The sequence below is a fragment of the Mytilus edulis genome, chromosome 13 (genome assembly GCF_963676685.1).
Source record: "Mytilus edulis chromosome 13, xbMytEdul2.2, whole genome shotgun sequence".
Taxonomy (NCBI): Eukaryota; Metazoa; Mollusca; class Bivalvia; order Mytilida; family Mytilidae; genus Mytilus; species Mytilus edulis.
The window spans coordinates 25,710,711-25,825,725 of record NC_092356.1 but is presented as its reverse complement, the minus strand read 5'-3'; the positions used below and the strand labels follow the sequence as shown (position 1 = coordinate 25,825,725).

Genomic DNA, 115,015 nt, shown 5'->3' with positions numbered 1-115,015 from the left:
ATTTACTGCTTTGTGTACATGTTTGTCTTTTGGGTGTTGTCCGTTTTGTGGCAATGGATTGTCAGTTTGTCTTCGACCTAGGAGTTTTGAATATCCGCTGGGTATCTTCCAGTGCTTTGGACAAACCAAAATTATTAAATGTTGTTAAATTGTTACTTTTAAGATTCGAATTAAGTACATGGGTGTTAGACATGCATGTTAGAGGTGATTCTTACTTCTTAAAAACCGTAGGTGTATAGTAATTTAGTATATACCGACAAGGAAAACATCTCAATAATCACGTGAACTCCAAATAATTACATCTGTTAATGAATGCATCACCTGTCATTCTCTTCTTAGTGGGAAACGTTGGGGAGTATCTTAGAAAACCATCGACCTTCGGTAAGAAAACTAACAGGTCTTGTCAATGGAGATTGGAGTCGAATGCACCTTCCGTGCGGGGTTCCAACCAGGATATATCTGAAAGAGCTGTTCAATGCCAAATGATAAAAAATAGGCTGCATTTCTATTCCTAGGATCTTTTAAATGACTTTTCCAGTTCAGATTTCCAGATTTCTAGTTTGACCCATACCTTCGTTTCTCTTTAAATCTGAATAAATATTTGCATTCAAATATTGTTGAACATTTGATTTGTGCCGTTGGCTTGAAACATTTTGTTTTTTTGATATCCCGTTTCTGTAGACAAGGATTTAACAATGTGCACCCTTGCAGAACTGAATGTTTGCTGTAGATCTACTGTTTTGCCTGCTTACAAATAGTTAATAGAAGCCTTAATATGAATTCGCAGTATTGTGTCGATTAAAACAAACGAAATTTTCAAGAAGACAAAAGAAATAATTTATCAACAGACTTTCATTCATCATTATAGCTACTCCCTTGACTTGATGTTCATCTCTTTTTCGACTGTGTTCAATTGTAAAGTTAAGATTTGAATATTTTAGCTTTCATCTGAAGACAGACTTGCATACATTAGGATTTATGTCTTGTTTGAATTGTTTTACATTTGCCATTTCGGGGGCCATTTTTAGCTGACTATTCGACATGGGCTTTGGTCATTGTTGAAGGGTAAACCATAATTTATGACGGGAGATCATATCTGATTAATTTTCCTATAGTGGGGGTGCACTAGATTAATTCCTGAATACTAGTATCTATGTCTTCAACAATGGTTGTTGTAACATGAACTCAATGTTAGACGGGAGAACAGGATGTATAGTTGTATCTTTAAAGAAAAAGTATCACAAGAGATGAATAACAGAGGGTGACGTGACACTTAACTCGTGGCAATTTGTTTACACGTTTCTAGTGAATCCAAAATGAGCTTTTGATGCACAAAATAAGAAGAGTATTAAGTGTTATTATAACTTGATAAAACGTTAAAAGACAATATCTGTCGAGGTTCATAAAATGTGTAAAGCAAGTACAGTTTATACTCATAGATTGTAAGCTGTTATCCAATTCCTTTAAGGTAGATTCATGGTATACCGCCATCTTGGATTGAACAATCACAGTATAAAATCGGTCTAGTTATTTGCCAAAATCAGCAAATTTGGAAACAGATTTGCAATTTAATGGTTAAACTGTTTCTTTATATAAAGAAAACTTGTTCATTTGTTGTATTATTCAAAATATTTTAACAAATATCAACCTTCTTGGTTTTTAAAATCATTTTTTTCCAAATGAGCCATTTAAGGGGAGATAACTCTTTTAGTACAAAATTTATACTGGGCTAATAGGGAATTTTTTTATTTTTACTTGTGGCAAGAAAACAAGTTCGGTGACACCATGTTTTCTTTTTCTTTTCTTAAAACATATTATGAAACCTATCTTCTCATAATTTATTTCAAAATTCTATCTCATAGAATTTTTTTAATGCACTCTTATGTGTTTTTTCGTGAATAAACTAACCAAATTTAGGCAATTTTCAACGACTCATAGCTTGAAAAATAGCACGGTGACCCATACTTTTTATTATATTTTTGAAAAAAGCATAGTAAAATCTTCATTTTGGCAAATTATAAGAAAATTCTGTCTCAAAAAACATTTACTTATGATCTACCTTAATTGCAGTCACTATAGAATTGCAAGCTGTACATAGAAACACGTCAATTAACGTCATCAAATGTCAACATCAATCAGACATAAAACTCAACATCAATCAGACATAAAACTCAACAATTCAGGATATCAATAATTTATTGTTACTAATATAAGTTGATAGTAATATGAAGCAAACAAAGCTCACAATATTATAAATTATGTATAACAGTAAAATATCCAATTATCACAACTAAATATAATGAATACAATTGAGTTCAAATCGTTGTGACAATTTTTATGATTTATATCTATTTAAAGATATATGTAATATATACCCTTCTCATCAACTGGTGACATGGCTTAGAACAATTCAATGAAAAATGTAACTAATAAATTTATTTTAAAATCACAATATTGGTTGGAAAGGTCTAAGAGATCGACTTAAAAACATGTTCAGTGTTTCAGTAAATTTTCAGACTTTCACAAGCGAAAAAGACATGACAATTTGGAAAAGTTCGAAATATTTATAAAATATCTGGTATAGACCATTCCAGCAAAGGAATGACAGTTAAAATTTTAATATTTGTTTCATTAAAATGTATTTCCAGACCTTTTATATAAAACAAACCATGCTCGTGTTAACAGAGGGGCGAAAGATACCAGAGGGACATTCAAACTCATGACTAATGTCTAGTTATTGGACTGTCTAATACCACACTTTTTAGTATACATCTCTTTACTAATTCATCTGCTTTTCTTATTTAGAAGATTTGTAGTCAAAGAATGGGCTACACACGGGAACTTTTCTTCTGTTTTGCTGTCCCCATCAAAACTGTTACAGATTCACCAGGAGTCTTAAGTGAGTTTAAAGACAGGTTTAGAAAAAAAGTAAACACAATACGAAATTGATCACGTTTACAAATAAATAATATACTTTGATTTTGAAACATATGATTTAAAGACAAAAAAAAATATATATCATAAGACATCATTAAAAAAAATACAAGAATAGATTAGCTTCCCTTTCAAAATGAAATGATTAATAAAATTAATGGAGCGAACATGTAATTTTTTCTTCTTTCTAATTTGAAATCGAATAGATTCTTTAAAAATAAAAGTATGGGCTAAGCACTCTTCTTAGCTGGTCTTACTTAAACTGCACATGTGCAGCCAAGTATCCAGTATATTGTATATCGAACACCTGATATCTTTACTTACAATTAATACATGAAGTAATGCAACTGTTATACTTTTGCTTTAGTTTCAGAAAGAAAGGTCGAAAGCTGCATTTCTCCCTATCTTATATCATTAGCAGTATCTGCCATGTTTGTTGGCAGGCAGGGTCATCGGACACATTTAAAAAAAAACCCGAGATATCTTATGTGTATGTTGGCCAAGTATGGTTAAATTTGTGTCAGTTGTTTCGTAAACGATTTCAAAAATTGATAAAAAAAATGTTAAATTTGACTTTAAAGGGCAATATCTCCTTATGAGCCAAGTTTGGTTAAATTTGTCTATGTAGTTTCAGAGGAGAAGAATTTTTTTTTTAAATGTGTTAAAAATTAAGGGGTAACTGATCATTTTGGTCATGTTGTCTTATTTGAATATTTTTTTTATCTTACTTTACCATGTTTACTGAGCATTTGTTCTGTTACAGTTCATCTCTATCTTTAATAATATTTAAGATAAAGACCAAGAACTGCAAAATTTCCATAAAATTACCAATGCAAGTGCAGCAACCCAACAACTGGTGGTCAGATTTGTCTGAAAATACCATGGCAGGTAGATCTTGACCTGATAAACAATTTTACCCCATGTCAGATTTGCTCTAAATGCTTTGGTCTCAGAGATATAAGTCAAAATCTACATTGTACCCCTTCGTTCTATTTTCGGCCATGGAGGCCATCTTGGTTGGTTGGCCGGGTAATCGGACAAGTTTTTAAACTTGATACCCCAATGATGATTGTGCTCAAGTTTGGCTAAAGATGGCCTAGTAGTTTCAGAAGAGAAGATTTTTGTAAAAGTTAACGACGAGGGACTACGACGGACGACTAACGCCAAGTTGATGACAAATGCCCACTTCAACCTTTGGGCCGGATGAGCTAAAAAGGTGGAAATTATTACGTAAGGGGAACCGTGCAATGTGATCATAAAATCTGTCAAAAAATTAAAAAAATCAAAACAAAAATCTAGTTTTACATACAGAAAAATATACCTCATTTCTAAGGACATCTATAGTTTTGTGTTAAGGTATAATAATGAATAAGATAAAAATAAAACAACTGAACTGATCTATAAAACGGTAACGAACAAAATAATTTCATAATTGTCATTAATTGTCTAAATCTGTCACCTGTAATTATAGAATCGGTCAAAACATTACCAATAACTACCACAAACTCTTCTCTCAAGTATTGAACTCTCTAGATAAAAATTAATCGTCTCATATTTCAATTTTAAAGCATATGATTTAAAGATTAATAATCATAACAATAAGCCAACGTTAAAAAAGAATACATACAAACTACATGAATATAATCAACATGATTTCAAAATTGTTAAAATTCAATATCTCTAATTAGATCTGAGCAGAATAATTGTATAAAAGTATAAATATAGAAATTCAAACTTACCTCATTTCTAAGGACATCTATAGTTTTGTTTAAAATTAATGATAAATAAAACAAAAGAACAAATGAATACAATGGTAACGAATAACATGATTTTGCAATTGTCAGTAATTGTCATAATCAGTTTTTTTTTACTCATATAATAAGTCACAACATCACCGAAAACTACCACCAGCTCTTATTTTAAATATTGAACTCTCATAATTAGAAATTTCTCCTCTTTCAAACTGAAATGATATGTAACAAATGAATGGCACAACCATGTAAATCTTTCATTTCAAATGTTAAACCGAAGGGACTCTTACAATTGAAGAGTTAGCATGTTCACCCTTTCCTCCTTTGTCGATCTTACCAAAACTGCAGCCAAATGCAAGTATAAAGTATATTTTTGATTTTGCCATTTGATTCGGGACTTTCCTTTTTTAATTTTCCTTTGAGCTCAGTATTTTTGTGATTTATATTTTTGTTAATGTTCATCAAAAAGTTTAGAAAAAAGTAAACACAGATACTGCTTTCAAGACATAAATCATGTTTACAGATACAATAGATATTATTAATTTTAAAACATATGATTAAAAGAGAAAAAATATAACAATAAGATATTAAAAAGAAGTACATACAAATTTCATAGATGCAATCACAATGATAAAAAAAGAGCAAAAATCATTATTTTAGATCATCAGAGCAATACATATGATTATATATTATACAATCTGTCGTTAAAGTGAAAAGATTTTAATAACATCCAACTATGAATATCGAAAAACATACATCACTTCTAATTGGACATATATAGTTTTGTTGATTATGAAGCAACCAAAACAACTAATGGATACAACGGTATTGAACAACATGATTTCACAAATGTCAGGTTTGAATATAGAAAAATATACATCATCTATAGTTTTATTTTAAGTTATTAATGAATAAACTAAAACAATTAACGAACACATAATTTTACAGTAATTGTTAAAACCAGTTATATGTTATTCAAATAATCGGTCAAAACATTTCCACAAACTACCACAATCTCTTCTTAAAAGAACTGATCTATAAATCATAGAATCACTTCCCCTTTAAACTGAAACGATTTATAAAAGCAGAACATGTAAATCTTTCCATTCTTATTTAAAACCGAATAGATTCGTAAAAAGAATGAGTTAAGCATGTTCACCATTTTCTCCTTGTGATCTAACCAAAACTGCTAAATATTGATAGCAGAAGTGAGTTAACTACTATACCCTTGTAACAAATACATCATCAAGATAGATTTCCAAGTGTTCCTTCTATAGTTTAGACAAAAAGTTAACATATCGACAGCTTTCCAAGGAGTCAGATCATGTTTACAAATACATCATAAATTTAAAACTATAAAACTGAAAATTAAACACACACACATATATATATAAACACATCAGGCAATTATTTTTCAACAAGTAAAATACACTATGTGGATGTACGCGTAACAGAGAAAGGCAAAACTATTGCATTAGAAAACAAGAGTGCACACGCTGAAATGTCTCGCCTTCTTTACTTATCATTGATATTATGTTGATAGTTCTGAATATAAAGCTTTATGACAACTGTCACATAAACCTTACACTAACCAAGAAAACTAAACATTGACCAATGAACCATGAAAATGAGGTCAAGGTCAGATAACACCAAAGCAGGCAGACATGCACACCTAATAATTCTCCCATACAACAAATATAGTTGACCTGCTGCTTATAGTATAAGAAAAACAGACCAAACCCAAAAAACATTACACAGAGAAATGAACCATGAAAATGAGGTCAAGGTCAAACGAAAGCTTGGTGACTGACATATAGATCATAAGATATTTCCATACACCAAATGTAGTTGACCTATTGCATACTGTATGAGACAAAAAGTCCAAAACACAAACACTTAACTATAGCCACTGAACCATGAAAATTAGGTCAAGGTCAGATGACTCCTGCCTGCTAGACATGTACACCTTACAATAATTCCATACATTAAATATAGTAGACCTATTGCATACTGTATAAGAAAAAAAGTCCAAAACACAAAAACTTAACTATAGCCACTGAACCATGAAAATATTGTGAAGGTCAGATGACACTTGCCAGCTGGACATGTACACCTTAAAGTCCTTCCATACACAAAATATTAGGGCACTAGTACATTGAAAGGTACGCAAATACCAAATACAGTTATCATATTACTTATACAAAGAGAGAATCTAACATTATAAAAAATGTTAACTTTTTTTTCAAGTATTCACAGAACCATGAAAATGAGGTCAAGGACATTGGACATTGGACTGACAGAAACTTCGTAACATGAAGCATCTATTTACAAAATATGAAGCATCTAGTTCTTCAACCTTCTAAAATATAAAGCTTTTAAGAAGTTAGCTAACGCCGCCGCCGCCGGATCACTATCCCTATGTCGAGCTTTCTGTGACATAAGTCGAATGCTCGACAAAAACAATATAATTAGATATGCAACTTGACAAAAAAATCCATCAGAATATACCATTCAATCATGGCAAAATAAATTTCAAAATTTTATTTACTGCAGAACACAATTATCATCTTTTCTTTTTCGACCCTCAACGAAACGTGCTATTGCATCTACCGGGGAACTTTCAGCAAAATGAGGAGGTGACTGAAGGGATCTTTGTATAGTTGTAGAAGTTGAACTTCCTACTTGCTTACAATGCACTAATGGATCCAAACCATCAACTTGGTTTTCAGTATTATTTGGATTTGCATCAGACTTTTCCACAGGGGGCTTTGTCTCTTTGTCAGTGTACATTATCAGGTAATCGGGGTAGCACTGATTTCTATCAAACACAACAAATATTTTTGGGTCTTGGACGTCATCCACACAAGAATCATACAACTTATGAACCTGCCCCGGAATTTCTGGAGGTCGACGGAGGGAAGGATTACCTACTGTAAACTGCCCGACCAAGACTTTGGCTCTAAACATGAAACGAATGTCCGTTGGTAAATCTGCTTGTGTATATGAATTGCCAGTTCTGGCACGGACAGCAAAATACGAACCTTCCCCATATACAGTTGCATTGCGACCACTTGTTCTGAAGTCAAAATTATTAGTACAAATACCTCGGCAGGTATTTAAAGAATCTGTACCGTGAAATAAATTCCTTTCATCAATAGTTTTACCATTACCATCTTGGTCAGCATCAGCTAACATATGATTCTTTTTGCTGTGAAAAAAACATAAATAAACCAACGTCACATACAAATAGCATTCAAATTTATAAAGTTCGGCCTTTAGCCCATTATTAGCCAACATGTAGTATTTGAGAACAGAACCTGTACGTAAAAAATGCAGCAGTAGTATACCGGATACAAGGAATATTGATAGTATGTGTAAGTGAATTTGTGGTCATAGATTTGTCAGAACATTGTTCTTATAGCTGCATACTGTAAGCAGTTGCTCAAACAGAACTCATAAAATATACCAGACACATAGTTCTTTATGACAGGCAAAATGTTTGTCTAAATAGGACCTATCAGTGACTTTCGAATCAACTAATTAGAAAACAAAATCAAATATGTGGATGACGAGTATTTGAAAACAGAAATTGATACACTTAACTGGTAACTCAATATATGCCTTCAAAGAGAAAACCCTATTTGTTTTGAGTTAATCAACATCTCGTAAAAACCTACTATTGTAAAAATTTGCATATCAGTTTCATTTCATTTTAATACAAAAATTCTGTCTAGTGGAAAGTAAAACAGCGATAAACACTAACTCCTAGGAAAATTCCAAAACGAAAAGTCTATTAACATTTTATAAAATCAAAGGCTCAACATGCATCAAATGTACGAAAAACAACTGTAAAATTTCTGACGTAGTACAGGCATTTTCGTATTAAAAAAAGGTGGATAAAATCTTGTTTTAAAGCAAGCTAAACCTATCACTTGTATGACAGATGCATAAAGTTCTATTATAATGATACTAATATAGGATCAAAACAAACAGACTTAAAAGATAAAAAATGTCAGAAAAAGGATAATAGCAGTCGACACACAATCAACAAATATATACCTTTTGCTTAAACCATGAAAAATGATAACCAGGAATAAAAATGCTTTCATAGTGTGATATCACATTCTCAACAAATCATCACTTAAAGAAAAAAATCGTTGCACCAGAAATAGAATTAATCCATATTCAGGTTACTGTTTTAAAACGAAAATCGTCATCTCCTTCACAATAGATTAGTACTTGCCAAACAATTATCCAAATATCAGGAAGTTTGGATAAGAAATAACATTGAACGATTTCTTAAATATGAAAATTACACGACCTTTTTATCTTAAATAGATAACCTAATTCATGCTTCCGCTTCATTATCATGTAATATACCTTAAATTTTGATTTACATTTAACGTTTTAAAATTGTTGACCACTATCTTCTGTTTTACAAGATCGAAATCCAATCAAACTTACATGTCATATTCGCTCCATAGTTTTCTATTTTGAATTCGATAGATAAACTTGAACTCAAATCGATCTGGATCCATGGTATCGGTAAGTGATGTCACCACTTCCCTGTACTCTTTCCATGTCGTCTCAAGTTCAACCAGTTCAAAGTCATGTGCACAGTCCCAGTTATAGAAATGCACTGGTTTTACTGTACCCATAGCTGCAGGAAATGGTATATTCTTTGGACTAAAACAAAATTTAACACAAATTTTTCCATGTTTTTTGGAATTATTGTTTTTTATGAATTTTAATGAGTTGTCTCCCTTATGTGATGGAAAGCTTTCAAAGTGTTAGAAGATATAATATAAGATGTACTACCTACAATACACTATTGTCTGCGTATCCATACAGAAAAAAAAAACAAGGCTATAAGCAGACAAACAACATTAATACGTCATGGTTGATTTCAAATATAAACACTTATTTCATTATTTGATTAGTTTACATTTACATTAGTCATTCACTAAAACGTACAAGGTGCCGTTAACAAAGGTAATATTGGTTTTAGATTCTATCCTGAAAAAAAACCATTCATATTTATATTCACTCTATTTTGTTTACCATCAAAAGGATGGCATGTGTTGAAAGGGCATTAAAGAATAGGCAGCGAAGGAAAGGCCTGTTTAAACATAAACTATCGAAAAAAATTCTGGTTAGATTAGATTTGTCCTTTATTGAAAATGCTTTAATGAAATGCTGTAAATTCACTTAAGATCGGTACTGTTCTTTTCAACCAATATTGTTAAATGATTAACATTTGCATTTATGAAAATATTGAGAACTCGTTTCGAACTTTTAAAAAACACTAAGTCTCTATCAATAATCACACCTTATAGCATTGCATAATCTTTTCGAATTTGAGCGTGAATGAAATATAGAACTTAAGGTAGTCATGACCTTTTCATTATAGATAGTAATGCAAAACAAATAATTGTAATATACGTGCAATACTAACAATTTTAATATTTGTGCAATACTTACAAATGATTCTGAAGTACATCATCTTTTGAAACAAACAAAGGACGTCTGTTAATTTGTCTAACATAATCTGTTTCTAGGTTCACATGTGTCATCTTCATGAAGTCTATCCTATACATGAAGTTTTCGTTCTCTTTCGTATACAAATACGTCTTCTGTTTTGTCTGATACTTCTTTTCAAGGGTGAACAAAAACACATCCTTTGAAAGCAATAAAATATATTTGTTATGTCAAACTATGAATTATATATTTTGATGCAAAACTGATAATTCTATTTATAACAAGTAGAAAAATAACAAAAACAATTATAGACTATTTATAATTATGTGTGCTCACGGAGATGTTGATTGTTAACCAAACTAAACGAGCACAGATATATGTACGTATATACATTACCCTTACAGACTGGTTACATATTTAAAACCAATAATTCATTTAAATAATCCAGTGGCAACGTATTGTAAGATGTACACTGAATTTGTTAATTCATCAGCATCGCTTTTAACACAGAGGCTGTAATGCAAACATATGATACTCAATTTTAGGAGCATGATAGAGTTGTATAAGATTCAACGATACATAACACACTCACCTAAAAAAGAATTCCTCAGGGGCCATAGACGCAATATTTTGCAAAGCAAAATACAAACATATTTTGTGACACAACTAGTAAGACATTTTCAAGGTTTTACACCGTTTAGGATCAACTTTCTGTGTGGAAGTTGCAATCAAAGTGTTCGAACTAGTGAAAACCGGTTCCTTACATGTATCTTACATGTATTTCTTACTTAATATTTATATTTATCAATTTGTACGCATTCGAAATATCTTCATACGCTGTTATCTTTAATACAATATATTATTTCTTAGACTATAATGTATAAATTATAGTGATTTGCATATTTTTGAAAAATGAACTTAAAAATCAACAAAACAATTTTCTATTTTTTTAAGAAAACCTTACTATCCACTTTGGTTGTTGGCCCTTTTCGCTATAAAGGTAAACCATGTGAAGAAAAAGAATGAAACACAAGTTATCAATGTTTCATCGCTGAAAGGAACTAAATTAAGCCTTTTTCAGCTGATTTTTTTAGTTCGTTCTTATGTTGTACTGTTATAACACTGTCCCAGATTAGGGGGAGGGTTGGGATCCCACTTACATGTTCAACCCTGCCACATTATATATGTATGTGCCTGTCCCTAGTCAGGAGCCTGTAATTCAGTGGTTGTCGTTTTTTATGTTTTACTTATTTGTTTTTTGTTAATTTTTTTTTATATAAATGAGGCCGTTAGTTTTATCGTTTGAATTGATTTATATTGTCATTTCGGGGTCTTTTATAGCTGACTATGCGGTATTGGCTTTGCTCATTGTTGAAGGCCTCACGATGACCTATAGTTGTTAATGTCTGTGTCATTGTGGTCTCTTGTGGAAGGTTGTCACATTGGCAATCATACCACATCTTCTTTTTATATAAGATGAAATAATCTGACCTTGTCAAACATAGTCCATTTATCACTGTCATCTTTCAAATACCACCTCCACTGTGTTAAATAGCTGTCAACCGATGTTTTCCTCTCAGCGAATGAATGAGTACTGAGCCGTCTTACATTACTCCACTGATTGTCCCCACTAGCTGCTTGGTCATCAACATTTAATATTACGGCATGCATCTTTGCAAACCAAATATGGTAACTATATCTTTTACCGGTTTTCTAAACAATACAATGCTTAACATTAGCTCAAAAAAGGTATTTTCTGCCATTTCAAATCTCGGTGAATGTGCATTATTCATGAGATTAGTATTACTTAAATAATTACACATAAAACAGCATATTATGTTATATATAATTGCTAACTACTAACCTTGATTTTAACAACTATGATAGATATTTGTGTCATTTGCAATATTTCACTTGCTCTCATTGCAATATAAGAGTTCAGAACTTGATCATGATATTGTTAACTGCACTTTTAAATCGATCTTATGCTTTTTAAATCGAAGGTTTGTCAGGAATTATACCATAAACGTCTTGACTGTATTTACCATATTATCAAAAGGTAATATTGAAACATTCTATTATAATAAAAACTTACTTCCATTACTACATAATCTTGTACATTACAAAAAGCTTTCTCTATGATCTCGTTCTCTGTCGACGAAAAAGAGACCCATTCTTTAGATATCTTTAATTGCCACAAGTACGGCAATCCACTTTGTAGGTGGTGGTTTTTACATGATTGCGACGGACATTTATCTTTTGACACAAATAAGCAGATTTTGGATTTTTCTGCTTCGTCTTTCAATAAAGATGGGTTTGTTTCCTGGTAATCTGGATCTGACGGGTTGCGACATAATGGTTCTGGCTTGACTCTTTTATTATTGTCTGTAGCATTCATGCCGTGTTCCTCCTGTTCCCACATTTGCATCATTATCCTCTCTCTTTCTTTTATGTTATCATCCTCGTCCCCATCTTTAAATAGTATTTTGGATGTAGACATTTTAGATAGATCTAGATCATCTTTACCCACAATCCCACAAGTTATATTTTTTGTTGATTCAAATCTTGCTCTTCGACCACTATTTGGTTTGTCAATTTCCGTTAAGTTCTCTTTACTTTGGATATCAGAAGTGATCACCATTTGGGATGCTTTTACCGGACCAGAAGCAGTACCCGAAAGACTTTCAGTACTGACATTGACGTCGCTGTCGTCCTTATATGTATTGTAATCATCAATACCATCTTCAACTTGACTGGGGTCAGAATCATCGGAATATTTTTCACTTTCTACTCTTTGTCTTGGTGGTACATATATAGTCTTAAGCACTCGTTCCTCTTCCCATTCCGTCATATGAAACGATTCTAGAACCCATTTGTTGTGGAACTGGGTGATAGAGTGCGTTTTCTGGAACTTGCATGGGTCTTCACATTTTCTAAATACTTTGTTTTGACATAAATGTAAGTATGGACATCTTTTATCTGAATTTTCTATCTTGCACCCATTGTTGTAAATATAATCTACACAAAGTGATGGGGATTTACAATTTAAAACAATTTTTATGTCAGCTTCACTAAAATCGCTTATGCCAAGTTTCTTCTTTAAATGACGATTGTGTCGGCTTCTGAAACTATGGGACAGCGAACAATTACTTTCGTTGCAGTTACCTCGGATAAAACGACGACAAACGTGAAAGAAATGACACGAAGTGTTCTCACACTGACCGGGATTTTTTCTATTGTTCCAAATGGCACAAATGTTTGCATCCCTGAAAAATGGTTGGATATAAACAATGGATTTTCCATCCCAGAAAACATGAAATCTTCGACTATGTTTCTTGAACCAAAGACATATGTTAGAGTTGTAAGGGAAAAGATGACAGTTCTTCAATAGATCTTCAAATGAACAACCTCCCTTGAAATTTTTTATCAAAAATTTAAATACCTCAATATCATCAACATCTGGTATTTCACTCTCATTGTCCTCTGTGTCGTCCCTTTCAGATTGTAATTTGTCATATTTTTCTTTTCGACGACCCTGACTTCTATCCTTACGCTCTACTCGATTATGACTTTTATCAGTCTTGTAATTTTTATGTCCATCAGAGGTGTCCGTCTGATCATTTTCTAATAATCTATCTCCACCACGCTTTTCCATACCCCTCTCGCGACCTCTACCTATCGGTCCTCTTTTCTGTTGGCCTAGCGTATCATCTTCTTTTGCATTTGGTTCATTCAAGCTATCACTCATACTTTGACTGCCTCCCCTTCCCTTTTTTTGACCATTTCCTCTACCTCTTTGAAAATCAGATTGCTTCCCATGATGACTATCAAAAATATTAAATGACTGATCCGAGTTCGTATTATCATTTTGTCTATAATTACCACGTTTTCCTCCTTTGCTCTGTTTGGTTTCTCTGTAACCTATAGTATTGACACTTTCTGATGATTTTACAAACCTTTTGTTCAGACCATGTGATTTGATGCTGCTCAGATTTCTTTGACTTCCCCTGTCATATTTTTTAGACTGCTGGTCACTAAAATCGCTTTGAGATTCACAATCTGAGTCACCACTGTCTATTTCACTATCTTCTGAAGATCCCGAATGTTCTTCTTCATCTTCTTGTGTATTTCGTCCTTTGTCCCTTCTACCTCCACGGTTACCTTTAATGGCATTATCTTGTGACCCTGTTTTATTTTGGTAGTCCTCTGTTGGGTCATCTGCCAATAACGATTTCAGTTTTTTAAATCTTTCATCTTTAATCGTCTTCATCTGTCTTGATCCGTCATCATCTCTTTTCGGATCAACCTTATTTTTGTCTCTTTTTTCTTTAATTTTCTGTGTTGATTTTCGTTGTCCTTGTGGTACATATGATGATTGTTTTATGTCTCGAGTTTCATATTCTGTTGGTTGAACACCATTATGACTATTCCAATGACAATTTCCTAAAAATGATTTTAACTTTTGTTTAAGTATAATTGCTATAGAGTTAATCTTACGATCTAATTTGAGCAGTGTATTTCTTGTGTTAATCCTTATTCCTATTTCACGCAAGACAACTGTCTTATCAATAATGTGGTCATTTTAATAAATTTCCTGTTAACAAAACTTTTTCGAATTTTTCGAAAAACTAAGAATTTTCTTATCCCAGCCATAGATTACCTTAGCTGTATTTGGCACCACGTTTTGGAATTTTGGGTTCTCAATGCTCTTCAACTTTGTATTTATAATATTTTGATATGAGCGTCACTGATGAGTATTATGTAGACGAAACGCGCGTCTAAATATAATCCTGGTACTTTTGATAACTATTCTAAAATCATGAGAATAAAAGATAAATGGCACTATTCTGGAAAGGCTTTATATAGATTTTAGTAGTACTAAGTTTCAAGGTGATGTAATTTGGAACTAGGCGTAATTTAATGTTTCTTCAAATTAAAATCAACATTGATGTTCAAATCAACATTTGTTCATGGTTTATAATCGGAAACAAATTTATAAAGTGTAATTGACATTGATAATATCATTGATATATTGATAACTTGTTACTAAAATAACACCAAATAAATTTCGTACGTTTGCTTTTTGGACACCAGGGATACGAGAAGCACAATACACGTCATGAGCTATATGACAAAATAATAATTGAAAGAGAAAAGCAAAATTCGTCTAAGTTTAACTTTAAAGGTCTATTTTTTGTCATTTCATTCAATAATCATTTTGTATATGATATAGTATCAACAACTTTTGAATTGCAGCAATTATGAAATAATTCTTCACGGCAATTTTCATCAAATCGTATGCTTAAAATAAAAATTTATCAACAATTGCATTAAATTCTGAGAGCACGTTTGACCATTAAGCTCAACTTAATATCTAGAGTATATTTAATGACAGCCAAAATTGTGGTAAATCGGGAACAAACAGATACGATAGCACACCTGCCGAAGTTCAACCAAAGTCATTAAAAATTAACATAGTAGTTATAGAGATTAAGAGTCTTAATAGAGAGGTTTTTGTAGACGATAGCTTATTTTTCTGTCCATTTTAAATGTACTAGAACTATTTACCAACATGTATTGTCAGATAAAGTGATAGCTAATTTAAACTTGATGCAACGGAAGAAAAGAATCAATAGATAATTTCATATTACCGACATTTTACTCCGTAAATTATATTTTTTTCGACAGGTTACTTTCCCTGGGGTAGGACAGTCCGTACTCGGCCAAGCAAATGCGTAAGTTCAATATTTTAGTCGATACAATTTTTAGAGAAGGTTAACTATTTAATGCTTTCTATAGATGACTAAATCATCGGAAAACAGTTAACTTTCTCCATAAATTTCATCAAATATAATATTTGATTTTAATTCATTTTTGGTTGCTCGTCATTGACCGAGTATCAGGATGTCTTACCACATAAAAGGTAACCTGTCGAAAAATTATAAAAGCCAGAGTCAAAAGACGGAAACATAAAAATATTCTATTGATATATGGAAAAGACATTTGTAATACCGGTACCTGATGTCGACCCATGATTCGTTGGTTGGTACATTGGTTGTGACATCAATGGAGGAATGTATTGAGGTGGCATATGTGGTGGCATCGGTGGTGGCATTGGTGATGGAGGTTGTTGCTGTTGGGGCATCGGTACCGGTACATACATATCTATAGCGAACAAGTGCTGAATTAGATTTAGATTTCAACTTAGTTTAAACATGTTTATTTATAGTTGATTGAGAACAAGTTATCAAAACATATAATAATCCCTCTCCACTTTGCTGGTGCGAGTGCTGCCTTATATATTTTAATTCTGTGTTGAAGGCCTTTATTTGAAAAAGAGGGGCGAAAGATACAAGAGGAACAGTCACACTCATAGATCTATAATGGTTTACTTTTACTAAATTTGACTTGGATGAAGGGTTCTCTCATTGCAACTCATACCACATCTTTAATAGTGGTATACTAATATTGTCTTTATTTAATAGCACAAATACATTATTTATAGAAAATACCTACGAAATTTTAGGTTTTCCCGTTTTCTCCCTGTGGATAATGTGTATTATATTTTCTTTTTAAACCATATTAATTAACCAATAGCAGGGTAAACAATGGCAAATATATGTTCTAAAAAAAAATAATAAAAAAATGTATGTACGTTGCTAAAATGTATATATTTCAGTACGACATTAAGAAAAATAATAACAGGAATGTAAGCATAAGTTTGTGCGCATGTGTTAATCATATGTTGTGCTTAGTAGAACATGGCTTTGTTTACAAAATGAAGTAAGGACGTCATATTAGAACGTATTCTTATAAATCTAAACACAGAGGAAAAGAAGAGAGGGTCCTGTGGTTTCACTAACGAACACACAAGCAGAAATGAACATTTACTTCAAATTCATCAAAGGCAAGATATAAAAAAGGGTCAATATGTCAAAAGAATATTTTAGCTTTTTTAAAACCAGTGACGTTTACGCTTAGGTTAACAAACCGTGTGCATAGGAAATATAATTTATCAGAACAATATTTATAAAAAGTAAATATTCATATGTTGTCGCCACTTAAAAAAAAGAGTATGTATGCATATGAATTCTTATTTGGCTTAAAATGCAAAATCAACCAACAAAAAAACGTAAAGATAATAATGAAGACGAAATAAAAGTATTTACTGAAATAGGACAAGTACATTTATAATCTGAACAACAAACAAGTTTTATTCAGATTTATACTATTTTCGGATAATTTTCTGAATTCATGGGGATAAAATTTGCCGTATCATTACTTTACTTGTTTAAAGCTATATATAGTGTGTATCTGATGTTCAGTGGGTGTCGTTTATTGATGGGGTTCTTAAGTGTTTCTCATTTCTCGTTTTTCATATAAAGTTGATTTATTTATTTTCGTGGGTACCAATTTTCGTGGAATGTTTAAAACTTGCGTATTCGTGGATATTTGATTTCGTGGTTTTGCCAATCTCTATTTACAAAACCTATTGACACTTTATTATTCGTTGAACATTTAAATTCGTGGTACTTATACTCACGAAATCCATAAAAATTAGTATCCAACGAGTAAAAATGAATCCACAATAGATTAAACCGTTGGTTTAACTGTAAGATTTTACACTAATTTTTGGAGCCCTTTAAAGCACCGTATTGAAGGCCGTACTTTGACTTATAATGGTTTACTTTTTTCAAATTGTGAGTTGGATGGAACGTTGTCCCATTGGCACTCATACCACATATGCTTACATCTATCTACTGGAATTTGAATTTCATGAGATTGATAAAATCGTGTCATCCTTTTTCTCCTGCTTTACACAAAATGTTTGCAAAACACAATTGTAAATTGTTCGACCATACTAAAAGAAAGTTTTTTTTTTAAATTCTTACACTGTGTTGGCTGATTAGCCTGTTGATTTGAATACATATTAGGTGGAGGCATCATTGCCTGACCATACTGAGATGGTGGTGGTGATGGGGGAATTAGTGGATGTTGGTTGTAGCCAGAATACTGATTTAAGCCTGTCTGCATTCGAGGCGGAGGACGTTGCATCCAATGATTTTGTGTGCCTCTTGAGCTTCCTCTAGAATCTCGTCGATGACTCATACTGTTTAAGGTTTATGACCCCTTCTGTAGCCTGTGAACTACGAAAATGTCAAACTGAAATAGTATCAAAACAGCAAAGATAATAATTAATAGAGATTTAACATTTTGTTGAACAACAGGAAAGGCTGTGGAATTTCTATAAGATTTCCAAATGTTTAGCGATGACTCAATAAAAGGGTACATAATCCTTAATCAAGTGGATTTACTCACAAAATGTTATGTTATTATATGATATTGCTGAAAATTAAACCAAACTCAATTAACAGGTTATTTTCACCGGTGTTATTTTAATCATATCATAATACGTTTAAATTATTGCATCTATGATACTGTATTACTAGTATTACATTGATTTCAAAAATATGTTTTTTCATTGAAACTTGGAAACTTTACTTTGTAATTAGGAAACAAATCAGATTTAACATTGTATAAAAAATACACCGTAATTTGTAATATAACATGAATGTTATTCAAAACTTACATCTGGGTTAAAACAGAAAAGATGATGCAATTCGTTTGGTAAATGTCGACAAGTACCCGTATGAAGATAAAAATGAATTTCCTTATTTGACTCTCTGTTGATAACGTATCTATCATATTTATATAGGGCAGTTGTTTCATAATAAACAATTGGGATTGAATCTAGGGTATCAGTATGATACGAAACAACGTCAATAAAATGTTTTCTTTGTTTTCAAACATCGTTAGTTTTCAGATTTTTTTAAACAGGTCGTTTATACAGTGGTCGTTTAATCTGAACTCATATAACAATTGAAAAAGCACGAAAATGAAAGTAAAAGTAGAAAGTTACTGTTTTTTGACATCAGACATCAATGTAAATTGGCAAATGTTTTACGGGTGAATTGATTGATTTCAAGAAAATCCAGTATTTTCCATTCTACTATTATGTCAATCAGTCGTATTTAAAACTAAAGACCCACTATATTATTCAAGAATCGCAACACCATTTAACATACTAATCATAATGTATCTCTTGTGACTTTGATATGAATCTGCAAAATATTTACAGTGTGATTTTTCTTTTTTGATGGGAAAGGGTGGCACTTTCAGCGATGTGATTGTGCATGACATGACGCACATTATATACCCTTCAATCATCTATAATTGTTAAAACGGGGTAAAATTTCTTGAAAATGATCAATTGTTTCAAAGGAAAGTGAAACAGATTTCTAGTGAAAAATAAATCTGAAGATTTGAAAAATAAATATGTCCATAATATCTGTTTTCCCGAATGGAACTGAAATATTTTTTTTTTTTTTTTAATTATATATATAATAAAAAATATATATTTCATTAAAAGGTGAGTGGTTGGGTATCAGCTGATTTTCATATTGCCATTACAATACTGATACTCTCTCGAAGGTTAGCCGACAGAAAAAGGAATTCAGTCTTCATACAGAAACGTATTTAGAAAACGAAAGGTTTCATGATATTGAAAATTATGGTTCATATTCAGGGCCATTATATAGTTCACTCTTTTCGTTTTTGTATACTGTGAGATAGCAAAGCTCCCATGCGCTCCAAATTGTCCCAAGAGTTAAGAGGAGACTTATCAAGTGAACATATGAATAAACTTACAGAACAGTTGAAACAATCTATTAGTCCCGGTGTATATATACGATATATGTCAGATAATCTAAAATCACTCATAAATAAGACTGTCACACGATCTACTTTGAATGTTATGATTTGTTCATAGATGTCAGTTTAACAATGCGGAACCAATAAATATGCTGAAGGTTATATTTACACACGCAGTAGTGGTTATGATAAGATTACATGCGGATAAGATGATATACGTTATTTCCTACCGATACACTACATAACATCTATGAACGATCGTATTATTTCTACATGTATGTTAAAAACTTGCACGAGAAAAAAAGGTATTATACAACTGACTGTACCAAAATGTTAATTGGTATGAAGTAAACTTATAATCAATATTTAAAGAATGAATAAAGGAAATCATTCATTAACAAGAAGCTATTTCAGGAGTGGAAGTTTTCAAAGGCCAATGCGGTTAATCGAAATAAAATCAGCGGAAGTAAACAAAACATATACTCGATCTGCAACTCGATCATAAAAGAAGCTCTGTTTACTCTGTTCTCTTGTTTTTTTGTGCTTTCTCAATTTTTCTTTATCTGCTGTATCTTCTCTAATTAGGCAAAACATAGTGAAAATAGCGTTTAATGGCGATGCATCATATCAGCAGCAACACACCAATATTAGCCGACTACAGAAGAAATTAGGAGTTGATCGATGATTTTTGTTTGTTTTAAACTATAAACCCAAATAGTGATTGTCGCCCAGGCTTAAATTGGCCAAGTAGTGTAAATTCAGTTAAGATTTTTGGAAAGGTTAATGTTAATGATGAATGAAGGACACCAAGTGATCAGAAAAGCTTACTTCTGGAATATTTATTTAACATATGTAAGTTAATAAGACTGTCTTACAAGTGCAATGTTTAGCTAGCTTTAAAACCAGGTTTAATCCAAAATTTTCCACATAGAAAAATTTGTATCAAGTCAGGAGTAAGACAGTTGTTATTCATTCGTTAGGTGTGTTTGAGCTTTTGATTTTGCCATTTGATTAGAGATTCTCCATTTAGAATTTTTCTCAGATTTCAGTAGTTTTGTGATTTTACTTTTATTAATAAAATTGAGAATGAAAATGGGGCATGTGTCAAAGAGACAACAACCCGACCAACAGCAGAGGGTCACCAACAGGTCTTCAATGTAGCGATGAAAATACCATCATAACATATATGAGAAGAACATAACCCGTGTCATGCCAACAACTGTTTTTAGAATAAATGTGTTTAGTTCCGATGCAAAGACATTATCAGTGACTCAATATTAACGCCAAAATATGCAATCTTTAATGACTTGACAACAGTATCGTAATTATATCCCTTCTTAATAAGTCGTCTATTCAAAGGTTTTGTAAGTTTCTGAGGTGAATACTGACACCTTTGTGCTTTATAAAGAATATTTCCATAAAAAATTGGATGTGAAATACCTGAACGTATTAGAAATCTGCATGTTGAGCTATATTTACGAATGATGTCTTTATACCGATGATAAAATTTAGTAAATGTTTTGACTAGTTTGTGATATCGAAAACCCTGGTGTAATAATTTTTCAGTAATACATAAATTTCTCTCGTTAAAATCTAAAACATTGTTACATACACGAGCGAATCGTACAAGTTGAGATATATAAACACCGTAAGATGGTGACAAGGGAACGTCACCATCTAAAAACGGATAATTAACGATAGGAAATAAAAAATCATTCCTTTTATCATAAATTTTAGTATTCAGCTTTCCATTAGTGATATAGATATCAAGATCGAGAAAAGGGCAGTGGTCATTGTTAGTATTAGCTTTATTTAAAGTAAGTTCAACAGGATAAATTTCATTAATATACATACTGAAGTCGTCATTATTGAGAGCCAAAATATCATCCAAATATCTAAAAGTATTATTAAATATGTTTATCAGATGTTGTTTCGATGGGTCTTTGCTTATTTTTGTTTTTTACACTTGATACAATGGATAACATAAGCTTAAATTTCACTTTCAAATAATTGTTTCTTTCACTAATAACATTATAGCGCAGAGTTTACTGGACCAGCAGCTTATTTCGACGATTAATATTTATTCATTGATGCTCGAGGCAAAAAAGAATTGAAAATCTGAAACCCAGTATACACGTTTTAGAGCTGTCAAAAGCAAGAAAGGCCTAAGGTAACACAAAATCTCGATAAAGAGTATGATCTTTTTATAAGAGATTTAATTGATAGTGGCAATCATATCCAATGGCTTTGTCAGTAGGTACATTTAAATCTTTTTAAAATAAAATGAAGAACGAGTATAAACTGGCGTCACATGGCAGCAAAGTGCGCAAATTAGTAAATACTACCAAAGCTTATATTTGAGATCTTGTTAATATCACTTTGATAAAGCTTTACAAATGTATACAAAACTTTGAATTTTTCGGAAAACTAAGTATTTTCTTATCCCAGGAGAAGATTACCTTAACCGTATTTGGCATAATTGTTTTGAATTTCCTCAATGCTCTTCAACTTTGTACTTGTTTGGCTTTATAACTATTTTGATCTGAGCGTCTGGCGTATTAAATTATAATCCTGGTACCTGTTGATAACTTTTTACCCAATATGCTTGACATCACATTTGACATTTTTGTTCTAAATTACTGCAACTGGTACGTTTATATATATATTTTTTAAGAATAACATTGAACAGCTGGAATTCGTCCACTATTTTTGATAATGTAATAGCCAAACCATGTCTGATAAATATATTATATCTATAGCCCGATGCATGTTTTAGTAATTACAGTATTAGGATGACATATGAAACATCACTGCATTGACCAACATTTTTATATATTCACACCTCATGCCTAGCCCGTAGCTTAAGAAGTAAAACCCAATACAATGCAATTGAGTGACATATTCAAATAAAATCAATGGCAATGTAAAGCTATGTATTCATAAATTGTAACCAGTCAATAAAGTTACAAATTGATGGGTGTGTGTTTTATCATATAACATACCTGTCAAGAAAACTTTATTATTAAAAATTACGAAAGTTACAGAAATAAGCATCCATGTTTGAATCCAACTGATCTGTTTTAAATAACAGAAATTCCAAGATTATTTAAAAAAAAGGAGAATTTCATTGACACTGACAAAACCAAACGCTCAACTATATCGCCAATTTTAACAGATTCTTTGTTCATTTAATAATCGAAAAATGTTGGAATAAATCTTGTTTTAAATCTAGACAAATCTCTGCTAATATTATTAATATGTATGTCGTTCTGTTTTGTTGACATTGTGAGAACCCAGGGAAACATCTTAGGTGTACAACAAACCTTTATTAAATAACCTTGTAAAATTCTCAGCAGGACACATTTTGATACGACCACAGAAGACGTACTCCGGTATGGTCTTTAATAGCTTTCTACACAATGATACTTTTGTTAATTGCTAAAAGCCACACTGTGACCTGTAGTTATTGGCATCCTTCGCCTGTGTGTTGGTCTTAGATGTATATAGTTGTAACATGAGCAGTCATACTACATATTCTTATCTTTATTAGTTAAGATCAACATACGAAAAAAAAGCCAGTGTCTTTATCATATGTCCCTGTCTATAACACATGTTAAACTTTTAACACCACTGATTTGAAAAAAAGTTTTTTGAATTGACAATTATCTGGCATCAGCATCAACATCAAATGCATTAAAATATTAACACATAATTATAAATTCATTTGTTGGTAATTTAATTCATATACTAGTACCACACATGATTTGATTAAAGTATGGTGGTAAAACAATAAAGTCAGCATTAAAAAAAAATGTCATTTATAAATTGTTAGCACTATTTCTGCTCACTTTTTTTTGGTAATTAAAAAGTAACATGTAGCGTATTACATTGTACGAAAACATCTGTAAAATAGATTTATAACTGTCTGTAAACGTTTTCGCAATTCATTTCATTCAGCGGAAATTCTACTTAATTTTGATTTTAAAATGTTTCAAAATCTCTTTTATAGGTGTTGCAATGCATCCACTTTGAGGATGATTAGCAATCGCCATTCCAATGCATCCAGCAGACGGCTGTACTGTATAAATGCAAGTGCCTGAGTCTCCAGGTTTAAACGGAATGTTTGATACATGTATCTGGTTGTACACCCTTCGTGAAGTTCTCTTAAGGGATTGCTGATCTCCAGTTCTTCGAAGAAATGTACGTTGCATGTGAACATCACTGAAGATGGAAGATAAATGACTAGTTGATTTCGATATAACCATTTCATCTATTATTCCATGAAAACACATGGACATTGGTTGATTTAATCCGGCACATGTACTACAGAATACTGCATCCTCATGATTATTGTTAGTGTTTGTATTACCATTCTGAGATTGTCTTTTGATAATTCTAGGTAAAATATTTTTAATGATATCCAAAATTACAGATTTAAATTCGTCTGAGATGCTAGGGTCGCAAACTTGACCAATGATTGCACAAATTTGATCACAAGTGATGTTATGAACTTGTCCTTTGAGTTGTTCAATTACTTGACCAACTTTTTCCTTAAGTTCAGTAAGAATCACGTTACTAAATGTTTGCTCTATTGATTCAAGGTCTATCGACTTTTCGTTGTTTTCCTTAACTTGTGCCTCAGCATTACATATACCAGATATTGCTCCAACTGCTACTACTACAACTTTTGGACATGGAATTGAATAACATAAAGGTTTGAAATCAATGCAGTTCTCGTTAAGATACTTTGATTTCATACCTGCAAAAAATAAATGTACAGAATCTAAGTCACAATGCATAATAGTTTTAGGTGTAAGTTTAACTCTCCATATGTTAGTACATTTTATATAAAAATACCAAATATATGAGCAAAAATGTTCAGTTTAGTGGTCAAAACTAATGTGTAGAGTTTGGAAACAGTATTCAGAAAAGAAATTTCACGATGAAATAATTAAATTGTGTGATGACAATAAATCTTCTAATAATTCAATATTTACATGTGAAAGATACAGAGAGGCTATTGGTAATGTAAGGAAGCAAAAATAAGTTCTAAAAAGACTGCTCTTCAATGATATTTTTAAGGCATTATGGTGTTTTGAGAGTAGCAGTAATTGAAAAATTTATTATTGTACAGTAGATGAACTTTACCAGTTGATTAGAAATGCACATTCTGGGGTTGGTCATGGAGCCAATCATTCACAAAACATGTAAAGAGTTAAAAAAACAATTTGCAAATATCAGCAGAGAAATTATCAGACTTTTTATTCAGATGTGTATTTTGAAAAAAAGTCGCTCTGAAACCACCAAATTAGTTGTTCGTCCTATAACATCTACAGACTTTAATTCCCATTGTCAAGTAGACCTTGTTGACTATCAGTCATGTCAAGATGGAGAATATAAGTGGATATTATGCACTACAAGGACAACTCAACCAAATTCAGTGTATTGACCCTTTAAAGCAAAAAAAAAAAAAGAGCAGCTGAAGCAAACGGAATCTAATGGACAGCAGCATTGCTTTTTAATCAATGTTGCTAGACCATATAATTGAACTTATTGTGCAATTCAAGATGCCATGCTTCCTTGTCTTGTGCAAACAAAAAGGTTATCTAATCTATTAGGCTTGACTTTTGTTTTTCAATATATGATATAATGTATGCGACTTTTTGTACTGATGTGTGTTTGAAAATAAATGGTTGAAGGGTAACATTTATTTTTGCTTTTAACGACTATGTCACTTTGCACCAGAAGTCTGTATTCATGTGGCTTCAAGCTGTTTAGCTAAATTTGCATAAGGTGTCATGCCAACTAATGTTATTACTTTGCGTCCTTCGTTCGTCTGTAAAAATTCTAACATTTCAAAATCAATATTAAAAAACACTTGAAAATAAGAAAACAAACACAAACACAATGTAAATTTAAAAAATACGACAAAATGCCCCAACAAAATCAGAACTAACAAACCCGAAAGAGAAGAGTTTTTGAATAAGAAGAAACAAATATAACTTAGAAATAGTGAGTTGTACAAGTTATTATCTTTTTCTCCAAAATAATTGTACTTATAGATTATTACATGGCATTTTTCATATGGTCCCTGGTATCAGCCCTAGACTCCCATATCAAGCCAGAGGGCTTTAGCCCGAGGGCTTGATATGGGTCGTGGGCTGATACCAGGGACCATATGCAAAATGACATGTAATAATCTATTTATCACATATTTTTAAGCAAGAGAAAACAAATAGCTTACACCAAATTATGTTTGATATTTCATCAAAAATCAAAAAGATATTTAAGGAAAATAAAATAAAAAATGTATCACTGTGAGTTTAAAAAAGTTCGTATCACAGTAGGTAAACAACGTTTTGTGAAAAGTTTCAGAAATGATTAACAATAAATATATTAATTCTAAGAATTGCAAATATTAAACGACTTTAAAATCTTACATTACAAATGTTAAAAATGCTTAAGAAGAATCCTATATCCTACTCATTCCAGTGTGGCGTTATATATTTTAAAAATTCTTTATGACGTCAAATTTTACGGAAACTTTTGTGATTTTCACTGTTGATTTCTACTTTTTTCTTCTACAGCAGATTCGTAACTTTCTAAATTTCTTTTCATTGTGTTCAACTTGTTTACAAATAGTCTTTGATTGACAGTTTACCGGAAGTTAAACTCGGGGGCTTGATATGGATTTTGAGGGCTGATATCGATATCGGCCCCGAGGGCTGATAACCAACCTTGACTTCCGGCTATTATTGGCCATGCAAAAACGTACATATCAGTACAAAATATGTGATAAAGGTAATTACTTTTTACAATTATATATTTTTTTTGTATTTGTACAAGTAATAACCTGTATGATGGCATCATACAAGTAATTACTCGTATAAAGTTTTTGTACAAGTAATAATCTGTACAAATAATAAAATGTACAGAACATAAACATATTACATGTTTTTGTAATATACATTGAGGAAAACTTGATCTTTTTAATATTTGTTAAAAAAAAATGCACACAAGGAGTTAATACATGGAGTGTATCAAACATGTTAAACTTCAGGCTTGAAAAAGGCTAGATCGCTTACTAAGCATCTTTTGCCAACAATTAATGTAATGCAATATATTTTTTCTGATAGTTTTTGACCGAAAAAGCTTCAAGATCATCATTTAAGTTGTAACACATAAAACCATTGGTATATATATTAACACCATAGTAAAAATCAAATAAGAAAATCTGGTATGATTGCTAAGGAGACAACTTGTCTGTTTGTCTTTTTCATTTTTAGCCATGAAGTTGTCAGTTTCTTTTCGATTTATGAGTTTGCCTGTCCCTCTGATATCTTTTGTCTCTCTTTTGTGTTATAGAAACTGTTAAATGTGTCAACCAGAACAGACGTGCCTTTACTGACTTTGGTCATAAACTGAGATTCATAACATAACATGAACAAATCTCCTATTTAATACAATTAACGGTACCAATTTTCTTGCACCAGATGCGCATTTCGACAATACATGTCTCTTCAGTGATGCTCGTGGCCAAAATATTTGAAATCCAAAGCTTATATAAAAGATGAAGAGCTATAATCCAAAAGGTCCAAAAAGTATAGCCAAATCCGTGAAAGGAATCAGAGCTTTGCATGAGGGAGATACATTCCTTAATTTACAATAATTTCTAATATTTTGTAACAGCAAATTTTAATAACACAAAAAATCCGTATTTTCATGCCAGTATCGAAGTACTGGCTACTTGGCTGGTGATACCCTCGGGGACTAATAGTCCACCAGCAGAGGCATCGACCCAGTGGTAGTAATACAATTAACGGTACCAATTTCCTTGCACAAGATGCGCATTTCGACAATACATGTCTCTTCAGTGATGCTCGTGGCCAAAATATTTGAAATCCAAAGCTTATATAAAAGATGAAGAGCTATAATCCAAAAGGTCCAAAAAGTATAGCCAAATCTGTGAAAGGAATCAGACCTTTGCATGAGGGAGATACATTCCTTAATTTAAAATAATTTCTAATATTTTGTAACAGCAAATTTTAATAACACAAAAAAATCCGTATTTTCATGCCAGTATCGAAGTATTTAAGGGACGCAATAAGGGTCCAAAAGAAATAATTACTACCTTTCGAAACACTCTATCGCCGAAACGTACATTTATGTTGTCCAAGATGAAACTAAGAACTTCAATCATATCTTCACATTTCAAGTAAGTGTATCTACCTTACTTTCATTTTTCATCTTTTTCGTTTCTCGTTGCATGTATTAAAGCTTTCAAGAAATAGAAAAAGAACCCAAACCCAAACTAAGTGATAAGATAACACCTTTTAGGAGTCGTTTGATAGTTGTAGTCAAAAGAAATTTCGAATGTTTCTGCTACGCTTATATTGTTCTCTATCAATTTTATAAGAGTTTAAACGATAACGGACAGTACCTTAATTAAATCAGAACGTTTCATTTTCTGGCAATGATGGTTGGAAATCAGTATTATTGGATACATATTTTTTTTAATTGGGAAGGTTTTTGTAAAGTGTAACAGACGACAGCGTATAATGGAAAACGAGGGATGCAAAGTGAAGATAAACGCTCTTAGGTCATTTCGGAATTTAAAGATGTTGTGCATGAAATGACATTACAAATATAAAAAAGAAGATGTGGTAGGATTGCCAATGAGACAACTATCCACAAAAGACCAAAATGACACAGACATTAACAACTATAGGTCACTGTACGGCCTAAAACAATGAGCAAAAGCCATACCGCATAGTCAGCTATAAAAGGCCCCGATAAGACAATGTAAAACAATTCAAACGAGAAAACTAACGGCCTTATTTATGTAAAAAAAAATGAACGAAAAACAAATATGTAACACATAAACAAACGACAACCACTGAATTACAGGCTACTGACTTGGGAAAGTCGTTTTCTTTGTACAGGTATTTTTCTGAACACATATTTTTTTTTATGAATTAATTGATTTTCAGGTTCCCACTTACCAAGATCTCTTATAGCAAATGCCTTGGTAATGTCACTAGCTAAGTAATCATTTTCATCAATTTGACTTCTGTCATTCAATGTGATCAGTGCCGCATCTATACTTGTTTCTCTTTCGTTGTCCATCTCAAATGCAATTTCACGTATCCTTCCGCATTCGTAAGGGATCATCTGTCCTTGACCTGTTACTGACCCAGTAGAATAACATTTAACTATTACTCCTGCATCGTCATCCAGTGAAATATTGTCAGATGCTAAATCTTCGGCACTAAGAAAAACATGCAAGCATGTTAGGAAACAAACGTCTCCGCGAACTTTAACAAATCCACCGAGAGTGCCCATCTTATAGTTGTCAGTGCCTATTTTGTCACCAACTTTTAAATTGGCCATTAAAGAGGGTGTCCCTTGTAAAATGTCAGTGGGCAAACCACACACATCTTTCGGGAAATGATCTTCTCCAATTGGAATGCACCCTTTTGCACTACAATATAATTGAACACATGGCACATTTAAAATATAGTCAAGTTTGCCATTGTTATAGCCTTTCGATTTTCTGAATGACTTGCAAATTAATGTGAGTTTGCTGTGTTTAGTAAACAATTCTTTGGCCATCACGCTAGAAACTGCTTCATTTTGTGGTAAGTGCAATGATCCATTTAAAGAGCTCAATTCCTTATTAACATCAGGTCCGTCAGAGCGTAACATATCATCATTCCTAATAGATATGATCTGTAACTGACAGAAATGTTTAGGAAGCTGTGGACAATCGTTTTCTAGTTCAACAACGATAACAACCTCTGTTGAATATGCTGATGACTTTAAACGTTTCGAACAAGGACAACATATGGAAGGCCATATATCGATCAATTCTTTCATTAAAGATTGATACTGCAAGTAAAACGCTCTCGTTATAAACCAAGATATGGCTCTTGCGCAACCTTTTTCGCCTTCGTCCAATGCTAAAAGCAACATCTGAATTAGATATGGTTCAGGTTTTAAAATATTTCCAATGAATGACAATATCAGTCTACACATCAAACTAGATTCATTATTTATAGCATATCTTAATAATAGTCTTAGTGAATTTGATTTGATGTTTTTTCTGCTTTTGAGGTAATGAGCAGTATATACAAGACCTGCAAATTGATCCGGCTGTGTCTTTTCCAATTGATAAAGTAAACAAGATGTATCTACAAAAAAAAAAACAACAACTAAAAACAAATAGATACAGAATCGAAAAATAACTACCGAAGTCTCTTTATAGTTAATTGAGATTGAATATATAGGAGCAATAAAAGTCATCTGGGAAAATAACAGTATGATAAACAAGAGCCTCTAAAGAGCATGTGTCACTCATCTTAGTCTTTGTGAATAATCAACAATGGACTCTATTCAACATTGTAGACAACAATATAATTCATGACAAAAACATGTTTTGTTGATCTTGAATTGCTGATCAAAATGTATGTTTAACTTCCATTTATCTTCTCAAATCTTGCTAAAAAATAAATGAGAGTAAAAAAATCCTCATTTAGGCGCAAATTCTTTAATGAATAGTAACAGTCAACTTACTATATTGACAACATTTCACTTGTTTGAGGACCTTGACTTGCTGATCTTATTTGGTTATTACAATATTTATCTATCTATCTATCATAAATTGTATTCTATAAGGCAACATACAACCATAATTTTAAAAATCATCATTAAAAAATTGCATCCGTATTGATTTAAATAAAACTTGTCTTGGTGGTTAATTTTACTTTTTTAAGTTTCTATTCTACTATTATAATTCTTAAGATATAAGGTAAAACACAACAAAGTACGTTTACTCTACTCTGTAGTCGAATGATGATTTCAACAATGAATACGTATTCCATAAAATTGAGAATGGAAATGGGGAATGTGTCAAAGAGACAACGACCCGATCAAATAAAAAACAACAGCAGAGGGTCACCAACAGGTCTTCAATGTAGCGAGAAATTCCCGCACCCGGAGGCGTCCTTCAGCTGGCCCCTAAACAAATATATACTAGTCCAGTGATAATGAACGCCATACTAATTTCCAAATTGTACACAAGAAACTAAAATTAAAATAAGACAAGACTAACAAAGGCCAGAGGCTCCTGACTTGGGACAGGCGCAAAAATGCGGCGGTGGTTAAACATGTTTGTGAGATCTCAACCCTCCCCCTTTACCTCTAACCAATGTAGAAAAGTAAACGTTGTGAAAATCTTGTTTTTTCTTGTCATTTTGCAACTTAAAAGTTTCTCATGTTTCTCTCTTTTGAGAGATAATTAAAAGGCAAAAGTAAAAAAAACAACAATGACAAACTTTGTCATTTAAGGTCTTGAGAATTCGTCTGACAGTTTTGAGGTTAATAAAAAGTTTTGAAAGAGTTCATTATCCGAACATTTTTAGCTTTTCTAATCACTTGTCGTCCGTCGTCCGTCGTTGTGGTCCGTCGTCCGTCGTTGTCGTCCGTCGTCCGTCGTTGTCGTCCGTCGTCGTTAACTTTTACAAAAATTATCTCCTCTGAAACTGCTGAGCCAAAGTTAAGCAAACTTGGTCACAATCATCTTTAGGGTATATAGTTTACAAATGTGTCCTTTGACATTTTCAGATGAATCAGATAACCCGTTGATGGGTTGCTACCCCTGAATTAGTAATATTCTAAAATCTCGCAGTTTTTTGGTTATTATTGTGAATATTATTATAAATAGAGATATACTTTAAGCATCCATTATGTTCAGCAAAGTCAGATCTACAAAAAAGTATACAACACTAAAATTGTCTGTTGACTCCTTATGGAGTAATTGCCATTTAAAGTCAATTTTTAACAATTTTTCGTAATTTTTGGTAATTTTCTCCCCTGAAACTACAGAGACAAATTCCACAATCATCATTAGATGACCCTGCCTGACAACCATCATGGCGGACATGGCTAAAAATAGAATAAAGGGGTAAAATGTAGTTTACCAAAAATATCAGGTGAGCCTCTAGTGTACCTTGTCAGTATTTCTATTTTTATAACGGTTTTCTACATAATAGGCAAAACTTACATTTTAACGCTATCGTCTATTGTTTGCCATGTTGCCTATTTTGATTTACGGGTGGCGTCATCGAACACTTAAAAAAAAACTAGATACCCAAATGATTATTGTTGGTATCTGATAAATTTTGGCCCAGTGGTTTTAGAAGAGACATGTTTTTGTAACAACAAGGGACGAAGACAGATGACGGATGAGAAAAGCTCACCTGGTATGTGAGCAACAACTGTTGACAGTGTCATCTTTTATCATGACATTTATTTATAAAGTATTTACTTTTATTTCTCATACCCGTTACCTGTACTTTCTATGTAATTCCATTTGGAAAAACTGAAACATTCAAAAAGGTTAATCATTGATTTGAAGTACACAGAATGTTTTTAACCAAAACTATAGAAATAGAAATAGAAATAAGTATGTAGTAGAGTCTTTTCCATATGGTTCAAGTGTTACATGAACAATATTGTTTCTTGTACAACTACAAACTAGTTTACTTTTAATCAATTACTGGATATGCATGAGACGTTTACTATTGTTATAATTACCTTCATCCATAACATTTGAGAAGAAAGCTGGCCTTGTATCCAAACGCTTATCTATAATACAGTCTATGTACATTCCATCACACAGTAACGGTGTTGTCAACAATGAGCCTTAAATTTATAATGTTTAATGTGATAAAATCTTTATTAAATTCTGGTAAGAAATGTATATAAGAGATCAGTTAGCAAAGTAATTTTTATGAACTAATGTTTCTTAGGGCAAAGCTTTTTTAAAATCTAAAAATAATAAACTTTAGTTGCTTACCTTTCACGGCAAACAATCCGTCATGATTTATCAAAAGTACTACCTTATCAAGGCAGTACATGAACATTGTATACAAGTATGCTATTTTGGTACGTTTTATAGTCCCATAGTGATTAAATATTTGAAAAACATAGATATATGATAGAGAATAAATGTCAGTGATTTCAACAATGAATACGTTTTCAATCATTGTTTAGATATTGTTTTTCTGGTCTTTTTGCAAATTTAAGTTGTTTTTGTCTCTCTATGTATTATTTATTTCAAGATAAAAGGCAAAAATGAAAAGAAAAAAAAACAACAATGCCAAACTTTGTCATTAAAGGTCTTTAGAGTTCGTCTGACAGTTTTGATGTCAAGAAATATTTTTGAAAGAGCTCAACATTCTAAACATTTTTTACCTTGTCAGCTTTTCCATTTTTATAACAGTTTTCTACATAATAGAAAAAAAAAACTTACATTTAACCCTATGGTCTTTTGTTTGCCATGTTGCTAATCTTGGTTGACAGGTGGCGTCATCGACCACATTTTGATAAAACTTAATACCCCATTAATGATTGTTGCTATTTGATCAATTTTTGCCCGGTAGTTTAAGAGGAGAAATGTTTTTGAAAAGGTAAACAACAACGTATGAGAAATAAATCCCCTGGTATGTGAGCTAAAACTATTGACAGTGTTATCTTATGTTATCATATTTATTTTCCTTAACTTTGTATGAAATTCGATTAGGGAAAAAAAGAAACAAAGATTGAAATATTCAAAAAGTTTATTTATTGATTATTAGTACACAAAATGTTTGTTACGAACACTATGAATAGATATGGGTCTGTAGTAGAGGCTGAGGCAAATGGTTCAAGTGGTACTGGATATGCATGAGACGTTTATTATTGTTATAATTACCTTCATTTATAACATGTGAGAAGAAAGCTGGCCTTGTATCCAAACGCTTATCTGGAATACAGTCTATGTACATTCCATCACACAGTAACGGTGTTGTCAACAATGAGCCTAAAATTTATAACGTTTAATGTGATAAAATAATTATTAAACTCTGGTAAGAACTGTATATAAGAGAGCAGTTAGTCGGGTAATTTTTCTTGAACTTATATTTCTTAGGGATATAACTCTTTTAAAATTTACAAAAAAAACCTTCAATTGCTTCCCTTTCACGTCAAACAATCCATCACGAGTTATCAAAAGTACTACCTTATCAAGGCTGTACATGAATATTATAATCGTAAAGAAGTCTTGCCACGTCTTATATTTGGCATAGTGATAAAATATTTGAATCAACATAGATATCTGATAGAGAATGAATGTGGTCTGAAAACCCCAAAATATGAAAATTAACCATTAACGATTATGGCGCAATATTCAAAATCTAAATACATGGTTATACATTCAGCATACAAAAAAAACGAAGGGAATAAATTTTTGGAAAAAAATTTAACATTTGATTTATGACCAGCTGGATCTCAATGTAGATAAATTAAATACCATCCTAGGGCCCAAAATCCAAAATCTAATTACACGATTAGATTCGGCATATCAATGAACCTTATCTATCCCATGTTTGTTGAAATCAAACAAAGTATAACTCTGGACTTGAAACCTATTCAATCTCACACTTTTTTTTTTTTTTTTTTTTTTTATCTTACTACGATTATCTAAATGTGCTCCCAGGACTGCAGGGGTTTCATCTGAATGTGTAGTCCACAACTTTATATAGTTTTGTTTTGTTGTTAAAGTTGGATATTCTTTTGGACGTTGATGAATTAATGGTCCTTGACATGACGCCATTCCATATAAATTTACAACTGTGTTCTTCTGCAAATTTGATGATTTTCCTGGTATATCCATAGAAATGATCTTGTTGTAACTTTTAGCAGGCGGCCCTAAATTGTTTGCATTTGGCTTGTTTGAAAAAGATTCGCTTGAATGTGTATAAACAGGGCTTTCCTCTGAATTTGTTGCAGAAAAATCCTGATAGCTTTGTATTGTTAGAGAAGTTGTCTGTCCTTTTGGACGACGTAAATCAACCATTTGGTATCCACTATGTAATACATTTTCATAGTTAATTGGATGAGTAGTAAATTGATCTGTATGCATCTGAAAATTTGATGAACTTCCAGTTTTATTCACGGAAATGGACTTTTTGTCAGTGTACATTATTAGATAATCAGGATAACACTGATTTCTGTCAAACACAACAAAAAGTTTGGGATCATGAACTTGATCCACACAGGAATCATACAACTTATGTTCATGTTCAGGAATTTTTGGAGGTCGACAAAAGGAAGGATGTCCTTTGGTGAACTGTCCAACCAACACTTTGGCTCTAAACATGAATCGAATATTCGTAGGTAAATATGTAGAACGCGTAGAATAAGACATCATTTTTGAATGGACAGCAAAGTAGAAGCCTTGACCATAAGGAGTAGCAACGCTACCACTTGTACTGAAGTCAAAATTATTGGTACAAATATCACGACAAGCATTCCAGGATTCTGCCCCGTGGAATAAATCCCTTCCGTCAATATTACGTCCATGACCATCTTTTTTTGCAACAGCTAACATGACTTTCTTTTTTCTGTGGAATAAAAAATTCATAATTGCAGCGTTCCTTAAACTATGCATACTCTCTTTTAGTGTTGGAAGTCTCTTTTTTTTAAACCCTAGCCTGTAGGGATTTACAAAAATATTGGTATTTGAAACATTTCTTAGTGGCAGGTGTTCAAAAGTAACAGGAAACACATGTATTTCCACAGTCGCAGAATATAATAACCGAGTGGAATAAGGTGCAATATCGTGGACTGATACCTTTCCAATTAAGCTGTTTAAAAGCTGGGTTAACTTGTCAGAAGGGTTCAAATCAAACACTTGTATCACATTTGCATTTTTCGTCATAATTTAAACGTTTTAAAAATTAACAAAAATAAACTGTTATCACAGAGATATGTCTCGCTTTTTTGTAATTTCGATAATGCAAATGTTGAAATTGAAATAGCAACACTTTAGCATGTCAGTTTTGCAAATATTCAAAGTCAATGAATCATGACTGAATGTACATGGCTAAACAATTTCCATGGAAATGAGATGTGCCAATGCTAATACAACTGCATACCAAAAACCATTGACTTATCATAAGTAGTTGCCTTTTAACAAACCTAAACACAAACCAATACATGTAAATTAAGCAAAAATTAAGTCAATAAATCATAACTGTGGGGAATGGGGTCGAAAAATCTCCATGGTAATGAGATGTGCCAATGCTAATACAACTGCATACCAAATATCATCGAACTACCACTAGTGGTTCTCAATAAATCGACCTAATCACAAACTAATACAGTAAAACTAAGCAAAACTTTCAAAGTCAATAGACCATTACTGAGGGGCAGGGCTAAACAATTTCCATGGATATGAGACATGCCAATGCTTATACAACTGCCTGCCAATTATTATTACATTACCAATAGTGGTTCCCCATAAACTGACCTAATTCACAAACTAAAACATGAAAACTTAACAAAAGTTTTAAAGTCAAAAGACCATAACAGAGGGGACGGGGCAAAATAACCATTGTAATGAGATGTGCTAATACTAATACAACTGCATACCAAATATCTATGACTTACCACTAGTGGATCACCATAATCAAGACCTAATCACAAACTAATATATTGTTGACGACGCCGTCGCCGACGCCGACAACGTAAACAGCATAACTATGTTTCGCTTTTAGACTCTGCCAAGCGAGACAAAAACGAGTGATGTTACAACCATATACGCACACTTAATGAACTCAAAGAAAATGAGGCCCCAGTGATATAGAAACAGAAAACAAACGATTGAGGCTTAACGAAAATCGAAAAAAAATAGTTTGCACCATGAGAAATTCAATGAAAGATGCAACAAACGCTTGTTTAGCATACATTGTTTAGTACATCATATTCGTATGCAATATTGTCTTGTTAGTTGACACTATCATAAATTGGTTGATATGCATACGATGTATCTGTTTTTAAGCTAAATACCGACCTTTTTACCATGTCTTAGATTGTAGTGATATGTCGTCTATACGCACCAGTATCAAATGTTATATATTACCAAATATGACTGTTTTGCCGATTGTGAATCTATATTCTCTCGTTGTAAATACATCCACACTCATGTATTTAATTTTGATGTTTCTGTTGTGTGTTTGTTTTGGTATTGTGTTATGTTATGTCTTATCATTTCAATGCATTTGTGGTATCAATTTAGTATTTTCTGTACATTTCATATATGTCGTATTTATGTTCTGTCCTGAACAAAATTGTCAATAATGCTTGTGACTTTGTGACGGCATTGACCAGATAGAGGGTATAACATGTATCCCTCCACTATTAACAATCACCAAACGTTTTATTGATATTCATTGTGCAGAATAAACTAGAAATAATATTTGTTCCGTAGGTACCTAAGCATAACTTCCTTGTAAAAGCAGTCATGATTGTCAATTATAAGAATTTATCTTGCATAATAATTCGTACAATATAGCATCGTATTTTTTAAGCACTTGTTCAACATTGAAACTGAAATGACGATGCCCCTAAACGCACGAATGATGTTCAATAAACCAAACGTATTTCATGGAAATGCGTCGAGCTCGAAAGTTGTTTATACCATCATATTCATGATAATTGTTTGGACTAATATTGTCAAAATAGTTGATTGAATTGCAAGACTGTATATTCGTCTAAAAAAATGTCACCGTTTGTTTTTGCCTTGTGATGTCGTTATTGGAAGATTCTAGGAATTTGTGTGTTTCTCTGAGCTTAGTGTTTCTTGCGTTTTTTGTGTGTGCTGTATTTCTGCAACATAGCGTTGTTATCTTATCATGTTTTTTTACATTGCCATATAAGCGTGGAGAAGGGTGTTTGCTTACCATTAAACCATGTTTGACCCACCATTTATTTTTTAAAATGTCCTCTATCAAGTCATAAATTTTGCAGTTGTTTTCAAATATTTCACTTAAGTGTTTCTTTTGTTCTGTTTTTATCCACTTATACTTAATGTGTTTCCTTCGGTTTTAGTTTGTAACCTACATTTGTCTCTCAATTTATTTATGAGTTTTGAACAGCAATATAATACTGTTACCTTTATTTAGTGTAAAGTGTGTGGAAAAACGTAAGAGGTAATATGTCGTAATATATATACAATATAAGGTCAATGTCAGAAAAATGAGGCTGCGAAACTGTGGAAGGGCGAGGTTCTACCGAGCCCTTTCCCAGTTTTGCGTCGAGTAAAAAAGTTGATATTTTTCTGACATTGATCTAATATTGTTTTTATACTGCAACTAAAATAAATACATGCATAGCTATTTCAATTGTAACACAAAGTTCAAACTTATTTTCATCCCTTAATGAACTACTGACCGTGGAAAAAGTGTTCCATGATGAAATTGAAGTTGCACAAAATATAGCTGTGTTATTATATTTAGAAAATAAACAAAACTAGTTGCAGTATAAAGTTGTGTTTTTGGTTTGTGACATCGAATGCACTCTGAAAAAATACCCGAATGATAATTTATATTTCTCGTCAATAAAATAAACCAAACACGACTATGTAACAAATAATTCATGGCAGCCGTAGATTTGTTTTCATTTAACCATGGGTTGGGCATTTATATTCGATTATTTTACACTGAGCGTTAGCGAGGGGCAAATTGCGAATATATTCGTTGTTTGCAAATAAAATCCTGCAATTGCATCAATTGAAAAGAAATAACAGAAATAGATTTGTTTAACGCATGAGATACTTCGAATAGTAATTTATAAACGGTCGTCCCATATTCATGTGTTTGAATATTTAGACATTAACTTAATTGACAATGGGTTTTAGTTATGCATTCAATGTACCCTGTCCCTGTCCCGATAAGCCTTCATTATGCATATTAAGACTGCTTCAAGAATACAATGAGATATATATTTAAAAGGTGTGCCAAATTGCATGATAGTACTCTTAGACCTATAAATATTTTGTCAAATATGAATGATAAAAGATCCAAAACTCTGTAATATATGGCAAACCAGATTTTTCAAATCAAACACTTGTCTGCATTCATTCATCTTAACAAGATTGTAAATATTGTAGGTATTTTGATGTTAATAAACAAAAGGTATAAGGCTTAACATTCTGAATATATGTCTTCTGCCAGATTTTCTCTATTTCTAGCGGTTAATGAGTAATAGACGAAACTTGAATTTTATTCATATTTTGACCATTTTGGTTGACAAGCAGGGTCATCAGACACGTTTTGTAGACTAGATACGTCAATGTTTATTGTGACCAAGGTTGTTAAAAGTTTATCAAGCAGTTTCAGAGGTTTAACACTTATCACACCTTAAAATGACTGATTAAAAGTATGTGAAAAAGATACTGAAAGCAGTCTCTGTGAATAGTATGGAGATCTTTTAATGAAAATTGTCAACTTTTATTCATGTTATTGCTGCAACCATACTGTTTGGCATGAAAACAAAGGTTTTGATTAGTTTTATCAATTGAATGTTAAGCTTATTGCGAGAATGAAAATAAACTCACATGTTATATTTACTCCTAAGTTTTCTATTATGAATTCTATAAATAAACCTAATCCCGAATTGTGCTTGGCTCATGGAGTCCTGAAATGACTTCAATACACCTACGAACTCCTTCCCTGTTGTGTCAAGTTCTACCAGGTCAAAATCTAGTATACCGTTCCTATCGAAGAAATGCATTGGTTTGGCTGTACTCATTCCAGCTGGAAAGGGTATACTATCAGGGCTATAAATAAAACAAAAATGCAAATTTACAAAATGACTAGAACACACCTGCGAAATCGCGGGCATTCAGAGCGTAGTTTAAAGTATCAGTATGTAAAGTGTTGTTGGAAGAATTTTGTTAAATACAGAATGACTGGAGAATTTCAGCAAAAGTATCATAAGTCATAGGTTATTGGGGACAGGAAAATGTTTTTTTTTTACCCTACACCTTTATTTCCAAAGTTCCCAATTTTTGGTTTTCTATCAATTTCAATATGAACATACATTTAGTATGTTATGAACATTTATTTAAGTAAGGAGCCTGTAATTCAGTGGTTGTCGTTTGTTTATGTGTTACATATTTGTTTTTCGTTCATTTTTTGTACATAAATAAGGCCGCTAGTTTTCTCGTTTGCATTATTTTACGTTGTCATTTTGGGGTCTTTTGAAGCTGAGTATGCGCTATGGGCTTTGCTCTTTGTTGAAGGCCGTACGGTAACCTATAATTGTTAATTTCTGTGTCATTTTGGTCTCTTGTGGAGAGTTGTCTCAACATGGCAATCATACCAAATCTTTATTTTTTTTTGTAATCAATGAATTTTGTAAAAGTTTACTAATCGATCCATGGTGATCATTGATATAGTATACAGACCCTCTCTATTTAATAAACTCTGTAACTGCCGTGGATAGTAAACTTGAAAATGATAGCAGATAAAATTCTGAAAATACACTTTATTCGTAGTATATGTATGTTCAAAGTATACAAAAAAACGCAAACCGGAAGTCTAATCTGACTTAAAATTTCGTACAATGACGGGACAATACCCGGATGCCTTTTTTCTCGTTTTTCTCCTAAAATAACTCAATCTGAATAATCATATGAATGGATGACAAATGCGACTATGCACTGTACCTATAGGACACAGTGGCGTGTTGATTAATTTATTGTGGAAAGAAGAGAAGCGACACCAAAAATGAGGTCTTCTCGTTTAATATTATATATAACAATTTGTATTTCCAGGATTTGTTTAGTATGACATATCACAGGATAAAAGCGAAATTATAATCACATATATTTGATATAGACCTCTGACTTGTTAATGAACACATGTATAATAGAGTCAGAACTTTCTGATTATCTGTGTCAGTAAATGAAAATAAATGTCTTAATGGCACCGAATCCTATAATTATCCAGATTAAATAAACATATGAAAATTGTACTTTTTTCTCAGAAATTTTACCATTGGTCTGGACTTACTTAATTAATGAAGAAACCTATGTTAAATTACACATAAAACAAATGAAACACTTGAAAAATCAATAAGATCTATTTTGTTAGAATACGAATGTCTTATACAGGATTTTTTTTTATTCAGTTTTGGCATGTAAACCCGAATACCAAGTTAAAAAAAACTTACTATTTTTTCCTCCGCACATCATCTTGAGAAACAAACAATGGACGTCTGATAACTATTTGAACTTTATCTGTGACAAGGTTGACCTGAGTCATTTTTCCGAAGTCTATCATGTACATGTAGTAATTATCCCTTGTATACAGATAAGTCTTCTGTTTTGTCTGATATTTACTCTCAAAGGTGAACTGAACATCCTACCAAAATAATAATAAAAAAAAAACATCTGCCAATTAACTTATTTTCGCAGAGACCTTTTTAATGTGTTATTATGAGTTGGTCTTGTATTTGACTTAATTCACAACAAACAATAACAAATTATAGACGACATTAAATTTATTTGAGACAGAAAGAATTTGGTAAAAAATAAATAACCTGGTGGATTCAGCATAATCAAGACATCAAGAATTTCAAGCTATGTTTTCAGTCATTAACGGACAATATTAGTTTTAGTTTCTGAAGTTTTAGTTTGAAGCTGTCATTTTTAAGAAACTTTTTATCAGATTAATGCTGTATTTGGTGTTTAAATAATACAACAAAAAGAGTACAAATGAATGTGTCTGGTTATTTAGATTTATTTGTCACTGGATAATGATTGCAGTTTAAAAACATATCGTAACTTTGGTGATAGGAAAGGCGGAAATTTTTTATTTTTTTACATTTAACAGTTAAAATATTGATAATTATACAATTTTATAAATAAATGATGTAGTGGATATGCAGAATAGAATTATGTTTAAGTTAAAATTATAATACAATTATATTACAATGAAGGGAAGATAGTTTTCAGTTTTCAGTTTTTATCCTAATGTGCATCAATTTGAAAATGGGTCCAAAATCCAAAATCAAAATACATTATAAGATTCAGCATATTTAAATCGAACAAAGTTTAATTGTGCACCTTAATTGGAATCAACTTGAAAACACAGCCCAAATTCCTCATTCTAAATACACAGATATATACAAGGCAAAAATAAAAATAAACGTTACATCATGTACACTTGTTTTTAATTTGAAAATATCACATATATTAATTTCAAATATTTTCATGATTAAAACTAGTAACCGTAATGCTTTTTATTTCAAATTTACTCATTTACAAAAATATCGCAAAATGAAGTGACGTCATTTTTTGATTTTAAACAAATAACCATTTTTTTTAAATTTTACCTGCATAGAGTTGTAATCTAGTTGTTGTCCTGTTTGTCATTTTTTGTGTCGACCACGATTGTAAACAAAAGGTCGCATTAAAAAATTGAAAAAGTGACACGTAAGACAATGCCCCGTCAACGCTAAATTGAGAGAGAATGATTTATTGTTGGCAGCAGGAATGACTCAAGTGCAGGTTGCAAATCATTTTAATGTCTCTAGAATGACTATTGCAAGGTTTAAGACTCATCTTAGAGATACTGGCACAACAAATGATCGCCCCCGTAGTGGCAGGCCACGTGAAACGACGTAACGTCAAGACGGGGCACATCCGCATCATTTATCTCCGGAATCTATTTGTAAACGCGTCACAAACTGCACGACAAACCCACGGAAGACATAACAACAGAATATCTGCTCAAACAGTTCGTAACCGATTGCGTCAAGTTGGTCTAAGAGTTCGTCGTCCATTGAAGGGACCTATCCTTACGCACAATCGCAGGATGGCGCGACTTCAATGGACACAGGTACGGGTCCGATAAAAGAGGCAAACATTGAGACAGGTTCTTTTTACCGATGAATCGAAATTCAACTTGAATTTAAGCGACGGCAGACACAGGGTCTACCGGAGACGTAATGAACGATTTTCTGATGCGTGCGTGCAGGAAACAGATAGGTTTGGTGGTGGCGGAATCATGGTATGGGGCGGAATAATCTACCTGGAACGCACCGAGATCAAAATCATCGTTTATAACCTATATGCAACAAGGTATAGGGACGAAATTCTGGCGCCAGTTATTCTCCCGTTTCTCCGAATACATCGTTTTAACCACGTTTGTCAGCAGGACAACGCCCGTTGTCACGTGGCACACAATTACTTTTTTGGAGAATAACCATATTCATGTGTTGCCTTGGCCAGCAATGTCTCCAGATTTATCGCCAATTGCCGAACTTGGGCGACGTATCAGAAATAGCCAAACCGGAAACACTCGCCCAGCTCCGAACAGCACTTTTCAGGGAATGGAACAACATCCCTCAAGACTTTATTCGACGTCTTATTGATTCCATGCGACGGAGGTGTCAGGCGGTCATAAATGCAAGAGGCGGTCATACAAAGTATTGACATGTTCACCTGAACTCTATACTCGTCCTGTTAAAATTGTCCGAAAATGTGCAATATTGTTTTCAATAAAGAAAACTTGTTATTGTTCTCTTCAAAATTATGTTAGCTATCTATTTCTTTTATTTTTTAATGATCTTATAAGCATGTAACGTTTCTTTTTTTGCCTAGCATATAAAAACAAATATCCAAGAATCACAATATTTTTACATGTTGGAGAATAATATTATCCCATTGATATCGTTCAGAAATAATCAATTCAAACAACAATTGCCTATGTTTGGCCCTTTTGGTTCGTTATTCCTGAGCAGATACAGACATAGCTCTTTAGTTTAATGCAATCTTCCTTTTGTGGCATGAAAACGCATGGTACAATTTTATGGAGATCTATACACTTATATTCAAGTAATTTATGGAAACCGACAACGTCAATAAAATCTTCGCACAATTAAACGACCTCAAATGTTAGTGGTGGTTTATAAACTCGTGATTGGTATATAGCATGATCACATGAAGCCTAATACCAATTTTCAGGCAGCTTAGGGGTCTCAGTGGCCAAATGATCTCACTACTCTGTCAACACTGAGATTGTGAGTTTGAATAAGACAATCACTTCTATTTCCTTCTCCCTTACAAACTTTTACACCAATCATTCAAATCATATCAGAAGGCTATGATTTGTATTTCCTGAGAAACATATGAAAAGAATTAAACATTTGAGTGGTAAATATTTATGGAGAGTATGTTGGTATTTAGTAAATAGGAAAACGTTGATAAGCAATGAATGTAAAAGCACATCTCATGGTTAGCATGCTCACATAAAGCGTATTACCAAATTTAAGAAATATATGACGTGTTGTTCCTAAACAGGAGTATACATTTATTGAAATATCTTCTACGCTTTCATTTGTAAACATAGACAAATTACAACAATATAGGACATCATTACATGACGCTCTATGACAATTTTGAAATACCTCACTTCATTTTCCCAACATCATCAATAACATAACACCACCACCTGTATATTGAGTATATGTACCTCAACTTATTGGATATCAATAATCTTACAGTGGTTTTATATTCAGTCTTTTATTTAAATTATAATTATGGATTTTATGCACAATTTTGTGGGGTTTCCAATTATTTAAATACAACTGAATGTAAGGCAATGTTCATTGTTATTATTAGCTCTTTTTTTTTTAAGTCAGTTCAGCAGGAAATGCAGTAGTGAACGTACTGAAGTCGTCATTATTAAACGACTTATCAACCCAATATTTAAAAAAAAATTGGGAATGTGTCCATCGGACACAGGTGGTGCCCCGCTTGCATGTCATATAAAGTTATTAAGGAACTGAACTGAAAACAATACAATTAACACTATCCAAGTTAGCACTTAATCTAAGTTTAGTGTTTATATGCATTGTGTAGAAGTTTCAAAACATTCTAATGAGGCAATTTTTTCATATGTAAATGGGCATAACTCTAGAACGGTCGACGTGACTCCACTTAAATCAAACTTGATCTTTATTTTATGGTAATAAGCCTTGTGCTTAAGTTTCTTAATGTTTGGTTCAGGCAACTAAAATTAGAGAAAGGAAACAAAAGAAAACAGCATGTTTTCCATTTGTAAAGAGGCATTACTCTAGAACGTCACGCTATCAAAATTCAAACTTGATCTGTGTTTTGTAGTAGTATAAAGCATTGTGCATACATTTCATAACGTTTGGTTATGGTAACTTAAGTAATAGAACGGAAACGAAAAATTTAGCAAGTTTTCCATTTGTAAAGGGGAACGGTGAAAGTGACGCCACCGAAATTCAAAGCTGATCTGTGTTTTGTGGTTATAAGCATTGTGTATAAGTTTCATTACATTTGGTTGAGGCAAACCAAAGTTAGGGAACGAAAACTAACCAAGGGACGTACATATGTACATAACTACGTACAGACGGACACAGGTAAAACTTGATGCCTCCACTGCTACATCGGGGCATAAAAAAAAAGAATCAAAGAAATTATGGGTCATTCTCACCTTACTGTACATTTTCCTATTGTTACTATCATCTCTCCAATACCATCTCCACTGTGTGAGATAACTATCAACCATAATTTTCTTCTCAGTGAAGGAAGGAGTACTTAGACGTCTGACATCACAATACTGATTGTACCCAACACCTGGTTGACCATTACAATAATAGATAATGGCCTGCATATTTGAGAAACAAATATGAAAACTGTACTTAATACCAATGTACTTTATCTAAAATCAATTTAAAATAAACATTAGTAGTTTAAGCCCATACCGCATATTCAGCTATAAAAGGCCCCGATAAGACAATGTAAAACAATTCAAACGAGAAAAAATTGCCTTATTTGTATACAAAAAAATGTTGATTTATAAGTCGATTTATAAGTTAAGGATGTACACCTCTGAGGAACCAAACATTTCTAGAATTAAACTTTTTTTCTTAACCTGATTTTTGGGTTTATAAGACTTAACAAAATAATTGTTGAAGAAAAAACCATATGGTGGTGCACTTCTTTTTTTGCTACGGCCCTTTGAAAATGACCAATTTTGATGATTTTCCCATTTTTCATCGATTTTTACCTATTTTTGGGCTATTATCGTGAAAAAATCACAGTTCCACTATTAAACTTTTTTTCATACTTTCTTTAAAGATGAAGTGGACCAATATGAATAAATTTTACTTAAAAAAACTATAGGTAGGTGTTAATATAAGAAAGTTTTATCATATTTTGACGCTTTTTTGTGTAAAATTTACCATGCTGTCAATTTTGTATTTTTGTGATTTTTCTCAGTTTTTTAACAAAATACATATTATTTCATTTTTTTGGTATACATGATTGAAAAAATACATATCTAAGAAATTTGAAAAGACCAAAATGATATGGGATGCACATGATTCTTGTAAAATAATTTTTTGTATCCCTCACCTATTTTCTCAAAATTTTAGATAAAAATACTGACTTGATTGGTCGTAAAATTTGAAAACTGGATTACTCAAAAACCATTCATTGTAAATACACAATTTTTTTCACAGAGTTATGTTTGATTATAATATTTTTAAAACTCATTGATATTTTCCACTTGTATCACATGTTTTGGAAATAATTCACGAACGAGATTTCAACGAGACTGAACGAGACAGAAAAGTCAGAAGAATACATCCTTTAATATAGAAAAACAGGAAAGAAATATAAACAAAACTTTCGTCTAGATACTAGCTTTTGATCATACATAAACTTCTGTCCAAGTTTGGTAGATCCATGATAGTTTAAGAAAGCTATCGAAATTTTAAGAACTTTTACCACAGAGTTAATGTGATGTTCCTTGCAGAAAAACTAAGTCAATTTATAAGTAAAATACGGAATACCAGATTTGTTTTGTACAAAATTTACTTCTGTATACTATCTTATGATCATAAACAATCTTCTGTCAAAGTTTGGTTAGAAATTCATGATAGATTACAAAGGTTATTAAAATTTTAAAAACCTTAACTGCAGAGTGAATATTTGTGGACGACGCCGCCGACGACGACACAATGTAGAATCGCTGTGTCTCGCTTTTTCGACAAAGGTCGAAGGCTCGACAAAAAATGCAACCTGACAGACTTAAATCGATAGAACATCTTTATATAACGACATATTTATAATTCTATTGAATTCAATATTACAATTTTAGGGGTAAAACTTATGTAAACAACTCCTTTGATTTTATTATTTTTTATGGTGAAAACTACCTACTTCTAATTATGCGTCAAAGTATGCTTTTTATTTTACATGATGTATTACAAAATAGTACATTGCCATGAATATTCAATAAATTTAAAAGACCTTACAGTTTAAACTAAATGCATATTCTTGCTATTCATTTAACCCAATGTGTATTTTCACCTGGGATAATGAAGTAACCATTATAAACTTACTTCAGTTGATTCAACATCTAGTAGATTACAGTAACCTTTCTCTATTTTCTCGTTCTCTGCCAATGTTAGAGAAAACCATTTGCCAAACATTTGTATCTGCCACAAGTATGGAATACCGCTGGGCAGATGCAGATTTTTACATGATGCAGATGAACATTGATCCTTAGACATAAAAACGCATATTTTGGATATATCTATATCATCCTTTAACACAGAAGGGTTTCTTTCCTGATAGTCTGGATCCGATGATCTCACTTTTGAAGGCCTTCGAGGGACGATTGGCTTTACCACTTTACCAAAACTGTTTTCCTGTTTCTCCTGATTGTACTTTTCCATTTGGAAAAAAGCATGAATGATATATTCTGATAATTTTATACATTCTCTACGGCCAGATTTCGTCTTTTCATCATCTATACTAAGATTTTCAACAGAGGTGTTGAACTTATTAAATTTTCTGGCTGAATCTGATGCAGTACTTGAAAGGCTTTCACTACTGATATGTACATCGCTGTCATAACAAATACTAACATCATTAACATTAACTTTATTTTGACTGAGGTCAGAATAATCCTCCCTTACTTTTCCTTGTCTAGGTGGTACATATATAGCCTTTAACACTCGTGCTGCTGGCCATCCCTTCATATGGCATGATGTAAGAACCCATTTGTTGTGGTATTGAGTGATTGAGTGAATTTTCCTGAATATGCATGGGTCTTCACATTTTCCTAATATCTTCATCCGACATAGATGTAAGTGTGGGCACCTTTCCTCTGCATTTTCAATTTTACAGCCATTGTTGTATATATAATCTGCACAAACTGATGGGAAATTACATTTTAAAACAGTGCTAATGTCAGCATCACAAAAATCGCTGATTCCAAGTTTATTCTTTAAATACAGATTGTGTTGATGTCGAAAACTATGAGATAATGGACAATCTTTATCTATACAGTTGTCACTAATAAATTGACGACAGATGTGGAAAAAATTACATTGAGCATTTCGACATTGACCTTGCATTTTTTTGTTGTTCCAGCGGGTACAAATTTTCGCATCTTGAAAAAATGGTTGAAGATAAATAATGGTCTCCCCTTTCCAGAAGACATGAAATCTGTTGCTATGCTTTTTAAACCACATACGAATATTACATTCCTTGGGGAAAAGATTGCAACGCCTTAAAAAGTCTTTGAAAGTACACCCTCCACCAAAATTTTTGATCAGGAATTTAAATACATCATTATCATCTACATCTGGTATTTTGTCGTCTCTCTGCTCATTTCTGCTCTCATGGTGCTGTTTATCATCCCTTATATGACCTTTAACTCCACCTTTCCACTTTCTATGTGTATTTGCATTTATTTCAATTCTATTCTTGGTATGTTTATGGTAACTGTCATCATGTGAAGGTGTTACATCCTCATCTATGCGACTGCTTTGGGCAGCTATATCTCTATAAGTTCTTTCTTCTGTTCTTCTGTTCTTCTGTGTAGAAACCTTACCACCTATTTCAATACTTCCAAAATTTCCCGTCAGAATTGGATTTTCTCGAATTTCTCTGTTTGACATCTGGTTTAAAAGGTCAATTTTAGATACAAAGTTTGGAATTGCATTATTTTTCATTTCATTTTTATCGTCTTCATTTTTAGAAGATTCATAATCTTGTTTGTCAAAGTGCTGTTTATTTTTACATGTTTCATCTTTGTGGGCACGACTACCTCTTCCCTTATATCTTCTTCTACCTCCTCTTTTATTAAAATCATCGTGTTTTGATGATTCTTCAGAATCCAAAAAATTTACTTTTAAAATGTCATATGCTTCATATTGTTTTTTCTTTCCTGATATGGGATGATCCTGGATTTCATTCTCTTCACTATTATGTTGTTCTGTTTTAGCTCTTTTCAAAATTGGTGATTTTACCCTTCCTTGAAATGATTTGTCTCTCTGGTGACTATTTTGATGATCAATTTCATTCCAACTTTCTATAAAGATATGTAAATGTTGTGAGTAATAATTATTTCACTGAATTACATCATGCAAGAAATAATGACATGACTTGTGTGCAGCCTGATTATCAAGAAAAATAGATTTTATGTAAACATGGTAAAGCACATCATATATATAACATGTTTAATGACCATTTAGCATTATTTGTTATAGAAAGGAACTTATCTATGATAACATGATTGATCATTTTATTGGTTTTTTTATATTTTTAAATCAAAGACCTTTTAAATATTTTGTTTTTAAAGAAGCATTGTTTAAACGTTGGTTAACGAAATAATAGCGTTAGAATTACTTGGGTAGGACTGCTACGAATAATTCTGAATACAAAGTAGGCGTGTTATACACCATTGTGCAGATCAATCTATTTAGATTTACGGCATTTTAAGTTAAAGTTGTGTTGACAACCGAGAAATCGAAACATAACGAAATTTTACAACAGGGTGACAATTTTCAAAAGGGCGAGTTAAGTACTTTTTCATAAGGTAAATGGATAATTATTTTCTGTGACAAGCCCCTGTGCTTATTTTGCCATATGGCAACAATAAATGACTGGGCGTACCATTTAATCAGAGGGTAAATAGAGAATCTATAAATAATGAATGTAGCTTTGTATTTTAGATCAAGAAAAGATTCAGTTCTATAAATGATCCTTACACTATTCAAGAGTGTCTGGTTCAAACTGGTTGTGTAGTTTATCGTTATAACTGTTGACTTATTATTTGTGGGAACTAATTCTTGTTGATTTCGTAAGTATAAGTATGTAATACAGACTACTCCTAGGCAGGGGGAAATGACAAACTTTTGCCAATGATTTTGCACCGAAATTACGGAGTTGATTTAAGAAAGTCCAGTATTTCATTACAAATCAGCAAATGCCCAAGAATGCTATGCTGAAAAATTAGAACTCAGTTGTATAGCAAATGATATAAAATAAGAGATACAAAAAAATAAACATTTTATTATCACTTTATCCCCGACGAACAACTGAATTAAATAGCCATATGTTTTATGACAAGTTGTTTTAACCCCAAAAAAACAAAAGGAAAAAATACGATGTGATAATGAGAATTGGGATGAGGTTTACAGAGAAGAGAATAATCAAGATTAATATATTGGATGAGCGTTTTAAAAAAAAAAAATTCGCTGAGTGCAGCCTTTTACGACCGTGATCAGTTGACACAAATTTGGACACAATATTCACTCTTGGTACTGTCTGAACTTAGATTTTGATCAAATTTTAAACATAATACAAAGGTTAAATAGCTAAGAATGTTTTGAGGCGTTTTAAAATACGTTTGATCATGATTGTTTTACGGAAAAATAATACCACGTTCGTTAAACGGATCTTCAGTATTACGAACGTTCTAAAACCTCCGTTTTATGGAAGTTGTCTAAACGTCCGTATTACGGCTGTAAAATCACATGTTTTATTTTCATTAAACAATTTGTTAAATATTTGCCTTATGCATTTCTTTCACTATAACATTAAGGCAGTGATACATTAACGTGCAAACAGGGTTCAAAAGAACATGTTTTGATTTATAATAAATGTTCATGTTTTTGAGACCCGTCATGAGTTAAGGTATACTGCCCTATGAAAATATAATTGGCATGAACTTGTCTTTCTCGTGTTTGTGTTACTGGTTTGTTGTTTTGTAGTAAAGTACCCGCATGATGTATTTATGAATGTCAACAATATACAAAGTCATCAAGAGATGTCCGTAAATCGTATGATGCTCACAAATGTTTTTCAGAGTATTCTTATACGTGTATCACACACATATATATATATATATATATATATATATATATATATATATATATATAGTGTCTAAAAATAGCAACAATCAACATTCAATCTATCTAGGTGTGGATCAGTTTGTAAATAAACTGATGCAGTTACTAAATTAAATTATATAAGTGTCTAAGAATGTAACTTTAACACACTAATGAGTGTTATAAAATTAGTTGTAATATTTTATATATTATTCACGCAATATTCTTAGACACTTATATATATATATATATATATATATATATTGTAAATATTGTACAATCAAGAAATATCCGAAAAGTGTGCTTAGATACTGGTACATATAACATAAATAAAATGAAAGGCATGTTTTACATACTCATGGAACTTTTAGGTGTAAATATCTTCATAACGCACAGAAGAATATACATCGTTGAGAGAGCAATCCAATGACAACAAATAACAACAAACAAACAAAATTTAAAAGACAATATGTTGTGTTCGACAATAGATAAAGGCAACAGTAGTATACCGCTGTTCAAAACTCGTAAATCCATCCAAAAAAACAAAATCGGGGTAACAAACTAAAACTGAGGAAAACGCACACAGAAACAAGTGTCTAAACAATATGCATATTTCTTAAATCTCACAAGTCTATCCACGTTTCAATAGATTAAACAGTAAAAATCGAGGCATGAGCTGTAAATAACAGATACTAAAAAAAATATGACGGAATTGTCAAACAACCACAAGTAAGAACTATGTTTCTTGACTATGACAGTAAAATGAATATGTGGATGGGTTAACTGACATTTTGCATGTTTTGATTTATTCAAAAGAAGAAAATACCAAAAAAACTAGTCATCAATGGGATGGGAGCCATCTCTGTTGGCCTCGTTGTACATCACGTGTGGAAGGACTTAAGGGATGTTATTCGAAACCAAACTTTTTGACCTTTGCCTAGGAAGTTGTACATACTTAATGACTCACCATCTGGAGTTGATTATATACACGTCAAGTATAAACTTTGAAATGAGCTGCAAAACATAAGGTCCGACGCAGCTCAAATCATAATGGTTTTCAAGACATGTAGAGCGGTCATGATCTGTACTGTAGGACAATTTTGTGCCCCTGCTTTCAGCATGTTTGAGGCAATTGTCCCCAATCCTTACCAGTGCCTATCGTTTGTGAAATGAAACCTTGTGGTACAATATCAGAGAGATACATACATTAACACACAAACTATTGTCCGGAAACTGGAAAAATGCTTGTTTTGGGCCCTTTTCTGTCAAAATTAAGGGAATATTTTGTTCGACCTATTTTCCTATGCAAACGGATGTGACGTATCATGATTTGGTGGTATTCCACCTAAACTGTTGGTACTATAAACCCCAGTATTAATCCTAACCTTTCTTTTGTTGTATTGAACCTTTATTGTATTTGGAAGCTATCGTTACGTAGCAGTTTAAGACAAAATTATTAGTAAAAAAATGCATATCGCCTAAACGTCCTTGCTACACGGCTACACTTGCGTTTATCTAAAACAGGAAAGCTTTTTAACATATATGTGTCTACCTAGTTGCAACTTTGGTGGGTTGTGTTGTCCTGTAAATAGCGGAGGATAAGGTGTTGGTCCTTGTCCTGTAGTTGTTCCATCAGGGGATACTGAAAAAGGAAATATGACATCTGCTATAAATAATGAATAAAAAAACAAATTATTTATTGATTGAAAAGTTATTATAACATGTGTACTGGACAAAACATATTATAATGATTCTTGATCTGTCGTAATATTAACATTAACATGATAAACCAGAGACATATGTAAATGTATCTATTTTTGTCTTTGGGTAAAGAAAAATATATCAAAGAAATATTTAAGATATGTTTATTCAATATGGTAAAAAAAGAGCATATTTATAGAGGTTGTCCATGGAGCAAAATACAAAGGACAATGGATGCCGTAAAAAAAGAAGGTACATGGCCATTTGACCGTTGAGCTCACACAGTGATATTTAGAAAGATGCAATTTATACACGTTATAAAAGAAGACTATTCACGAAGACAAGAGGAGCTAGTTTATCAATTATTGAATAAATAGTTTTCAGAAAAAAAAATCATTAATATTTACAGTTTTATACATTTCAATATGTTTATTAACAATTGAGAGACCAGCATCACATTTTGTATTCAGCATTGATGGTAAGCTTCTTTTAAATTATTTATTGTTAAAACTTTCATCATAGATTAATGTTTTTATTGTTATATATTGAACCATTTGATGTTAAAGGAAGTTTTTTTTTATATTTTCCGATAAACATTATGCAGTCTTTGCTAAATTCATTCACTATTTATTTTTAATCAGAGCAATTTGTTGATACCAGTTGACACTGAAATCATCCGATTGATCGCTAGACTTCTAATGTGTTTTATGTATGTTTTTTTCTGCGTCTTTGACATACACTCCTTGTACCCTTCTATTGATAATCATAATGGTTTTCCTTTGGGTACATTTGTCACTTATTCTGTTACAATGAATGGGCAATACAAGAAAATATTTAAAAATATGTCTTTAATCATTCAACATACATGGGACATTATGCTGGTGCATATATGGGGTTGGTAATCGTGGTCCTTGCATTATGTCTGGTAACCTCTGACCATATTGTGGAAGATGTGGGGGTTGGTTGTATAACTCATAAAAGCTTGGTGGTAGGTTATATCCCTGACACTGTTGTTGGTTACAATGATGATGTGGATACAATACTCTATGTACTCCATGAAACAGTTCAGTATTAAGCTGCCACCCTTGTCCACCTGGTTGTACATTAGATTGACTCCCTGGGGAATGTTCGCTCTATTTACCAAAAAAAAAAAAGATCAATCAACCAATTTATCATATAATAATAAAAGTTTAGAAAATCTACATTATATTAACTGCATTCTAAAACATAAAAAAATCAGATGTTTCGGCAAAATTTGACTTTCTGAGAAAACTCATATGTATTCAATTTAACCATGACAAAACTCTAAGTGTATAATATACAGTCAAATCAGTATAATCGTTCACTCATAAGACATTTAAGAATGATTCAAAGTGACCTCTCAGGAGAGATGACCTTTAAAGGATTTTTTTAAAATCATACCGACATCTTCTGTGTCAAATTGATTTAGTGTTTCAATCAGTAGAGATATCATTGTTGTGAGCAGTAAGATTTAAATAAAAAGAATCAGCATTGTTTGTTGGATCAGAAATCAAAGCCGGGCTTCAAAATTATTGTGAACATGCCTATATTAGAGGTGGCGGGAATCAAATGTGGATACTAAACATTACACAGATCTTTTAGAGTACATACAATCTATGACTCTTTCATCTTACAATAGTATTAAAACATTTGATTTTTCAACACTTTACCCAAGTATTCCCCATTCCAAACTAAAAGACAAATTGAAAGAGTTGGTATTGATTTGTTTCATAAAAAAGAATGGCCACCGTAGGTACAAGTGTTTTGTAATAGGGAGGGATAAGTTTTACCTTCTAGACACTCAGTTTCAAAATTCTCTGAAACTGACATTGTCAATATGCTTGATTTCTTGATTGACAACATAAATGTTACGTTTGGGGAACGAGTTTTTCAACTGACTGTCGGAATTCCAATCGGAACCAATTGTGCCCTCTTCTTATCGATTTGTGTCTTTATAATTATAAGGCTGAATTCATACAGGATCTTCTTAGGAAGAAAGATAAGAAGTAAGCAATATCCTTTAACTTTATTTTCCGCTATATAGATGATGTTCTCTCACTAAATAATTCAAAATTTGGTGACTATGTAATCACCTGAGATCACCCCCAGTTTTTGGTGGGGTTCGTGTTGCTGACTAATATTTGTCTTTTTCATTTTTAGACATGGCGTTGTCAGTTTATTTTCGAATTATGAGTTTGACAGTTCCTCTGGTATCTTTCGCCCCTCGTTTGATCGAATCTATCCCGTCGAACTAGAGAAAAATAATACAACAGATACAGTTAAGTCTTCCTCATATATCTTGACTTACATATCAAAATTGACAATGAAGGTCGGTTGAAAACATTTTTTTACGACAAAAGAGATGATTTAAACTACCCAATTGTGAATTTCCATTACTATGTAGCAACATTCCAACAGCACCTGTATACGGAGTATATATCTCCTAATTGAAACGATATTCCCGGGCTTGTATTTCCTATCATGAAGGAAATCGAAATCATCCGTTATGAATTTTACAGACGCCATCACGAGTTGATTGACCGTTATGGAATAACCTTTTCACACATGATGTCGGATATGTTCCTTATTTCGTTATTACTGTCCCTTTCCTTTTCCACGAAGGTGACCTACCCAGTTATACTATTTTCCGGATTTGTAATAACATTAGCATCATGACAGGTGCAACATGTGGAGCAGGATCTGCTTATCCTTCCGGAAAACATGAAATCACCCCCATATTTTTGGTGTTGTTCGTGTTGCTTAGTCTTAAGTTTTCTATGTTGTGTCTCGTGTACTTTTATTTGTCTGTTTGTCTTTTTCTTTTTTAGCCATGGCGTTGTCAGGTGATTTTCGACCAACGAGTTTGACTGTCCCTTAGGAATCTTTCGCCCCTCTTTTGGAAACACATTTCGAAATACTAGTATGTTTATACTCTTGGAGAAACAGAAATGGAAGTTTTCAAAGGAACTAAAAAGGGATAGAACATATGGTATGCATCTATTGCATGATCTCAGTTGCAAATAAGTTCGTTTCGTATTGTAAATGTCATACTGAATTAACATTTATTGGGACTTTTATTCTAACAAGACAGGAAACTGATCCATTATTTGAGATTTCATTGTCCTGGTATCGGATAATTGATATTTTGTTTTGATTGACAGCGTATCGCGTCACGGGGTTGATAATCTACATGCTAATAATGTCGGTGAAAAAGTCAGCATAGAATAAGAAAAAAAGAAATAAGCGCAAAATATAAAACATATGAATTATAAAAATGTTTGAAAAAAAATTATACACTTACTAGAAAGTTATGTTTTTACACATTTTTACATGGGGATAAACTTGCAGAATAACACTCGGACCATTACACTTACGTTTTCCCTATTCTATCTTAATTGTCTTAGTATTTGTTTACGAAAAGCGCCGACATTACGTCCACTTGTATTTTTGTGCATCTGCTGAGTTAAGCCTTTTTCAACTAATTTTTATAGTTCGTTCTTATGTTGTACTGTTATACCACTGTCCCAGGTTAGGGGAGGGTTGGGATCCCGCTAACATGTTTTACCACGCCACAATGTATATGTATGTGTCTGTCCCAAGTCAGGAGCCTGTAATTCAGTGGTTTTCGTTTGTTTATGTGTCGCATATTTGTTTTTCGTTTTTTTTTGTTTTTTGTTTTTTTACATAAATAAGGCCGTTTGTTTTCTCGTTTGAATTGTTTTACTTTGTCTTATCGGGGCCTTTTATAGCTGACTATGCGGTATGGGCTTTGCTCATTGTTGACGGCCGTACGGTGACCTATAGTTGTTAATGTCAGTGTAATTTTGGTCTTTTGTGGATAGCCCAGTAGTCAATACTTCGGTGTTGACATGAATATCAATATTTTTTATAAATTTCCTATTTACAAAACTTTGAATTTTTCGAATAAACTGTTATCACAGCATCACAGAGATATGTCTAGCTTTTTTGTATTTTCGATAATGCAAATGTTGAAATAAAAAATAGCAACACTTTAACATGTAAGTTTAGCAATTACTGGAAATGAGGTTTGTCAATGCTTATACAACTGCAAACCAAAAAGTCATTAACCTACGACTAGTGGTGTCCAAAAAACTGACATAATCACCAACTAGTTAATTAAAACTTTGCAAAAGTTTCAAAGTGAATACACCATGAATGAGGGGTGGGGCCAAATAATCTCCATGGTAATTAGCTGTGCTGATGCTTATACAACTGCATACCAATTATCATTACTTTACCACTAGTGGTTCCCCATAAACTGACCTTATCACAAACTAATACATGAAAACTAAGCAAAAGTTTCAAAGTCAATAGACCATAACTGAGGGGGCGGAGTCGAATAATCTCCATTGTAATAAGATGTGCCAATACTTATACAACTGCACACTAAATATCTTTGACTTACCACTAGTAGTTCACCATAAACTAGACCTAATCACAAACTAATACATTGTTGACGCCGTCGTCGCCGACGCTGGAAACAGCATACCTATGTCTCGCTTTTTGGAATTTTGGATCCTCAATACTCTTTAACTATGTACTTGTTTGGCGTTATAAATATTTTGTTATGAGCGTCACTCACGAGTCTTATGTAGACGAAAACCGCGTCTGGCGTACTAAATTATAATCCTGGTACCTTTGGTAACTATTTACACCACTGGGTCGATGACACTGCATGTGGACGTTTCGTCCCCGAGGGTATGGCCAGCCCAGTAGGCAATACGTCGGTGTTGACATGAATATAAATAATGTGGCCATTTTTTTTTTATAAATTTCTTGTTTATAAAACTTTGAATTTTTCGAAAAACTAAGGATTTTCTTAACCCAGGCATAGATTATCTTAGCCGTATTTGGCACAACTTTTTGGAATATTGGATTCTCAATGCTCTTCAACTTTGTACTTGTTTAGCTCTATAAGTATTTTGATATGAGCGTCACTTATGAGTCTTATGTAGACGAAACGCGTGTCTGGTGTACTAAATTATAATCCTGGTACCTTTGATAACTATTATATACTAGAACAAATGGTTGAAGTTGGGATATTTAAGTACAATATGGAAAAATTAATAATATCAAAATTACAATCATCTTCTTTGTCTTATATTTTGGAACTGAGGTCACATTTAATAGCAATTCGAGGTGTCAGTTTAAAAATTGAGCAGTGTAAGCTGTGGTTGTGTTTTCTTTTAATTTTTAGTTCTGTAAGACATTTTTATAAAACCCAATGTGAGAGTTTGAATTTTTTGTGGAAATAACATAATCAACATATCTGAACGTGAGATCAAATTATCTGGCTTCTTTGAACTTCTTGTGGGGGGGGGGGGACAAGATTCTGAAGGAACAACGTTTTTATAAAAAAAAAAAAAGGGACATAGAAGAGAAGAGGCGAACACCTTGTTTCAATAGGATAGGACCGTGTTCATTATAAAAATTAGCTTTATTCAAATTCAGTTCAGCAGGAACTGAAGTCGTCATTTTTGAGAGCCAATATCATTGATATATTTTCCAAATATATAAACAAGTTTTTAAATATTTCGTATCAGATGTTGTTCAGTATAAGTAAAATTGAGAATGGAAAAAAGGAATGTGTGAAAGAAACAACAACCCTACCAAAAAGCAGACAACAGCCGAAGGCCACCAATGGGTCTTAAATGCAACGAGAAACTCCTGCTTCCGGTGGCGTGCCTCAGCTGGCACCTAAACAATACTGTATACTGGTTAATACTAAACTCCAAAATATACACAAGAAACTCAAATTTTAAATCATTCAAAACTAATAAAGGCCACCTATATAGAGATAGATAACCTCTTTACTATTTGTGCAGATTTTCAAGTATAAAACATATCATAATGTAAAAAGATTACAAAAACAAACTATCTTTTACCTGATTTCTAGGACATGCTGGATCTTTAGAAGCTTTTTTGTGTGTTTGTAGCTGTAATTTAATCATGTCACATAGGGAATCACTTTTTGTTTTGACGTTGGAGCTCTTGAATGACTCCGAAAATGTTTTAATGACTCTGATGGCTTCGTTAACATTACATTCCTTCAAGGCATCGAGAGCTTTCTTATCTAATTCTTTACGAGATACGTTTCCTGTAATATTAAATAAAATGTCAACTGCCTTCTTTTCATCATAAGAATGAAATAACAATAATGATTGATATCTTTCATGAGTGCTTAGACGTTTTATTTACTTTTCTGCAGCTTAAGCTAATTTGCTATAAACCCAATGGCATGATATTAGCATTTATCCTTATTATAGTCATGCAGGATTAGTCCAAATAATTATGACGTCTTGAAAGGCTATTATATTTTTTTTCTTTGACGCCTTACATCGACGTAAGGCGTCAAAGAAAAAAAAATATAGTAGCCTTTCAAGACGTCATAATTATTTGGATTAATGCAGGATATAATTTTATCATTTTGTTAGTCATATTATATAACTACAAAATGAATATTCTTTTACCATGATTTGATTCTTCTAAATATTTGTTAATCACAGTTACTGGTTCTAACCCTTATTTACATGGAAAACCAATAACAACACCTTTGGTTCGTGTCACTAACAACAATCACATTAAAAATTGATAAATAAGTGGTTGTTATTAATTCAGTGAAATGCCTTTAGATGATTTTTTTTTTAAATTATTAAGATTGAAAACACATTAAATGTTACTGTATTAAACAGATGTTCGTTACATCAATGTTTCTCCAGTAATGTTAGGCCACATTTAACAAAAAATCGTTGACAATATCAAAAAGGACAAAAAGTAAATTTAAATCCGGACCTGGAGTTAGTTATTACGGTTGATGTCCCATCTGTATGAAATTTTCACAGCAAATTCAAATGTTGAAATAAAAATGGCAATACTTTAGCATGCATAATATACAAAATTTTCCAAGTAAATAGACTGACTGATGGTGAACGTCCTAATAATCTCAATGGAAATGAGATACGCCTATGCTTGAACAACCATGACAACGTCAAAAGAAATATCATTGACGTATAATAACATTCTACCCTTAATTAAATACTTCGCTAAACTGACCAATCGTAATTAAAAACTTAATAAACCAGGAGTGATTGGATCGATGCTAATGCTTATAAAAAATAAACTTGATATCATTGACTAACTGCAGAAATAACATTTACCGTACCAGTTTTAAATTGGAATAAACCGGAACACAATATGTTAATCGTACAATAGTTACCTGAGCCTCAGTTGCACACCTAGTAAAATATGCAATCTCTATGTTTATGTTTACGTATATTGCAATCCATTATGATTGGTTATTTGTAAATCTTATCCAATGAAAATTATTATAGTTTACAGTTGCCATTCATCAAAGTTTTCAATATAATTGGCTACATTATTTAACAAAATAGTCAAAATTGTTTTTTTAGAGCAGCAAATCCTTTAAGATGTTCCTCATTTTGACATAAAAAGTCATGTAGATCTTATGTTGCTGAACATATTTGCATTCTGATTTTTTCTCAATGTTTGTCGATGAATCAAGACCCTCGATATATTAACACCAGATACCCTTATATTCAGGTAAAGTTTAGTAACATTTGACCAACTTGTTGTTTATTGCCAATGAGACAGCAACCTTAAAATAAAAAAAAATCAAATAGAAGTTTAGAGGTTAACATACATTGTTACAAATTATAATGCGGTCTGCTATAGTACAATTTTTAACCTTAAATTTATTAATAACTATTGACACATACCCGTATTAAACAGACTGCAAAGCTCTTTCGCCACTTTAGGATTTATGCCATAGTTAGTTAATTTGATATAGTCTTCGGTAGCCATGATTCAATACTTTGAAATAAATCACCAAAGCAATAAGTGTATATTGTTCAACCTGAAAAAAAGCAGAAATATCATTATTTACATGATTATAGTATTAATGAAGAAATAAAGCACCAAAGCAATAAGTGGAATATTGTCCAACCTGAAAAAAAGCAGAAATATCATTATTTACATGATTATAGTATTAATGAATGGGTGTTTTTATAATGGCCCTGTTATATGTCCAAGGTCTGTATTAATGGTCAAGGAAGTCTGTAATGGCCCGAGGCAACGCCCAGGGCTATTACAGACATCCGAGGCCATTTTTACTGACTGATGACATATAACAGGGCCATTATAAAAACACCCATTTCTTAACACATTTATTAACCAACTGAACAAAAGTGTATGTGTTGCTGCTAACTTGATGTACTGTCTTACTCTTTTAGTGGCAGTTTAGTTTGAACAAAATAATTTGTACTTCACCATTATAAAGCTTTAAATATACCAAATATCCAAGATATTAAGTTGAAAGAGATGTGTGTTGAAAACAGGATGAACAGTGACCCCTTTATATGGTTCTTTAATGTTGGTTGCTGGTTACTAAATAAAATAAAATACAAAAAGGTATTATACTCTTTACAACTTAGCTTTATTAAAAACCCTAACAGGGCTTAATACAGACAAACTGGGCATTAATACAGGGCCATTACAGAAAAACAGGACCATAACAGAAAAAACAGGGCCATTACAGAAAAACAGGGCCATTACAGAAAAAAACAGGGCCATTACAGAAAAACAGGGTCACCACAGAAAAAACAGGGCCATTACAGAAAAACAGGGCCATTACAGAAAATATGTAATTTTTAATAAACAGTCACTTTTGGCAATAATGCACTTAGTTGGTTAAAAAATACATATAATACAATAAAAGCTATAAACCAATCGCATAGATATCTTGGCTTTCAGTTCTTTGAAATGTTTAAAGTATTTTAAGTTATGCGTGGCAATGTTTACTATACACTTGAGTTTCATATTTGACTGATACCTAAAAAAGTTAATAAAACTTATTAAATTTGCAGCTGGACTTTAAAGGAGATCATTAGTATCCTTTTGCTAGTATCCTTTTACCACTCCTACAGTTTTCAACTCGGGCCTTAAACTTGGTGAAAGGTTTGAAAACTCCTGAACACATTGCTGTTATTTTGCTACCAGGTTGCTTCAAAACCGCAAAAATAATTATGTTTGCAGTAAGCTTAAGATTGCATGAAAAAACTAAAATATAAGGGATGTTTATAGCTAAATTGCAGAAATCATTGACAACTAAATATGTTTGCAAGAGCATTGCGATAATTACATAAAATGGCTGAGCATGCCTATAGGTAACTTCCTGGAAGACATAACGATTTGAAATTCGATGCCTCATTATCCTTATGGTGTTTGATTCATGTTATATACTAGTATATAAGTGTTCATGGAGTCATTTTAGGTTGGATAATGAATGTTTAGTTTTCAAAGACATATGTGTAACAACTATAATTCTTAATAGAATATTCAATTATGAAATTCGTTCACTGGCATCCCACTGCAACGAAAAGATTAACTTTCACAAAAATGTTTGCAGCAGGTCAGAGGTAAACACTAACTTGCATATATATGAGACAACCTGCAGCTTACACTCATTTGCACTGCAAATTGTTTGCAACAAACAAAAAGATAGCAGTTGCACTCACTTTACAGGAGGGAGATAAAAGTAAGATCTGATAAAAAGTACTTGACTAAGTTGATCTTGATTATCCTAAACAAGACACTGGTTTAACTACATTGGTAGAATAAGCATCTTTCGAAAAATGACTTTGATGAAAGTTAAGAAGTTTTATGATTTTAAAGATTTAATAAGATCTGAAGGCCAGTCAATTAATGAGTATGTTGCTTATTTTTACAGTAACTACACAAAAATTGAGAAGAAAAATATTAAATTTTGCTTCTTAAATTGTTACAGAAAACGAACTTCACAAAAAGGAAAAGTCTTGGCTGGAATGAACTACTAAATAAACAAAGCAAAACGGTCATTAAAAAAGTCCCATGAAGAAAAAGGTCAAGTGAAAGACATAGATCAAATTATAAAAATTGAACCAACCTTTTGATCTTTATTGTCGGCAGGCTATATAAAAAGGGTAAGAGCTGCGATTATGACCGCGGAGGGCGCGAAAGTAAATGTTTTGGACGTGGACAAGGATTTCAGTCATCACAAAGAGGGATTTATCGAACGAACATGTTACAGAAGGGGATGCACATGATGTTCTATTCAATTACTACATGAACAAGACATTATACAGCTAGGTAATGATGATCGTAATTGTTCAGTATTTTACATCTCTTGTAGTAGCACAGGATGTTGAAAAACTAGCACCAATAGTTACATTAATTCATTTCATGAAGAGGGTCGTGCAAAGGTTTTTCAAACGCAGCATACATAACGTATTCAGTTTTGGAGATAGACAAGACTAAAATCCGTTGGAGAGTATGATTTACCTATTTGTATCGTTAGTGAGAAAGTAAAGCTGAAAACTGATGTGGTTGAATCAGTTATTCATCTCTTGCTTTCGAGATCGACTATGAAAAGGAAGGAGTCAAATCGGATTTAGAAAACGACACAGCAATATAAATAAGTAAGTATCATTGAACCTAACATCATCAGGGCATTATTGTATACCCACAGATGAGACAGAAACATTGGAACATGTTGACGTAGTAGTAGTAAACGCTGTCAGTTAAGATAAATTGAATGTTGAGAAAATGATTTCAGCTTTACTGAAACTTTATCGAATTGTGTTCATCCACCAACAGAACGTTATGTGGCATTGGAAAAAGAATATGATTAGGACCTATCAGAAATTGAAACTTAATGTGAACGAGAAAACAACGAATACTGTTACACCACCAATCAAGTAGTCTCAAGGTCTTCAAAGTTACTGTAGATTTTCTATATGGTAGACAAATGGTCAAGGTATACAGTGGCAGTATTTATAAGTTGAAAGAAAATATCTAATATAGCCAAAAAGGTAGGATTGAGTAGAAATCTACGGATAATCGGGAGCACTCGTGTCCAACAGTGGAGAAATATGTTCCGATGAGATAACGGAGATAGTATCTATTTCTAATGTCTTAGAACAGCTGAGCATATCAAAAAGGACTCAAAAAATAAAAACAAAACTGCAGAATCAGACATACTTTTATCATTGAAAAATATGGCAAGGACATCAACGCAAATTTGGAATGGTTGCCGCATTTACCACTTTGTGTTTGGTAACTATCCCAATTTGAGACACGGAAGGCATACATTCACGACTGAGTCTGATGCAAGCTTAAGTATTCGGAGAGCTTTGCGGACAAATGTAAGAACAGCTAAACAAATATATGAGAATGGTGACATAGTGTTATATAAAAGAGAAGGGAAAGTGCGTTGGCTAGAACAAGTAATATTGTTTTCTATGATGGAAAAGTTGTTTTGTTAGACATGGCGAAGTATGTGCTAGAGTATCACCAAACGAATTGTGCATAATACATACTCGTTGGGAAACAATGCAGAATAAGATAATATAGTATTGCATAAAAGTGACACTATTATTACAAAGACAATTAATGAACCATTTGTTTCACAAAAGAAATCTCTTAGCATTATTTAAGAAACTATAACATGTATAACAAGATCACAAGAAGATCTATATCATAAAGCAACAACTAACAGTCATAATTAACATTTTATATCTAAAAAGATAATAACATTCGATATACATTTCTAGGCTCAGATAAATGAACAGGTGCAACTTTTCTTAAAAGAGCTAAAAACAACAGAATAGGGAACACTTCAAACAATATCATGTAAGCGATGACCACAAAATATAGAACGGAATATTTAAGAAACCAGATCGACATAATAAATGACATTGAAGTTGGAACAACGGATGATGTGGAACAGACTGACAGTGGCATGCAAAGCAACTAGATCTACAAAAGCTGAAACAATTTAACACTTATGAGAAAGTTGAAGATAGTGGACAAAAGACATTTCTTCTAGATGGATAATTACAAATAAAATTGAAGACACTAGAACTAGACTAGTAGCTCGGGGATTTGAAGAACAACCTATAATTAAAAAAAAAAATAGTCCTACAATAGAAAAAGGATCTTTTAAAATATTCCTTACATTTGGAATATATTTGTGATGATCTGATCAAACAAGTTTTTACTACTATGCAAGTTTTTACTTAGTTTTATAAATGGTCACATTAGAAGGAAGATGAACATTGCATACGTTTTTTTCTTTAAACTCATTACCGCTATTCAGAAGACAATACATTGCCTAACAATGGCTCAATGTTATGTAGATACTTGATGTTTACATGCGTCTTGAATCAAAACTCGTTTGGTTACTTCTAAACTTGAAGACGTCATTAATGATTTATTGTTTTGATACAGGCCAAATACGATCTGCTGGGTATTAATTGACTTTTGATCACAAATAGGTTTGAACCGACCTCCAAACGATCCAACATTATGTACTGCAAAACCTTTAACTTCTGAACAGAGGCTCTATTAAAGTTTTTCAGACATTGCATTTAGTTTTAACGATGGCTCCCAAAGTTTATTCTTAATTTAACTGGTTACACAGCCTAAACTTTGTGATGGTTAATCTGCCTTTGAAATTCTCCATATTTAAGTGAATAACTTTGAATTCGTACTATGTGACGAGTTATCCTGTATCTTTTAAATAACTAAATTTTTAATGATTTCTATCTATGTCTTTCAAAAGTTTTTCTGTGCACATTTCCCTAAGTAATTTTGTGATTTATGTTTGCTTCATTTGCTAAATTTGTTGAGGATAAAAAGTAATAATGTGCGGATATTAACCGTAAAAAAGTATATTGGAGTATCATGAGTTATCTGACTGGTTGTTGCTAAATTAATATTCATAATAGACTCTGCACAATAGATCAGATAGAGAGTGCTGAAGTCTGTACCATTATACAAAATATTTGTCTTAACAAGACTTAATACAATGAGTATCTTCCAAGTTCTATTTGTATGATATTTTGTAATAACTCTACATGTATATATGGGGATAGTTGTTTCATTTGCAATCATAAAGCTGTCTACTAATTATTTTAGAGGAAGTCTTAGAGACACCAAAAAATGTAATTTTATGATTTGCTATTAGGCACATCTTTCAAGATAGATAAATATACTTAAATATACATAAAACAGTCATATTATATATATTATCAATAGATAGAGTCTTCATTGAAATCTACAAGCATATTTTGGAAAATGAGAAATTTCTTACGTGTATGACACAGACATCCATCTCATACAATTTGCACAACAAGCATTGACTACTGTCAAATTGTTTTAAAAAGTGTGAAGAAATAAAAAATTCATCAATTATTAATTTTTCACAGATGTGCTATGTGTAAAGCATAGGTGCAACCTAGGTGCTACTCAGACAACACTGTTCACATAACGTAATACAAAATAAAGTACATTTTGTTTTAGTGGTCGAGTCCCTCGTCTTAGCTATAATACTAGTTATATGATAATTATTTGTAAACCAAACATGAACATTCATTTAGAAAATATTTGTATCTGGGTCATCACATTTTCATGAAGTTTACGGTTGCTACAAGTAGAGCAGATCTGCATACCCTTCTGGGGCAAATGAGATCACCCCCAATTTTGTTTTTGTAAGTCAATGTGTCTTGTTCATGTTGTGTGCTATTATTTGTCTATTTGTCTTTTTTTAGCATCGGTTTATTTTCTCATCTATGAGTTTGAATGTCCCTCTGGTATCTTTCGTCCCTCTTTTAATGTGTTAATGAAATATTTAGTTGTATCTGTGTACTGGCTTTTTCCTCTAATGTGTGAAGTAAATCAAATAAAAAATATATATATATATATATATATATTCAAAAGTTCTTCATTTGTTCTTAATTATGTTTCTATGTTTGTGATTCATCATTTTGAATTATCAATACTCATCGTGTATCTATATTGTATGAAGTTTGTGATTTGTATAAATGGATGTATAACTGTAATATGTATAAAGGGCTATTTACTGTCTTTAAACATAGGCTATAGACTATAGCAACTTTACCTGACCATATAGGAAAATAGGTATTTAGTCGGATCTTAACACGTACTTGTGATTTGGTTGAACCGGTTTTGTTCAAAATATACGAAGAAATGTCGAAATGTTCAGGACTTAATTAAATCCGTATTTCGGTAGGATGGTGCAAGCATACGATTTTTATTGCGTCTTACACTTTGAGAAGCGAATAATCTTCAACTACTTTATTCAAATATTGTGTAAAAACGTTAATTTTGAGCTATGAAAGTCAAGTGGCTCGAGTATTTTTCTGAGGAAGTTTTAAAAAATTGCAAAGAAATATTTTTACATTGGGTTAGCTTTCATTAGTCTTAACTATCTATAGATTAACAACTTTTGGTTATATTTATAATTTAGAATCATCATTGAAGGTGGGGGACGATTTCGCAGATAATTAATTATATTGATGTGCCATTTGTATGCAAGAGTGACATTTCGTTGTATTATGTGCCAATTCGAAAAAGTTATGCGAGTATTCTCTCCCCTTAACAGGTTCATTATTTTATAATTAAGTTTAGGTTTCTGATATAATTTTGAATAATTACAAAATGTATCAATTCAATATATTTCAGTTTTTGTTATTGGTGTATCAAAAACATTGATGTACGAATATAATTTTGAAACGTTTAAAATGATTACATACCAATATAAAGAATCGTTCATCATTTTTGAAAAAGACTATGAACGAAGATCGATTTATTTATCTTCCCTTGGTGACAGATTGATTGGGATATGAACCATCGTAATATAATGGTAATCACAGAGAGGGACCAGCACGCAATTTTTAATTGTAGCTTATTCAACGTTAAAACAATTTTCCACTATAAACGAATGTTACTTTATACAAATATAAGGACTTTGTTAGCTAAATCTACAAATTTTATTAGATATTATGATTTGTTATTGCAATAGATTGATATGCTACAGTATAGAGATACATAAATTTGATTGATTTAATTTGATATGTTTCAATTGTTACAATATTTACCTGTTTAAATTATAGCAACATTCCCTGTCATCTGTTAATCAGTGAATGACAGGTTTTCTAGTGTATCAATGTTTTCATCGGTAAACATTCCTTGAATTTTCCATTTCCTTCTAGAGAATCATGACGCACTTATTTTGACTGTAAAGAGTACTCTGGATGATATTTAAAAAAAAAAGAATAATATTAGAAACAAATATAGTAGTGACGTATTAAAAAGTATAAAAAAGGAAATTCATCAGATAATTTTGATAATAAAATACGGAACTCTTGTTAAAGATTCACATATCAAATCAAAGTTATGAAGACTATTACTAGCTTGTGGTCTATGCTGTATTTTAGTTGATAAATAAACAAACCCATTAGAAACAGAAGCGAAAGTAGAATTCCCGTATCAGCATGATCAGATTGCATATACATATTATCTGAGGAAATAAATAGTGTGTATCTTAAATGTCTGCTTATGATCAAGATCAACAAACTGATTATACTGTTATGTGTTTGGTCTTGGACATAATATGTTGACGGAACTTGACACCCGACAATCGTATTGATTACCTTCTTCTGTTCTGTTCAGGTATATTCCTCCGTTATATATCGGAGCACTCCCACTTATACGGGATATACGGTTTTAAAATATTTACACAGACATTTACAGTTTGGTGGGGTGCTTAAGGTTAAAAACAACTTTATATTCAGATAAATTTGTGAATTTTAAAAACCAAGTGATTAAAATTATGTGCTCTTTACACCATTTATAATTCTACTTAGCCATATTCACGATATTAGACATTTGCGGAAACTGTCATACACCTACGATTAAGATTACAATTACACTTACAGGTAACATTTAAATCTTGGGCTTTCTCAAAGTGTAAAAAATAAACCGTCGATCTTAAACAATGTAATGATATGATAGTGATTTTTTTCTGTAGCTTAACAACAATTTTTTTCTAATAAATTTGCAGCAACATTAATTATTGTATGCGGTATTATCCAGGTTAAAAATGCTGTAATTGTGCGAAGTATTATAGATTGAACTAACATTATTTTAAAAATAAATTTAAAATTAGACACACAAATTGAAAATATCACAATTGTCGTTGCAGTAGCTAGATTAGGACAATTGCCGAAAAAAGTCAGCAATACTTTGCGTTAGGAAAGGTGCAATCAACCATGGAGCATGTTACTGTAGCATGTTTATGCTTAGACATACTTTCTCTCTTTTGTTTTGTTTTAAAGAGAATGAAGAAATACAGCGGACATGTGTTTTTGAACTACATGAATTTTTTCTTCATAAAATTTCACTTGCCGGTTCGATATAATTTTGAAATCATTTATTTTTCCTCAATCATGTCAATAGGATAAACACTTTTGTCTACGTTTTTGGTGTAAACAGAAAAAAAAATCACAAATTTTTCGAGAACCCCCCCCCCCCCCCCTTCCCTCCTCCAAAAAAACCCCCAACCAAACAGTAATCAACGAACTTCTCGTGTCGGAAATATATTTTAGACTGTTCGCTAGACTCAGTTGAAATAAGAATAGGTGTACTCAAGTAGTTAAATCTTTGCCATCTATGTTTTCAACAGCAACAAACAAAATTGACAAACGAGTTCCAAGTTCTTTTATGCAGTTATTATAAGAGATCTTAGGAATCATTAAGTATGGACGTTTTCTTTTCGCTGAATCGAAAATTATTCCCCGCGAACATGGGTGGGACTGGTATGCTCGAAACATGAGCTTTAATCCCTGTTCCGAGACGGGTACTATTTTCATTGAATTGTAATATGGAATGCACTGACGACGAAGGGGTCGATCCAGCCATTTTCAAAAGGGAATTCCACCCCAAGATAAGGAGGAGGGGTGGGACTGAGACCATTTGTCTCTATTCAAAAGAATTGATCGGCAAGAAAAGGTGTGTTCCAACCCCCGGAACAGCCCGTGATCTCTCTTTGCGACGTTTTTCGTTTCAACACAAAGTTAATACGCGATTCTATGCAATTGATTGTTAGGAATAAAAAATGCAAAAGTTTGACAGGCGAAAAGAAATTGTTGAAAAAAATTACAATCAATATAAGTCGGTAAGGCAACAGTTGTAATTATAACAACATTACTATTTTTTTCAAGTGAAACAGTTTTAAGAGTATCCTCTGAACAATATTTTTGCTGGTTTTCGTACATGTATACCCAACCATTGTATTAAAATTACCCAGTTTCGTGGGGAAAGTCTATTACTCCTGCTGATAATATATATTTCATACATCTATCTACACCTTCGATCCTTATAAAATGTATAAATCCAAGTGTCTTCAAATAGTCGGCTTTGTGCGGTCCTGATGTTCAATCCAAAAAAGCGCGTCGAACACATAGAATTTTAACGTGTTGCTTACATCTTTTTTCTTTTTTTTTTTATTATAGAAGACACCATTTGCTATGTTGGTTTGTTTTTTGTATTTTGAGATGACCCCTTGTTCTTGTCACCTGTAATCGTAGGTCTAATTTGTAATCCTAGGTATACAACTAGTTTCCGCAAATGTCTATTAGGCCTAGGTTAACAGTTTTAGATTTTAAAAACTGTTTTGATTCCTTTAATGATACGTTTCTACCATATGTTTATGAAAGAATAATGATAAAATCAAAGGATAAAAGGTAAAAATAAGTTGATCAAACAAAACGAAAAGAATGGGATTAAATTGTGGCAGTATGGTATTAGCTTAAGATAAGATTACCAAAAATAAAAAAATATCAGTAACTAAAATTTTCATATATCGTAAAATTTGAGTATAAGGTGAACTCCTGCCAAGGTCTATGCATATAATTAGATGTAAGCAGCTAATCTAGTCGTAGATGGAGGCAGTTAGCTTGGAATTCCATGCAGACTGCATGGTCCATCTTTCCTGTTTTGTATATATGCATGATGTTAGTTTGTATAGCTGGTTACAATAACCGATTTGTTTTTGTTTAAATGTAAATCCACATGGTTGAGGGTCTTGAGGAGAAGAACTTGGGTGTTTTGGCAGTTTCATTTCAGCCTCTACTTCATGTTCCATAGTGTTTGTATTTTGCTTTTGGTGACAGAAATTTTGAGATTGTATTTCAAATTCTATCGGGTCATTTGCTTTTAGGTGGGAAAGGCTAGTTGTTGATAGCTTCGAGCAGTCCATTAGAATTTGAAGCATCTTCCTTTTTATAATTATCTTTAGCACCCAACCCCCTTTTCAACTCTGTTAAACAAGAAGTTTGTTCATCTGTTTTAGTCGTACACTCTCCAGAGACTCATATTCAAGCAGAAAGTGCTTAATGTCCTCGTCAGCTTTGGTACATAGCTAACATATTCCAGATATTTGATTTTTGCTAAATTTTGCTAAAATTTAGTTGTTTGTAGCATGCAGGTTCCAGTTATTAGCCTACTTTTGTATTCTGCTTTTGGAATGTCATTCTGATTGTTTCTGGCAGCTTTCCAGATAGTATGTGGGTTTTTAGTAGGGTTTTCTTTGATAGTCAAGTACTTAATCGTTGAATTTGGTAAGGCATTCCTCTTTCCAGATATTTGACCAGTATATATTTATTGCTTTTTTCAGCATGTTTTTCCTTTTGTATTTTGATGGCGGGTTTTCTAAAATTTCTTTTGGATTTGGCAGACCGTATTTATTTAGAATTTTGTCTATTCTGTTTATGAAGGATTCTGTGAAGTCCTTTCCAATTTCAAGTTCACATTGTTGGTTGTTTTTCTACTGCATTATCTATAGCTAGCCGAGAGAATGTAAGAAAAAATTATATCATAGTTCTGCCTTATATAGTGTCAACTGGTTCCGCTCCTAGGAGAAAGGGCAGAGGATGCAGTTCTTTTGGGTCGACTACTGAATTGTCTAATTATTTTCCTCTGTATTTTTCGTATATATCAGCTCTTGTGCAGATTTGTACTTCCAGGCCATAGAGATATAAAAGAGGGACGAAAGATACCAAAGGGACAGTCAAACTCATAAATCTAAAATAAACTGACAACGCCATGGCTAAAAATAAAAAGACAAACAGACAAACAATAGTACACATGACACAACATAGAAAACTAAAGAATTAACAACACGAACTCCACCAAAAACTAGGGGTGATCTTGGGACTACATATGTTTTCCAGATTTTGCAGTGTACTAGCGGGCGCATTCCTGTACGTGCATGTTGGCCAGATTCAGAAGTGCATATATGTTTTGTCTACCAGTTTTTAGCCTTTCATCAGTGTTTACTTTGCTTTTGACGTTCCTTGTAATACCAATATGTTTTAGCTTGTCTACTCTGTTGATTTGTTTGTCTCCGAGGGTGTATGTTTTGCTGGTAGTTCTTTCCTTTAGATGTACATAGGACTTCTGATTTTTCTGGGTTTATTTTCACCATGTCTCTCTTAGTATTGAATTCAATTATGTTGAGCATTGCTTGTATACCCTGTGGTTTATCTATAAGTGCATTGTTGTCCGCACAGGTTGGTGAAGCTACGCAGATGGTAACTAGCGTTGCTCCGAGATGACTGTCTATGATTGCATTTAGAATAGTGTTGTTATATCTCTTGTACAGGAGAGTAGATAGTTCAGCTCCTTGACGTTTTCCTTGTTGTATGTTGACATGTTGGGTTGTTTGGTTTCCCAATTTAACTTGCAGTGTCAGATTGGTATAGATGTTTTTCAGCAATACCCACATATGTCATCTAATGCTATCAGGGAATATTTTGTTCAGCATTATTTCATGGGTTACAGTGTCAAAAGCTTTTTCTGTGTCCGATGTTAATAGTTCTAGTACAACATGTACAATCTTTCGGAACTTGTATAGCATAGTTGTTTCGGAGACTTTAAAAGCTGTAAGTATACTTGGTGCGCCTTCTGTAAATACTCTTTGTAGAGTATTTTGTGACGGAAATAGCTGAGATTCAAGTCTGTCTTTTATTACTTTTTCGAAAATCTTGGAGAACATACTATAGTGACTACAATACCTCTGTAGTTTCCAGATATAGTATCTTTTTTCTTTTTCAAGACGGTTGTCAAAATTCCATTTTTAGACTCTGAGGTACGTCTAATTCTTCAAAAAATTGATTTATAATGTCAGATTTATCATCAGTGATTACGTAAATGGCATGTTTGTAATGTTCAGATACGATGCCGTGTTCATCAGAGGTTTTTCCTGTATTTAATTTCCTAAGTACAGACTCATTTTCTGTTGGTGTAGCTTTTGTTATTTTTTTATTTTGAATATCTAATTCCGGTATGATATTATTTTGTAATTTTGATAATTTTAAGCGCTCCAGGTCAAATATATTTTCATAAACGTTTTGTGTTCCCAGTGTTTCAAAATGTGTTATCCAGGTTGATAGAATCTTTCCCCCTTCAACTGTTTGGTTTCCAATATATAATATATCTGTGTTGGTATCATGTTTCGATCTTAGTTGTTTGACAAGTTTATGAAAAGTTTTGCTGTCTTTCTGGTAGGCTTGCAGAATATCGTTGATATTTTTTTCTTTCTTGGAGGCGTACGCTTGTCTTTGGTGCTGTCTCAAATTTCGCTTTTTGCTATTGAGATTGAATTTTTCCGTATCAGCATTTTGATGACTATTAATTTTCTTTTTCCATAAAGTATGAGCATTCTTTGATTCTCTAGATGCTTCGCTGATTTTTCTACTGTTTTTTGACTTTTGAGTTGTCTTTATTTGGGTTAGAATTTTTTTCCTACCTTGTGAATTGAGTTTTCGAGAAATTTGATACGTTCCTCCACGCTAGTTTCTTTTCTTCTGCTTTTGCATTCCAGAACTTGTTTTAACGTTGATGTGTATTTGTTAGTATCACATTTTGCCCAATTTGTTCTAGTGTAGATTTTGACTAGTTGAGTTGAGGTTTTGTCGATCTTCATGGGTATATTAGCCTACACGAGAGTATGGTCTGAGGCGTTCGTAGAATGTCTATCCTCTATGACTATATTGGAGTTTTGTATCCCAGCTGCAGTTTCAGGGAACATTATGTAGTCTATTTGGGAGGTGTACTTCCAATTATGATGGGAAAATGTAGGAGCCTTTGGATATCTGTTGGCTAAGGATAAGTTGTTGTTGCTCATGAATTCCTTGAGATTTTGGTCACGTCTTCTGTTATCTCTGTGTAATGAAGCATGTTACCTTATCGGGACAGTTCTAATTATTGACATGGTACGGAAACGGAGATGCGTCAAATTACGTGATATTGCTAATATTGACGATTACAAGCATACGGCTTAACATTACCAATTCGAATTGACACGATTTTAAAATAAGATTGGGAATTCTCTTATATTTCATATTACGCATGAACAGACATTTATTCAATTTCAATATGATAAATAAACAAATATATGATTTTAATGTAGCTTTTGTCTTTGATGATTTAAATACAATGGGATGACCGATAATTCTTTTTTTTGTAAAGAAATTATTCCAATAGTTGTTAAGAAACAACATTGATAATCTTCCAAACAGACTACAAAGACGCCAGCTTCACTCCAGTGTTAATCTCTCTATTGATATCCGATCCACTATGCATTGACTCATACTGCTAGAATTCATTGCATAATCTATGGAACATCAACTACCTGCTTTTGTAAAACTATTGAATTTCAAGTGTATTTAGTCAATGTTGACAGTTTACATTGTAAACTTCGGCTCTTAACTCGAAAATAACTCTAATAAAGGGGCACTAGCTACGAGATATATAAAAGATCTAAAATATGAGTTTTTTGTTCAATCATTAATGAAAGTTAAAAAGTGTAATAATAATTCGCTTTCCGCAGCCAGTATGGTTCAATTTTGTCAAGATAAGCTAAGAAATGTTGATGATGAATTATTCACTTGCAAGTGAATAATACAACTGACCTGATTGCATCCGTATTCTTGTGAACTTCATTTAACCCCTAAGCTAGCGATAAATAACGCATGCATTGTGCGTGTAAAGATATTTAAAGGGAAGAATGTCAACATTGAAAGTAAAACAAAGGTAAATCATTTGATTGACTGATTCGATCCACAAAAAAATTTATTTATTCTTATACAGGTAACAAGTGATACATGTTATAGGGAAACTGGTCTGTAATTGCTTGGGATGGTTCTGTCGTTCTTTTTGAATAGTGGGCATATATTAGCATTTTTCCATTCGTCTGGGATGGTTCCTCTGTTGATGGATTGCTGGAAAAAGTGAGCCATTACCTCTGATATGTTAGGTGCCAGTTCTTTAAGTACTCTTGGATGTATACCATCAGGGCCCATCGCTTTTGATGCATTAATATTTTGTAGTATTTTTTCTACACCCTTTGTTGTTACTATGATGTTTATCATTTTGTCTACAGGAGGGGTTTGGTATGGAACAGATTCATATTTTGTCTCTGTATATACACTTGTAAACTGAGTGTTCAATGCCTCAGCTTTTTGTTGCTCAAAATGTAAACAACCCCTAAAATACAATGTTATAGAGAATCGTCCATAGCAGGTGAAAGACATGGAATTCACAAATACACGGTTTCCGCTGATTTTGTCAGTTGGGTAGTCCAAATAATTATGACGTCTTGGAAGGCTATTTCTTCCTGTCGAAGTAAGGCGTCAAAGAAAAAAAATATAATAGCCTTTCAAGATGTCATAATTATTTGGACTATCAGTTGGTTTAACTGACATTATGATTAGATGAATTAAAATTAGATATGTCAGCTGATAAAATATTCACAAGTTTTTTGTAGGTTGAAATGTCCTGAAATGTGATGGGTTTATGCAGCACATGTATCCCTTTACCAATTCACTGGCTTCAGTTTTGAATAATAGACTACAGTAGAGACTAAATGGGGACTAAATGTGTACAAACCTGACATCTAACTATGTTGTAGAAAATGTGATCATCAATTTATCAAAAACATATACACAGAGAACAATATATTTCACAATACATATGCATTAATCCAAATTTACATCCATTCGTACGGTCTCAATAGAAAAATTTCCCGCGGAAATGTCATGTGATATAAACATGGAATTGTCCACACCGATACAGGTGAAATACGTAGAATAACAATTGTGGACACAGCAATAAGATCAGATATAAGACCCTCATGAGCTCGGTGTAAAGTAAAAAAAAATGTATAAATCAATTATTAAATAAATTTGTTCGATTAACCTTGAAGTGAAGACTAATAAAAATATGCGTGTATAGAGCATGTAGAGGGAACCCCCTAAATAAAATAATACTGTGTTCTTGACGACTTCCCACCGCGATGATCGATAGAAAAGATATTTTACTATATAGTATGTTAATAACGATGATAAACATATATTTTTAATCTAGAAGATAAATTAAACAAACCTAGAAAAATCAAATTGCACGAGTTTCTTTAACAAATTATATCGATATTTATGTTAACATCGCTTATAAGGTTATTCGAGGTTAACTTGATAGTAAATTAGATAGTGTCTAGACTAAAATACACACGAAACATCGATCATATGCCCTGTAAATTGATTATTTGAGAATTTGGTAGTTTGGAGAAATGCTTCACATTGTTCTCAATCAAATATAAGAATGTGAGTCAAATCAGTGAACATGAATTTGACGCTACAGTGCGCCTTTATCAGTTGCGAATTTAAGTTTACAAAAAATCCTGTAAGATGATATTCAACTGGCTCCTTGAAAAGCCTTTTAAAATAAATTATCCCCCTCCCTAAAACACCCAATATCTCTGCAATACCTTAAACACAGAACCGAATTTGATTATATTGAAGCGAAATATTCATTTTAAAACTACAGAAACATATTTTTTTTTAAATAAAAGGAGCATTAGCTGTTAAATTCATATTAACCGAACTTAATCAGATGATCATATTAATTTATATAATAAAACGTATACGTGTATATGAAATAAACAATTTACGATGCATGGCCTCGATAACATGTATCTGCATTTCGTGTGTATTTTATTCTAGACGCAATCTCATTTATGATTGAGGTTACCTTGAAAACTACTGTTAATTCGATTTAAACATAGATATAAAACGTGATTGGACTTTTCTAGGACTGTTTGATTTCATATTGTGGGTTAAAAAATATGTTTATTGTCATTTTAACCTGTATCAAGTTTTGTGGACCAAATCAGTCTACTAAATAATAAAACCTATTTCACTTTCAATGTTGCCATTATTTTCCTAACACTACAGAGAGATAACTCTGTAAAGTCAGCTTAACGTTTTAATTACGTTGTGTTGTAAAGGGAATATTAAGCTTCTCAATGATCAAAATTGGTGTTTGTCAAACTGCTATATAACCAGTGTAATTTTTCTGACAAAACGGTTGGTTCAAAATTTTTGAAATTTTTATATTTTTGTTAAAGGGTCAAAGTAAATATTTTGACAAAATTTTATAAAAATTAAACGAGCCAAATTAATTTTGGTGAAAGTGTTGGGTACCACCTTAAATGTATCATTATCAAATAAAGCTACACATAAGTGGCTTTAAATTATGACGTGACAATACAAGAACTTAACTTAACTTTTTTGCATGTTAAATGACTAAAATAAAAAAAAAAGTATACCCACGTGTCATATTCACTCCAAATTTTCCTGTTCTGAATTCTATAAATAAATTTGAAATCAAACTTTGAAGGGTCCATAGAATCAAATAATGACTTCATGACATCTTTGTACTCCTTCCCTGTCTTATCTAGCTCTACTGGTTCAAAGTCATGGGAACAGTCCCAGTTGTAGAAATGTGTTGGCTTTGGTGTACTCATAGCAGATGGGAACGGTATACTGTCTAAACTAAAATGGAAAATACACGATTGAAATCTGTCTTTCAGTTATAAGTTAGATATCAGTAACTTTCTTACAATTTAAATATTCAGCATAGCTTTTGTAACATTGTAAGTAAGTTATGTTGTCAACATATATTTGTTCCCCCTAACAGAAGTTCCACTGGAAACTTTGTTATAAACAATGTCATAATACCTATTCCTGTTGGAACAAATATTCTATACTATTTATATAGGAACATATACTGTAATATTTATTCCTATGGAAATAATATTCCAGAATATTTTTTCCTTTTGGAACTTATATTATGAAGGAACTTATATTCCGTGACAATGTAAATGTGGAATTTTTTGTTTTAACATAATTTTGTCAATGGAATTAATGCAAATGTTTTATCAATATACAATAAACTTGCTTTTTTGTGTTTGTGAACAAAATTAAACTGAATGCTATAGATTCAATTTGGAACAAAGGAAGATAACTCCAATTATAATACTACCTACACAGTAAATTCAATAAAAAAAAGTCTACCATTGATGTCAATGCAGACCTATCATTTCAATTAAAGTTATACATGGTTTACCTTTAGAAATATATCATTTATGAAAGATGACAGTATAAATGTAGCCTGATCTTTTGCAACAAATAAAACATAACTGAGAGTCAAGTCATTTTTTGGGCCATTCACAAGTTACTGTTTACTTTTGTGTCTACTTTTGTGTTTCAAATGTCTGGTTATGTAAATGTATTTCAGTTGTTTCCTGTAATTAGTTAATACTTCAGTTTTATCATGTACATCTTTTGAATATTCATTTTATAAAATTTACTGTTTGCAAAAGTATAAATTATTCTAAATTATAGGGATTTTCTGGTAACTAACAGAAAACCCTTGTCGTTTTTGGCACAACCTTTTTGATCTTTTGGTCCTCGATGCTGTTCAACTTTGTACTCGTTTCGGCTTTCAAACTTTTTTATCTGGGCGTCACACGTAGGTCTTGTGTGGACAAAATACACTTCTGGCGTATTAAAATTTTGAACTTGTTGCCTTTTGTTGGCTGTTGTTCGTGTGATTCTTTGTCAATTGTGTTCTCCAATTTATTTATATTGTAGTCCTGTGTTGTCATTTTGATGTTATATTTCACATGGCCATAAAAGTGCGAGGTTTGGCATGCCACAAAACCAGGTTCAACCCACCATTTTTTCCTTTAAAAATGCCCTGTACCAAGTCAGGAATATGGCCATTGTTATATTATAGTTCGTTTCTGTGTGTATTACATTATAACGTTGTGTCGTTTGTTTTCTCTTATTTTTGAGTGTAAATTCACATTGCGATAAGACGTGTCACGGTACTTGTCTATCCCAAATTCATGTATTTGGTTTTGATGTTATATATATATATGTTATATTTGTTATTCTCGTGGGATTTTATCTATGTGTGTTACATTTTAGTGTTATGTCGTTGTTCTCCTCTTATATTTAATGCGTTTCCCTCGGTTTTAGTTTGTTACCCCGATTTTGTTTTTTGTCCATGGATTTATGAGTTTTGAACAGCGGTATACTACTGTTGCCTTTATTTACACTAAATTCTTACACTGACCCCATCACTTTTCAACACTGCAGTGAAAAGATTAAGTAAATTCAACATTCATTTTCAATTCTTTTTTAAACCTAATCTACCTTTCAAAAAATAAAATTTAATACAAGCATTTTCTACAAATCAGTGGACCACAGAAGTTCAGTGTTATAAAAGGCAATTCTTAATGACATTTATTTATTTTACCTTTAATAGCCTCATTTTTTAATAGAAAGAGTCACACTTGTTACTGCCCATTGTTCTGTAGACCCCATCCAGACCCTCATAAGAAATATTCAAGCAGACTTACAATAATTTTTAGAACTTACAATTTTTCTCGCAATACATCATCTTTGGAAACAAACAAGGGACGTCTGATAATTTCTCTAACTTTATCTGTTTCAAGATTAACCTGTACCATTTTCATAAAGTCTATTTTGTACATCAAGAAATTATTCTCCTTGGAAAACAAATAGCTCTTCTGCTTTGTTTGATATTTCCTCTCGAGCGTGAACAAGAATATATCCTAGAAAAAAATACATGTACATAAAATATTTTATCAGTGTACCTGTCCTTTGTATGTTTATACTACTACTACTTGCCCACTAATAGTGAACAATGATTCTATTAAGGTGACATCTGATTACCTACAGAACTTCAGTCAAGAAATATTAAATTCAAATGATTAAGTTTGATTGAATTTTATAAATTAAGAAATTGTATAAAAATAAATGAGCTATTTTGTCACTTGGTTTCTGTCTCATCAACATATATCCCAACCCTCCTTTTATTCATATATGTCAGGTCAGGTTTAATTATAATGTGTGAGGTCACAAAAGATGAAATATATCTTATTTGCCCTGATTATTATAATTTCACAAGGGGCCTAAATGGCCATTTGGTCGTAGAAGTAACAGCAATCACTAGCCTGTCAACACTGAGAATGTGAGTTCAAACACCACAGATGGCAGGTGAGGAGTATGGCTATATTCTTAATTGATTAGAATTGCTTATCTTCAAAAGCAGGTAAAAATTGTGGTTCTGTCTGTCTGTCCTCCATCAATAAAGTCTGGCAACCATGATATAGTCAAGAGTGCTGAAATTGGAGGCATGGAATTTGCTCATTGTTGAAGACTGTACGGTGACCTATAATTGTTAATTTCTGTGTCATTTGGTCTCTTGTGAAGAGTTGTCTCATTGGCTATCATACCCCATCTACTTTTATATAGTAGATTAAAGCACCAACAATCAATAATTACATTAGATGTATGTTTCATTATAATATTTTGTTCTGATTGGCTAACTGCACATCACATGTTATTTCGTAAGCAGTTGCATTGCTCAATATAACTTTTTTCACTCATGATAACACGTGCTCCAACAATAAAGTGCACAGGTGAATTAAATAATAAAATATATAAAATTCGTGTTTTCATGATCAAAGCTAAAAAATGTAATTATGAGTATTGAATGTTTCTTTTTGTAACTTCATAGGGTTGTAAAAGCGTTTACCGTGCGTACATTTTTAGAATGAAGCGCTTCTGCGCTTCATACAAAATGTACTTCGGTCAACACTTTTACACCCCAATAAATTTACAAAAAGAAGCATTCAATTCTTAAATAAATAACAATGCTCCATGTCTCTCCATGGTTGTTCTGTCTGGACACTTCAGATTCCTACAGCAATGGATTTTTGCCAAGAGTGCTGAAATTTGTGTTAAACACCCCTATAACCGCTGACCAGGAAATACAAATGTCTTTTAATTTTACTCAATAGAACTCAGAATTAAAAAACATGCTTTTTGACATAAATCAATCTTATGTATTATATATTTCTGAATATGCAGTATATGAACACCATCAATAAATCAATTCTATAATGTCACATGTCTCACCTTGTTGAACATAATCCACTTTTCATAATCATCTTTCCAATACCATCTCCACTGTGTAAGATAACTATTGACTGTCATTTTCTTCTCAGCAAAGGATGGAGTACTCAGACGTCTGACAGTTGACCACTGGTTATCATCAGCTGCTGGCTGACCATTAACATCTAAAATAGCTGCATGCATCTTTTGGAACCAAATATGGCAGTTGTATTTGTTGTCATCGCATTTCATCTGAAAAAATTGTCTTTCAATCAGGTTAAAAAGTAATCCATCTGAATACATCATCAACCAGGAAAAAAAAACTATCCTTCAGTTTGCAATTTATTTGAGTTATTACCCATTTACATGAAAATTAATTATGGAAATGTGTCCATAGGACACCTATGATGCCCCTGCTTGCATATAACCTTATAATGGGACATAACTCAAGAATGATTAATGATACTACCAAAAAGGTGCACTTGATTAGAGTGTTTGTGGTTATTATGAATCATGGTGTATATAAGCTCCATAAAATTTGGTTGAAGCAAACTTGAATCAAAAAGGCGAAAACAAACATTCAGCAATTATTCAACTTGTAGAGAACTCTAGAACATCAAAAGTGATGCCACCAAAATTCAAACTTGATCTATGTTTTGTTATAAAACCATCGTGTATAAGATTTGTAATGTTTGGTTCCGGCAAACTGAAGAAAGACACACAAGAGAATGGAAACAAAAATTTTGCAAATTTTCTGTTTGTAAATGGGCATAACTCTATAAAAGTATAAATAAAGGCAACAGTAGTATACCGCTGTTCAAAACTCATAAATCCATGGACAAAAAACAAAATCGGGATAACAAACTAAAACCGAGGGAAACGCATTAAATATAAGAGGAGAACAACGACATAACACTAAAATGTAACACATATAGACAAAATCCCACGAGAATAACAAATATAACATATATATATAACATCAAAACCAAATACATGAATTTGGGATAGACAAGTACCGTGACACGTCTTATCGCAATGTGAATTTACACTCAAAAATAAGAGAAAACAAACGACACAACGTTATAATGTAATACACACAGAAACGAACTATAATATAACAATGACCATATTCCTGACTTGGTACAGGGCATTTTTAAAGGAAAAAATGGTGGGTTGAACCTGGTTTTGTGGCATGCCAAACCTCGCACTTTTATGGCCATGTGAAATATAACATCAAAATGACAACACAGGACTACAATATAAATAAATTGGAGAACACAATTGACAAAGAATCACACGAACAACAGTCAACAAAAGGCAACAAGTTCAAAATTTTAATACGCCAGAAGTGTATTTTGTCCACACAAGACCTATGTGTGACGCACAGATACAAAAGTTTGAAAGCCGAAACGAGTACAAAGTTGAACAGCATCGAGGACCAAAAGATCAAAAAGGTTGTGCCAAAAACGGCAAGGGTTTTCCGTTAAGTTACCAGAAAATCCCTATAATTTAGAGTAATTTATACTTTTGCAAACAGTAAATTTAATAAAATGAATATTCAAAAGATGTACATGATAAAGCTGAAGTATTAAATAATTACAGGAAACAACTGAAATACATTTACATAACCAGACATTTGAAACACAAAAGTAGACACATCCGAATACGTTTAAACCTCTACGCCAAGTGACGTCCTATTTGAAACTGAAAAATGTACGGATGTATAAGTGTTTTGTGGTAATAAGCATTGTTTATAAGTTTCATAGCATTTGGTGGAGGCAAGCACAAGTTAAAGAAATGAAACCAATTTCAGGATGTACGGATGTACAGATGGACAAGGATAAAAAATAAAGCCCCTCCTCTAAGGTAGGGCTTAAAATAGCGATATGCATACATACATTTACTAATTATATATTAACATTTTCATTTCAAATACCATAACCTTATATTCCAGTACATGCACGACATATTTTCCACTGAACATAAAGCAACATTCAATCAATCAATTTTCAATTTCTATTTTACCCATTTGAATCCAAACAAATTATGAAATGTGTGGTTTTTTTTACATAGGTTTTAGAAATAAATTCAGTTAAAATGCAAGTGATCCTGCTAAAATAATGGAAAAATTTATGTTATTGAAACATTTTAGCACTGATAATATATAGTATCTAGACGGTATGCATGTGTAGAATAATTTGCCTAACTTTAATATAAAAATGGGGGTTTAAAAAAACAATTCAGTTATACAAACTGTTTAAACTTACTTCTGTTGGTGCAACATCTTGCAGATCACAGAAAGATTTTTCTATTTTCTCATTTTCCAATAATGAACACGAAAACCATTTCCCAGATATCTTAATCTGCCACAAGTACGGAAAGCCAGATAGCAGGTGATGTCTTTTACAGGATGCAAATGTACATTTATTTTTCGAAACAAATACACAGATTCTGGTATTTTCTGTTTCATCTGTCAATAAAGAAGAATCAGTTTCTTGATAATCTGGATCAGATGGGGATGGTGCTGGATCTAATTTCACATCATCCTGTTGTGGTATAGAACTTCTTGCCTGTTGTTGATTCCACTGTTCCATTAGTAATCTCTCTCTTTCAATAATATTGTCGTCATTATTATGTTTTTGTTGCTGTTCTTTTTTCCAATTTTCCATCTGAATTCTCTCTTTCTCCTTTATGTCATTATCATCAAGTAAGTTTTGATGGATATCTTTTGAGTTTTTATCATTGCCTTGTTTCTCACCTTTCTGGTTTTCCATCATTTTGTCCTCTTTTTCTTCTTCATTACATTGCTGTTGATTCTTTTTTAATGTGTCATCCTCATAGTCTTGCTGAACTTGTTCACTGTTTTCCATAGTTATCTTCTCTTCCTCAATTATTTTGTCATCATCTCCATCACCATCATCATTAGGGCCATTATCATCACCAATTTCATTATTATTATCATTGTCTTCAGCATCATTTTCATAATCATAATCACCATACTCATGATCATAATCTCCACCCTCATTGACATCATAGTTATAATCATTTTCATCATAATCATAATCATTGCCATCATAATTATCTTGATAATCATCATTATCGCCATAATCAAAACCATCATCTAACTCATTACCATCACCATTTCCTTGATGAACCTGGGTCTGATCTTCCGTTAATATCATTTCTTTCTCTCCAGGACCACTTTCAACATTCCTATCACCATTATCATCCTCGTCATTACCATCACCATAATAATCATAATCATCATCATCATCATCATTATCATCACCATTACCATCACCATAATCATCATTACCGTCACCATAATTGTTATAATCAACTTTACGATCACAAAAATTCTCTGTATCAACTTTATTATCACCGTAATCATCATCAACGCTACCATCACCATAATCATCTTCATCATCATAACTACTTTCTGTTTCAACCATTTCTGTTAAATCTTGATCATCTTTACCCACAATTCCACATGTGATATTTTCCAATGATCTAAACCTTTCTTTACGATCATGCGTTGACCTTGTCCCTTCCTTGTTGTAATCAATACTAAGGTTTTCAACTGAATGTAAATTTTTATTTTTTGCAGGACCCGATGCAGAACTAGAAAGACTTTCATTGCTGACATAGACATCACTGTCATAATCAAAAACGCTAGACTCCTCAAGGTCATGAAGGTCGTCTTCATCATGACTCAGGTCAGAATCATCTGAATAATTATCATTCTCTTTCTTTTCTCTAGCAGGTACATATATAGCCTTGAGGACTTTAGCAGGAGGCCAGTCTTTCATATGACATGATGTAAGAACCCATTTATTGTGAAACTGATTAATGGTGTGTGTTCTATTAAATTTGCAAGGATCTGGACATTTTCCGAATATTTTCTGGCGACATAAGTGTAAATGAGGACATTTTCTTTCTGGGTTATCGACCTTACAACCATTGTTGTAAATATAATCTGCACAAACTGAAGGTGAATTGCAATTTAGGACAATTTTCATTTCATCATCACTAAAATTGACAATTCCAAGTTTGTTTTTCAAACGATAATTGTGAGGACCTCTAAAACTATGAGACAGTGGACAATCTTTCTCTTGACAGTTGCCTCTAATGAAGCGACGACAGATGTGAAAATAATCCCAATGAGCATTTTGACATTCTGCAGGATTTTTCTTGCTGTTCCACTCAGCACAAATTTTAGCATCTCTGTAAAATGGTTGAAGATAAACAATATCTTTTTTATCCCAGAAAATATGAAATCTTCTATTGTTTTTTCTGAACCACAGCACAATATTGGAGCCCAAAGGAAAAAGGTCACACCTTTGTAAAAAGTCTTCAAAACTACATCCTCCGCCAAAAGTTTTGATCATGAATTTAAATACTTCATTTTCATCCACGTCTGGTATTTTGCCATTTTGGTCCTCATTATCATGTTCATGTACCTGTTGACCAACTTTATCTTTGCCGTCACCACGTCTACAATCTTTTCCGAGTCTTCTTTTTAATCTAGCTTCAGATCTTTTATTATCACAATTCTGTTGACCATCACCTGTTAATTAGTAATTAATACACATGGAAAATACTTACAAGTACTATTTATAGGTTGAAAAGTATATAATCAGTACTGTGATTAGTACTAATTTTAGCCAGCAATTTATTTTCAAGACTTTCACAAGTAGAAAAATAACCCCAATATAAATAGCTGCAAAATTTTAATAAACTTGGACGGTTCCTAATCTTACTTCATTAAGTGAATTTGAAAATCACAAAATCAAATAGCCTCAAGGTGGACTAGAACAAAGGGTTAAACATGTTAAACATGAAATAAAGTATTCACAAAAATAAGCGCTCATGAAAAAAAAGACACATCTTTCATGAAGTCTGCGTTAGGGGCTGTCTTTGATACACTTGCAGTGAGGTGAAAGTGTTTTTCTCCATGTTCAAGGCCTCACTGTGACTTTGAGATGAAGAATAGCAATAAAAGCACTGTTCCTTTATGTTTTGTATGTATTTTTCGTTGTCCATGTGATGATTTTGTGTCATAGGGTCTCCATATCCTTTGTTTTCCATTACATAATGTTTTGTTTACCTTTTTGTATATTGATTCCTGTCTGTGATACAGGCCCAGGCAACAAAACTTGAGGCTGTGACTCTTGAGGAGGTGGAGTCTGAGTCAACTGAGTAACAGGAACTGGCACATATACATCTGTATTAAACAAAACATACTTGTTCATGTTATTATAGATATCTATTTCAGTTCTTATAATACATATAAAATACCAAAAGTATCTACATTGTATCATGCATATTTATTACAGTCATGATTTGACTCAATTGAAATATAATTTATTCTTAAATTTCTAGCATTTGCCATCTTCAAATAATATAGAACATGTAGAAGTAGGCAACTAAGATATAAAGTGCACTGTACAGCTTACAACAATGAACAACCAGATGCTCCGCAGGGCGTAGCTTTATACGACCGCAGAGGTTGAACCCTGAACGGTTGGGGCAAGTATGGACACAACATTCAAGCTGGATTCAGCTCTAAATTTGGATTGTGATTAAATAGTTGACACAGCATAGGTTTCTGACACAGAATGAATGTGTTCTAATGAACTTAAAATTTTTGTTTTCTCTTAGAGCAATTCACTATGCTGTTGAATATTAATCCTCTCAAAAAAATGTTTGAAGAAATTTTCTTTTTTATTTATGAAATTTCAAATGAGAAAAATTGAACCCAATTTTTTTAATCACATCCCCCTTTCCCTTATTCCAAAACTAATCTCAATTAAAATTTCTAATGGAGTTTGCAACAATAACTACTCATTTAAATACATCATAAAATATTAAGATGTAAAAAAACTGCTTGTTATCACTGAATGGTAAAGATTATTTTAATTTATCAGTTGGTAGTAAAAAGTGAATATACATTGTATATTGTATATAACAAAGATTTAAGTTGATTCTGGACAAAGAAAGATAACTCCAATTAAAAAAAATCTTGCTATTGCACAATATTTTGCAATTAGATATTTCTTGCTTACTATTCTGGACAAAGAAAGATAACGCTAATTAAAAAAAATTTGCTATTTCACAATATTGTGCAATTAGATATTTCTTGCCATTGCGCAATACTGTGCAATTGAAAAGACTTGCTATTGCACAATACTTAATATAATAATTTTAGATCCTGATTTGGACCAACTTGAAAACTGGGCCCATAAAAAAAAAATCTAAGTACATTTTTGGATTCAGCATATCAAAGAACCCCAAGATTTCAATTTTTGTTAAAATCAGACTAAGTTTAATTTTGGACCCTTTGGACTTTAGTGTAGACCAATTTGAAAACAGGACCAAAAATGAAGAATCTACATACACAGTTAGATTTGGTATATCAAAGAACCCCATTTATTCAATTTTTGATGAAATCAAACAAAGTTTAATTTTGGACCCCGATTTGGACCAACTTGAAAACTGGGCCAATAATCAAGAATCTAAGTACATTTTTAGATTCAGCATATCAAAGAACCTAACTGATTCATTTTTTGTCAAAATCAAACTAAGTTTAATTTTGGACCCTTTGGACCTTAATGTAGACCAATTTGAAAACGGGACCAAAAGTTAAGAATCTACATACACAGTCATGACAGTTAGATTCGGCATATCAAAGAACCCCAATTATTCAATTTTGATGAAATCAAACAAAGTTTAATTTTGGACCCTTTGGGCCCCTTATTCTGTTGGGACCAAAACTCCCAAAATCAATACCAACCTTCCTTTTATGGTCATAAATCTTGTGTTTAAATTTCATATATTTCTATTTACTTATACTAACGTTATGGTGCGAAAACCAAGAAAAATGCTTATTTGGGTCCCTTTTTGGCCCCTAATTCCTAAACTGTTGGGACCTAAACTCCCAAAATCAATACCAACCTTCCTTTTGTAGTCATTAACATTGTGTTTAAATTTCATTGATTTCTATTTACTTAAACTAAAGTTATTGTGCGAAAACCAAGAATAATGCTTATTTGGGCCCTTTTTTGGCCCCTAATTCCTAAACTGTTGAAACCAAAACTCCCAAAATCAATCCCAACCGTTCTTTTGTGGTCATAAACCTTGTGTCAAAATTTCATAGATTTCTATTAACTTAAACTAAAGTTATAGTGCGAAAACCAAGAAAATGCTTATTTGGGCCCTTTTTGGCCCCTAATTCCTAAAATGTTGGGACCAAAACTCCCAAAATCAATACCAACCTTTCTTTTGTGGTCATAAACCTTGTGTTAAAATTTCATAGATTTCCATTCACTTTTACTAAAGTTAGAGTGCGAAAACTAAAAGTATTCGGACGACGACGACGACGACGACGACGCCAACGTGATAGCAATATACGACGAAAATTTTTTCAAATTTTCCGGTCGTATAAAAACTTATACCCCATAACAGGCTTCCAAAGGCCTGTAGCCATGAAATGATAAATTTAAAATACATATGTTATTCCAACGCAATTCATGATAGAAGATAACTCTGTCAGAATTTCCACTTACTGACAGAGTTATCTCCCCCTATCATGAATTGTGTTGGAATAACACATGTATACATGTACATATCCCTTATGTACCAATAATCAAGGTCTGTAATAACACCTTTCAGGGTCAGATACTTTCAAATTTATCATGTTTACTGCTGTTTGTTTTGTTGGTAAAAATTGTGGGATTTCAACATACTGTATGTACTGTGAAAGTACTTTAAATCGTGGGTATCAATTTTGGTGGTTTGAGAAATATTAACATGTTCTTGGGTTTTTAAATTCGTGAATTTTAGTTTTCTAATAAAAAAAAATAATTGAAAAATTAAAGCCTTTAGAAACGAAGGTTACAAATAGTCTTGATTGAAGGAAATTGCAAGTAAACATTGACCCCTGTAAATCGTAGTGATAACACTAATTAACCCATGATAAAGTTATCAACAGATTAAAGACCATCAAAGGTGTTAATTAGGCCATAAACATGTCACCTAAAGAAAACAGTAACATCAACAGTCAGGGGACTTACTTAAACATGTTAAATGAGTGATTTTCTAAATCACTGATTCAATTAAGTAACATTATTTCCATAAAGGTCGGAAGAAAGAGTTGTCTTTCTTTAATAATCACCCATTTAAGTAGTACAAATTAATCACTAAAAGAAGTGATTTAATTTTATTGTAGCTTTAAATATAGAATACTAATGATCCAGGGACTAATTATGTTTCTAAAATTATCAGAACCAACATCTGTGTTGATAGGATGACCAGGTCATTTCAGGTGATGACCTTGTGCTGAATCTAGGAAAATGACATAAAAATCACTTCTTTAAGTATCATACCTCAATTTCCTTTCCAAAAATCACTTCTTTAACATGTTTAAATATCATTATTTTAATAACCCACTAATTTCAACACCCCCCGAACAGTGAAATTTTTTATCGCGAACAGTAGAATTTTATCCATAATCTGAAAGATGAAACCTTGAACTTCACAGGAAAAATACTCCCACTACTGGGAAAAATCTTTTAAGAAAGTATCAGTTCATTATGTAAAGTAATTATTATAGCATTTTTTCAACTTAAATAGAATTTGCAGCTAAATGATAGCATCAAAGGCATAAACCTTGCTACTTAAAAGAAGCAAAAAGTTCATCTTTTAAATTTTTACTAATTAAAAGATATTATTTAAAACTATGTGTTTAAAATTTTGATAAAACTACAAAATCACAACTTGTGACAAAGCTTAGAATTTGCTTCTCAAATTTAATAAGTCCCCTGACTGATAAACATATGCTTTAAACATATCTTGAATTGTCAAATAATTCTTATCAAAATCAAGCCCAGCATGAAATTATCATTTCCCATATGTACGAGAACTATGAGGATACAAAATGAACACTTAATCATACTGGCATATCAATAACGGAAATCTAACTTTCATCGATCAAAAATATTTTTTATGAGAATTAAAAGATCAAAAGTTTTAAAGTTTAGGTTATTAAAGATTAAATAGGTATAATCCTGCATGCGGTTGTAGTTCTGTGACTGCTATTAAAGTATTCTCAGATTTGGCGTTATTCAATATATTCTCTAGATCATATCAGTAGTCAAACCTACCGATTGGGATCTTTCCATGTCTTGATTTGGATAATCGGCCTAGCCAAGATCAGATGTGCATTTCATATTGGGTCTATGTTATAGGCTTATAAAATCAAGAAGATAAACTTTACATAAGTAATACATCTTTGAACTTAAGAAGAGAATGTAGGGCTTCACAATGAATATCAAATATCATGTATAGGTGTTACCGTTTTGAAAAAAAACACTAAAATACACGCTGAAAATGGGCAAAATTTCACGTTATGTTGTTTCATTTAAAATTTCGCTGTTTTTATCAATTGATAGTTAATAAGTGAACTTAATTTGAACTACATTATTGGTTCATTGCTATAGACAATTTATTCATCTTTCTTTTACTGTTTGTTACAACAAAAAATCTTCAGTGGTTACAAAGTTATGATAAAAAGTTGAATACTATGTGCTTGTTATGAAATTTTGTACTTTTGTTTTTAGCTTGCTCAGTGTAGTGATAAAAGAGAAAAATAAATCAAATTTATGCTATTATGTGTTTTGTTTTCTCTTCTAGTATATACATTATCAAAAACTACCTCATTTATCAAAATTGCAGTACCCTAGGTGGAGATATATGCCATCAAAGTTGAATATACAAATAAAGTGAAAAAATGTCTTGTCCGTAGACATGCATTCCCTAGTAAACTGGAAGCATAATTACATTAATGTTGCATTGCTAAGTTCCTGTTCTTTTATATGAAAACACTACTAACATTTTTTTCTACCATCTATTAATAGAGGAAAAAATTCAAAAATATGTCAGAATGTCTTGTCCGTAGACACATGTCTTGTCCGTAGACATGTCTTTTTATCAATATTGCTTGGCTTTATAGGCCTTAATTAGTCCTATGTGTTGTTTAAACTTAGAAATATCTTATTTTTAATAAATAAATGGTAATTTAAGTGTTCTCAATTTTTGTAAAATTACTTTACAGGAGTGGATTTTAAAAAGTGTCAGATTATCAGTCATAAAAAGCATACCTAATTTTACTTCAATATTGTTTATTCCAGTTGCTGCATACCTTAAAAGATTAACTAAATCAAATGAAGAAAAAGTATTTCTCTCTCTCTAACTTTATCCTTTGCATTTCAGTATTAACAGCAGATGAGGAAGTGTCTACGGACAAGACACTTGTACATAACAAGTATTAAATTCAATTATTTGTCTGCTATGGAACTTAAATCTTATTTATAGGTGATGAAAGTTATCTATTCGAATTAAAACTCAGTATTTTCAACATAAATATAGTCACAATTAATTCTAACAGATTTTTTTTTTAACTGAAATTGTCTTGTCCGTAGACATTACCACAATATATTTGTATCCAATTTCCTTGAGTTCAGCCTAATTTGATAGGTAAAATGTATGTTATTTTTTCAAGAGAACACATTCAACTATGTCAAAATTGAGTTTTAATAATAGTTTGATTGTTTTAAACAGTCAGATATATGGATTTCAGTTAAAAGAATGTGTCTTCATTTTGTCTTAATCAATAAATTATTGAGATATGTAAAGAATTATGGGTACATTTTTATATTTTCCAAAATTAAAAAACACCGCTTAAAACTTAATTAGTAACTTTTAATCTTAACTTTAACAATCATCTTTGAAAGCATTTAATTGAAAATCAATAAAATGTCTTGTCCGTAGACATTATCAAAATGTATTTGTTTCCATTTTTCTTGAAGTTAAGCATCATTTGATAGATAAACCTGATAAAATGTATGTTTTTTGTTCAAGATAAAACTTTCAGCTATATCAAAATTAGGTTTTAATAATGCATTTCATTAAATATGAATACAATGTCTTGTCCGTAGACAAAACATATAAATTGTATTGCTAAGTTTGATTGTTTATTGTAAGAATATGCATCAAGTTATTTTAATGTTCTAACAAGTTTTGTTATTTATAGATAATTTTAAATACAGTTTTATCAGATAAGATTAATGATCAAAGAAAGCTACTGTTGTTTGAAATAACTGTGAGTCAAACATCTTCTTGTTATTTTTTTTAATTAAAATGTTTGATATTCAATAGTTCTAAACATATTTTGTTGTCTTTGTCATTGACCAAAAATCTGTCACTGGTGACCATGTCTTGAAGGCAACCATTAAAGAAAATTATACAGTTTTTAAACACCATTTATTTAATAAAAATATAAATGCTTCCAGTGTTAGCCTAACAATGGCAATTTTTCATAATTTAAACCATTTTTGAACCAAAATATCAAAAGAGTTTTTCCCTGAGGTGATACTCATTTTTGACTTCATGTGAAACACAAAATGCACATCTGATTGTGGCTAGGCCGAATGGTCTGATGGTTGTTTTATTTCATTGGACACTTAAATTCGTGGATAAAGTCATCCATGAAAACCACGAAAATTGGTACCCCACGAATAAAAGTACTTTCACAGAATTTACATTATTATTTGCACCATAACTTTAAAAAAAGCTTTCTTTTATACACCATCAATATATATATATGTACAAACAGCCGGCAAAGTGAAAACTTCCTATCATTCAAATTGTAGGAGAAATTATCTGGAAAAACTATATACCCATGACAAACTGATGGACAGACAGGGGTAACACAATATGCCCCCAACTAAATATAGCTTACATTTTACTTGAACTTGTGGCTGTACTTTTTTTGACTGTTGAATATGGCACTTTGGTAGAGTTTGCTGTGTTGTTAAGTTGCATGGTTGCTGCATAAAACCAGGAAACTGATTCAAATTAGACTGATTTCCTTGAAACTGCCCTCTAATTAGATTTTGAGTAGGTTCATTTATACTCCTCTGCATATTGGGGTCCTTTCTACCAGATGTTCTTGGACGTCTCTTTCCAATAGCACCTTCTGATTGGTTTCTATGAGGTTGTTGTAGAAACTGGTTTGGAATAGTTCTTTGTGCATCTCCTTGTTGGTTTCCTTGAGGTATCCCAGTACTCGGGTTTGGAATTGGTCTTTTTTTGCCTCCTTGTTTTTTTCCTTGAGGTTGTCCAGGAAATTGATTAGGATTTGGTCTACGTGGACCTCCTTGTTGGTTTCCTTGAGGTTGTCCAGGAAATTGATTAGGATTTGGTCTACGTGGACCTCCTTGTTGGTTTCCTTGAGGTTGTCCAGGAAACTGGTTTGGATTTGGTCTTTGTGGACCTCCTTGTTGGTTTCCATGAGGTTGTCCAGGAAATTGATTAGGATTTAATCTACGTGAACCTCCTTGTTGGTTTCCTTGAGGTTGTCCAGGAAATTGATTAGGATTTGGTCTACGTGGACCTCCTTGTTGGTTTCCTTGAGGTTGTCCAGTACTCAGGTTTGGATTTGGTCTTTTTTTGCCTCCTTGTTTTTTTCCTGGAGGTTGTCCAGGCAACTGGTTTGGATTTGGTATTCTTGGACCTCCTTGTTGGTTTCCTTGAGGTTGTCCAGGAAACTGGTTTGGATTTGGTCTTCTTGGACCACCTTGCTGGTTTCCTTGAGGTTGTCTAGGAATTTGATTAGGATTTGGTCTACGTGGACCTCCTTGTTGGTTTTCTTGAGGTTGTCCAGGAAACTGGTTTGGATTTGGTCTTCTTGGACCTCCTTGTTGGTTTCCTTGAGGTTGTTCAGGAAACTGGTTTGGATTTGGTCTTCTTGGACCTCCTTGTTGGTTTCCTTGAGTTTGTCCAGGAAACTGGTTTGGATTTGGTCTTCTTGGAACTCCTTGCTGGTTTCCTTGAGGTTGTCCAGGAAACTGGTTTGGATTTGGTCTTCTCGGAACTCCTTGTTGGTTTCCTTGAGGTTGTCCAGGAAATTGATTGGGATTTGGTCTACATGGACCTCCTTGTTGGTTTCCTTGAGGTTGTCCAGGAAATTGATTAGGATTTGGTCTACGTGGACCTCCTTGTTGGTTTCCCTGCGGTTGTCCAGGAAATTGATTAGGATTTGGTCTACGTGGACCTCCTTGTTGGTTTCCTTGAGGATGTCCAGGACACTGGTTTGGATTTGGTCCTCGTTGACCCCCTTGTTTTCCCTGAGGTTGTCCTTGAAAGCAATTTGGTTGTGGTCCTCTTTGAAATGTTTGTTGGGTTCCACAAGACTGTTCTAGAAACTGGTTTGGGTTAGGACCTCTTGAACCTCCTAGTTGCTGATTTGTTTTTGGTCCTCTTGGGACTCCTTGCTTTTTTGCTTGGTTTCCCTGAGGTTTTCCTGGACCTTGATTGATTTTGGGTCCTTTTCCACCTCCTTGCATATTAGGTTGCTTTCCATTATTTCCTTTTGCACTTCCTCCTCTTTTACCTCCTGGCTGACTCATTGTTATTTCACTCCTTTAACTGTCAGCTGGAAAAACCCTATAAAAACAATGAAAAAGCTATTTAAAATTGTAATTCAAAATGAATACAAAGAAAGAAAATATTTATTTGTTTACTTTTTTTACATTGTAATTGTGACAAGGATGGAGAGATATCTCTATTGTACATGTTGTACTTATACCACATCTTAATTATATTTCAGACAAAAATATGACAAGGAAGATTCAATTTTTAGAAAGTAAAGTCTTATAAAACCTCAAATTATAAAAAAGGTGCAATTTATGCGTTATGTTTTTTTATGGACAAAATGGATAGTTGTCATTATCAAACTTAATATATGTACGTATACTTTTTTTAAAAGAAAATTCTTTAATTTGTCCATATTAAGAAAAAGTTTACTTTTTTTTTTTTTTGCTTGCTTACATGACATGCAGGAAGCAATTTGCCGACATATTTTCAGTATTCAAAGTGACCTTACCTTGACCCTTCTCGTAAAAATCTGGTGATCGCAATACGCATGGATAGATGTCACTAAATTAAACTATAATCTGATTGTACATGTTATACATGTGCTTAATATCCATGCTTTTTTGTTGACTGTTTACTATAAGGTGACAGTCGGTAAACTAGGGCTTCAAAACACAACAATAAATGTGCGGCCATATTTTCTCTTCATAACAGACAGAGAGAAAAAAAAGGACGATTATACGATTTTTTTTGCATAAAAAATGATAAAGTCGTCAGAAGACTAAGCTTATCATGCTTATGATATACATGATATATACATGCATTGGTTCAAGAATTGGATAAACCTTATTTTTAACCAGTCACTTGTTTCATATGACTTTAATTTTATCTTTGTTTTCAATTGACCATTTATTTGTTTACTTTTTTTACATTGTATAAAAAAGAAGATGTGGTATGATTGTCAATGAGACAACTATCCACAAAAGACCAAAATAACACAGACATTAACAACTATAGGTCACGGTACGGTCTTCAACAATCAGCAAAGCCCATACTGCATAGTCAGCTATAAAAGGCCGCGATAAGACAATGTAAAACAATTCAAACGAGAAAACTAACGGCCTTATGTAAAAAAAAAAAAAAAAAAAAAATGAACGAAAAACAAATATGTAACACATAAACAAACGACAACCACTGAATTACAGGCTCCTGACTTGGGACAGGCACATACATAAATAATGTGGCGGGGTTAAACATCTTAGCGGGATCCCAACCCTCCCCCTAACCTGGGACAGTGGTATAACTGTAGTATTGTGACTTGGATGGGGAGATGTCTCTTTCGTACTCATACCACATCTTATTTATATTTCAGACAAAATCTGTCATTGTCTACACATGTTTACAAAATAAATATTTATGATTAATATACCTTACATATATATCATGTATATATGTAAGAATTCTATTGGGTTTAACATTAGCATGTCACATGAAATATATCAGTTAATTTTCATTTAATCATTTTAATTGCAAGGAAGGATGAAAAACCCTAAACGTTTACACCAGTGGTTATGGTGGTGAATAACCCTATTAGTTTGAGATTTGTTTACAAGTTATCTCCCATAAAAATGATGTCACAGACGTATGTAAACATAATAGCAACATTCACATAGTACAGGAATCCCATGGAGTGACGAGACAACAAGACTTTGGACATACATCTAGTGCTGATGATCTCTTATAACTGGTTTGGCTTTTAGGTCCATCAGTATTTTACAAAAAAGTTTTTACCTTTGTTGTACAATGTACATATGAGAAATTCAAAGACACAATTTCATTTTAAATAGTTTTAACATCAGTGCTTTTTCAATGGTTCAAAACTCCCTTCCACTGTTAGTTCGGTATTTTAATTAAACAAACATTGTGGCTCGTAGAAAAGGAGAATATAAAAAATTGTCAACCCTACACCATCAGTGAAATAACCTTTTAGTGTTAACAATTTTGGATATTCACTTTTTCTACAGGCCAAAATTGTTTAATGTTTTTCAGGTTATTTTTTTGTTATTGTATCCGGTTACATTTATCATGATTAATTTTGAGGTACAAAATGTATAGAGTTATCTCCCATGGTTGGAGATTTAAAATTGATACATGTACATGTACCCTGGGTATAATTACTTTGTCCTGTATGTGTTTTCTCTTTTTCTTACATTGGTTCTCTCCAAATAACCTTCATCATGATAGACCATAGTCATGATAGCTAGTGTAAACAAAGCATTAACATGATTAATCAAAATTTCATCTAATCTCCATTTAAACTGTTAAGCATGTTGAATGGTGATTAATAAACAATTTGCAGGGCATGGGCTCTAATATGAAGCTTCTTTTTGTGTGTATTTTAGTCAAGATGCCATCTATAATATAAAAAAGAAGAAGTGGTATGATTGCCAATGAGACAACTGTCCACAAGAGACCAAAATGACACAGACATTAACAACTATATAGGTCACTGTACGGCAATCAACTATCGGCGATGACCAAGAAAACAACCCATGGTCATGTTACAAATTGATATAAACAAAAACATATATAATTGTATATATAAATAGATATATGAACCTCATGCAAATGGATTTTCCTATGTCATATATGTCTGTTTGATTTCAATTTAAAGGTTAAAAAAATAAGTTTATTTTTTATTTTACCTATACATAGATACAAGAATGATTTTTAATGAATTGAATCAGTCAACCAAAGGATTTACCTTTGTTTTAACTTTCTATGTTCACATTTTTTTTCTTTTATAGACTAAAAGGCTAACAAGAATCAATCATGCACAATCCATCTCTAGCTAAGGGGTTATATTGAAGTTCACGTGAATACAAATTCAATGAGTTCCAATTATTCTTTTGCAAGTTTTCTGATTCAATAAACTGCTTCGCAGAGCACAGCTGGATATGACCACAGAGGTCCAACCCTGAACAGTTGGGGCAAAAATGGACACAATATCCAAGCTTAGTAAGGACTGAATTTGGATTGTACCTTGATACTCGACATATTATAGGTTCCTGACACAGAATAAATGTAGTCAAAGAACTTAAAATAAATTATTTCATTATAAGATTTGAATTTATATTAAGTTGAAGATTTCTTGCTGTTGTGCGACTGACCCCCCCAAAAAATATTTTGTTTACCCCTCCCAACCTTTTACTTGTGGTATTGAACCTTGTGAAATAATTTCAGAGCAATCAAAATACTTATAAACAAGTTATTGTCCTGAAGCTAGAAAAATGATTGTTTTAGGCCTCTTATTGGCCCCAAATTCCAAAACAGTAAAAATGAGATCATCAACCCCAAAAACATTTCCAACCTTCCTTTTGTGGTACTGTACCTTTTGAACTCATAGAGATCCATACACTAAAATAAACTTTTGAACTCATAGAGATCCATACACTAAAATAAACTATAGTTATTGTCGGGATACCCAAGAGAAAATAAATCTGGAATTCCACTGGAATCCCGGCTGGAATTTTGATGGGATTCCAAGTGGGATCCCACCTAATTCCACCGGGATAAAATTTCGGGAATCCCGCCAAAAGTCCGGGATTCCCGAAATTTTATCCCAGTGGAATTAGGTGGGATCCCACTGGGATATTGTGGGATTTTGATTCGGATCCCACTGGAATAAAATTTCGGGATTCCCGCTAAATAAGCGGGATCCCGATGTAAATGTATTGGGATAAATTTCGGGATTCCCGTAAAAGAATCGGGATCCCGATGTAAATCCCAGTGGAAATATACTGGGATTCCCGGAAAAAAAAGTGGGATCCCAAAAATAAATACCAGCAGGATATACATGCACCAATTCAAATTGCACTGCCACTGGGAATCCTGGGTTATTTATGCAAAAGGATACATGTCATGTTTTCCATTCTGTTAATCAATTTGCTGTCTCTGTACTTCCAACTAGAATTGCTGAGTAAATTATGGTAACTGGAATATCTGCATGCAATCTGTTTCGTTGGAAGCTCCATTTAAAAAGATCAGTATATCCCCTAAAAGTATCAAAAAAATCCACAAAGAATCATTTGTTCAATACGTTTTGAAGCAACAAATTCAATAGAAATATTATTGCATGTTTAATGTTTATAGAATACAGTAGATTGGAAGCTAGTCCAAATAATTAAGAAGTCTTGGAAGGTTATTTTAATTTTTTGGCAAATTAATTACCTTCCCCCTTTTTATCCCCTGACGATAAATAACTATAGCGAATTATTATTTTCACCAAATAAACATACACACAACTGAATTAAATTTTGACATACCTACTATTTATGCCTGTTATGTGACAAGTTAACAAGTTTATTCATTGTATATGTTAAAAATAAATATATTTTCAGTTTATGCTTTCAGACTTTCTGATGTTGATTTGCTCAGATAAAAACCATACAAATCATAGTTCCTCAATAAATTATTTTTATAATCATTATATGCACATATACACATGTTAAATTAAATTATTAATGCACTTATCTGAAAACATCTTCATCTTCGTCCTGTCCATAATTCAGCGTAAACAAATTTTGATGACGTTTTTACCAGTACCCAAACGTCGACGTGACAATCTCGCCCCAAATTATATCGGCCAAGTTGATCTGTCTCCGTAACGGTATTATAAATAAATTAAGGGTATCGCATAAAAGTATTAATTACTGGCCAGTTTTTACTAAATATAAGAAAATTATACTTTATTAATCGGCACATGGTGCATGCGGATAAGATAGTGGCCGCATTATTTAGGACAGTAGTCAGTATTTTCTAGGGTCGAACTGTCCCGCGGCAGTACAGTTGAAAACAAAGCACGTGGTTATGATTTTTTACAGTTTACATAAGTTGAGAAATCAAAGTTTTACGATGTCGATCATTATCTTATCATTGATGCCGGACGACAACTAATAGAAACGCACTTATGGGAACTTGGGGAACAACAGAAACGCCCAAGCTTTTCTGGCAAAACACTCGTTGACATTTCTCGGACGCCCTGCCATTTTTATCGCGAAAATCTCGGCATTTTTCTGACTTATTAATATCTGTCAAACTGAATATTAAGTGACGCTTAAATGTGATTGGCTTCAACTGACAGCTTTGGTGTCATACGCATTGTTAATTAACACCAATAACCTGTACTTGATGTTATCAGCGAGACATATAAAAATAAAATTGAAAATGGAAGTGGGGAATGTGTCAAAGAGACAACAACCCGACCACAGAAACACTTACATATTTTCAACAACATAATATATGGTTCATACAATTTCCCGTTTTAACTAGACTGGGATCCCAGCTTCAGACAGTCATCCCGATTGGGATCCCGGCTTTAAACAGTTCCGATTGGGATCCCAGCTTCAGACAGTTACCCCGATTGGGATCCCAGTGTCCGATATTTATCCCGTTTCATCTTGACTGGAATCCCGGCTTCAGACAGTTATCCCGAATGGGATCCCAGTTTCAGATATTTATCCCGAATGGGATCCCGCCTCCAGATGCTTATCCCGGCTTATCCCGACAATTTCACCGGGATTCAATTTGCATTGGGATCCCGATGGATCCCGTTTTCGTTTTCTCTTGGGTACCAAATGTGTTCTAATGTTGTTGCTGATGAAGACGTGATAGCAATACACGACCGAAATATATTTTTGCAGTGGTTAAGAAATGGTTTGCCAGCTGAGTCACACTAAACAAGGCTACCGGTCATCTTTTAGGTGATATATACATAATACATGTATATCTTAATAAATTTCCTTTTTAATTCAACTTGGCTACTATTATAAACTATCAACAATGATCAAAATCTGTTTTAATTATTAATTCATCTTAACATGCTTAACGGCTCCAGAGATAGTAATTATACTGTATACCAATTTTGCACTTCCATGTTTTCCACAACAATAAGTATCTTTAATTTAATATGGGGACAAAGTCCCCAATTACGGTAGAAAAATCAATAAAAAAAAAAAAAAAAAAAAAAAAAATCGGGAAAATTTCCCCGAATTTTTCATTCTACTAATGAACTCAAAATCGTTAACTTTTTTTTTCAGATCTAGTTCCTGTTCCGGTCTTCCCCGCATTTGCGCAGAAATATGTCTTGTTTGCATGAGACTTTGAAAAGAAAATTATATGCATCAGTCTAGTAAAATATAAGATTGGAACTCAATACAATTTCATTTTTAATAATTGTTTGATTTGAAAAAAACGTTACCTGATGGAAGCGTTTCTTTTGTTTACATTGAATATGACGTCATAACTTAAACAACGTCACAGCTAAATCCCTAACCACAGAACCGAAATCGGGAACGTACGGTATTTCCGTTTCCTTTATTAACATGTTTGAGGTAAAAAAAAAATAATACATACAGACTTCGTCCCCATTCACAGGTTATGCCTGCCTCATATTATCAATTCAAATATGTGTGGTGTGAGATGGTGCAAGATGGGAGGGGAGAAAAAGAATGGGAGCTTAAATGTTATTTTGGGCGAAAGGACCAAGATTTGGAGCAGGCCATGACACTATACCAAGGAATTCTAATCGCTTTTACATCTAGTAAATTTAAAAAAATCACTGTGTAGTCTCATCTTAATTTTTTTGCAGAAGACACGATCATGTATAAAAATTGCTTATTTGCCTTTCCCAGACAATGCCAGACAAACATCATTTTTTAAAAATAGAGTTATCCCTCTTTGCATTGACTTTTGGAAGCAATCCCCCCTTTCCAGTTTCCTGCTGTTTGTTTTCATCAGTACAATAATGAATGTTTGCTTGCATGTGATGTATGTTTGTGTGCGTATGCATCTTACTTCTTCACATGCCTGCCATTAGGAATAAATTATAAATGCGTATTTCTTTCCGTACTTCTTTCAGTTATTGCGCTGTAGCACGGACTGTCAGTGAATGGGGTCAAGTTTTACAGAATAATAAAAAGACGCAGCAGTTAGAAAAACTTGTAGACATTTTCAAATATTTCATGTAAGCAATATTAATGATACATTGGACGTCTATAACTTACCAACATGATTATTTTGTACAACAATGTAAACAGACTTTACAACCTCCGAAATAAGGGCTATGTTTGATTTAGCGTAATGTAGAACGCTGATCTGCCGGTGCTCCAGACGTCTATGTCAGCAGTGGCGGATCCAGAAATTTTCATAAGTGGTGGCCCACTGATTGCCTAAGAGGGGCCTGCTCCGGTCAAGCTTCAGTGATTCCCTATATAATCAACCAAATTTTTCCGAGAAAAGGGGGAGGGGTCTGGGCTCTCCCTGAATCCGCTTCTGATCAGTATCTCATGATTGATGCTGGGGTTAAAATGGAACACGTATGAGTGAGAAGGAATAATTTTCCTACAATTTTGTAATCTGCATTTGGATAATTTTTTTATTGATTTCTTAGTTTAACGAGAAACCAGATGAATCGAGCAACGCCGGGCATGCATATTCTGTTATTAATGATGGAGCAGCACCTAGTGTAGTGTAACGTGAAATATTAGAGATTTGATTTAAAATTTTTGATTTTTTTTTTGTATTCTCACGCCACTTTTAAGCTCCACCTTTTGGCTTTTCGTGGCGGCCAGTTTTTATTGATGGAGAAAACCACTGAGCTTCGGTGGGAAAACTGACAGTACTCCTAGTCAATTAAGATTTGAGTCGAGTGCACCTGCACGAGCAGGATTCAAGCTCACAGTCTCATTGTTAAGACAAATATACAAACCAATTAATTGTATATTTAGCTTTCTGTATAGTCACGGTGGGTATGGTTGTCCTGCGAGAGAACGTACTGTGCTGGTGATTTGGTCCTGACGGGTGCTGGTGGGTCCTGATTCTGTGCTGGTGGGTTTGTTTACATTGTATCAGAACGGCAATAAAACGACTGTTTTGTTGCTTAATTTTTCTCTGATGCGTCATAAGTACCATGCAAAGTATATTACAACAATATAAAATTGCAAAAGTCGTGCAAGTTCGTTAAACGGAATTGTCCTGACGATGTGCTGGTGATAAGAAAAACGGTCCTGGTTCTGTGCTCCTATGTCCTGGTTCTGTGCCTTTATATTTTAGTTAAAAGTGGCAAATATTCAGTCAAGATCATTGATGCTGTACTGTTATTGACTACTAGTAATTAACTGTTGTCTGCTCTCTTGAAATTGACATTGTTATGAATCTGTTTACTGTTATTATGAGAGAAAAAAAAAACTATTTTTTATTCTTTTTATAATCTGTTAATGGAACCCTTCTTGCCCACTTTTAAGATAAGAAAATATGTTTACGATTTTCGGGATTACGATCATTTTGCAAGATCGCCAAAATACGTTGTAATTTATACAATACTTATATAAAGTAGATGATGTTGTATGTTTGTTGTCAATGGACAAATTTCCATAAGAAACCAAAGAAAGTATGTGTTAACAACCATACGTCATTGTACGACCTTCAACAATAACCCATAAAATAAAAATGTAAAAGGTTTTGTATAAAAATGGAGAGCAAAAATATAGAAGAAAGGACTTTCTGAGCGCGTTTGAATCATATGTCTTTAGCAGCTTAAAACACATTTGTTTGTGAAAAATTGAGTAGTGACTATAAGAATGACAATAGTATTGCGGGTTTGTTTGTTTGGTTTTTTTTTTGGGGGGGGGGATGGGGGATGATAAGTTAGAGCGAGGTTACAGTGAAAGTGTTAAGCTTGGAATAGTTTCCCGTAAGATTTAAAAGCTGTATTTTAAAAGAAAAATGTATCTTACAGCTATTAAGAATCACTTGCTGTATCTGTAAGATTTTTTCAACATATTTTTTTTGTCTGAACGGTTATCAGGTATTTTTTTCGAAAGTTCGATAGAACACTAAAAAAAATCACTATTTTATGAAAGGGCAGACTAGAATATGTCAGAGAATATGTCAGAGAATAAAGACGTGATAACCTAGAGAACATTAACAAAACTAAGATTTCTTAGCTTTTTCATTTCAAAATTCCAAAATAAATAAATATTTTTGATAAAGAATTACAGGGGAGGAAGTGAACAATGTGTCCTACTTTTCTATAGAATGAAATTCAAAACAGTGTGGCTGTGGCCATTGATTGGCACATTAAATTCATCCATTGACTGGGACAATTTAGATGAACGTTTGTATGTAACGACCACTGATCATTATGTACTTTTTAAAGACACTTAAACTATGGGGTCACCAAAGGTTCTCAACACCCCAATAAAGTAATTCGAAAAAATTAATCAGAAATAACACGATGTTTTGATTTATACCAATTATAAAAATCAAAACATAAAGGTTATTCCTGATTATTTTTTCGAATTACTTTATAATTAAAGGCGTTAAGAAACCTTTGGTGACCCCACAGTTTAAATGTCTATCGTAGGTACGTCGTGAACAGTGGTCGTTACAGACAAACGTTCACGTAAATTGTCCCAGTCAATGGATGAATTTAATGTGTCAATCAATGGCCACAGCCACACTGTTTTGAATTTCATACTATTTAAATATTTTTATGAATAAAAAATCAAATGTGCCTTAATTATGATTGAAAATGAGTAAATGGAAAAACTACCAAACGAAAATACATTTTTATTTTAATATTGGTAATATCACTAAGCTTTTAAGTTTTGTGTTTCAAACACACCATCTCTGTAGTAATGACTCCTTATTAAGATATTTCACATCTCCATTTTTTTTTCTGCATTTTTTTATATTGTGAATTCTTAGTATTATTATATTAAAATGTAGACTTAATTTATATTTAAAAAAACTGAATCTAAAGCCAGATAAATCAAACATTTTTGTTTCTATCTATCCGTTTTCAGGACTTTAACAATCAACGTAAACACGTCTGGAAAGTAAAATGCGTACTCGGCTGTCTGTAATCGACCATTTTTAGACACCCTCCTAAAAAACAAGCCGGGGTGGGGGTTCAGAGATGCAAATTAAGTACTTAGATCAATATTTTATATTTTCGTGTATGGTTTATCACCCCCTCCTGTGGCCTGTCAATTACGAAAATGTGCAAACTGCAATAGTATCAAAACAGCACAGACAATGAATAATAGAGATATAATTTTGTACATATACATGTATCAAGGGGAAACTTCTTGCAAAGCATTATTATTTATAGTTCATTATTGTATTTAGTAGAAAAAGAGAAATTGGTGAAAATAAAATCACTATTTTTGTAGAAAATTCACAGACCTTTGTACAGAAATTTTTGTTATGTTTAGCATGGGATCGGATCAACACAAGGGTACATTATCCTTAAAAATCTATTTAATAGTATTTGAAACTAACGTTTGCTTTGTTAATTGTGCCTTCAATTTCAAAAATTAAAATATCTCGTAACTTCATACTACCAATTGAGTATAAAACAAGTAAATAAGTTTAAAAAAGAAACTCTTAGATTAAACACCTAGATTTAACTTTAAAAAGTCATAACAGTTTAAAACAATACAAATCTACACACACAAATAACTGGCTTAATTTCAACTGATTTTCAACCCGAATCGCTATAAGATCATATATAAGCTCAACTGTGTCGAGGGATCGTGTGAGGTTCATTTATTGTCTTGGCGTCCGTATTACAATGACCAAATGTTACCAAATGATTTTTTCAAGAGTGAATCTAGGAAAAACAATATTCATCAACAAACCAGACCACTGTCTGTTAAAATGTATTCGAGTTTTTAGTTACAGCCGATTCCATTGAGTATGTAGGCAAATGTTATATCTTTGGTTAGCTTGCTTGTTAGCTAAACCGTGAAGTCATTGTTAGGTAAGGTCTATACCCTCCTTTCGAATTAGCCTGGTCCTACAGACAGAAAGATGTGTCATTTGTCGGACTAGTCTACTCTTAAAGTAGGGTAGTTTACATAACCTAACAATGACTTTTCTGTTCAGCAAGCAAGATAACCAAAGATATTCCCTTTGTCTACACACTCATTGAAATCGGCTTTAATATTGCAAATGTTTAAGCAATTAGGGCAAAACTTACCGAGTAAAAAAAATCAAAATGTCTATCACCTTGCACATTTCAGAAAATTCAGATCAGATAACGAAACTGGGTCCAGCAACATTTATAAGCAATTTAAGATTTTGACCCTCACAGTTTCCATTCACCACAAATATTCTCGTTACAACGAATCAAATACCAGTTGCAGCCTTTTGTTTATCTATTAATATATGTATACGGATAAAGTTATTAAAGGCAGCAGGGTCACCAGGGTGAGGAGTCCATGTCATCTAAAATAAATGCTAAGCATAGATCTAGAAAGCGGCAGATAATCATGGCATTAAAAAAACTCTCTTCTTTTCGACTTTTTTCGAACAAATTGACACATAAAATGAATTATATAGTATTATGGAATTTTTAACTTGTGTTCAATTCATTGGTTACACCTTTTACTAGGATAACAGTCCTGTCAAGTATGAGCTGGGTAAAATATTTCAGAAAAGAAGATGGAAATGTGAAAGTTTCCGTGCGTCAGGTGCAACAGCATACGAACAGCTAACATGTCTCGTCAGGGTGGAAGCTAAAACGTCCACGAAAATATGATTTAAAACCTTTATTCGTTCCAACAAAGATATTGTGATTTTGTTGAGGATTTAACCATCTACGACAACAAAATTTCTTTTTTTTTTTAGAATTTACAGCTCTTCTATAAATATATGCAAAGCAAACCATTGATTAAATTGCTTGCTATGATTGTTTGGATGTTTGTAAACGACAGGTAAGTAGTCTGTTTACTATATACTACAATTTATTTGGAAAATAAACATTAACTTCAATTCCTGTCAGTTTGTATTTGTCCAATCAAATCCCAGTATGTATTGAAACTCCGCCTACCTATTGTTTGAAAACATCCAAGCAAACATAGCAAGCAAGTCAATCAAATTTTTTTTGCATGCTTTTATAGAAGAGCTGTACTATATAATGCAAGGAAGCGTTTAAGTCTTTCGCCAAAAAATACTATCAATTTCTTTTTGTCCTATGTAAACTTACGTACCATTTCCTTCCATTCATGATCATTAAATTGAACTGTAAAATATTGCTTGGTACCTTCTTAATTCCTTTATGAGTCTTATGTAAACAAGATTCCCTGCACACTTTTAAAGTTCTGCTTCATCAAACATTAAAATGTGAACTTAAGTTTTGAGACTTTTTTAATCTACACGATTGGGATTTTTGTATATGAGAACATGGTTTATCTATTAGTTGAAAATGCGGCTTTGAACTAGCTTTCAGTACCTGCAAGCATTCGTTATTCAATAATGTGTGTCTTTGTGTTATTATTTTATGTAATAAATTGTTGTTTTGGTACACCACTGTAACAATGAAGGAGGAAATGAGGAGGGTTGGTTGGGTGGAAGTGGGGAGGGGTATGCGGAGCGCTAACAAACATGTCTATGCGGCATTGGCTTTGATCATTGTTGAAGCATCAATGTAAGGGGCATTTAAAATATCTTAATAAAACTATTCTTATTTTAGATACTATATATTGTTATCTGATATTGGACGAAAGATGTTGCCCTTTTATGTAATTATTTAATACAAGTTACGATCATTTCAAAACACATATTAAACAGCCAAATGGATGCACAAGACCTTAAATAGGAGTCATAGATCCTATTGACAACAATTATCTGCCCAATTTTATTGATTTTGTAACATTTGTTTCAAATATGACCAACTTCTTATCCAAAATCACCAGAACCGTATCAGGACCCACCAGCACAATGACAGGACCAACCAGCACAGTATCAGGACATGAATAAATTGAGAAAATGCTAAATGTTAATAAATTGCAATGTTTTTTCACAAAATAGTTTTGTCGCGTGGATTGCGGTATAGAAAGCGGACTCTATGAGCATTTTTGTTTTATTTTTCAGTTCGAGATTTTCTGAAAATGAGCATTTCTGTGTTACGCTTACTGAAAAAGTTTAGAGGGTCAACTTTTTAATGGTTTACATATGAACCCATAAGAAACAAAATTGAAAAATCTCAACCGTTTTCTTCCATTTTTTATGAGTGAAAACGTCAAAAATCATTTTTTTCGTCTTTGTTTACATTTTTTCATTGATCACCAGCACCCGTCAGGACCAAATCACCAGCACAGTACGTTCTCTTGCAGGACAACCATACCCACCGTGATAGTGGCGTATCCTTTTCATAAGGAGGGCACCGCACTGACTGACACAAAAGAAGGGGGCTCCAGTCATGCGTCCCCTTATAACCAACCACATTTTCACCACCAAAGGTGGGCCCTGCCCCCCCCCCCTTTTCCCCCGGATCCGCCTATGCTACATTATGAGGATGTGTATGGAATATTATAGATCTATTCTTTTATAGTCTGAAAACCGAGAATACTCTTGTGAGTTAGGATAAGATATTTTTCATTAATTAATTATGGAAAATTACACGGCCTTGAGCAATTTATACAAATTGAATAATTAAAATAATTGATATAATATTTTTTTTAATCATAATTTTTAAAGATATATAAAAATGTGATTATATAGAATCAAATAAATTCTGAGATGTAAGACCAAAGCCTAAAATTACCAGAGTCTTATAAACATGATATCAGGCAGATTTAAATATTCGTAATAGGTAATATCAGAAATCCATTACTTACTAAGTCAATTTATGGACTTCAGGTAAATTACATATCAACATATCTGGATAAAATTTGTAGCTTTCTGAGCTTTAACATTATGTTAATATAAAATGCACTTGTTTTCAATTATTCTACGTCTTGAAATAAAAGAGAAATGTAAGAAATACATATTTTCCTAAGTTAAAAAGTTGGGTTTTTTTTTGTTTTTGTTTACCAGGCAATAATTCTATTAGACTAGTCCTTAATAACCTTATATTTTGAGAGTTGAAAAAAAGGAATTTAAACCCTGCAAACAAAAAAATTGTAATGAACTATTACACTTTCTTTGTATGGCACATTGTCATAACTGCTTTAAAATAAAGTAAACCTGGGACATAATATATTGGGGATATTACACTAGTGTTATATATTTAGCCCAAGATTAAACCAATTATATAGGTTTTTAGAAACTTTCTACTGCTGAAAGCTGTTCTTATAATTGTCTTTTTAAATTAAAAACCCGCGAGGGTCTCTTTCGGTAGGCACCATGAGCACAGACTCTAAGTGAGATAACAAATTTGTTTATGATTTCCCTCCCCTCCCCCGAGACAAGTACATATGTCATAAAGGGGCATTAGCAGCATATTCACTGATTTGACTCATTGACAAATTCTCCAATTTGATTTATAACATACTAATAAATATACAAAGCGTATATACAAAAAAGTCTGAAATAAAAAATTAACTATCATACATGTACTCGATACAAAGTCATATTAATTGTATCATAAAGTTGAGAATGGAAATGGGGAATGTGTCAAAGAGACAACAACCCGACCACAGGACAGACAACAGCAGAAGGTCACCAATTATAGGTCATCAATGCAGCGAGAAATTCCCGCACCGGAGGCGTCCTTCAGCTGGCCCCTACACAAATATATATACTAGTTCAGTGATAATGAACGCCATACTAAACTCCAAATTATACACAAGAAACTAAAATTGAAAATGATACAAGACTAACAAAGGCCATGCCAGAGGCTCCTGAGTTGGGACAGGTGCAAAAATGTTGCGGGGTTTAACATGTTTATGAGATCTCAACCCTCACCCTATACCTCTAGCCAATGTAGAAAAGTAAACGCATAACAATACGCAAATTAAAATTCAGTAACAGCATTCCTAAATCGAAATTGCGAAATCCCCCCAATCTCATTAAAATCCGATCAGAACATCGGATTTTAATGGGATTGGAAATCCCCCCCCCCCCCCAAAAAAAAAAAAAAACAGTTAAAAGGCGAACAGGCGATAACAAGAAAATGCAGAGTCGAAAACTCGAAATTTGAAAGAAAACACATTTCGCGTTTTCGACTTGGCGTTTTCACGTTTTCGCATGTTTGCCCTATAAAAGGAAGAACGAAAACACGAAAAGGCAAAATGGCCTTGACGGCCATCATCAGATCAAGTTATTGTTAATGAATTAAACACAACTGATGGCGAAATACACATTTTTTTTGGCATTTTTTATTTTATGCATGCTAATAGGAACTTGACCAACTGCTTTGTTGGAGGCTAACTCTGATTTTTTTCCAGATCTTGCTTAAAAAAGAAATGAAATATAAAGATGCAGAGGTACAAATAGATTGGCCAGATGAAACTTCTAATCAGGTATGCTTCAGAGTGGCATATTTCATTTGGCTTTCAGGTACATTTCATTCCGGGGCAAAATGTAAAATCACAAAAATACTGAACTCAGAGGAAAATATAATCGGAAAGTCCCTAATTACATGGCAAAATCAAATGAAAAAACACATCAAACGAATGGACAACCACTGTCATATTCCTTACTTGGTACAGACATTTTCAAATGTAGAAAATTATGGATTAAACCTGGTTTTATAACGCCAAACCTCTCACTTGACGACAGTCTCATCAAATTCCGTTATATATATAACGATACGTGAACAAAACAGACATAATAAATAAAATAGTCAAAATATGGGTACACTGAGCAGTCATCACTGTGTTACAATCTTAAAACAAACAATTTAACAAAAATCACAAAAGCATCTATCAAATTAAAAACACATTCATTGCTTCGCGTATCTGACGTCAGAAAATTTATACGTCAAAATACACAAAATTTTATTCATTCTGATTTGTTCAGTCAGTGAATGTTAAGTATATAAGAATGTCCTTAAAGAAAGGAGTTGGTTAACTGAGTTGGTTAACTAACTCATAATGTTTGCCCCAAAAATCTAAAAATAATGAATCGAAAACTTGATTAAAATACATGTCAAAATGTCTGGTTGTTTCAGTGTATTTTAAAATTTCAAATTCTCACTAATTGCATCATTAATGACGTAATTTTGTCGTCATAATAAAGTTTTTCGTAAAAAACCTGCATGATTTTTCACAGATTTCTGCAAAATTTGTCAGTTTCCTGAAAAAATATTTTTGGCGCCAGACCCTTTTCCCACAAAAGTGTTTGCTAAAATATTTATATAATCATATTATTTACTTTGCAAAAAGGGCGGGGAGTGGTGGCGTTACATCAGAAATCATGAAAAAGTAAAATTTAACAAATTTATAGAAAAATGGACGAACATTAAATATATTCCTATTCAGGCTAATATATTTATAAAAAAAAGTTACTTAGTATACAATGTTTTTTTATATGCTTTTAAATATAATACATGACAATGATAGTAATAAGCTCTTTATTTAAAGAGGTATAAACACAGTAACAACAAACTAAATAAATCTTACATCAGAGCTCATCTAGAATGTATGCTATAGAATAATGAAAAAAAGAATAAAGAAAACAGGACAAAGTTGACAAATAGAAAAGAACATGATGCCATGGGGTGCTAATCATATTAAGAATAGAGGAAAAAACCAGCAAATATTAAAAAAAAAAAAAATACAGAAAAATTGCATGAATATTATAAATATTGAATATAAAAATGAAGACCTCTTCCCATTCAGACCCTCATGAAAATAGCCGTATTTTTAATTCTTTTTATGTAGAACTCTGTATGTATATAGATAAGATTGTTAAATAGCGATCAGTATGTTCCACCAAATAAATATATCTATTTTTCATTGATTTTCATTTTTTGAAAATATATGACTCACACGTAATCAATTTGATTATAAGACAAAGTACGAATACTGATAACATATTGATTTAAATGACGATTTTAAAACGTATGTGGTTGCTATGTTGGGTTGACTAAATAGTCATTAATACTACTATTTGTAAAGTTCCAATCGAAAATGTTTACATTTTATCATGTGAATAGATGTTATGGAGGATGAAAACTTTAAGTATGTTAAAGTGAAATATTCTTAAATGGATTACTTCACCAACTTCTACCCGTATAATATAAGCCTCATTGCTTGATAATTAACATTATAGTGCCCCATAAACTGTTTTTAAATCCGTATTGGACGTGCTCCTCATTAGTAGACCTTTTCAACATCTCTCGACACCTACAGTTGAGAACGACTACGACAGGTAAAATGTGAAGGGTCGTCTCAAAAATAAAAATAAATGAAATCATTATTGATTTTATTTCTTTCATTGACAATGATACAACTTTCCTACAGAGTCCAAATGACATGATTTTTTTATATAGTTTATCTTTTGATACGTTGACGTTCTAGCTGTCCTGGTGGAATTTGGAAAATGAAAAGAACAAAGCATGCTTAATTGTGCTTAAAATTCAATTAAACAATGTATTATGTCTGTTTACAAAGGCGGCACATGTTTCCAAAGTGTCTGTTAGTTTTGGCCTTGGGTGCCTCCATAATGTACTCAATACTTTGTATATTTTTAATTCACCAATTTGGTGTTCCACTCGAATTCTGTATTCACCAATCACGCTATTAAATGTGCTGGGTTTTTTTTCAAATGTTATGGCTTACGATTTATTTGAGGTGTTGTAAAGGGTGTAACTAAAGGATGACGATTTGGATAAACTTTGTCTCTAAGGAGAACACAGTCCTCCGGGAAATGCATTTCTCCTTATTTTGATCCAAAACATCCCTTATGTATGGTCATAGATGAGATAAAAAAAATCTAAAGTACGAAAAAAAAAAAAAAGAACTGAAAAAGGTACAAAACTTTGTTCCGCAAATTGGATATAGAGAAACACATTCTGACCCGGTGAAAACAAAACAAAATACAGCAATGACAGTGTATCAACTTTTTGTAAGAATCCAAAAGGTCATTTTCAGGAACAGAGGAAGCACACTATGACGAAGGGACAATGTATGTTGTTTTCGGGACATCAGCCGTTGGTCTCAAAGCCCCTGCTTAGCACTGACCATATTGATTTTGCAATGTCAACGAGCTTTATAGTGTTAACTAACAACTTGAAATATAAATTCCATATACGCATTGTAAAAAAAAATATGTACTGCTTAGATGTTGTAACATAAAAACGAGAAGTCAATTATATTTTTTTCTTCAAAATTAATCATGTAAACATCAACTCTAATAAAATATCTTGAGGCGGAGAAGTCCGCCGTTGATATAAAAAATCAAAATAGATATGATATTTTCCTTAGACCTTCAAAATCTATATGTGATTATCCATCCAGAAATTGAATATGTACATCAACTAAGGTGAAGACCGGTTGAAAAATACCAATTTGGTCGTGTTCACAAGTGTTGTACGGACGATACGGACAGTCCAGTATTTACTTCTTTTATTTTATAAATTTTGGAAAATTCATCAAAGCTTTAAATTTTACACCAACAAATTAATCGTTATTTACTTGCGGCAAATATTTGGTAAAAGACTCACATAATCATAAAATTGAAGAGAAGCGGACCAGGATGCAGAATGGTTGCTGTATTTGTTTTAATCAATTCAACATGAAATGTCGTGTAAATACATACAAAATAAGAAAACTATATGACAGATACATATATTTATTTATCTATTTGGTTGACATGTATTATGAAGCTATATAGTCAAGACAGTATATAACCGCGGCGGGCGCCAATCCAATATGTAACGTATTGATAATCATGAAGGTTTTTGTCTTTGAGACGACCCATCCATTTTACCTGTAAACTGTAGGTGTCATTAGTCGGTGTCGAGAGATGTTGAAAAGGTCTACTAGGAAGTAACAGAAAAGAAGAAGAAGGTTTTAATAATAATACAGTCAAGTCAAGAATTACCTTCCGACAGTAGTGTTACATGTAACAACATGGATACCAAGGTAGGCTGTTCATTTTTTAAAGTTTTATCCAATTGTTGGTCTGTGCGTATTACCAATGGTATTTCAACTGATCGGGCGGGGTCTGTTTTAATTTGCACAAGGACAGTCTATTTGAAGATGTGTGTGAAAAGGATGATTGCTGTTATATTTATAATTGAATTCTAATCACCTATCAGTGTCACCAAAGTCACTGAGAGTATGATATGGGTCGAATAACTGGACACTTCATTGATGAGTTTATCCCAAAACACCTGTCTATAAATGAACTGGTCTTAAATAAGCGAACTTCTTAAACCCCGCCCGGTGAAGTGAAATAAGTGAAATAAATCTAGTAATACGTCCGTACGTCCCCCCCCCCCCTCAAAAAAAAAAAAGTAAAATCACAAAAATACTGAACTTAGAGGAAAATCTAATCGGAAAGTCCATAATCACATGGTAAAATCAAATAACAAAACTCATCAAAAACGAATGGAGAAGAACTGTCATATTCCTGATTTGGTACAGGCATTTTCAAATGTAGAAAATGGTGGATTAAACCTGGTTTTATAGCGCTAACCCTCTCACAAAATTGGCTTCCGTTCTCTACTTAAAGTTTGCCTCAACTAAATGATATGAAACTTATACACCGTATACTCAATGCTTATTACCACAAAACACAGATCAAGTTTGAATTTGGGTTGCGATTCTGTTACCGTTCTAGCGTTATGCCCCTTTACAAATGGAAAAAATACTGAATGTTATTTTCTGTTCTATAAATTTAGTTTGCCTCTACCAAATGCTATCAAAATTAAATATAATGCCTATTACCACAAATTACAGATCAAGATTGAATGTTAAGGTGTCACTTTAACCGTCCTAGAGTTGTGCCTCTTTACCAATTGACAAATTGCGAAATTTTTCGTTTCCGTTCCCTAACTCAAGTTTGCCTCAACCAAATGTTATGAAACTGATACACAATACTTATTTATACACAGACAAGATCAAGTACTGATTTGGGTAGCGTCACTCAAACCGTTCTATAGGTATGTCCTTTCATAACTTTATATGACGCAAGCGGGGGGCATCATCTGTGTCCCATGGACACATTCCCCATTTAATTTTAAACTCTTACGAATTATGTATCCTTGTGTTGAGTCAATGCTAAACATATGGAAATTTTTATAGAAATTCATACCCTTTCTCCTTGAACACTCATATTTGGCAATTCGGTACTTGGGTGATAGAGGGTTTGCATGCAGTGCTAGCAAGGATTTCCTATAACAAGTTTTTAAAATGAGATATTGGTTAAATCAACTATAAATATTAACCAATTCAAGTACACCTTCTGTGGTGCGCACGACTTTAGTGATTCAGCACGAGGATTTTTAGAATTAAAAGGTTGTTTAGAACTTTTTGTAAACCATAAACACTAGAACATCATGCTATTTGAATCTTGTTTATAATAAGGAAATTTCTTTCCTTATGTCTTTTAATTTATTTAGATTAACACATATTTTGGACAAGGTTCACCGTTATGGTACTAAATGTCCTAACATATCAACTTTATAAAACACATAAAAGGTCACAATTTGGTTCATAAATGGGTCTATTTCAAAAGCCTTAATGATAAATAAATCAGTTCTTTTCATAAAAGTACATAATATTCTCCAAAGAAGGCCCACTTTGGACACTTTGTCAAAATATGATTATTCTGTGCAATTTTCACACCTTAAAGCTTTAGGACAAACTTGGACGCCACCTACGATCCAAAATGTTTTGTAACCAAATGATTCCAATTTTGATATCGAATTTGAATCGTGGATAGAGGCAAAAGTTAATTCTGCCAAAAACAATTAAAATGGGAAAAATGACCAAAAAT

At 32.6% G+C, this 115,015-nt stretch overlaps 3 protein-coding genes across 3 annotated transcripts; all 3 read right to left on the bottom strand.

Moving 5' to 3' along the window:
- Positions 1 to 7,182: 7,182 nt before the first annotated feature.
- Positions 7,183 to 101,413, bottom strand: LOC139501057 (uncharacterized). Its single transcript, XM_071290023.1, has 8 exons — positions 101,344 to 101,413; positions 92,646 to 94,351; positions 85,956 to 86,072; positions 83,116 to 85,415; positions 80,873 to 81,100; positions 79,307 to 79,503; positions 77,192 to 77,413; positions 7,183 to 7,893 (listed from the first exon to the last, which is right to left on the bottom strand). Exons 2-8 carry the CDS (start codon positions 94,312 to 94,314, stop codon positions 7,230 to 7,232), a joined length of 5,397 nt encoding a protein of 1,798 aa, XP_071146124.1. The 5' UTR covers positions 94,315 to 94,351; positions 101,344 to 101,413; the 3' UTR covers positions 7,183 to 7,229.
- On the bottom strand, positions 9,146 to 19,976 carry LOC139501822 (uncharacterized). The gene is made up of 7 exons (XM_071291037.1): positions 19,872 to 19,976; positions 18,056 to 18,326; positions 16,182 to 16,328; positions 12,259 to 14,606; positions 11,655 to 11,876; positions 10,167 to 10,363; positions 9,146 to 9,371 (listed from the first exon to the last, which is right to left on the bottom strand). Exons 2-7 carry the CDS (start codon positions 18,270 to 18,272, stop codon positions 9,146 to 9,148), a joined length of 3,357 nt encoding a protein of 1,118 aa, XP_071147138.1. The 5' UTR covers positions 18,273 to 18,326; positions 19,872 to 19,976.
- On the bottom strand, positions 23,594 to 67,764 carry LOC139501055 (uncharacterized). Its single transcript, XM_071290022.1, has 14 exons — positions 67,619 to 67,764; positions 60,401 to 60,537; positions 58,550 to 58,761; positions 53,488 to 53,755; positions 52,474 to 52,563; positions 47,142 to 49,120; positions 45,227 to 45,454; positions 40,932 to 41,122; positions 39,313 to 39,534; positions 34,386 to 35,317; positions 33,628 to 33,735; positions 32,469 to 32,576; positions 28,877 to 30,064; positions 23,594 to 24,633 (listed from the first exon to the last, which is right to left on the bottom strand). Exons 2-14 carry the CDS (start codon positions 60,483 to 60,485, stop codon positions 23,840 to 23,842), a joined length of 6,405 nt encoding a protein of 2,134 aa, XP_071146123.1. The 5' UTR covers positions 60,486 to 60,537; positions 67,619 to 67,764; the 3' UTR covers positions 23,594 to 23,839.
- Positions 101,414 to 115,015: the final 13,602 nt, after the last annotated feature.

Coding starts and splice junctions, on each gene's coding strand:
- LOC139501057 (XM_071290023.1), bottom strand. CDS start 94,314: ATGAGTCAGCCAGGAGGTAAAAGAGGAGGAAGTGCAAAAGGAAATAAT. Junction 86,073..92,645: donor GCCACAAGTTCAAGTAAAAT/GTAAGCTATATT, acceptor TGTTTAATACAG/ATGTATATGTGCCAGTTCCT. Junction 7,894..77,191: donor ATTTGGAGTGAATATGACAC/GTGGGTATACTT, acceptor TTTTTTTCACAG/CAAAAAGAATCATATGTTAG.
- LOC139501055 (XM_071290022.1), bottom strand. CDS start 60,485: ATGGCTACCGAAGACTATATCAAATTAACTAACTATGGCATAAATCCT. Junction 52,564..53,487: donor GCACCAGCATAATGTCCCAT/GTATGTTGAATG, acceptor TTCCTTTTTCAG/TATCCCCTGATGGAACAACT. Junction 39,535..40,931: donor GATGTGCGGAGGAAAAAATA/GTAAGTTTTTTT, acceptor TTTTATTTATAG/CCCTGATAGTATACCCTTTC.
- LOC139501822 (XM_071291037.1), bottom strand. CDS start 18,272: ATGAGTCATCGACGAGATTCTAGAGGAAGCTCAAGAGGCACACAAAAT. Junction 16,329..18,055: donor GGCTAATCAGCCAACACAGT/GTAAGAATTTAA, acceptor TGTTCGCTATAG/ATATGTATGTACCGGTACCG. Junction 9,372..10,166: donor GATGTACTTCAGAATCATTT/GTAAGTATTGCA, acceptor ATTTTGTTTTAG/TCCAAAGAATATACCATTTC.